The following is a 144,179-nucleotide window of genomic DNA, read 5'->3' as shown; positions in this document are numbered from 1 at the left end:
TTGAATATCCATTTCTTCACAGTTTCTCCAGATCTCTTTACCACAGCAGGAGACTGGTCCAGTCTGATCTCATCACTGCTGACACCTAGCAGATAAAACATAACAAAGATCATCATCAACACAGACAAGATATTCTGAGGGAAGAAATAAACAGTACAGAAGTCTCAGGTACCTTTGGTTAACATTATAACAAAGATGTAGTACTGAGTGACCCTCAGCCCCATCATCATGCTCTTTGATTCAGTTTTGTGACACAAACTTCAAACTGCAAGAGGCTGTTTTTAATAATAGGGTGAATTTGCATAAACCCACTTCAGCTGTTAGATTTCATAGTTTCATGAATCCTTCTCAAAAATAAGCAGCTGCTGCCCCCTACAGATACATTTGCAAAATATTATAATGTTCCTGCTGCAAAAAAAAAAAAAGAATTCAGAAACTGAACATTTTCATCAGAAAGGTTTAAAAGAGAGAAAACACTCAGATACAGTATCAGCAGTAACATAGTAAATCATTTGTTTTAATTAATTAGTTAATTGGGAAATCGATATTCGTTTCAATGATAATTTAAAACATGAACTAAAAATGTTAAGTTGATATTAAGTTGTTTTAGCTAATTCGGGTATTCCAATGATCAATTAATAAAAATAATTTGGTGAGAAATAAAAAAACTTTGTGTTTGTTTTTTTCCTTTTAATTTGTACATTACCAGAAATTCATGATCAAATTAAACAATGTTCACATTTCACATTTAATTTCATGGGATTCGTATTAATTTCTCGTATAGATTGTAAAGTTAATGTAACAAACTTTTATTTATTTATTTTATTAATGCCAGTGTTGGTGTCTATGCTGAAATATTTGTAATATGGGGATTAGTTACTCAGTAAAATGTAGTTGTTATTCAATTAAAGAATTGAATTGTGATGAGGTTTTTGTGCAGCACTGCAGCTTGTTGTGTCACTGTGTGAGACGAGCGCAGTAATACACAGCTGTGTCTTCAGTCTGCATGTTCTGTCCTCCAATTGTTATTGTGTTAGTAGAAGTGTCTCTGGAGATGCTGAACTTATTTTTCAGTTTCTCACTGTAAGCTGTACTCCCATCTCTCCAGATGATTCCAATCCACTCCAGACCTTTTCCTGCAGGTTGTCGAATCCAAGCTGTACCATAGCTCGTAAGTGAATATGAAACCTTGCACTGGATGGAGAGACTCTGGCCTGGCTGGACTGTCATGGAAGCAGGCTGAGTCAGTTCCTCACCATGCACATCTGTGGAGGAAAACACATGGTGATATCTCACACAATATATGCTGCACCTTTATTCTTCATCTAGTAAATGAATAAATTTGATAAAGCACTCACAAGAAGCAGCTGCCAGCAGGAGCAGTAGAGATGTAGAGAACATGGTGTGTGTTGTTTGGACTGGAGTCTTCTCTGTTCTCCAAAGTTTAACAGACACCATCACATCATATAAATAGAGTGAGATCCAGCTCTGACACTTGGATTTGTTTATCTGATGACGATGGGAGGAGAATGTATCTGAAATGTATTTAAATCATGAGGAGGAGATTCATCTGATAGAGCATGTGTTGGTTTTGTTGAGCTTAGCTTAAGGTATCATGTACCTGTATTCTAGCTGATTAATTTAATCTGTTTAAGCAATTGATTAACAATGTTGTGGATTAAGTAGTTGACCAACAATACTGGTAAATATCATTTAGATTTTAGATTTTGTTACAGATTAATGATTAATAAAAATTTTGTGTATAGTCCAAGGGACAAAAGGGGGAAATTGTAGAGGAAATTTTCACTTTAGAGATGTTCATAAGAACCTGTCCTTCTATGCTTCTATATTTCCTAAAACAGCTTCCAGCAGACCGTTCCCTTGGGACCTTGGTAGGTACAGATTAGCTTGGTCATAACATGAGCAGGCTTCTAAACCAATGGTTGATGATGTTTTGCATTTACATGTCCCGTTAAATTTATTTCCTGTCTCTAAAATCCTGATGTTATCAATGATCGGGGCTTTTCCTCTCTCATGTTACACGTGGAGTGTTGGGTCCTGCTACACGGCTGAACACAATAAATACGTGAAACCTTTATTACTCTTGCCCATGCCTACCAGTGTGATATTTTACGTTGTCTTTGGAGTTGTAAACATGTTTTGTCAAAATATTCATACTATAATTTACCTAAAATTGTGATTTACATCATTTAACTGCCACCTGAAAATGTGGGTTTGTCATGTGTCAGTAGTAAGTCTGTGTTTTTGTACCGATGTCTAAGGGGAAGTATCACTGTGTGTCACGGGCGCAGTAATAAACTGCAGTGTCTTCTGTCCTCAGGCTGTTCATTTGCAGGTACACCTGCTTTTTACTGTTGTCTCTGGAGATGGTGAAACGGCCCTGAACAGTGCTGGAGTGATATGTGCTGCTACTGTATATACTAGCAACCCATTCTAGTCCTTTTCCAAGTGCCTGTCTGATCCAAGCCATATCTGAGCCACCAAAGTTAAATCCAGAGGCTGTGCAGGTCAGTTTATGAGACTGATCAGGTTTGATGATCACTGGATCAGACTCGATCAGTGTCTGACTGCAGGAATCTGCAAGAAGACACAAACATAGGTGTTAAAGTAAAAAAAAGGAAGAAAAATGTTAAATCGTGTCTCTATATGAAATAAATAATACTAACATTGAATGAAGATTGTTAGAGTAAAGTAACACAAAAATCTGCCTAGTCCCATCTCAAAGAATTAAAATGGTTCCTGCTGCTGTAAATGAACACAAACTGCTGCTATGTTGTTGGGCTGAATGTTTCAGCATAAATGGTTCAAACACAGGATTTGGTTTGCATGACACACCCACTAGAGATATAAAAACATCATGTGTTTCAGACAAAACATTGCTGTGTTGAGTGCAGCTCTGCAGCTGTTAATCACACTCACACCCCGTTTCATCTCCATATCAATTTAATGTGGAAAATAATTCAGCTTCCTGAACTACATTGAACATTATAATCAAACCATGTAACCGAACATGACGTTCAGTCTGGTATAGGCTGAAACCCTCTAGATTAGGGGTGTCAATCTCATTTTAGTCTGGGGGCCGCATACAGCTTAATCTGATCTCAAGTGGTGCCAGACCAGTAATCTCATAGCAAAATTACATAGAACTAACAATAAGTCCACTTTTGTCTTTGTATTAGTGCAACAAGTAAGAACAAGTAAATTATGAAAATGTTTATATTAAATGAATTGTCCTTTGACAATAATATATTATGAACAACCTAAGTATTATGTGCAATTTCAACAACACTTTTACCCAGTTTAACATTTATTTAAGTGCATTATGCATAAAAACTGAACACAGTTATTGTACAATGGCGCAAAACATTTAGTCACAGGTTTGTGGAACTTAAAAACACTGTCCTGCATGTTAACATAAATCAAACTTCAAAATACAGAAATTGTTTAAAATCCAATTTCCAATTCTTGGAAGCAATTCTAAATACATGAATTGACTCCACACACATAAAATCTCAAGTGGCAGCTGTTTTAAAAAGAAAATCTTTGTCATCTTTTATTCTGCACAAGTGCATCAATATCAGGCATTATGTCCTGAGTAGCAGCCAGAATCCCATTTTAGTGCTTATGTGTGAGCTTTGAGTGCAGCTTCGTTTTATTAACGTTCATTACTGAAAAATCTTGCTCATAAAGGTAGGTAGTCCCAAACATGCACAACATTTTTGCATCCAGTGCTTTTAATTTAGGATAGCTTGGCAGGAGATACTGATAAAATGTGTCCAAGCCCACAGAGGCAAATTTATCCTTCAAATTTACATCACACTGCAAATCAATTATTTCACGTTGCATGTCAACGGGCACACCAGAAGCTCTGACTGTGAATGGTGAGCGAAAAACTGCGAATTCTGTCTCGAGTTTGCTAAAGACCTGAAATCAGTTCTCAAACTCCCTCAGCAACCCTGAAAGCTTGTATTTGTACTGTCTCACGTCAGGATTAACGCTTGCTGTGCACACATCTCTTAGACAGGGAAAATGAGCAGGGTCACCGCTTGCTATCTGTGTCTCCCATAACGTGAGCTTTAACTTGAATGCACGTATGCTGTCATAATACGGTTACAACATTTTGCGTCCTTGCAACAATTCGGTCAGATTATTCAAGTGCTCTGTAAAATCAACTATGAAATTTTTAATGAACTCCCCCTCACAGTACGGTTTTCATGCTAATTCTGTCTTCTTAGTTCTCCATGCAATCTGTTGTCTTGTCTAAATTGCCCCTCAGTGTGAATGAGTGTGTGAATGTGTAACATGACCAGAATGTACGCTCAGTGTTCCTGGGATGGACTCTGGAGCCTGCACTCTGACCCAATAAAACACTTCCTAATGATGACCGAGTGACTGAATACATTACCCTGATTATTGTCTCGTGATACTGAATGATTATATGATTAGTTACAGTATATATATCCTTACACCTCTAATTCCAGTAGTTTTGTTCTCTATTAATAAGAGCACAGACATTTGTTCTCTTCTGGACTCCTGAACACATAAAACCTGCAGACGCAGACGGGGAAAATGAGCTGCAGTTTATTTACAGAGTCATTTAAAGAACCGGAATATGAACATGTCTGAATCTGAACTTCGGGTGAGCAAGAGGATGTTTTTGTATTATAACAGGGTGAATTTGCATAAACACACTTCAGCTGTTAGATTTCATAGTTTCATGAATCCTTCTTGAAAACAAGCATCTGCTGCCCCCTACAGGTGATTTTTAATTCCAGGAGTTTGTAGTAGTGATGCTGCAGTAAACATCTACATTTCAGTTTGATCTCTCATCAGATTCTGTGCTGCTGAACAAACTCTGTGTTTCCAAATTCAGGAAGTGAACCATCGACCTGTAGAGTTCCTGCAGCTGCCATCACTAATCAAAAATGACTTTGTGTGACTATGTTTTAAAATGCTTTATCTTTTAAAGTGTGACTGAGATGATTTACTAGTTACACTGAGAGGATGTCTGTAATGTTTGGATGTATGTTTGTATGTTTGGATGTATGTTTGTAATGGATGTCTCATAAGGTTTTTGTAAGAGAAATCCACTATCCAAGTCTGTAGTTTTCAGATTTATTCATACTAGACAATTAGCGTTAGTATTAAGTTGCATGTTATGTATCACTTCATCATGACTGCTACTGCATGTGCTTGAATATACAGAATTTTCAAGATTTTATTTAATTTATTTTTTCTTGTTGAAATTAGCAACCACAAATGTCTGCAATACAATGTTCACTCTTCAGTCAGGTCTTTGTCAAATGTTCATCATTGACATGACCAAATGCAGACTACTGTAAATGGTGCTCATCACAGCGTGACCTTGGTTTTTGTACAGCTGTATATGTAATCTGAATGACTGTGGCCCTCGGGCACAGTAATACACAGCTGTGTCCTCAGTCTGAAAGTTTTGCCCCTTTAAAAACACTGTGCTGCTGGAAACGTCTGCAGAGAAACTGATTTTGTTCTTGAGTGAGTCCTTTACAGAAGAGCTGCTGCCACACACATATCCGATATTTTCCAAAGTCTTGGATGGCGTTTGTCGAATCCAGTGTGGACAGTTGCTGGATATTGAGAACCCAGAGAATTTACAGGAGATGGTAAACACCTCTCCGGGTCGCACCACTATATTATCTGACTGAGTAAATTCAACCGAATCCACACCTGTAAAGAGCAACACAGAATCAAATGCTTTGTTTTACGATACAGTCAATTCTCTTTCATATCCATAAGAGATGCACAATGAAATAAAAAAGTTATTTTAGCGAGTGAAAACTGTACTTACACGACACAGCTGTCAGAAACAGCAGGAGACAGATGGAGCTCATGGTGATTTGATTAGCACCAGGTACGGCTACTGATCCAGAATCTCCACAGTTCAGAGAGCTTTTTATTACGTCTCTGTTCCTGACTTGATGAGAAAAAAAGAGAGGAGGGAGGAGACACAGACTTACTGTACATGCAAATTTCTCATATTGTGTTGTAATTGCAAGCACCATCCTCTTTCATTCACATTCACAGAAGAGGACTTGCAGTCTCTGCTCACTTTATTCAACAATTTTAAATTTTGCCTACTCCATACACACCTAACTGAAATGATATAGTATAAATTTATACAGTCTCCAGCTTCTTACTATCAATTGGTATGATTTTCTCCTTATCTCTATAATATTTATAATTTCCTACAATTATGTGGAAGTGAATCCCACTGGACAAGGAACAATTACTCAGTGGACTGCAGGACAGTAATCTGGTCATGAACAATCTTAATCATAACTTAAGTATAATGTGATGTAGAGATGTCAGTGTTTTATTTTCTTGGTTTAAAAAGTATACATTTAAAAAATCTAATTGTGGTTTAAAATTTAGCACTACAATCTCATCAAATCAACTGACAGAAAGCTATCTGATGTCATCTTCTTACACTTCTGAGAAACTTAGCAGGTGCTAATAATTTATTGTGTAAAGTAAAAACAAAACACATGAAATTGTGTAATTCTGCATCCTTTGGTTCTACTGTGACATGAAGTTACTGCTACAGAACTGAAGATAATTATTTTCCAATAATCAGTGGCACTGATTACTATGATCACTTTTCCTTTTATACAGCAGAAATCTGTGAACTGTGACAATTTATTTCTTAATTAAAGAGGAATATGGTGGATTTGTTTATAATTACAGTTCTTGTTGTGATAATTTTGTAAAATGCATCCTTTCAATTCACGTAGGCGATACATTTTAGTGAATATTCAGTAAATGTTATTTATTTTCCTTGTTGTTTCTTTCAGGAAATTATGACAACTGTATAAGAGACAGTTCCAGTGTTCAATGTCTCACAGAAATACATAGAAATTGTGGAGTATCTAGATGTGACTGAGGATATGAGAATATGTTGTACTTTAATGAAACCTACAATGTTACAGTATATTTGTTAAGCTGTAGCGCCACCTACAGATCTTGTGAAAATAACCTCTACATTGAATACGCTTTTCTCTTTGACCACATCTGAGATTTTGGATGATTGATTAACATGTTTGTACCACTGTGGTTTCTAGCACAGTAATAAACAGCAGAATCCTGGGCACTCAAACCGGCCAGCTGCAGATACACCATGTTTTTGGAGTTGTCTCTGGTAATTTCCAAACGTCCCTCAATGTCTTTGGCGTATATTGTTTTACTGGCATTAGTCCAGATAGCCCCAATCCATTCTAGAGCTTTTTCAGCTTGTTGTCTGATCCAGTTGTCTGATCCACACTTGCTCAGACATTTTTACACAAATTCTAATTTGTTCGTGTGATTATTATTAGACAAAGACACTACAGTTGTGATTATAATAGTCTCGATTCAGATTTTTGCCCATCCTGATCTCTGCCTGTCTGACTTCGTCTGTGTTTGCTCAATAAAATCGCTGCAAATGGATCCCCAGCCGTATGCCTCCTCATTACACTTACATTATAACAGCATTATAAAATACATCTAGTCATGTCACGAAAACCTCATGTCATGAGAAACCTCTTAACCACAGGAGGATGTAGTTACATAAATTATAGTGTTTTTATTTGTCCAACCTGTGTTTAACAACCCAAATAACTAATCACACATTATGGAAAGAGTGAAAAAGAAGAGAAAATGTAGATATTTGTCTGATAATGACTGATACTGAATGAGTCTCATACAGAATGCAGTTTGTGGATTCACTTTTTTTCACTTTATTTGTTGAGCTCTGCTGCCTCCTTCAGTTGTTTCAGTTATTGAAGCTCAGACTATGAGAACAGACTGTGTGTTAAACACAACACCCTGCTGGAAACATGCTGTATTATTCCTGAATCCACTCACTAAAGCACTCACAAGAAGCAGCTGCCAGCAGGAGCAGTAGAGATGTAGAGAACATGGTGTGTGCTGTTTGGACTGGAGTCTTCTCTGTTCTCCAAAGTTTAACAGACACCATCACATCATATAAATAGAGTGAGATCCAGAATTTTTGCAGAATCCCAATAATCAAATGACATCGGTGAGTTAAATGAAGCTGGAGGACGATTAGAATGTTTAAAGTGATAGTTTCTTCACAAATACTGACATCTAGAGGCACATAAAGAATTATATTTATAATAATAGCTTAAATTGTGTGTTACACCGGCATCCACTTCAGCAAGCTGCACAAACACTTTGGAATAGATTGGTGTTGTATTAATGATGGAGTAACTGTGTATTCACTTGTGTTCGGGACAAGAATTTATTTTAATATTGAGACAAAGATGAAACCATATGTAGATATCTTTGAACTACAGAAGTGTCTTAGCTCTGCTAGCTCATATATACCAGACCCCTCTGGGGACATGTGTACTGCAGGGAGAGGAAGATGACAAGGGATGTTTTTGTACAGGGCTTCAGTGAGTTTGTAGTGTTGTGTCTCTGGCACAGTAATACACAGCCGTGTCCTCGACCTGAAAGTTTTGTCCTCTTAAATAAACTGTGCTGATGGATTTGTCCTGGCTGAGACTGATCTTGCTCTTCATCGTGTCTTTGAGATTAGTGCTACCACCATCACACAGATATCCGAGCCATTCCAGTGCTTTTCCAGCAGGTTGCCGTATCCAGTTAATACAATAACTCGACACTGAGATCTTACAAGAGATGGAGAACGACTCTCCAGGCTTCACCAGCACAGAGTCTGTCTGAGTGAGCTCCACACCTCCAACACCACCTGTGAATAAGAGCGACAGAACATCATCAACAGTCATCAAGTCATTTTCACGAAACGGGAATTAAATCTAAATTCATTCAGCCGACACGGAGACGTACAGAATGCAGCTGAAAGCAGCAGCAACACTGATAATGACAGCATTGTTGTAGATATAAAATTGAAGTAAAGTAAAATGCTCAGCTGTTGTCCTCCTCCTCGCTACACACACACACACACTCACACAGACCTCCTTAATGTAAGAGACACAAGTGGAGGATTTGCATAAAAAACATCATCATGATCTTGAAGTCTCAGGTTTACTCATTTATACATTAACATTCTTCCTCTTAGAAGAATTGGTCTTAGAGTGAAATGAACAAAACACTAACATTAACTGAACTAAACATGTTCGATCAACAAGCATCTAAAATGAGCCTTACACGATACATTTCTAGAATATAGGCTGTGTATTTTGAGACCTGGATGTGTGTATTTCGATGTGTATTTGTATGTGTGTATTACAGTATGTATTAAGACAGGGATGTGTGTATTAAAGTGTGTTTTGGGATTGTAGTGTGTTTATTACAGTGTGTATTTGTCAGGGACACGGTGTTAAAAACAGACCCAAATGCAGGATAGCTAAAATAAAAGGGTTTATTATCTAAAAAACACAAAACAGGGACAAGGACAAAGACGATATCAGACATGACACGACTAGACACGGGATGACAGATGACAGCAAGGATTCCGCACTGCCATAAGCAACACGGCACAGATAAATAGACATGATGAGAATTAAACCATGAGGAACAGGTGTGCAGAGACAGGGAGGAAGAGACAAGGGCGGGCAGACACGTGAACATAGAACATAAACAGTCTGGATGGATCCTGACAGTATTAGCACTGGGGTGTTTGTATGAAAGTGTGTATTGGGACTGTGGTGTGTGTATTAGACTGTGCATTGGGACTGGGATGTGTGTATTACAGTGTGTATTAGGACAGTGTTTTTTATACTGTGGTGTGTGTGTTACAGTGTGAACTGGGATGGGGGGGTGTTATTGTGTGTATTGCTAGAATGATGTGTGTATTATAGTGTTTATTGGGATTGTGGTGTCTTTATTACAGTGTGAATCGGGATGTGTGTATTGCAGTGTGTATTGGGACTGGGATGTGTGTATTACAGTGTGTATTGGGACTGGGATGTGTGTATTACAGTGTGTATTGGGACTGGGATGTGTGTATTACAGTGTGTATTGGGACTGGGATGTGTGTATTACAGTGTGTATTGGGACTGGGATGTGTGTATTACAGTGTGTATTGGGACTGGGATGTGTGTATTACAGTGTGTATTGGGACTGGGATGTGTGTATTACAGTGTGTATTAGGACTGGAATGTGTGTATTACAGTGTGTATTGGGACTGGGATGTGTGTATTACAGTGTGTATTAGGACTGGAATGTGTGTATTACAGTGTGTATTGAGACTGGGATGTGTGTATTACAGTGTGTATTAGGACTGGGATGTGTGTATTACAGTGTGTATTGGGACTGGGATGTGTGTATTACAGTGTGTATTGGGACTGGGATGTGTGTATTACAGTGTGTATTGGGACTGGGATGTGTGTATTACAGTGTGTATTGGGACTGGGATGTCTATTACTTTTTTTGGTTTGAGGAACAGTCAGATCCACATTCACACATAATGCTGACAGAGCTGTTATTTCTACCTGGGAATTTTTCCAGTGTTTCCAGGATCACGCAGCCCCCCATCGACTTTTTCCCCCTCTCCTTTCCCTTTCTTTCCGGCTTCTTGCGCTCGTCTATGATATGCTGTGTCTCCGTCTTCCGCCGTTTTTTCTGCAGGTACCCTGCTCTCATCCTTGTGGCGCCCCTCCTGGTGGTGGATCGCCCTTTACACCCGGAGCGGTTTGTGGGGCGTATTGCCTCTAGTCTCCTTCCGCATACGCTTACTCGGGCCGCGCTCCGAAAGCATCCCACTTCTCCGCTCCTCGTGGACACGGGCGTTCGGGATAGCTAGTTCTACACACCGTTTCACCTAGCTCTCCCTATCTTGTGTACTGCGTCGTGATGTGTGGCGTCAGTTGTGTGTATCTACTGGTGTAAGTTGTTCTGGGCGTGGGGGGGGATGGAGAAGTGACGGGCGTCTCGCAGCCCTGCGTCGGTCACTGCGAATGTATATTTCGCATCTCACATTCGGGGGCCACAGGTTGGGCCCTGAGGGGTCAGGCGGATGTGTGTGGAGGGTGACAATAATAGGGCAACGAAAGAGCACGGCGAAACACAGGAGCAGGGGGGGGAGACAGGGCCACCAACGGACGGACGGCCACACACCGGCCCCCGGGCCCCCCGCGGCCGGGACAACAGGGGGCGGCCGCGCCGCCGACCGCCACGCACCGCCGAAGGCAGGCAGTGAACAGGCGAGAGAACGGGACGAAATTAGGAGCAAAGAAAAAAAAAAAGGGGGTAAAACAGGGTAAGGATGGGGGGTCACACTTGTTACCAACGGGCGGGGAAAGGGAAATGAGGAGGAACATGGTATGGTGGGAGAACAAAGGGAAGGAGGGTATGAGGGGAAGGTCAGGCTCAACGTGAGACACAGCAGCAGAAATAAAGTAAACGTAGAAGGCGCAAATACACAGAAAATTGTGTAAAAGAACATTTTGCAGAATCCAAAAAAATCAATCATCCGTCCAATGAGTTAATTGGGACTGGGAGACTGGGATGGGAGACTGGTTGTGTGTTGCAGTGTTATTGTGACTGTGATCTGTGTAAGACAGTGTAAATATTGGGCCTGGATGTGGTAGTACAGTGTGGTATTGTGCCTGTGCTGCGTGTATTACAGTGTGTATGGTGACTGTGATCGCAGAGCACACACACTCTCATTGTGTTGTAGTGTGTATGGGACTGGGATGTGTGGATCCAGTGTGTATGGTACTGGGATATGTGTATTACAGTGTGTACTGGGGACTGAGATGTGTGTATTACGTGTGTATTGGTATTGGATGTGTTATTACAGAGTGTATTAGACTGAGATTGTGTATTCCAGTGTGTATTGGGACTGTGAATCAGGAGTGAAGCAGGTGACTCGTCTTCTCTAAATTGCCCCTCGGTGTGAATGAGTGTGTGAATGTGTAACATGACCAGAATGTACGCTCAGTGTTCCTGGGATGGACTCTGGAGCCTGCACTCTGACCCAATAAAACACTTCCTAATGATGACCGAGTGACTGAATACATTACCCTGATTATTGTCTCGTGACACTGAATGATTATATGATTAGTTACAGTATATATATCCTTACACCTCTAATTCCAGTAGTTTTGTTCTCTATTAATAAGAGCACAGACATTTGTTCTCTTCTGGACTCCTGAACACATAAAACCTGCAGACGCAGACGGGGAAAATGAGCTGCAGTTTATTTCAGAGTCATTTAAAGAACCGGAATATGAACATGTCTGAATCTGAACTTTGGGTGAGCAAGAGGATGTTTTTGTATTATAACAAGGTGAATTTGCATAAACACACTTCAGCTGTTAGATTTCATAGTTTCATGAATCCTTCTTAAAAACAAGCAGCTGCTGCCCCCTACAGGTGATTTTTAATTCCAGGAGTTTGTAGTAGTGATGCTGCAGTAAACATCTACATTTCAGTTTGATCTCTCATCAGATTCTGTGCTGCTGAACAGACTCTGTGTTTCTAAATTCAGGAAATGAACCATCGACCTGTAGTGTTCCTGCAGCTGGCATCACAGGAGGAATAAAAGCATGAATAGTACAGTATATAGTCCCAACTAGTCATCATAATCATTGTCCTAGAGCTGATTTACCTCCAGTCAAATACGTGAAGACATCATAATGTAACTGTGATACTTAAGTTGGGGAATATTATAAATATCAATAACTGCTAGAAGAGATTGAAATAAAGAGGATCTGAGTGCTGAGTGTGAATGGATGATGATGTTTCTAATAAACGTCTCTTTCTAATAAAAGGTTCCTGCTGAGGGAGTATTTATAGATCATGAGGACATGCTTGTTGAAGTAATTTAGTGACACGTTTTTTTTGCATAGGAAACCCTTCCACAATCCCACTAAGGAATGTGTCCTAGTTTGCACGGGTTAGTGTTGAAAACACAAGATCAACTATCAGAGTTGGTCTTACCATGAATGCAGGTGTCCTTCGAAGTCCACTCGGTCTACTAACAAAGGATTCTCTTAAAGTTCTTCTACCTAATCTATTGTGTGAATGTTTAAATGAAGGAGTCAGACTTTGTCTTTTCAGGGTCCTCACAATGGGAGACCTTGTTTTTTATTAAAAGTAGTGTAATAAAGATAAATGTGTGTGATATATGCAAAGTAAAATAAAAGAAAATTACAAATAAAATCTCATTCAAATAATCAAACAGTATTAAAATAAGTAAAAGTAATTAAAATGCAAAGATTATACCAAACAAAGAAACACTCTCCAAGTGTAAGCTTGCATTCGTTCTATGATGCACACAGAGTATAACATGCACTGAGCCTGTCTACAATAGAATGCACACACAATGTAATTCAAAACAAACTTTTATACGTTTCCAAGCCTTTCACCAAAATTCATTAATTCAATATCAATTCTTATTGACTTTAAAACCAACATTCCTTCCCATTCCTCTTTCCCCAAACCGGTAACTCTGTGGTCAGTGACCAGTTGTATTGTTTAAGGTATACATTCCTTTCAAACAGCCCAAGTTTGCAATATCATCTTACTATCTAAGTCCCTCCCCCACGAGTGTTAGGGTTTCCCTTCACAGATTACTGTCAGCTGTCTCCTTCTGAGCACTGAGGGTTGAGGTTTTTTTTTTCAAGAGAGCCTCCATATAACATACTCAGCACATCGTATCTTTTAACACACAAGCAATATTATTGCATACATATTTTGAAAGCAAAGAAAGAAAAAAATATATAAAGAAAAAAAGAAAACTTAATCACTGTAATATTCTTGATATTGATCCATTCTTCATTTCTGTCTTGGTACAGAGTCTGATCCTTTTTCATCCATTGATTTCTTCATTCCTCAAGCTTCATATTCTTTATTTTATTTCTTCTGCTGCTTTTTCTATTCTCTTCTTTTTTTCTTCTTTTTGTCTTTGTCTCTTAGCGCTACACTTTCTGGTATTTGTAGCCTTAGTCTCACTTTTGTTTTGTATGGGAATATGAGAGCAGGTTTGTGAAGTTGGATAGCATTGATAAGGTTCATCTTATGAGCATGAAGTTAAACATTCTTTTCCTTCATAATCCATTATACCTACCATTCTAACAACATTGAGTAAGTTTTTGTTCAGCTGTATCTCTCACAGAGCTCACTGTAAACTAGAGCAGCCAAAAACATGCTGTTTATACACCACTCTATTTGAATAGGGAGCGTCCATGACCACTATGGAGGTGTTCAACCCACAACCACATGCTGCTCACTGGATAGATGAGTGGATGATAAGGTACTATGTAAATCTCTACAACAGAATGTTTCTCTATCAGAAAGGGAACCAAATCGAATCATTTTTAGAAGACACCTCACTCATCTAAGGAACACATTAGGAAACCTAAATGTAGGAATTGTTATGTGGTGATGGTTTATTTCACACAGACGGCTTTCTCCTGCTCCTGTTTTGAGAAGGAGTAAAGCTCAGTGACAGAAAGTATGGAATAAAACACTTGGGGAGGTTTTGTTACAGAAAAATAATCAACAATGAATCAAAGCAGAGTTTCTGTTATCATCTCAACATGAAGTCTTTATTCATGACCATTTACGGATGGTGGCGCACTTCTGTTTCCAGTTTTCGGTCACAAACGGAATATTTGCGAGGTGACCAAAGCGTTTTGGATTAAAAGGCTTACAGGTTCCAGTTCCTTGGACCTTTGGGGATTTTTGTGAACCATTTGTTTTGGAAAATATTACCCCAGTGAAGAAAGGGAAGCGTCTAAAGGTAAGGGAACAACTGGTCTAGCGCCGCCTAGTTCAGTTCACCACCAATTTTGTTTCAAATAGTATGACGGCTATAAATCATATTATGCTTTGTGTGTGGGCTTAAAAAAATCTTGAGAGTCTAAGCTTTACTAGAAACATAAGTTTAACCGTGTATTTAGAAGATTTAATGCTGAAACGCTACAACGAAGCTGGCTACAACGAACTGTTTCTGGCTCATCCCCTAGTGGTCATTTTGTCTTCCGTGCTGTTGCATGTTTATTCAGTTTATTCAGTAAGGGGACAATAATTCATTTTGTTATAAAACCTATTGACTACTGTTATATATTGTTATATATATTTCAACTTACTTACTTAAATATATTAGTATATACATTCTATAATTCATATCACAATATATTTTATATAGAAAAATAAATACAAACTTTTTATGAAGGTTTCTTTATTGTGTATTTAAGAGTCCAGGTATCAGAGTATTTTAATTTCTTTAGTCGAGAGACCCCAAGTTATTGAACCCGTCTCCCCACCCTAAAGAGCTTAGACTTGACACGACTAAGTAGGGCAGGAGGCACTACATAAAGTGGTGGCCCGTTAGGGGAATCTCTTCTTTCCTCTGGTACCCTAAAAGAAGACATAAAACTTTGTTTAATACCAAGTTGATTGTGGAAAAGAAAATTAACCCCTTCCTGCACTTATTTGTAAACTCTTGAAGCATGTCTTTCAGAAGTAACCCTCTTTTTCAAACTGAACTTACCAGTTGGTGTAGTGAGGTAGGGATTGCCCCAAGTCATGCGCTGCTGCTGACTGGAGTACCAGCAACTACTGAAGTGGCAAAAATCGAGGAAGCGGCTCAGAGTGTAAAATCCTTTGGAAGAGTGCGTGTTCGAGATACCAGGCATGGACTCAACTCAACTACTCTGTTAGTGTTATGCGAGAGTAGAGAAGTCGTTGACGCCACACACTGTCCTACCCAACTGCTGCATGGTGATGGTGAGGAGGCCTGGGAGATTGTTGTTTCCACTGAAAGTGACTCACGACCTGCCGCCCCTGTAGAATTCACCAATAAGCTGTCAAAATTTCTCATGGATAAGGGAAAGTCTATGACTGACTTAGAAGCTCTGTTTCCTTCCCTTGGTTCCAATACCAGTTCCCCTGAGTCAATTATTCGTGCTGTGGGTGAGATCCTAGAGAAAGCAGTGAAACCACAAAGTGACAGCAATGCTTACCGTCGTTTACGTACCTTCTTGGGCACTGTTCCCACCCCCGCAGGAGAGGAAACCATGGAACATTGAATCGAGCAGGCCAGAATAATGATAACAGATTGTGACTGCTCTGAGAAAGAAAAACGTCAGATTATTGTAGAAAGTTTGAAGGGACCAGCACTCGAAATCATAAAGCTGTTCGTCTTTCTAGTCTGGATACCAGTGCCCTGCAGTACCTGGAAGCCCTGGAAAGCACATTTGGATCCTCCGAGTCTGGAGAAGACTTGTATTTTGCTTTTCGACTACTATGCCAGTCTCCTGGAGAATCCTTATCTGATTTCTTGAGACGGATGGAGAAATCTCTGGCCAAAGTTGTTCAAAGAGGAGGTTTGTCTTCGGCCAATGTTGACAGAGCAAGAGTAGAACAGCTGATCCGAGGAGACGTTGAATCAGACATGATGCTCCTGCAGTTGCGACTAAGGGAGAGAAAAAAGCGACCACCTACTTTCTTGAACTTACTAAATGAAATACGTGAGAGGACGGACACATTGCTATGAAATGTCAAGCTCCTGAGAACTCCACTCAAGTGATCAATAAGCTAGTCCACTCTTTAATACCAGTGTTGGTGTCTATGCTGAAATATTTGTAATATGGGGATTAGTTACTCAGTAAAATGTAGTTGTTATTTAATTAAAGAAGTGAATTGTGATGAGGTTTTTGTGCAGCACTGCAGCTTGTCGTGTCACTGTGTGGATAACGAGCGCAGTAATACACAGCTGTGTCTTCAGTCTGCATGTTCTGTCCCTGTAAGGTCACAGAGTTACTGGAAGTGTCTCGAGAGACCACAAACTTGTCTTTAAGTGAATCTTTTTGATGACTATTTCCATCATGATACATGGTGTTGATCCATTCTAAAGCTTTTCCTGCAGGTTGTTGAACCCAAGATGTTCCAAAGTGGTTGCTACTATCAGTGATAGAAGCTCCAGACACTTTACAGGTGATGGTTAAAGTCTCTCCTGGCTTTATAAGCAGTGAGTCTGGCTGGATGAGCTCAGTAGCACAGAACACATCTGTAAAAAGAGAAAAAGAAAAGGTGGACATGTCGAACTGAAAGGATCAGATGAAATAATAAAGCTTCAATCCAAACACTCACAGGGGGCGAGAGCCAGCAGCAGCAGTGGAGCTGAAGCAAACATGTTTGTGTTGAAGGAAGACTAATGAGAAGTGTTTCCTCTCTAGATCAGAACGCTGCTAATATTACAAGAGGAGATGCAGATTTGCATAAACATTACAGAGAGGCTGTGTTGAGTGCAGCTCTGCAGCTGTTAATCACACTCACACCCCGTTTCATCTCCATATCAATTTAATGTGGGAAATAATTCAGCTGTTTGTTATTATTAATAATGATATGAACGTGTTGTGATGTAATTAACGCTTCCTGTGAAGGTCAGATTGAAAACTGATCTATTTCCAGTTCCCTCAAATTAATCTGAATCTCCACCATAATCCATGAAAATGATAATAATTAGATAAACGATCCTTTATGTCGTTATCAGTCATGTGTAGGCTGCACTCTAGAGAATTACATTAACACAGAAATGATTCTCATGTCTGCAAATTTCCTGCTTTCTGTTATGAGAAGGTGAATATGAACATGGCTGAAGCTGTTAAAGCAAACTTACAGTACAGAGGTACAGTTAGACTACGGAGTTCACATATCCAACCCATTCCAGAGCTTTTCCTGGTTTCTGTCTGATCCAGTGCATGTTGTACTCAGTCATAACAAAGCTGTGTATCTTACAGATCTTCACAGTTAAAGTTGAGATATTTAATTCATGAAGTTACTGCTACAAACCTGAAGATAATTATTTTCTAATAATCAATGGCACTGATTACTGTGATCACTTTTCCTCTTATACAGTAGCAGTCTGTGAACGGTGACAATTTATTTATTAATTAAAGAAGAATATGGTGAACTCTATTTACGTTTAATGTTACAGTTAATGTCATGGCACTTTTGTGAAATGTATGTGTTCAATAATCACTAAAGTCAGACATTTTTCTGTAAATGTTATTTATTTCCCTTTTGGTTCCTCTGTAAGAATATGACTATAAGAGACAATCTCAGTGTTCATTGCGTCACAGAAATACATAGAAATTGTGGAGTATCTAGATCTGACTGAGGATATGAGAATATGTTGTACTTTAATGAAACAATGTTACAGTATATTTGTTAAGCTGTAGCGCCACCTGCAGATCTTGTGAAAATGGACTCTACATTGAATATCCTTTTCTCTTTGACCACATCTGGGGATTTTGGACAATTGATTAACATGTTTGTACCACTATGGTTTCTAGCACAGTAATAAACAGCAGAATCCTGGACACTAAAGCCAGTCAGCTGCAGATACACCATGGTTTTAGGAGTTGTGTCTGGTTATTTCCAAATGTCCCTTAATGTGTTTGTGTATATTGTTTTACTGGCATCATACCAGATAGCCACAATCCATTCTAGAGCTTTTCCAGCTTGTTGTCTGGTACACAATTTCTCACACGTTTACACAAATTCAAATTTGTTGATGTGATTATTATTAGACAAAGACTCTACAGTATATAAAGTTCAGGTAAGTGATGTGATCATAATAGTCTTTAGAGATATAATAATCGTCAGGTCAAGTCAAGTAATATGGATTTAAATCAACAATATTAACATAAACAAATAACTAGCTTGAAATGTTTTGGGATAATTTGTGGGATATATATATTTTTGTTACACTCACACTAAAATACATCTTTCACACTTTCTCGTATATGTTCAAACAAATTCTCATTTGTGTTGTGATTTTTATTAGTCAAAGCCACAAAGGTCTATAAAGTTAAGGATAGTGATATGATTATAATTGTCTTTATGATCACAAAAAGTTTCAAGCTAGTTATTTGATTAAATTATTAGTGTTTACTTAAACCCATAATAAGACATAAAGTGAATATTCATAATATTCATTTATCATTCTGTTTAATTTATAACCTTACATTATAACAGCATTATAAAATACATCTTGTCATGTTACTGAGAAACCTCACAACCACAGGAGGATGTAGTTACATAAATTATAGTGTTTTTATTTGTCCAACCTGTGTTTAACAACCCAAATAACTAATCACACATTATGGAAAGAGTGAAAAAGAAGAGAAAATGTAGATATTTGTCTGATAATGACTGATACTGAATGAGTCTCATACAGAATGCAGTTTGTGGATTCACTTTTTTTCCACTATATTTGTTGAGCTCTGCTGCCTCCTTCAGTTGTTTCAGTTATTGAAGCTCAGACTATGAGAACAGACTGTGTGTTAAACACAACACACTGCTGGAAACATGCTGTATTATTCCTGAATCCACTCATTAAACACTGATTCCAACTGCTGGTTAAAAATCCTGTAAAATGAAGGGATTAATAATGGTTCAGAATGAAGACTCTTTCAATAATGTTTTCTTTTTTATTTAAAAATGACTTTGTGTGACTGTGTTTTAAAATGCTGCAAACGATTCTGACTTCATTCCAGTGGAAGAAAGTGAAAGTGTGACTGAGATGATTTATTAGTTCCACTGAGAGGATGTCTGTAACATGTCTCATAAGGTTTTTGTAAGAGGAATCCACTATTCTGTCTCACTGTGTGTAACGAGCGCAGTAATACACAGCTGTGTCTTCAGTCTGCATGTTCTGTCCTCCAATTGTTATTGTGTTAGTAGAAGTGTCTCTGGAGATGCTGAACTTATTTTTCAGTTTCTCACTGTAAACTGCACCCCCATCACTCCAGATGCGTCCAATCCACTCCAGAGCTTTTCCTGCAGGTTGTCGAATCCAAGCTGTAACATAGCTTGTAACTGAATATGAAACCTTGCACTGGATGGAGAGACTCTGGCCTGGCTGGACTGTCATGGAAGCAGGCTGAGTCAGTTCCACACCATGCACATCTGTGGAGGAAAACACATGGTGATATCTCACACAATATATGCTGCACCTTTATTCTTCATCTAGTAAATGAATGAATTTGATAAAGCACTCACAAGAAGCAGCTGCCAGCAGGAGCAGTAGAGATGTAGAGAACATGGTTTGTGTTGTTTGGACTGGAGTCTTCTCTGTTCTCCAAAGTTTAACAGACACCATCACATCATATAAATAGAGTGAGATCCAGCTCTGACACTTGGATTTGTTTATCTGCTGATGATGGGAGGAGAATGTATCTGAAATGTATTTAAATCATGAGGAGGAGATTCATCTGCTCTGAATTTATAATGGAAAGCTGCCTTTTTATCAAATACTGTCATTTTCCCAAACCAGAAATCTTAGTCTCAATGTAGTAAACAAGTAAACAAAGAGAAAATATTTAGTTTAACTAATCTGCTAATTTTGAAATCATTATTCAATTATACTCAATTATCATGGCACTGAGCTCTTTTTCTAGCTTTCAGAACATCTGCTTCCATATTTCTCAATCTGTCATTTCAGCACAATTCTTTAATGCATTTAACAATGGACTTTGTCTCAAAGCAGCTTTACACAAATAGTTAACATTTTAGCTAATTCTGGTTTTCCAATGATCAATTAACAAAAAATAATTTGGTGAGATTATATGAAAAAATTTTTTTTTTTCACTTTAATTGGTACATTACCAAAAAATATGTAATCAAAATATACAATGTTCATATTTCACATTTTATTACATGGGATTCTTATTAATTATTAGATATAGATTGAGGAGTTTTTGGATGATTTTTGTTCATTCAGGATGAAGAGTTAAAGCCTGAGTGCTGAGTGTGAATGGATGTTGTTCTTTATAATAAATGTCTTTTGCAGACACATTTCATTTCAACTAGTTAAAAAAAGAGACTATTATTCCTAAGTAAAGTTTTATATATTTATTTTATTAATGCCAGTGTTGGTGTCTATGCTGAAATATTTGTAATATGGGGATTAGTTACTCAGTAAAATGTAGTTTTCTCTGTGTGGTTCACGAGCGCAGTAATACACAGCTGTGTCTTCAGTCTGCATGTTCTGTCCTGTTAATGTCACTGTGCTGCTGGACGTGTCTCTGGAAGCCTGAAACCTGCTTTTCAGTTTCTCACTGTAGTAAGTGTTACCATTACCACATATCTCTCCGATCCATTCCAGAGTTTTTCCTGCAGGTTGTCGTATCCAGTATGTACAGTAGCTGCTATCAGTTACTGAATATCCAGACTCTTTACAGGTCAGAGTCAGTGACTGACCAGGAGTTAATACTGTGGATCCGGTCTGCATCAGCTCAACACTGTGAACACCTGTTAAAGAAAAGTTATTTTAATGATGTAAAAGTGTTGCATTGTATTTTATGTGATATTTTAACACCCCCACTTGTACTCAGGTTGTGTTATAAACAAAAACAAAAAAAAAATAGAATGAATATGGACCCTTGTCATACAGATATCAATCTCCAAAAAGAGCACCTGCAAACCTATCCAGTTTTAACTTATTTACAGGTTTGGTCATTACATCAGCAATCATGTTATCGGTGGAACAGTACATCAAAGTTATCCATCCCTTACTTACAATAGACCTGATAAAGTGGTACTTTATGTTTGTGTTTACATCTCCGTCTGTTTACAGGGTTTTTGGCAAGAGCAATTGTTCCCTGATTGTCCTCATGTACTATAGTTTGTGTGTACTTGTAGTTATCTATACCTCCCAGTAACTGTTCTAGGTATAAACACTCTTGTATGGTTGAAGCAAGTGCCATGTATTCTGCTTCACATGTAGAAAGTGCCACAGTTGGCTGCTTTCTGGTTTTCCATGATACTAGAGAACTGTTTTGGCTTAAACTGACACAGTAACCGGTAGTACTGCGTCTGTCACTGGTATCAGCTGCCCAGTCAGCATCACTGTAGGCTTGTATACCTAATTTTTCACAGTCCTTTTCTCTAGCTCGGTGACCTTTGGTACCGCACTTGAAGCATACTATCTTGGCGTCGTCTTTGCTCCAGTCACGTGCGCTCGTCTTTGCAGGTCGTCGTCCAGCTTTTCCTTGAATCTTCATCACACTGTCGCTCGACTCAAATGCTTTTATCTTTTCTGTTTCTTCAAAATTACATAGTTTAGTCTTGAACTCAGCAAACGTGATTTTAGCATCTGTATGTGCCACGTGTATTGCAAATGGCTTAAAACTCTCCGGTAATCCCTTTAAGACCATAGCCAATAGTAGTCCATCTCCTAACATTTCACCTGCGTTATGCAGTGCTGTGATGGTGATCTCTGCTCTGATGATATAGTCCATTACACTCTCATCGTTTGCTTTTTGTAGCGACGTCAACATAGTGTACAAGCTGATTATGCGGGGCTTTCCCTTCCCTGCGTAATACCCTCTCAGTATTTCCAGAGCTTTTCTTCCATTGTTGGGCGCATCTCTCATAACTAACGAGAGGCTTTTGTCATCTAACAGTAAAATCAATTCAGCATATGCGTCAGCTTTTTTCTTTGCATCCGCTGCTATCTCAGCTTCCGACTGCGGTTCATTTGACACTGTGTCTTTTAATCCTGATAAATGAAAATGTCCCAACATTTTGGTTTCCCAAAGTTCATACTTAGTCTCATCTCCATCGAACATCAGTCGAGGCAAACTGTGCATCCTCCGTTGTTCCGCCATGTTAGCATAACATATTTATTTTTCACCGTCTGCACATCAGTCTCACGGTCAGACAGTTCAACAACATAAAAAAGGAAACCGTAACTCATTTAGGACAAACCAATTAACGCAAACGCGTTTACTTAATTAACCCATACCCTTAGCGCCCCCTTGTGACCTACTCATTCACACAGCACAGAACTGCACAGCATCACAACAACACCCACAACTGAGGACATATTTTAACAAAAATCAAAAAGCTTTAAGGAACCAAAACTGTATTACATGTCAAATGTAAAAACACTTACAGTGTACGGCTGCCAGCAGCAGCAGCAGCAGTATGGATGCATAGAGACACTCCTTATCTTAGGGTAAACATGGGATAAATTCTTATATGTACATAAATATAAATGAGAAAACCGCCTCATCTTTTTAAACATCCTCATCTGCAGCTTGAGTTTACTGTATGTCTGAACCAATAAGAAGCTTAAGGCAGTTGTTAATGAGTAAGTTTATACACTATCAGGTGTTTTCAGGTGAATCTATAATAAGAAAACTTACAGAAATTCTTATCCATTCAGAAAAGGACCCTTTATTTCTATTCATTTATAATTCTGTTTAATTTAGAACCTTACCTTATAACAGCATTATAAAATACATCTTGTCATGTTACTGAGAAACCTCACAACCACAGGAGGATGTAGTTACATAAATTATAGTGTTTTTATTTGTCCAACCTGTGTTTAACAACCCAAATAACTAATCACACATTATGGAAAGAGTGAAAAAGAAGAGAAAATGTAGATATTTGTCTGATAATGACTGATACTGAATGAGTCTCATACAGAATGCAGTTTGTGGATTCACTTTTTTTCACTTTATTTGTTGAACTCTGCTGCCTCCTTCAGTTGTTTCAGTTATTGAAGCTCAGACTATAAGTCTGTGTTTTTGTACTGATGTCTAAGGGGAAGTATCACTGTGGTTCACGGGCGCAGTAATAAACTGCAGTGTCTTCTGTCCTCAAGTTGTTCATCTGCAGATACACCTGCATCTTACTGTCATCTCTGGAGATGGTGAAGCGGCCCTTAACAGCATTAGAGTAATATATGGTACTGCCGTGGATAGTTGCAAGAAATTCCAGTCCTTTTCCAGGCACCTGTCTGATCCAAGCCATCCAGTAGCTACTAAAGGTAAATCCAGATGCTGTGCAGGTCAGTTTATGAGACTGATCAGGTTTGATGATCACTGGATCAGACTCGATCAGTGTCTGACTGCAGGAATCTGAAATAGAAGAATATTTAAAAGTAGGAATTAACATTAAAAATGACTTACAAATATTTTTTAAATTATGTAATAAATCATACTAACATTGAATGCAGATTGCTAGAGTAAAGTAACACAAAACTCTGCCTAGTCCCATCTCAAAGAATTAAAATGATTCCTGCTGCTGTAAATGAACACAAACTGCTGCTATGTTGTTGGGCTGAATGTTTCAGCATAAATGGTTCAAACACAGGATTTGGTTTGCATGACACACCCACTACAGATATAAAAACATCCACAGAGGAACAGACGAGAGGAGAAAAAGCTTCCTGTAAAACTCCCGGTGTGTTTCATGCTGTCAGCTTCATCACTGCTCTTTACTCATTAGATCTCATGTCTTTTTGTTTTAAGCTGAATGTGCAGTAAAAGATGGTCTTGTTCACACAGACGGCTCTCACAAGGCATCAAACAACAGTAACTTGGTCCTGTATTGACAATAATTTCTAATTTCTGCTAAAAGAAATGAAGACTTAGAACTTTATCTAAAACAAGTTCCAACAGAAGAGCTCAGTGAAACATAGAGTAAGGAATTAAAGACATAGAGGCATGATGTTCTAGGCAGGGTGATGGGATGCAGTAGCATGTGTGGACATCTTTTGTTCCTCTAAGACCTCTCTCTGTGTTGTGTATTGAGTCAACATTATTGGAGAAATTACTGTATTGTGAGTATATAACAGTGTGTTTGGAATGTAGGGATTCGTTACTCAGTACATTACATTAATTGTCCATTTAGGTGAATAAGGACTGGGATGGACTCTGGAGCCTGCACTCTGACCCAATAAAACACTTCCTAATGATGACCGAGTGACTGAATACATTACCCTGATTATTGTCTCGTGATACTGAATGATTATATGATTAGTTACAGTATTTATTTATTTACAGTCATTTAAAGAACCGGAATATGAACATGTCTGAATCTGAACTTCGGGTGAGCAAGAGGATGTTTTTGTATTATAACAGGGTGAATTTGCAAAAACACACTTCAGCTGTTAGATTTCATGGTTTCATGAATCCTTTTGTAGGAGTTTGTAGTAGTGATGCTGCAGTAAACATCTACATTTCAGTTTGATCTCTCATCAGATTCTGTGCTGCTGAACAGACTCTGTGTTTCTAAATTCAGGAAATGACCCATCGACCTGTAGTGTTCCTGCAGCTGGCATCACTAATCAAAAATGCCTTTGTGTGGCTGTGTTTTAAAATGATTTATGTTTTAAAGTGAGACTGAGATGATTTACTAGTTACACTGAGAGGATGTCTGTAACATGTCTCAAAAGGTTTTGTAAGAGAAATCCACTATCCAAGTCTGTAGTTTTCAGATTTATTCATACTAGACAATTAGCATTAGTATTAAGTTGCATGTTATGTATCACTTCATCATGACTGCTACTGCATGTGCTTGAATACACAGAATTTTCAAGATTTTATTTAATTTATTTTTTCTTGTTGAAATTAGCAACCACATAAATGTCTGCAATACAATGTTCAGTCTTCAGTCAGGTCTTTGTCAAATGTTTATCATTGACATGACCAAATGTAGACTGTATGGTGCTCATCACAGCATGACCCTGGTTGTTGTACAGCTGTATCTGTAATCTGAATGACTGTGGCTCTCGGGCACAGTAATACACAGCTGTGTCCTCAGTCTGAAAGTTTTGCTCGTTTAAAAACACTGTGCTGCTGGAAACATCTGCAGAGAAACTGATTTTGTTCTTGAGTGAGTCCTTTACAGAAGAGCTACTGCTACACACATCCGATATATTCCAAAGTCTTGGATGTTTGTCGAATCCAGCGTGGACAGTAGCTGGATATTGAGAACCCAGAGAATTTACAGGAGATGGTAAAAACCTCTCCAGGTCGCACCACTATATTATCTGACTGAGTAAATTCAACCGAATCCACACCTGTAAAGAGCAACACAGAATCAAATGCTTTGTTTGACGAAACAGTCAATGCTCTCTCATATCCATAAGAGATGCACAATGAAATAGAAAAGTTATTTTAGCGAGTGAAACCTGCACTTACAGGACACAGCTGTCAGAAACAGCAGGAGACAGATGGAGCTCATGGTGATTTGATTAGCACCAGGTACGGCTACTGATCCAGAATCTCCACAGTTCAGAGAGCTTTTTATTACGTCTCTGTTTCTGACTTGATGAGAAAAAGAGAGAAGAGGGAGGAGACAGAGACTCCAAATTTCTCATATTGTGTTGTAATTGCAAGCACCGTCCTCTTTCATTCACATTCACAGAATGCAGTCTCTGCTCACTTTATCCAACAATTTGAAATTTTGCCTACTCGATACACACCTGATTGAACTGATATGGTATACATTCATACAGTACAGTTTCCAGCTTCTTACTATCAATTGGTATGATTTTCTTCTATTCTCTATAATATTTATCATTTCCTACAATTATGTGGAAGTGAATCCCACTGGACAAGGAACAATTACTCAGTGGACTGCAGGACAGTAATCTGGTCATGATCAATCTTAATCATAACTTAATTATAATGTGATGTAGAGATGTCAGTGTATATTTTCTTGGTTTAAAAAGTATACATTTAAAAAATCTAATTGTGGTTTAAAATGTAGCACTACAATCTCATCAAACCAACTGACAAAAAGCTAGCTGATGTCATCTTATTACACTTCTGAGAAACTTAGAAGGTGAAACATGGATTTCTCTAGATGTAAAAACCTCCTCATCTCATGAACATATGTAGTCTGTGATTATAAATCTATAAAATTTGGAACATTGAGAGACATTCTCATGTAACTTCATGTGAAGTGAACATGAATATAATAATATTATAATACTCATGAATATAATAATACCATGAATATTATATTCATGAATAACATGAATATAATAATACTCTTCATATCAGCATATTCAGTAAGGAGTAAAACACACATGTGTGTTGTTATAGGACAATAATCAATGATCAGGTGGTGTGATGTCAGGAATTGTAGAGGTGGTGGATGCAGGTGCTGATAATTTATTGTGTAAAGTAAAAACAAAACACATGAAATTGTGTAATTCGGCATCCTTTGGTTCTACTGTGACATGACGTTACTGCTACAAACCTGAAGATAATTATTTTCCAATAATCAGTGGCACTGATTACTATGATCACTTTTCCTTTTATACAGCAGAAATCTGTGAACAGTGACAATTTATTTCTTAATTAAGGAAGAATATGGTGAATTTGTTTATAATTACAGTTCTTGTTGTGATAATTTTGTAAAATGCTTTCAATACACGTTGGCGATAAATTTTAGTGAATATTCAGTAAATGTTATTTATTTCCCTTGTTGTTTCTTTCAGGAAATTATGACTATAAGAGACAGTCTCAGTGTTCAATGTCTCACAGAAATACATAGAAATTGTGGAGTATCTAGATGTGACTGAGGATATGAGAATATGTTGTACTTTAACGAAACCTACAATGTTACAGTATATTTGTTGAGGTGTAGCGCCACCTACAGATCTTGTGAAAATAACCTCTACATTGAATACGCTTTTCTGCAGGTTGTCGTATCCAGTTTGTACAGTAGCTGCTATCAGTTACTGAATATCCAGACACTTTACAGGTCAGAGTCAGTGACTGACCAGGAGTTAATACTGTGGATCCAGTCTGGATCAGCGCAACACTGTGAACACCTGTTAAAGAAAAGTTATTTTAATGATGTAAAAGTAAAAAGCTTTAAGGAACCAAAACTGTATTACATGTCAAATGTAAAAACACTTACAGTGTACGGCTGCCAGCAGCAGCAGCAGTAGGGATGTAGAGATCATGGTGTGTGTTGGAGCAGAAGAAGTTAAAGCTCTTGGTCTTTGTTGCTTAAATATATAACAGAGGAGGACATTTGCATAGAGACACTCCTTATCTTAGGGTCAAAATTGGATGGATTCTCATATATACATTAATAAAAATTAGAAAACCTCCACATCTTTTAAACATGTCTGTATTTTTTAGAGATATCTATCACTGCAGATTGAGTTTATGTTTGAACCAATAAGAATTTTAAGGCAGGTGTTAATGAGTATGTTTATACACTATCAGGTGTTTTCAGGTGAATTTTAATAAGAAAACTCACAGAAATTATTATTCATTTAGACCAGGAAACTTTATTTGTATTAATTTATCATTCTGTTTAATTTTTAAATTACTTACTGTCACGAGCAACGAGCCGCGGTCCGAGTGTCACCATAGAGACGCGTCCCAGGAGTATTAGCACGCTTCCGGATTGCACTTCCCATCAGCCATCCGTCACTCTGATTACACCACCACCTGTTCCTCATCTCCGCTCTCTACATATACAACACTTGAACTTCATACCAGTGCGAGGTCTCGACTTGTCTTTGTACTGTCATTCTGAGCGTTTACCTGTATTCTGATTTCCCGTTTTGACTCTGTTTCCTGATTCTGACTTTTCTGATTGTTTGCTGCCTGCCCCGACCTTTTGCCTGTTCTCGATTCAGATTTTTGCCTATCCTCTGATACTAGTGTTTTTGCCAATCCTGATCTCTGCCTGTCTGACTTCGTCTGTGTTTGCTCAATAAAATCGCTGCAAATGGATCCCCAGCCGTATGCCTCCTCATTACACTTACATTATAACAGCATTATAAAATACATCTAGTCATGTCACTGAGAAACCTCACAACCACAGGAGGATGTAGTTACATAAATTATAGTGTTTTTATTTGTCCATCCTGTGTTTAACAACCCAAATAACTAATCACACATTATGGAAAGAGTGAAAAAGAAGAGAAAATGTAGATATTTGTCTGATAATGACTGATACTGAATGAGTCTCATACAGAATGCAGTTTGTGGATTCACTTTTTTTCACTTTTTGTTGAGCTCTGCTGCCTCCTTCAGTTGTTTCAGTTATTGAACCTCAGACTATGAGAACAGACTGTGTGTTAAACACAACACACTGCTGGAAACATGCTGTATTATTCCTGAATCCACTCACTAAAGCACTCACAAGAAGCAGCTGCCAGCAGGAGCAGTAGAGATGTAGAGAACATGGTGTGTGTTGTTTGGACTGGAGTCTTCTCTGTTCTCCAAAGTTTAACAGACACCATCACATCATATAAATAGAGTGAGATCCAGCTCTGACACTTGGATTTGTTTATCTGCTGATGATGGGAGGAGAATGTATCTGAAATGTATTTAAAGAAGGATGTGTGGGTTTATAAACTCTTTCTCTTTGAACTCTTTTTCATGCTTACGATTGATTTAAAATTATGATTTTACATCATTAAACTGCCCCATGAACATAAAGAATGATTGAAGTTTGTATTTCTGAACTGTGTGTATTTACAAATGATAAGTAGTTTATGCTAATAAGCATGTTATACAAAACATAAAACACTTGTGTGTGATGTTATACAGTCATGTTAAATAGAAAGTACACAGTATTGAATTCTATGGTAATTCAAATTCTTGAGAAATGATCTTATAATCCTTTCCAGATTGAGAGACAGATTCTCTAAGATAACTGCTGATGTCTTTCATTGTTGCTGTTATTTTAACACACACCTGAATGCTCCAGCCAAGCAAACTGACAAAACTTCAGTTTTTATAGAGATATTATAAGTCACATTTGCTAGCGAACAATTAATCACTTGCATTATATTAGCAGCACCTGGCTGCTACTTACCCTCTTAATTCCTGTGGAAGCAGTGAGGGTGTACTTAGTATTCTTCATATTAGCTGCATTTATGTTAAATAAACAATGACATGATGTTATATGTCATGTGTTCTTGTTCATCTGAGGTTTTAATACCTAATTTGAGGACCTGCTAAAGACTGGATGAATTTGTATTATATCTAAATAGTTAAACCAGGAATTCAAGAGGGTGCACTTTCTTTTTGACATGAGTGGAAATATATTGAGAAGTGAATTAATAATCTTTCATCAGTATAAATGTAACGGTACCTATTTTTTATAGTAATTATTTTTTTTGAGAGACTTTTATTTTGACAAGCAGACTGGTTTTCATGCGTGTGGCGAGAGTGGGGAAAAAAGGAACGTGCGCAGCGAAAAAAAGGTTAGCAGAAGAGAGTGTCGTGTCACGTCTGAGAAGCAGTTCTATAAGGTTTCTAACAGATCTAACAGAAGAGAACTAACTTAGATCGGAGCTTTAGTCGGATAAAGGACAGCACTGTATTGTGGACTGTAAGTTCTTCACAGTTAAAGACTGCGTTTTAGTTACACTTGTTAAAGTTACAAACGACTTGTTCTTAGCTTCGGACCAAGACAGTATGTCACTATTAGTTCTACTTGACCTTAGTGCTGCATTTGACACTATAGACCACAACATTCTTCTAGATCGCTTACAATATTACACAGGTATTCATGGTCAGGCTTTAAGCTGGTTTAGATCCTACCTGTCAGAGCGATACCATTTTGTAGAATTAAATGGTGAATCCTCCAGTTTATTACCAGTTAATTATGGGGTCCCTCAAGGATCAGTTCTAGGACCTCTGCTTTTCTCTATATACATGCTTCCATTAGGGAACATTATTAGAAGACATGGGATTAGTTTCCATTGTTATGCTGACGACACACAGTTATATATCTCATCAAAACCAGATGAAATAGCCGCAGTGTCCAAATTAACTCAGTGCCTTAGAGAGATAAAAGACTGGATGAGCTGCAACTTTCTATTGTTAAACTCCGATAAGACAGAAATACTACTCATAGGTCCAAAAACCAGTGCACAGAAACTCTCACAACTTAACTCCCATTTAGAGGGATGTACTGTTACAAGTAGCTCGACAGTGAAAGACCTCGGTGTTATATTAGACAGTAACTTGTCTTTTAAAAATCATATCGCCCATACTACCAAAACAGCCTTCTTCCACCTTAGAAATATTGCCAAGCTGAGAAACATCCTGTCTGTATCTGATGCTGAGAAGCTAGTTCATCCCTTCATGACCTCTAGACTGGACTATTGTAATGCATTACTAGGTGGTTGTCCTGCATCTTTAATAAATAGGTTACAGTTAGTCCAAAATGCAGCAGCCAGAGTTCTCATTAGGACAAGAAAGTATGACCATATAACCCCAATTTTATCATCTCTACACTGGCTACTTGTTAAGTTTAGAATTGATTACAAACTGCTGCTACTTACATATAAGGCTCTTAATGGTTTAGCTCCCATGTATCTAACTAGTCTTCTAACACGTTACAATCCTTCACACTCTCTGAGATCACAAAACTCAGGACTTTTGGTAGTTCCCAGAATATCTAAGTCTACTAAAGGTGGTAGAGCGTTTTCTTATTTAGCTCCCAAACTTTGGAATAGTCTTCCTGATAGTGTCCGGGGCTCAGACACTTTCCCAGTTTAAACGTAGATTAAAAACTCATCTCTTTAGTCAGGCGTACACATAATACATCCCATAATATCATGCACCAGTACATCAGACCAGCACATTTTTATGAACAGCAGATATGTTAATCCCTTTCCACTGCTTCTTTCTTTGTACCCATCCCGAGGCATCCAGACACTGTACCAGCTCCCAACATCCTCTGTGGGACGAAGCCTTTGGACGTCCACTGAGCCGAGGCCGACTCTAAGAATCCTGAGACATCTCCAGTTAGACTCTGTGATACTAAGGAGATCCGAAGTCCATGATCCTTACACCAATAAATGACTGTATATTACAATCACACCCCCAGTGTCACCCATATGAGGATGAGGTTCCCCCTTGAGTCCGGTTCCTCTCAAGGTTTCTTCCTTTACCAATTTAAGGGAGTTTTTCCTTGCCACTGCTGCCTGAGTCACCTCAGACTTGCTCATAGGGGAATAAATACATACACATTGTGAACTATATACATCTAATAATAACCTAGAATTTTTATTCTGTTAATTCTTATTTCTTTTATTATTCGTTATTTCCTTTATCATTAATTATGTTTACCTTCTGCTCTATGTTTATGTTCTGTAAAGCTGCTTTGAGACAATGTCTATTGTAAAAAAGCGCTATACAAATAAACTTGAATTGAATTTAAGGAGTCATAACGGAATATGAACATGTCTGAATCTGAACTTTGGGTAAGCAAGAGGATGTTTTTGTATTATAACAGGGTGAATTTGCATAAACACACTTCAGCTGTTAGATTTCATAGTTTCATGAATCCTTCTTATAAACAAGCAGCTGCTGCCCCCTACAGGTGATTTTTAATTCCAGGAGATTGTAGTAGTGATGCTGCAGTAAACATCTACATTTCAGTTTGATCTCTCGTCAGATTCTGTGCTGCTGAACAGACTCTGTGTTCAGGAAGTGACCCATCGACCTGTAGTGTTCCTGCAGCTGGCATCACTAATCAAAAATGACTTTGTGTGACTGTGTTTTAAAATGCTTTATGTTCTAAAGTGTGACAGATGATTTACTAGTTAAACTGAGAGGATGTCTGTAACATTTCTCATAAGGTTTTGTAAGAGAAATCCACTATCCAAATCTGTAGTTTTCAGATTTATTCATACTAGACAATTAGCATTAGTATTAAGTTGCATGTTATGTATCACTTCATCATAACTGCTACTGCATGTGCTTGAATATACAGAATTTTCAAGATTTTATTTAATTTATTTTTTCTTGTTGAAATTGGCAACCACATAAATGTCTGCAATACAATGTTCAGTCTTCAGTCAGGTCTTTGTCAAATGTTCAACATTGACATGACCAAATGTAGACTGTATGGTGCTCATCACAGCATGACCCTGGTTTTTGTACAGCTGTATCTGTAATCTGAATGACTGTGGCTCTCGGGCACAGTAATACACAGCTGTGTCCTCAGTCTGAAAGTTTTGCCCGTTTAAAAACACTGCTGCTGGAAACATCTGCAGAGAAACTGATTTTGTTCTTGAGTGAGTCCTTTACAGAAGAGCTACTGCTACACACATATCCGATATATTCCAAAGTCTTGGATGGCGTTTGTCGAATCCAGTGTGGACAGTAGCTGGATATTGAGAACCCAGAGAATTTACAGGAGATGGTAAACACCTCTCCAGGTCATACCACTATATTAAATTCAACCGAATCCACACCTGTAAAGAGCAACACAGAATGAAATGCTTTGTTTGACGAAACAGTCAATGCTCTCTCATATCCATAAGAGATGCACAATGAAATAAAAAAGTTATTTTAGCGAGTGAAAACTGCACTTACAGGACACAGCTGTCAGAAACAGCAGGAGACAGATGGAGCTCATGGTGATTTGATTAGCACCAGGTACGGCAACTGATCCAGAATCTCCACAGTTCAGAGAGCTTTTTATTACGTCTCTGTTCCTGACTTGATGAGAAAAAGAGAGAGGAGGGAGGAGACAGAGGCTTACATACAAATTTCTCATATTGTGTTGTAATTGTAAGCACCATCCTCTTTCATTCACATTCACAGAAGAGGACTTGCAGTCTCTGCTTACTTTATTCAACAAATTGAAATTTTGCCTACTCCATACACACCTGATTGAACTGATATAATATAAATTTATACAGTCTCCAACTTCTTACTATCAATTGAAATGATTTTCTCCTTATCTCTATAATATTTATAATTTCCTACAATTATGTAGAAGTCAATCCCACTGGACAAGGAACAATTACTCAGTGGACTGCAGGACAGTAATCTGGTCATGAACAATCTTAATCATAACTTAAGTATAATGTGATGTAGAGATGTCAGTGTTTTATTTTCTTGATTTAAAAAGTATACATTTAAAAAATCTAATTGTGGTTTAAAATTTAGCACTACAATCTCATCAAACCAACTGACAGAAAGCTAGCTGATGTCATCTTCTTACACTTCTGAGAAACTTAGAAGGTGAAAAATGGATGTAAAATAGATTTAAAAATCTCCTCATCTCACGAACATCTCTAATCTGTGATTATTAATTTATAATATTTGGAACATTGAGAGACATTCTCATGTGAATTTATGTGAAGTGAGAACACACTCTTCATATCAGCATATTCAGTAAGGAGTAAAACACATGGGGTGTGTTGTTATAGTACAATAATCAGGATGTCAGGAATTGTAGATGTGGTGGATGCAGTTGCTGATAATTTATTGTGTAAAATAGAAACAAAACCCATGAAATTGTGTAATAATGCACCCTTTGGTTCTACTGTAACATGAAATTACTGCTTCAAAAATTAATGGTACTGATTACTATGATTACTTATACAGCAGCAGTCTGTGAACGGTTCCGACTCATTTATTAATTAAAGAAGAATATGGTGAACCAAGCCCGTAGGCAGGGGGTGTTTTGGGTGGTTCGAACGAACCCCCCATCGCTGCCAAAGGTCCAGAATTTAAGTCGTTTTTTTTTTTCATGTGAATATTGTCATCATTGTTTTAATCAATGCTTGTGACAAATCTTCTGGGTTGCTGTTTCAAATTATACATTATGATACATTATTGTAGCTCTACATGTGTGTGTGTGTGTGTGTGTGTGTGCCTCTGAATGATGGGGGGAGGGGTCTCCTGCGTCTTTATTCCTCTGAGAACTTCAAAGCAGACCGCTTGAGGTAAATTATCTGGAATGATTAGTGTATTGATTGGTTACATAATTTATTTGGTTATTTTTGGTAATTTCATGACTTGCCAACTGGCAACGTAACTGTTACCTCCTAGGGAGGTAATTTTATTACCATTACAGTACCAAATCACTATGTCACCACCACGGTCTCCTAACGCGGTGAGATAACCAAGTACGGTCCAGTTACTTACTATTTTGTTAATTTCATAACTTACCGGCAATGTAACTGTTACGTCCCAGGGAGGTAATTTTTTTTACTATTACACTTATATTCATTTCCTTTTCTATTTATGTTAGCTTGTTAAAACTTTTCAGTCTCAAAGTTTCCCTTAAATAAGTCAAAATAGATTAAATACACCATGCGAGTTGCTCTTTACATGAGAAACATGTAACATATTCTCCAAATTGCACCCAAGAAGATTGGAACTGACCAGTGTTCATAAGTGTCAAGACAAATACAGCAACAAGCAAAGAGGCATTGACAGAGATTATTATTATCATTAATACTTCAGTAAAGTTCATTAAATCTAATCTGTTGTTAGTGTGGTCTTTAAACTTATGAACTGTGAATGGACTGACAAAGGTGGTACATGAGGAAGCAAAGGTGGTACATGAGGACAACAATGCAGTAAATAATTTAGGTGCATCAAAAAGCGTGTTCGTTAAGATACCAGCAGACAAGCTAATCCAGGGAGTTTGGGCATTAAAGGTAACAAAAAAAAAAAAAGTATTTGAACCTCATAATTAAATAGGAGAAGAAAAGGAGAAAGGAGAAGAAAAACTGCAAAAATGTCCACTTTTTGAAAAAAGACACCCCTTGAATAGGCTAGCTACGGCCCTGTGAACTCTTTTTACGTTTATACTTACAGTTACTGTTGTAGAACTTTTGTGAAATGTATGTATTCCATAATCATTAAATGTCGACTATTTTTCTGTCAATGTTATTTATTTCCCTCGTTGTTCCTCTGTAAGAATTTGACTATAAGAGACAGTCTCAGTGTTCATTGTCTCACAGAAATACATAGACATTGTGGAGTATCTAGATGTGACTGAGGATATGAGAATATGTTGTACTTTAATGAAACCTACAATGTTACAGTATATTTGTTAAGCCTTCGCACCACCTGCAGATCTTGTGAAAATGCCCCGTATATTGTATGCATTTGTTTCCTCTCCCACATTTGGGGAAAGATTTTGGATGACACATTAACATGTTTGTACCACTATGTTGTCTAGCACAATAAATAAAAAGCAGAATCCTGGGCACTCAAACCATTCAAACCAGAATTAATCTGAAATGTGTTTAAATAATGAGGATGAGATTCAACTGATGGAAGAAATGTGAATCATATGTAGGAACAGCCATCAAGAATTATATACAAAATGTACCTTTAAGGATTATGAAATTAAAACATAAGAATATTTTTACAATATTATTTTTATTAATCAGACACAACAATATATAAAGTTCAGAATTGTGATATTATAATAGTCGTTATGATTTAAACAAATATCTAGCTTGAAACTTTCTGTGATAATCCGCAGGATTATTGTTTTTGATTTAGACTCAGCTAGATCAGTGTTGTGTCTTGTGTCACACTGAATGAGGAGTTTTTGTACAGGGATGTTGTTTATTCCTCTCACTGTGAGGTTCACGAGCGCAGTAATACACAGCTGTGTCTTCAGTCTGCATGTTCTGTCCTGTTAATGTCACTGTGCTGCTGGACGTGTCTCTGGATACCTGAAACCTGCTTTTCAGTTTTTCATTGTAGCCAGTGACTCCACCACCACATATCCTTCCGATCCATTCCAGAGTTTTTCCTGCAGGTTGTCGTATCCAGTATGTACAGTAGCTGCAATCAGTTACTGAATATCCAGACACTTTACAGGTCAGAGTCAGTGACTGACCAGGAGTTAATACAGTGGATCCGGTCTGGATCAGCTCAACACTGTGAACACCTGTTAAAGAAAAGTTATTTTAATGATGTAAAAGCAAAAAGCTTTAAGGAACCAAAACTGTATTACATGTCAAATGTAAAAACACTTACAGTGTACGGCTGCCAGCAGCAGCAGCAGTAGGGATGTAGAGATCATGGTGTGTGTTGGAGCAGAAGAAGTAAAAGCTCTTGATCTTTGTTGCTTAAATCTATAACAGAGAAGGACATTTGCATAGAGACACTCCTTATCTTAGGGTCAAAATGGGATGGATTCTTATATGAGAAAACCTTCTCATCTTTTAAACATGTCTGTATTTTTTTAGATATATCTATCACTGCAGCTTGAGTTTATGTTTGAACCAATAAGAAGCTTAAGGCAGGTGTTATTGAGTAGATTTATACACCAGGGGTCAGCAACCCAGGGCTCCCTGTAGATTTGGAAAATAAATATTTAATAAAAATTTATTTTATTTTAGTTAGTTAGTTTTTTTTTTTTTAAAAAAGTCATTCTAAATTCTAAGATTATGATGCTCTTGTAACATTAAAATAAACCGTGTTTAATTTGTTTGTCGCTCAAAATATGCGTCATAACTGCCGACTTGCTACAGCACTGTAAATCCGACACACAGAAGCAGACGCATTTTTGGTTTGCTGCAGCTGGCAAATAAAATTTTGAAGTCATGAATACGAAGAGGACTCAGTTAGACATTGAAAGTAACCTTCAATCCAGCGTCATTTTTGTTAAGGTTAGTTCAATCTGTTCCAAATCTGTTTCAATCTATTTTTGTTTGCTTGCAGAAATAAAATTTTGTTTACTCGGTAGCAGTTCACTGATTTCATAAATGCAACACACTACAGTTTTTTCTATACTTTCCATTAAGGTAAAAAATTATACATGCAGTGTTCTCTTCATTTTAGATGTCAAAAGGGTTTTGTGGCTCCCTGTGTTTTTTTTTTGTTTTTGTTTTTTTTTCTGTGGGAAATGGATCCAAATGGGTCTTTGAGTGTTTAAGGTTGCCGACCCCTGTTATACACTATCAGGTGTTTTCAGGTAAATCTATAATAAGAAAACTTACAGAAATTTTTATTAATTTTGGAAAGGACCCTTTATTTCTATTCATTTATCATTCTGTTTAATTTAGAACCTTACATTATAACAGCATTATAAAATACATCTTGTCATAAACCACAACCACAGGAGGATGTAGTTACATAAATTATAGTGTTTTATTTGTCCACCCTGTGTTTAACAACCCAAATAACTAATCACACATTATGGAAAGAGTGAAAAAGAAGAGAAAATGTAGATATTAGTCTGATAATGACTGATACTGAATGAGTCTCATACAGAATGCAGTTTGTGGATTCACTTTTTTTCACTTTATTTGTTGAGCTCTGCTGCCTCCTTCAGTTGTTTCAGTTATTGAAGCTCAGACTATAAGTCTGTGTTTTTGTACTGATGTCTAAGGGGAAGTATCACTGTGTGTCACGGGCGCAGTAATAAACTGCAGTGTCTTCTGTCCTCATGCTGTTCATCGATGGTGAAGCGGCCCTGAACAGTACTGGAGTAATATATGTTACTACTGTAGATGCTTGCAACAAATTCCAGTCCTTTCCCAGGTGCCTGTCTGATCCAAGCCATCCGGTAGCTACTAATGTCTAATCCAGATCCTGTGCAGGTCAGTTTATGAGACTGATCAGGTTTGATGGTCACTGGATCAGACTCGATCAGTGTCTGACTGTAGGAATCTGAAATAGAAGAATATTCAAAGGTAGGAATTAATGTTAAAAATTTTTTTTTAAATAATATATATATATTTTTTAAATAATGTAATAAATATATATATATATAAATAATTATAAATAATGTAATCAACAGTCATCAAGTCATTTTCACGAAACAGGAATTAAATCTAAAGCCGACACGAAGACGTACAGAATGCAGCTGAAAGCAGCAGCAACACTGATAATGACAGCATTGTTGTTGATATAAAAGTGAAGTGAAGTAAAATGCTCAGCTGCTGTCCTCCTCCTCACTACACACACACACACACACACTCACACAGACCTCCTTAATGTAAGAGACACAAGTGGAGGATTTGCATGAAATGCATCATCATGATCTTGAAGTCTCAGGTTTACTCATTTATACATTAACGTTCTTCCTCTTAGAAGAATTGGTCTTAGAGTGAAATGAACAAAACACTAACGTGTCTCTGTGATTAACTGAACTGAACATGTTCAATCAACAATCATCTAAAATGAGCCTCACACGATAAAGTCAGTTTCTGTGTTCAGAAGGTGTTAGTTACATTTCTAGAACATAGGCTGTGTATTGGGACTATGATGTGTGAATTACAGTGTGTATTGGGGCTGTGATGTCTATTAGTTTGTTGGTTTGAGGAACAGTCAGAATCACATTTATCACATTTTTCTACCTGTGGGTTTTTCCAGTGTTTCCTGGAGCACAGAAACAGGGTTTATGTATATTTTCATTGCTGATCATTAGTTTAGGCCACGCCCACTTTAGGGTTATACCCAGGTACATTTGATTCAGTCATGTGAGCAAGAGGGTGTTTTTTTTTTTTTCATATCAGGATGAATTTGCATAAACACATTTCAGCTGTTTTTATAGTTTCATGAATCCTTCACAAAAACAAGCAGCTGCTGCCCCCTACAGGTGCAGATACAAAAATATTATAATGTTCTTGCTGTCAGGAAAAAAAAAAACCTTTCACATGGACCAACAATGTAAATAAAGAAAGTAGGAATTCAGAATTGGAGCATTTTTATCAGCATGGTTTAAAAGAGAGAAAACCCTCAGACACAGTATCAGCAGTAACATATTAAATCATTTGGTTTAACCAAATTATCTACTTCCATAGTTCTTAATCTGTTGATTTAATTAACTTTTTTCCATTCATTTTCTCAAAGCAGCTTTAAAAAAAAGAAAAGAAATGTACAATAAAAAATAAAAAATTTACATTTTTTCTATCATTTTTTGTAACAGACAATGAGCCTTTCATGTGTCTGTAGTAAGTCTGTGTTTTTGTACTGATGTATAAGAGGAAGTATCACTGTGTGTCACGGGCGCAGTAATAAACTGCAGTGTCTTCTGTCCTCATGTTGTTCATCTGCAGATACACCTGCTTCTTACTGTTGTCTCTGGAGATGGTGAAGCGGCCCTGAACAGTACTGGAGTAAAACTTCCTATCACTATCACCCTCAATAATTGCAACCCATTCCAGTCCTTTTCCAGGCGCCTGTCTGATCCAAGCCATCCAGTAGCTACTAATGTCTAATCCAGATGCTGTGCAGATTAGTTTATGAGATTGATCAGGTTTGATGATAACTGGATCAGACTCGATCAGTGTCTGACTGCAGGAATCTGAAATAGAAGAATAGTCAAAGGTAGGAATTAACATTAAAAATGAATGAATGAAAAATATTTGAATCAATTTACAAATAATACTCACATTGAATGAAGATTACTAGAGTAAAGTAACACAAAACTCTGCCTAGTCCCATCTCAAAGAATTAAAATGATTCCTGCTGCTGTAAATGAACACAAACTGCTGCTATGTTGTTGGGCTGAATGTTTCAGCATAAATGGTTCAAACACAGGATTTGGTTTGCATGACACACCCACTAGAGATATAAAAACATCCACAGAGGAACAGACGAGAGGAGAAAAAGCTTCCTGTAAATCTCCGGGTGTGTTTCATGCTGTCAGCTTCATCACTTCTCTTTACTCATTAGATCTCATGTCTTCTTTTGAAGCTGAATGTGCAGTAAAAGATGGTCTTGTTCACACAGACGGCTCTCACAAGGCATCAAACAACAGTAACTTGGTCCTGTATTGACAATAATTTCTAATTTCTGCTAAAAGAAATGAAGACCTAGAACTTTATCTAAAACAAGTTCCAACAGAAGCATAAGAACTCAGTGAAACATAGAGTAAGGAATTAAAGACATAGAGGCATGATATTCGAGGCAGGGTGATGGGATGCAGTAGCATGTGTGGACGTCTTTTGTTCCTCTAAGACCTCTCTCTGTGTTGTGTATTGAATCAACATTATTGGAGGAATTATTGCATTGTGAGTATATAACAGTGTGTTTGGAATGTAGGGATTCATTACTCAGTACATTACATTAATTGTCCATTTAGGTGAATAAAATACTTCCTAATGATGACCGAGTGACTGAATACATTACCCTGATTATTGTCTCGTTATACTGAATGATTATATGATTAGTTACAGTATATATATCCTTACACCTCTAATTCCAGTAGTTTTGTTCTCTATTAATAAGAGCACAGACATTTGTTCTCTTCTGGACACCTGAACACATAAAACCTGCAGACGCAGACGGGGAAAATGAGCTGCAGTTTATTTACAGTCATTTAAAGAACCGGAATATGAACATGTCTGAATCTGAACTTCGGGTGAACAAGAGGATGTTTTTGTATTATAACAGGGTGAATTTGCATAAACACACTTCAGTTGTTAGATTTCATAGTTTAATGAATCCTTCTTGAACACAAGCAGCTGCTGCCCCCTACAGGTGATTTTTAATTCCAGGAGTTTGTAGTAGTGATGCTGCAGTAAACATCTACATTTCAGTTTGATCTCTCGTCAGATTCTGTGCTGATGAACAGACTCTGTGTTTCTAAATTCAGGAAATGAACCATCGACCTGTAGTGTTCCTGCAGCTGGCATCACAATCAGGAGGAATAAAAGCATGAATAGTACAGTATATAGTCCCAACTAGTCATCACAATCATTGTCCTAGAGCTGATTTACCTCCAGTCAAATAAGTAAAGACGTCATAATGTAAATGTGATACATAACATGTGGATTATTATTATTAAAAATATTAATAGCTGCTAGAAGAGATTGTTATAAAGAGGAAGACCTGAGTACTGAGTGTGAATAGATGATGATGTTTATAATAAAGGTCTCTGGGGGTGCAGCTTCCTGCTGAGGGAATATTTACAGCTCACGATGACGTGCTTGTGTAAGTTTTTGTACAGCTCTGGAGTCTGTTGTGTCAGTGTGACTCTCGTGCACAGTAATAAACTGCCGTGTCTTCAGCTTTCACACTCTTCACTTCTAGATACAGCAAGTTTTTATTGGTGTCTTTACTGATGGAGAACTGGCCCTGTAGAGACTGAGCGAATGCAGTGCCGGTGCCACCATCAATGCGCCCGATCCACTCCAGTCCTTGTCCTGGTTTCTGACGGATCCAGTGCATCCAGTAGCCCATTGAGAAACCGGAGACAGTACAGTACAGAGTGACCGACTCTCCAGGTCTCTTCACCACAGAATCAGAGGAGGTCAGGGACTGTCCATAAGAATCTGGAAGAGAAGAATAGAACTCAGTAATGTTCTCTTATACTGATTATAATGCTAATAATCTTCACATAAAAAACATAAACATACATGAAATGAGTAGCAATAAAATACACTGTCCTAAAATCATCCTTCTCTGAGTTCTGCTTCACCCAGATTTAAAGTGTATGGGAGTGTTATCTCTCACAGAGCTCACTGGAAACTAGAGCAGCCAAGAACATGCTGTTTATACACCACTCTATTTGAATATGGAGCGTCCATGACCACTATGGAGGTGTTCAACCCACAACCACACGCTGCTCACTGGATAGATGAGTGGATGATAAGGTACTATGTAAATCTCTACAACAGAATGTTTCTCTATCAGAAAGGGAACCAAATCGAATCATTGTTAGAAGACACCTCACTCATCTAAGGAACACATTAGGAAACCTAAATGTAGGAATGTTTACGTGGTGATGGTTTATTTCACACAGACGGCTTTCTCCTGCTCCTGTATTGAGAAGGAGTAAAGCTCAGTGACAGAAAGAAAGGAATAAAACACTTGGGGAGGTTTTGTTACAGAAAAACAATCAACAATGAATCAAAGCAGAGTTTCTGTTATCATCACAACATGAAGTCTTTTATTCATCACCATTCACAATTTTTCTTTTCTTTTATTATTTATTCATAGTTTATTCATATGTTTAATCTTGTGTTAGGGCCAGAAAAACAAGTTATTTCCTGTTATCGTGTTCATTATTACAGCTAGAAACAGTCCTTCCCTCAACACTTGTCCTGAAACTGAGGAAAAAGTACAAACTTTTCTGTCCTGAAGACTTTCTCATGCTGTAAATAAAGTCACAGCTTTAACCCTGATCTCGCTCTGACACTGGAGACTCCTTCCAACAACACAAAATAAACATTCTCTTCACAGAAATCTTCATCATATCAAACACTGCAGATAGTTTATCTTCTAATTAAATGTTCACAAACAATTTGTAATTCAATATCTTCGTAATTGTTTGAGAAGTTTTTAAATAATGTCTGAAGTGTTTGGAATGTAGGGATTAGTTACTCAGTAAAATGTAGTTATTAAATTAAAGAAGTGAATTGTGATGAGGTTTTTGTGCAGCACTGCAGCTTGTCGTGTCACTGTGTGGATCACGAGCGCAGTAATACACAGCTGTGTCTTCAGTCTGCATGTTCTGTCCCCGTAAGGTCACGGAGTTACTGGAAGTGTCTCGAGAGACCACAAACTTGTCTTTAAATGAATCTTTTCTAAAGCTTTTCCTGCAGGTTGTCGAATCCAAGCTGTTCCATAGTGGCTGCTGCTATCAGTGATAGAAGCTCCAGACACTTTACAGGTGATGGTTAAAGTCTCTCCTGGCTTTATAAGCAGTGAGTCTGGCTGGATGAACTCAGTAGCACAGAACACATCTGTAAAAAGAGAAAAAGAAAAGGTGGACATGTCGAACTGAAAGGATCAGATGAAATAATAAAGCTTCAATGCAAACACTCACAGGGGGCGAGAGCCAGCAGCAGCAGTGGAGCTGAAGCAAACATGTTTGTGTTGAAGGAAGACTAATGAGAAGTGTTTCCTCTCTAGATCAGAACGCTGCTAATATTACAAGAGGAGATGCAGATTTGCATAAACATTACAGAGAGGCTGTGTTGAGTGCAGCTCTGCAGCTGTTAATCACACTCACACCCCGTTTCATCTCCATATCAATTTAATGTGGGAAATAATTCATCTGTTTGTTATTATTAATAATGATATGAACGTGTTGTTACTGTATGTAATTAATGCTTCCTGTTATGGTCAGATTGAAATCAGATGTATTTACAGTTCTCTCAGATTAATCTAAATCTGTTCCTGGTTTCTGTTGGATCCAGTGCATGAGGTACATGGAGAAGTACAGTAGGAGACAGAGACTTACAGACACGTACATCACTTTCCTTTGTTCATCACATCACATGTTAGATAGCAGCACTTTTCTTGTGCATTTAAAGTAATAGTGAACATAGTGAGAGCTTAAACATTCAAAGCCAGAAAAAAAGACATTCAGAAAACCTCAGGATTCACAGCAAATCAATGAAAATATCGAAATAATATATAATAAATATAATAAATAATATAATGTTAATTGTTTTATTTGTGTAACATATTTAAGAATAAATCCTGTTTTACAATTTCAATACGAATCGAAACAAATTAATTTTACTATATCGTTGCTGTCGGGTGGAATCCTCGTATCTCTAAAATCATTATTTTTCAAGAATTTAAAAAAACGCCGTATCTTATCTGCAATGCACAGGGTTTAGTCCGCGTTGCAGTTGATTGTCCTGTCCTCAGACGAGCACCAGAACTAGCAGGGGTCAAGATATTTTCAAGACTTAAGATTGGTTAATAACTTGTAAAAAAAAATAACAGACCCACGTGGGGACTGACCAATAGCATCGATACGTGAAAAAATATGAAATTGACAAAATTTGGACATACGAGGTTTCCGCCCGACAGTGACGATATATCGATTTATCATTTCCTACAATTATGTACAAGTCAATCCCACTGGGACAAGGAACAATGATTCAGTGAGCAGGACTGTAAACTTGGTCATGATCAATCTAAATCATAACTCAAATATAATATGATGTATAGATTTCATTTTAATTTACTTGATTTAACCGATATTGTATACATTTATATAGTCTCCAGCTTCTTACTCTCAATCAGTATGATTTTCTCCTTCTATCTATATTATTTAGAAAGCAGCACATCCTATTATTGTCATATATTGTACTTATTACACTTATTACAGACCTATATATGAAATGACCACAACTGCATGATTCAAAGACTATTTATAAAATATGTAGAATTTTGCAGTCTGGTTAACTGCGTAACAAATATTACAAAAATGATACACCATGAATAGTAAGTACATCACTTTCCTGTGTTCATCACATCACATGTTAGATAGCAGCACTTTTCTTGTGCATGTAATAGTGAACATAGTTAGAGCTTAAACATTCAAAGCCAGAAAAAAAACATTCAGAAAACCTCAGGTTTCAAAGAAATCAATGAAAATATCTAAATAATATCAATGTTATTAGTTTTCTTTGTATAACATATTTAAGAATAAATCCTGTATTACAATTTCAATATAAATCGAAACAAAAAACTAATTTTACTATATATCAATTTATCATTTCCTACAATTATGTACAAGTCAATCCCACTGGGACAAGGAACAATAACTTGAGTGAGCAGGACTGTAAATTTGGTCATTATCAATCTAAATCATAACTCAATTATAATATGATGTATAGATGTCAGTATTAATTTACATGATTTAAAAAGTATACATTTAAAATATAATTATAGTTTAAAATTTAGCACTACAATCTCATCAGATCACTTGACAGAAAGCTAGCTGATGTCTTCTTCTCACTTTTCTGAGAAACTTAGAGGGTGAACCATGGATTCCTCTAGATGTAGAAACCTCCTCATCTCATAAACTTCTCAAATATGTGATTATAAATCTATAAAATTTGGAACATTTAAATATGTTCTCAGGTGAATTTATGTGAAGTGAACACACTCTTCATATTGGCAAATTCAGTAAGGAGTAGTTGTAGTTGTTATAGGACAATAATCAAGGACCAGGTAGATCACAAGGACCAGGTTACATCACACTCAGGAATTGTAGAGGTGGTGGATGCAGGGACCGATAATTTATTGTGTAAAATATAAACAATACCCATGAATTTCTGCACCCTTTGGTTCTACTGTGACATGGAGTTACTGCTACAAATGTGTAGATAATAATTTTCTAATAATCAATGCCACTTAATCAATGTTAAAATTTATTTATTAATTAAAGAGGAATATGGTGAACTATTTTTATGTTTATAGTTACTGTTATTGTTGTGAAATGTATGTATTCAATAATCACTGATTGAAGTCGGACATTTAAAAAAATGTTATTTATTTCCATCTTTGTTCCTTTGTGGGAATTTGACAATAAGAGACTGTCTCACAGAAATACATTTCTCACAGAAATTGTGGAGTATCTAGATGTTACTGAAGATATGAGAATACGTTGTACTTTAAAGACACTTACAATGTTACAGTATATTTGTTGAGCTGTAGTGCCACCTGCAGATCTTGTGAAAATGCCCTTTATTTTGAATGCATTTTTCTCTTTGACCACATCTGGGGGAGAATTTTGAATGGCTGATTAACATGTTTGTACCACTGTGGTTTCTAGCACAGTCATAAACAGCAGAATCCTGGGCATTCAAACCGGACAGCTGCAGATTCACCATGTTTTTGGAGTTGTCTCTGGTAATTTCCAAACATCCCTCAATGTCTTTGGTGTATATTGATTTACTGGCATCATACCAGATAGCCCCAATCCATTCTAGAGCTTTTCCAGCTTATTGTCTGATCCAGTTCATGCCATAGCCACCAAAGTTAAACCCAGATCTTTTACAGGAAAGACTCAGAGTTTCTCCAGGTTTTTTCACCACTGAACCAGTGGGAATAGACTCAAGACTCTGACACTGAATACCTGATACAGAAAAAAGAACACGTGTATTTAAAAATAAATAATAAGATACATTCCGGATTCAGCATGAGAACTCACCTATGAAGCTGATTAGTAGCAGGAATAAGGAGAGTGGGATCTTCATGGTGAGTGTTGATGAGACTCGATCTCTCCACTCAGCTCAGCTGCACATAAATACAGCATGGACACACAGCAGTCTGGATTTGCATCATGACGTCATGATAGAAAACATGTGGGAGTCATGATGATGTAACAGAGCGAAAAAGCAACTAATCCTTCAACCTACATTATCATAAGGTCTTGTTAGTGATATGATTATTACAGTGATTATCATGTGCAGTAACATTAAAGATTTTGTATTATGGTTTAAAATCTATATTACAATTATTAAAACAATGAACTAACTATAATCTGTTTGTTCTCATTTGTGGATTATTTATTTATTTATTTTACATTTTGACTCCTATAGATCAGTGTTGTGTCTAGTGTTATTGTGGACACTGAATGAGGAGTTTTTGTACAGGGATGTTGTTTATTCGTCTCACTGTGGGGAAACGAGCGCAGTAATACACAGCTGTGTCTTCAGTCTGCATGTTCTGTCCTGTTAATGTCACTGTGCTGCTGGACGTGTCTCTGGAAATCTGAAACCTGCTTTTTAGTTTCTCACTGTAGACAGTGCCCCCACTAGAACATATGTATCCAATCCACTCCAGAGTTTTTCCTGCAGGTTGTCGTATCCAGTTTGTACAGTAGCTGCTATCAGTTAATGAATATCCAGACACTTTACAGGTCAGAGTCAGTGACTGACCAGGAGTTAATACTGTGGATCCGGTCTGGATCAGCTCAACACTGTGAACACCTGTTAAAGAAAAGTTATTTTAATGATGTAAAAGCAAAAAGCTTTAAGGAACCAAAACTGTATTACATGTCAAATGTAAAAACACTTACAGTGTACGGCTGCCAGCAGCAGCAGCAGTAGGGATGTAGAGATCATGGTGTGTGTTGGAGCAGAAGAAGTTAAAGCTCTTGGTCTTTGTTGCTTAAATCTATAACAGCGGAGGACATTTGCATAGAGACACTCCTTATCTTAGGGTCAACATGGGATGGATTCTTATATATACAGTACATTAATAAAAATGAGAAAACCTCCTCATCTTTTAAACATGTCTGTAATTTTTAGAGATATATATTACTGCAGCTTGAGATTGTGTTTGAAGTAAGAAGCTTAAGGCAGGTGTTAATAAGTTTAAACACTATCAGGTGTTTTCAGGTGAATTTATAATAAGAAAATTTACAGAAATTATTATTCATCTAAAACAGGAAACTTTATTTCTATTCATTTATAATGCTGTTTAATTTAGAACCTCACATTATAACAGCATTATAAAATACATCTTGTCATGTTACTGAGAAACCTCACAACCACAGGAGGATGTAGTTATATAAATTATAGTGTTTTTATTTGTCCAACCTGTGTTTAACAACCCAAATAACTAATCACACATTATGGAAAGAGTGAAAAAGAAGAGAAAATGTAGATATTTGTCTGATAATGACTGATACTGAATGAGTCTCATACAGAATGCAGTTTGTGGATTCACTTTTTTCACTTTATTTGTTGAGCTCTGCTGCCTCCTTCAGTTGTTTCAGTTATTGAAGCTCAGACTATGAGAACTGACTGTGTGTTAAACACAACACACTGCTGGAAACATGCTGTATTATTCCTGAATCCACTCATTAAACACTGATTCCAACTGCTGGTTAAAAATCCTGTAAAATGAAGGGATTAATAATGGTTCAGAATGAAGACTCTTTCAATAATGTTTTCTTTTTTATTTTAAAATGACTTTGTGTGACTGTGTTTTAAAATGCTGCAAACGATTCTGACTTCATTCCAGTGGAAGAAAGTGAAAGTGTGACTGAGATGATTTATTAGTTACACTGAGAGGATGTCTGTAACATGTCTCATAAGGTTTTTGTAAGAGGAATCCACTATTCTGTCTCACTGTGTGTAACGAGCGCAGTAATACACAGCTGTGTCTTCAGTCTGCATGTTCTGTCCTCCAATTGTTATTGTGTTAGTAGAAGTGTCTCTGGAGATGCTGAACTTATTTTTCAGTTTCTCACTGTAAGCTGTGCTCCCACCAGTATAGATGATTCCAATCCACTCCAGAGCTTTTCCTGCAGGTTGTCGAATCCAAGCTGTATGATAGCTCGTAACTGAATATGAAACCTTGCACTGGATGGAGAGACTCTGGCCTGGCTGGACTGTCATGGAAGCAGGCTGAGTCAGTTCCTCACCATGCACATCTGTGGAGGAAAACACATGGTGATATCTCACACAATATATGCTGCACCTTTATTCTTCATCTAGTAAATGAATGAATTTGATAAAGCACTCACAAGAAGCAGCTGCCAGCAGGAGCAGTAGAGATGTAGAGAACATGGTGTGTGTTGTTTGGACTGGAGTCTTCTCTGTTCTCCAAAGTTTAACAGACACCATCACATCATATAAATAGAGTGAGATCCAGCTCTGACACTTGGATTTGTTTATCTGCTGATGATGGGAGGAGAATGTATCTGAAATGTATTTATATCATGAGGAGGAGATTCATCTGATGGAGGACGTGTGGGTTTATAAACTCAGCTTTCAACAAGATTTTATATTTGAAACGTTGTCTTTGGAGATGTAAACATGTTTTCTCACAATATTTATACTATAATTGATTTAATATTGTGATTTACATCATTCAACTTCCACCTGAAAATGTGGGTTTGTACTGTAATGTGTCAGGGGCAGATGACCGAGGGGGTATTTTTATCAATAAATGAACTCAATGAGTAATACTATGGTAATACAGATGTGTTTTTGTAGTACTGTGTGTTGTACCATGAAAGGTTTAGCTCCGTTTCATGCAGAAGGAGACGGTCAACACCTAGAACCCGAGGCAGTTATAATGTTAGAGGCAGAGGTTGTAACGTTGCTGCCGATAACATGGAAACAGAAGACTTGGAGCATGTACGCATGTTTCAGGCACAAAGACTTGCAGTTACACAAGTAAGTGTATTGATTAATTTAATTTTCTGAACTTTAATTGATAGAAAGCCGTATTCTGTTAGTACTACGTTTTTCTTGCCTTATCGTAAGCCTTTCTTCACTTTCTTTCTTTGTTTTTATCCTCCATGTCAATGTTAAAACCGCTTTCTGCTAATGTCACACATGCGCATTGAACACTTTATCCACCCATATTGACAAGACACACCCCTTTCTGCTCATTGGCTACACGTTAGTTTTGTTTTTGTTTTGTTTGGTGGTCCAACGCAGTTTTCTGAAGCATTTCTCAAACAACAGAGACCACACCTTTAACTGACCTGAACATGTTCAATCAACAATCGTCTAAAATGAGCCTCACACAATAAAGTTGCAGTTGCTGTGTTCAGAAGGTGTTAGTTACATTTTAGTACAAAGGCTGCGTATATTCAGACTAGGATGTGTGTATTACGGTGTGTAGTCGGACCGGGATGTGTGTATTACATTGTGTATTGGGACTGGGATGTGTGTATTACAGTGTGTACTGGGACTGGGATGTGTGTATTATATTGTATATTGGGACTGGGATGTGTGTATTACAGTGTGTAGTCGGAGCAGGATGTGTGTATTACATTGTGTATTGGGACTGGAATGTGTGTATTATAGTGTGTATTGGGACTGGGATGTGTGTATTACAGTGTGTACTGGGACTGGGATGTGTGTATTACAGTGTGTACTGGGACTGGGATGTGTGTATTATAGTGTATATTGGGACTGGGATGTGTGTATTACAGTGTGTACTGGGACTGGGATGTGTGTATTACAGTGTGTACTGGGACTGGGATGTGTGTATTATAGTGTATATTGGGACTGGGATGTGTGTATTACAGTGTGTACTGGGACTGGGATGTGTGTATTACAGTGTGTACTGGGACTGGGATGTGTGTATTACAGTGTGTACTGGGACTGGGATGTGTGTATTACAGTGTGTATTGGGACTGGGGTGTGTGTATTACAGTGTGTATTGGGACTGGGATGTGTGTATTATAGTGTGTATTGGGACTGGGATGTGTGTATTACAGTGTGTACTGGGACTGGGATGTTTGTATTACAGTGTGTATTGGGACTGGGATGTGTGTATTACAGTGTGTATTGGGACTGGGATGTGTGTATTACAGTGTGTATTGGGACTGGGATGTGTGTATTACAGTGTGTACTGGGACTGGGATGTGTGTATTACAGTGTGTATTGGGACTGGGATGTGTGTATTACAGTGTGTACTGGGACTGGGATGTGTGTATTACAGTGTGTAGTGGGAATGGGATGTGTGTATTACAGTGTGTACTGGGACTGGGATGTGTGTATTACAGTGTGTAGTGGGAATGGGATGTCATCTAGTTTGTTGGTTAGATCAACAGTCAGAAGCACATTAACACAGCATGCTGACAGAGCTGACATTTCTACCTACAGTATGGCATTTTCCAGTGTTTCCAGGAGCATAGAAACAGAGTTAATCTATATTTTTATTAATAGTTTAGGCCACACCCAGTTTAGGGTTATATCCAGGTACATTTATAGATAATTGGAACAGTAAATAGAATCAAACCGTGTTCATCTGTGTTACAATTATAAGTTAAGCAACTTCAGTTAGTTCAGTTACAATGTGTGTCTGGTTTTTGTACAGCTGCTTCCTCAGCTCCAGTCACTGTGGCTTCTCGGGCACAGTAAAAAACCCGCAGTGTCCTCTGTCCTCAGACTCTTGGCCTCTAAGTACTGTGTGCTTGCTGAGACATCTTCTGTTAAAGTGAGCTGGTTCTTCACAGACTCTGCATATATTGCTGCATTACTGCCTGCATCCATCCTGCCAATCCATTCCAGAGCTTTCCCTGGTTTCTGTCTGATCCAGTGTATGTAGTACTTAGTCATATCAAAGCCGTGAATCTTACAGGAGATCTTCACAGTTTCTCCAGGTCTCTTTACCACAGCAGGAGTCTGGTCCAGTTTGATCTCATCACTGCTGACACCTAGCAGATAAAACATAACAAGCAAAGATCATCATCAACACAGTCAAGATATTCTGAGGGAAGAAATAAACAGTACAGAAGTCTCAGGTACCTTTGGTTAACATTATAACAAAGATGTAGTACTGAGTGACCCTCAGCCCCATCATCATGCTCTTTGATTCAGTCGTGTGACTCAAACTTCGGGTGAGCAAGAGGCTGTTTTTTTATAACGGTGAATTTGCATGAACACACTTCAGCTGTTAGATTTCATAGTTTCATGAATCCTTCTCAAAAACAAGCAGCTGCTGCCCCCTACAGGTGCAGATACAGAAGATTATAATGTTCTGGCTGTTAGTAAAAAAAAAATTCACATTGACCAATAATGAAAATATTTTTTTTCCAGCATGGTTTAAATGAGAGAAAACACTCAGATACAGTATCAGCAGTAACATAGTAAATCAATTGGTTTAACCAAATCAATTCATTTGGAAATCAATATTAGTCTCAATGATTATGACACTGAGCTCTTTTTCTAGCTGTTTTTAACATTTGCATCCATATTTCTCAATCTGTGAATTCAATTCAGTTCAATTAATTTGTTTAACACATTTAACAAATGACATTGTCTCAAAGCAGCTTCACAAAAGTACAGAAACATTGAATCAAAATATTAAAGTTTAAAATTAATATTTATCTCTAACATTTATCAATAATAAGCAAGACTGAGGTGACGTCAGCAAAGGGAAAAACTCTTTGAGATGATATGAGGAAGAAACCTTGAGAGGTTTAGGTAGGAATCCTCATCCTCATTTGGGTGACACTGACAGGAAATAATGTCAATGTAAATAATAACCTTTATACAGTTTGTAGTCAGTTTGTCACATTGTGAAATATAGGAAATAAATATTATTTTGCATTTATTCAGAAACGAATTCAATAACACAATAGCGTAATCCACGTCGCCTTGAAAAAAATTATTATTGTATTCTTTGACTTTGTATTTCCCAGTGTGATAGTGAGAGAACTGTAGAAGCAGTTGTCCATAAAACTAAGAAACAGAGCACAATATTACAATCACTGAGACTGATATTAAACTGTTTTGACTGTGTGTTCATAAGAAGATCTATTCAGAAATGAATAAATTAATCTCCAGATTCATCATTTATTATTAATATTATTATATGATTACAATTATTGCACACAAATATATCACTACCAACTGCATAATGTGAACAATTTCTAAAAGAATTCTTTCAAATTTGTGTGAATGTTCTGTCCTCACTAAACATATAACTTCTCTATCTAGTTAGACCAGGGGTCGGCAACCCGCAGCTCCGGAGCCGCAAGTGGCTCTTTCATCCCTTTGCTGTGGCTCCCTGTAGATTTGGAAAATCTATCACAATATCACTCAAAAAACCTGATTACTGTATGCGAACTAATGTCGTCGCAATTATAGCTGCAAATGACCCGAAACATTTTTAAAACTTCTCATGATTTCTAAGTTAAGTTAAACTGACCTGAATATAGTGTGCAAATATATCCACTTATGGTAGAGAGATTGTTGCTTTTAATGTTTCCTCTTCAGAATACTCGAAAAATTCTCATCGCAGCAGTCAACCGCAACTGACAAACTGTGATTAAAATAACCATGTCTTGAACAAGCAGAAAACCATTTAAAAACTCCGCCACTAGATGGCGTTATATCATATTGACTGTGAGTGAAAGTAGAAAATGTAAGCAGCTAATAAGGTTTTGCAATGTAGTGAGCGGTTGGCAAACACAACGCACTACTGCGCACCTCTATTTTAATTCGGTAAAAACGTAAGCAGTGGCTGATCTTGGCAGGATACACGTAAATTTCCGTAATTTTTTTCCGTAGACAAAAAGGTCTCCACGGGCCGTAGTTTGGAGACCCCTGCTCTAGATGTAAAAACCTCCTCATCTCATGAACAACTCTAATCTGTGATTTTAAATCTATAATATTAGGTACAATAAGAGTAGTTCACATGTGAATTTCTTTGAAGTGAACACACTCTTCATATCAGCATTCAGTAAGGAGTAAAAAACACGTGTGTGTTGTTATAGGACAATAATCAAGGACCAGGTGGTGTGATGTCAGGAATTGTAGAGGCGGTGGATGCAGGTGCCGATAATTTATTGTGTAAAGTACAAACAAAACCCATTAAATTGTGTAATTCTGCAACCTTTTGCTCTACTGTGACATGAAATTACTGCTACAAACTTGAAGATAATTATTTTCTATAAATCAATTATCTTTGGCTAATATTTACATTTGTTTGATGGTCTAAAACATTAACGTGCAAAAAAGAAATAAAAAATCAGGAACATCATATTTTTACACCACAGTATATAACATATACATATTATAAATGAGAAAACCTCCTCATCTTTTAAACGTGTCTGTATTTTTTAGAGATATCTATCACTGCAGCTTGAGCTTATGTTTGAACCAATAAGAAGATTAAGGCAGGTGTTAATGAGTAAATTTATACATTATCAGGTGTTTTCAGGTGAATAACAGAAATTATTATTCATTTACAGTAGAACAGGGAACTATTGTTGTTTATTTAGACTCGGATACATCAATTATTGATTATTGATTGATTATTATCAGTGTTTCTTGTGTCACATTGAATGAGGAGTTTTTGTACAGGGATGCTGTTTATTCGTCTCACTGTGTGGATCACGAGCGCAGTAATACACAGCTGTGTCTTCAGTCTGCATGTTCTGTCCTGTTAATGTCACTGTGCTGCTGGATGTGTCTCTGGTAACCTGAAACCTGCTTTTCAGTTTCTCACTGTAGTAAGTGTTACCGCTACCACATATACGTGCGATCCATTCCAGAGTTTTTCCTGCAGGTTGTCGTATCCAGTGTGTACAGTAGCTGCTATCAGTTACTGAATATCCAGACACTTTACAGGTCAGAGTCAGTGACTGACCAGGAGTTAATACTGTGGATCCGGTCTGGATCAGCTCAACACTGTGAACACCTGTTAAAGAAAAGTTATTTTAATGATGTAAAAGCAAAAAGCTTTAAGGAACCAAAACTGTATTACATGTCAAATGTAAAAACACTTACAGTGTACGGCTGCCAGCAGCAGCAGCAGCAGCAGTAGGGATGTAGAGATCATGGTGTGTGTTGGAGCAGAAGAAGTAAAAGCTCTTGATCTTTGTTGCTTAAATCTATAACAGAGAAGGACATTTGCATAGAGACACTCCTTATCTTAGGGTCAACATGGGATGGATTCTTATATATAAATATAAATGAAAAACTTCCTGCAGATGAGAAAACTTCCACATCTTTTTAAACGTCTGTATTTTTTAGAGATATCTATCACTGCAGCTTGAGCTTATGTTTGAACCAATAAGAATTTTAAGGCAGGTGTTTTTGAGTAATTTTATCAGGTGTTTTCAGGTGATTTATGAATTGAAAAATTACGGACATTTTAAATCATCTAGAACAGGAAACTTTATTTCTATTCATTTATATTTCTGTTTAATTTAGAAGCTTACTTTATAACAGCATTATAAAATACATCTTGTCATGTTACTGAGAAACCTCACAACCACAGGAGGATGTAGTTACATAAATTATAGTGTTTTTATTTGTCCAACCTGTGTTTAACAACCCAAATAACTAATCACACATTATGGAAAGAGTGAAAAAGACGAGAAAATGTAGATATTTGTCTGATAATGACTGATACTGAATGAGTCTCATACAGAATGCAGTTTGTGGATTCACTTTTTTCACTTTATTTGTTGAGCTCTGCTGCCTCCTTCAGTTGTTTCAGTTATTGAAGCTCAGACTATAAGTCTGTGTTTTTGTACTGTTGTCTAAGGGGAAGTATCACTGTGTGTCACGGGCGCAGTAATAAACTGCAGTGTCTTCTGTCCTCATGTTGTTCATCTGCAGATAAACCTGCTGCTTACTGTTGTCTCTGGAGATGGTGAAGCGGCCCTTAACAGCGCTGGAGTAACGTATGTCACTGCCGTGGATAATTGCAACCCATTCCAGCCCTTTTCCAGGTGCCTGTCTGATCCAAGCCATGTAATAGCTACTAAAGGTAAATCCAGAGGCTGTGCAGGTCAGTTTATGAGACTGATCAGGTTTGATGATCACTGGATCAGACTCGATCAGTGTCTGACTGCAGGAATCTGAAATAGAAGAATATTCAAAGGTAGGAATTAACATTAAAAATTAATGAATGAAAAATATTTTAAGTATGTAACAAATAATACTAACATTGAATGAAGATTACTAGAGTAAAGTAACACAAAACTCTGCCTAGTCCCATCTCAAAGAATTAAAATGATTCCTGCTGCTGTAAATGAACACAAACTGCTGCTATGTTGTTGGGCTGAATGTTTCAGCATAAATGGTTCAAACACAGGATTTGGTTTGCATGACACACCCACTAGAGATATAAAAACATCCACAGAGGAACAGACGAGAGGAGAAAAAGCTTCCTGTAAATCTCTGGGTGTGTTTCATGCTGTCAGCTTCATCACTGCTCTTTACTCATTAGATCTCATGTCTTCTTTTGAAGCTGAATGTGCAGTAAAAGATGGTCTTGTTCACACAGACGGCTCTCACAAGGCATCAAACAACAGTAACTTGGTCCTGAATTGACAATAATTTCTAATTTCTGCTAAAAGAAATTAAGACCTAGAACTTTATCTAAAACAAGTTCCAACAGAAGCATAAGAGCTCAGTGAAACATAGAGTAAGGAATTAAAGACATAGAGGCATGATGTTCGAGGCAGGGTGATGGGATGCAGTAGCATGTGTGGACGTCTTTTGTTCCTCTAAGACCTCTCTCTGTGTTGTGTATTGAAACGTTATTGGATGAATTATTGTATTGTGAGTATATACCAGTGTGTTTGGAATGTAGGGATTCATTACTCAGTACATTACATTAATTGTCCATTTAGGTGAATAAGGACTGGGATGGACTCTGGAGCCTGCACGCTGACCCAATAAAACACTTCCTAATGATGACCGAGTGACTGAATACATTACCCTGATTATTGTCTCGTGATACTGAATGATTATATGATTAGTTACAGTATATATATCTTTACACCTTTAATTCCAGTAGTTTTGTTCTCTATTAATAAGAGCACAGACATTTGTTCTCTTCTGGACTCCTGAACACATAAAACCTGCAGACGCAGACGGGGAAAATGAGCTGCAGTTTATTTACAGAGTCATTTAAAGAACCGGAATATGAACATGTCTGAATCTGAACTTCGGGTGAGCAAGAGGATCTTTTTGTATTATAACAGGGTGAATTTGTATAAGCACACTTCAGCTGTTAGATTTCATAGTTTCATGAATCCTTCTTGAAAACAAGCAGCTGCTGCCCCCTACAGGTGATTTTTAATTCCAGGAGTTTGTAGTAGTGATGCTGCAGTAAACATCTACATTTCAGTTTGATCTCTCATCAGATTCTGTGCTGCTGAACAGACTGTGTTTCTAAATTCAGGAAATGAACCATCGACCTGTAGTGTTCCTGCAGCTGGCATCACAATCAAAAATGACTTTGTGTGACTATGTTTTAAAATGCTTTATGTTATAAGTGTGACTGAGATGATTTACTAGTTACACTGAGAGGATGTCTGTAACATGTCTCATAAGGTTTTTGTAAGAGAAATCCACTATCCAAGTCTGTAGTTTTCAGATTTATTCATACTAGACAATTAGCGTTAGTATTAAGTTGCATTTTATGTATCACTTCATCATGACTGCTACTGCATGTGCTTGAATATACAGAATTTTCAAGATTTTATTTAATTTATTTGACATGTATCTGAAATGTATTTATGTCATGATGAGGAGATTTATCTGATGGAGGATGTGTGGATCATATGTCGAAATAGGCATCAAGGATTAAATAATACATTTACCTTTGAGGATTATTATCTATGACTGAGAATATTGGGATCATGATAACAGAACAACTTTTACATTTCTATAGTCATGGAATAATGCTCTCACACTTTCACATATGTTCACACAAATGTTAATTATTATTTGTCAAAAATTCAACAGGTTCTTATGTTCAGGATAGTGATATGATTATGACGAGCAGCATTGTTAAAGATATAATATTATGTATTTAAATCAACACTACTATCTTAAACAAATAACTAGATTGAAACTTTTTGTGATGATTTGTGGGATTATTGTTTTACATTTAGACTCGGATTCATCAGTGTTGTGTCTTGTGTCCTGTTATTTTAATACTGCATGAGGAGTACAGGGATGTCACAGGGGGGTGGAAGACAACGAATAAGTGAAGAAGTCGATCGGCGATGGCGATGGGTTCTGCCCGGAGGAATCGGGGACAGGAGGAGGGTGTTGGATCGCAGCAGTGGTGATGCGTAGGTGCGGCTCCAAGGCGAGGATTTAAAGGAGGGGAAATTACGGAAGTTGTGCCGGATTGGTGCGCCTCGTGGACAGCTGATTAGCAGCTGATGCAGCTTACTACGTGGCCTGCCTGAAATAACGCGATGCTTGATATGTTAGTGAGGAAAGAGTGACAAAAAAGGCAAAAACAAGTGAAGACAAAAGCGATGAAGAAAATTAAGCAAAATTAATGTAAAGAAAACTGAAATTGTAGCAATTAAGTTCAGTTAAGTTCGTTAATTTTGGTGAAGTTTAGTTAAGTTCCATTTAAGTGTACAGTAGCATTAAGAGTGTACAGTAGCGAGTAAGTGAACGGAAGTGAAAGTGAAACGTACGAGACAAATTCCTCCTAACTCCTCCACCTGTTTACTCCTCCCTCAACCTCCGTGCGCATCTTCCGTTAGCTCAAGTCGTCTGATCTCCAAGGTAAATAATCCACTTTATAGTAAAACCAGTTTATTTTTTTTAACATTCTCTTTTATTACTGTATGTTTTATACAATATTTGTCATTTATAAATACAGGTACTGTACATTTTTCATATTCAAAACACATAAACAAAACAACTGGAGTTAAATTTTGCGAGCTGGAACGGATTAATGGGATTTCAATTAATTTAAATGGTGAAAATTGCTTTGAGATGCGAGCAAATTGAGATATGAGCAAGGTCACAGAATAAATTAAACTCGTATCTTGAGGTATTACTGTATATTGAACTCTTTATGTTTAAAGTTACAGTTAATGTTATGGAACTTTTGTAAAATGTATGTATTCAGTAATCACTAATTAAAGTCAGACATTTTTCTGTAAATGTTATTTATTTCCCTTTTGGTTCCTCTGTAAGAATATGACTATAAGAGACAGTCTCAGTGTTCATTGTGTCACAGAAATACATAGAAATTGTGGAGTATCTAGATCTGACTGAGTATATGAGAATATGGAATTTGACAGCAAGCTATAAAACGCTGTGCGTGCAGATTACTCCCCATGAATACACAGAAGGCTTCACTTTCAACAGCAGGCCTTGAAACACTTGTGTGCAGATACTCTCAGTAATACACAGTAGGCTTTATAAGCGTACTACAAGAAAGTTTACAGTTAAATACACAAGATTAATCTAATCAACTCTATTACATGAGGATCTATGATTATAAGTTAAAGAAAAGCATTTCAGATTTTTTCTTGAACATTCTGAAAATAAAACATAATAACACATAATGCATTATAGTCTTCTTTTTCTTTTGGAATCTTCTTCCAGTTGTCTAGGTACAGCGTCTGATCCCTCGGTGTCCTCTTTTAAACACCCATATTCAAATCGTTCAACTCTTCAACCAATTCTTCAACCTTTTGGATTTTTACATCAATCTTTCTTTGTTTATTCCCCTTACGTTTCGCTTTTCTTTCCCTATTTCTCCTTCTCTTTGTATTATCTATGTCCGTCTGTCTATTGATGGATAAGTTAATAATTGGTCGTGGTGTACCTTGATATTTATTATTATTTATTTGCTGAGAACCAGTATTAAGAAAACCAGTATCAGGTATGTAGAGTATTGTAACTCCATCCCATACATGCCAGTGTCTGATAACATCTCTTGCATGCCGCTGGCTCACAACAGATTCTGCATGAGAACTCACCTATGAGGCTGATTAGTAGCAGGAATAAGGAGGTGGGATCTTCATGGTGAGTGTTGATGAGACTCGATCCCTCCACTCAACTCAGCTGCACATAAATACTGCATGGACACACAGCAGTCTGGATTTGCATCATGACATCATGATAGAAAACATGTGGGAGTCATGATGATGTAACAGAGAGGAACTGCAACTAATCCTTCAACCTACATTATCATAAGTTCGTGTTAGTGATATGATTATTACAGTGTTTATCATGTGCAGTAACATTAAAGATTTTGTATTATGGTTTAAAATCTATATTACAATTATTAAAAAAAATAACTTTAATCTCTTTGTTCTCATTTGTGGATTATTCATTTATTAATTTACTTATTTATTTATTTTACATTTTATAAGATTTGGATAGATCAGTGTTGTGTCTTGTGTCCTGTTATTGTGAACACTGAATGAGGAGTTTTTGTACAGGGACGTTGTTTATTCCTCTCACTGTGGGGTTCACGAGCGCAGTAATACACAGCTGTGTCTTCAGTCTGCATGTTCTGTCCTCCAATTATTATTGTGTTAGTAGAAGTGTCTCTGGAGATGCTGAACTTATTTTTCAGTTTCTCACTGTAGTCTGTTCCCCCATTAGCATAGATGCGTCCAATCAACTGCAGAGTTTTTCCTGCAGGTTGTCGAATCCAAACTGTATAATGGCTCGTAACTGAATATGAAACCTTGCACTGGATGGAGAGACTCTGGCCTGGCTGGACTGTCATGGTAGCAGGCTGAGTCAGTTCCTCACCATGCACATCTGTGGAGGAAAACACATGGTGATATCTCACACAATATATGCTGCACCTTTATTCATCATCTAGTAAATGAATGAATTTGATAAAGCACTCACAAGAAGCAGCTGCCAGCAGGAGCAGTAGAGATGTAGAGAACATGGTGTGTGTTGTTTGGACTGGAGTCTTCTCTGTTCTCCAAAGTTTAACAGACACCATCACATCATATAAATAGAGTGAGATCCAGCTCTGACACTTGGATTTGTTTATCTGCTGATGATGGGAGGAGAATGTATCTGAAATGTATTTAAATCATGAGGAGGAGATTCATCTGATGGAGGACGTGTGGGTTTATAAACTCAACTTTCAACAAGATTTTGTATTTGGAACGTTGTCTTTGGAGATGTAAACATGTTTTCTCACAATATTTATGCTTGTTACGACCCCGAGTTACGACGTAGGGAGTTCTTTGAGTCAGCAACTAGTGATGACCAATGTGGATGTGAATGGATGGAATAGACTAACTGGTTCAGTGTGATAATCACTTTAAATTGCCGACAACAGTAATGACATGGGCGGACACAATGCTTGTGCTGAGGTTTTTCTTTACTGTACAAAGTAGTAATTGTATTTACAATAATATATATATACACACACACACACAACACATATATACAAATGGTTTGTGCTTCTACAAAAGTTGGGACTCGGAAGTATACTACGTGGTGAACAATGTATGAGCGCGCTCCTTCTTACCTCTTCCAGCCCCGTACGTAGAACAATATTAAACACGACGAACATAAATCGCACCCGCAAAATACACAGCAGATCACTTTCTAACAATTCTCCAATAACTCTCCAACAACTCGCCAACCAACAACCCAACAATGAGTTGATACGACGTTCGCGCTTTTATGGTGTCCGGTGTCCGTACGCTGCGTCTCCGCCCTGCACCGACCGGTATTGGGTACACCGCATCGCGCTCACGCAGCCAATCCACTGTAACACACACAATTAAAACACAGCAGCAAAATACGTAACAATGCTGTAATTGATCTAAACGATAACTGTAAAATTTCCAAAATACACAGATTATTGTAGTTAAATATGAAACAGTTTTGCAGAATCCCAATAATCAAATATCTGTCCGGTGAAACTTTCACATGGACCAACAATGAAAATAAAGAAAGTAAGAATTCAGAATTGGAGCATTTTTATCAGCATGGTATAAAAGAGAGAACACACTCAGATACAGAATCTGAGAGAAGTATAGAGAGAAAGAGCTGAGAAGATTCTAGATCAGGTGTTTTTAAATCCTAAAGAAGATTTGTAATCTCTAGTGAGCAGAAGAGAAAGCTGAAATCTAATATCACAACAGCTAGATGCTGAAACTATTCTTTATTCTTCTTCTTCTTTCTTAATCAAAAGACTAATATAATCTGCTTCAAGAAATGGAATCAGGAGTGAAGCAGGTGACTCGTCTTCTGTAAATTGCCCCTCAGTGTGAATGAGTTTGTGAATGTGTAACATGACCAGAATGTACGCTCAGTGTTCCTGGGATGGACTCTGGAGCCTGCACTCTGACCCAATAAAACACTTCCTAATGATGACCGAGTGACTGAATACATTACCCTGATTATTGTCTCGTGATACTGAATGATTATATGATTAGTTACAGTATATATATCCTTACACCTCTAATTCCAGTAGTTTTGTTCTCTATTAATAAGAGCACAGACATTTGTTCTCTTCTGGACTCCTGAACACATAAAACCTGCAGACGCAGACGGGGAAAATAAGCTGCAGTTTATTTACAGAGTCATTTAAAGAACCGGAATATGAACATGTCTGAATCTGAACTTCGGGTAAGCAAGAGGATGTTTTGTATTATAACAGGGTGAATTTGCATAAACACACTTCAGCTGTTAGATTTCATAGTTTCATGAATCCTTCTTGAAAACAAGCAGCTGCTGCCCCCTACAGGTGATTTTTAATTCCAGGAGTTTGTAGTAGTGATGCTGCAGTAAACATCTACATTTCAGTTTGATCTCTTGTCAGATTCTGTGCTGCTGAACAGACTGTGTTTCTAAATTCAGGAATGAACCATCGACCTGTAGTGTTCCTGCAGCTGGCATCACAATCAGGAGGAATAAATGCATATATAGAGCTGATTTACCTCCAGTCAAATACGTAAATACTCCATGGAGGTGTTCAACCCACAATCACATTCTACTTACTGGATAGATGACTGGATGATAAGGTACTATGTAAATCTCTACAACAGAATTTTTCTCTATCAGGGAAAGAGAACCAAATCAAATCATTTAATAAGACACCTCCCTACAAATTTCCTGTTATCGTGTTCATTATTACAGCTAGAAACAGTCCTTCCCTCAACATTTGTCCTGAAACTGTGGAAAATGTAGAAACTTTTCTGTCCTGAAGACTTTCTCATGCTGTAAATAAAGTCACACTTTAACCCTGATCTCGCTCTGACACTGGAGACTCCTTCCAACAACACGAAATAAACATTCTCTTTACAGAAATCTTCATCATATCAAACACTGCAGATATTTTATCTTCTAATTAAATGTTCACAAACAATTTGTAATTCAATATCTTCCTAATTGTTTGAGAAGCTTGATGTATGAGGTGTTTGGAATGTAGGGATTAGTTACTCAATAAAATGTAGTTATTTAATTAAAGAAGTGAATTGTGATGAGGTTTTTGTGCAGCACTGCAGCTTGTTGTGTCACTGTGTGGTCTTCGAGCGCAGTAATACACAGCTGTGTCTTCAGTCTGCATGTTCTGTCCTCTCAGTGTCACCGTGCTGCTGGAGGCATCTTTAGAAATACTGAACTTGATTTTTAGAGACTCTTTATGATTCTTGCCCCCACCCCCCCAAATTTCGTTTATCCATTCCAGAGTTTTCCCTGCAGGATGTCGGATCCAAGCTGTGGCGTAGCTGTTATCAGTAACTGAGTAACCGGATACTTTACAGCTGAGGATTAAAGAATCTCCAGGCTTTAACATCACTGAGGTGTCCTGAGTGAGCTCTACTGCACATTCCACATCTGAAAAAAAGACATGTCACAATTCCAGTCAAAAATCTATGTACAGTAGGTTATAACTGCAGGAATTTACTAGCAGCTCTGAGATCATTAGTGAAGTGAAACTCACAGGATGAAGCTGCCAGCAGCAGCAGAACTGGAAGGAACATCGTATAACTAAAAGCAGTGCTAAACTCTCCAGAGCCCACAGTGACCGTGGCTGATATTTCTCTATATGTAGCTGTAAGGGGAACATTTTACATATTCATTTGCATATTGTTATGCTGGTCTTCTTTTTAGCCCATCACTGTGGATCAACTGTAACATCCATAATGACATTCTGTTTTTTTTTTTTCAGAAACTGTAATTGTTCAGGTGAAACATGCATTCCTCTAGATGTAAAGACCTCCTCATCTCATAAACATCTCTAATCTGTGATTATAAATCTATAAAATTTGGAACCTTAAGAGATATTCTCATGTGAATTTATGTGAAGTAAACACACTCTTTATATCAGGTGGTGGATGCAGGTGCTGATAATTTATTGTCAGATGTAACAAAAGACATGAAATTGTGTAATTCTGCACCCTTTGGTTCTACTGTGACATGAAATTACTGCTTCAAAAATTAATGGCACTGATTACTATGATCAATTTTCCTCTTATACAACAGCAGTCTGTGAACGGTTCCCATTTATTTATTAATTAAAAAAGAATATGGTGAACTCTTTTTACGTTTATACTAACACTTAATGTTGTGGAACTTTTGTGAAATGTATGTATTCCATAATCATGAATTGAAAGTCGACTATTTTTCTGTCAATGTTATTTATTTCCCTCATTGTTCCTGTAAGAAAGATTCCTCCTCGCACTTGCCCTTTATCTCTGCAAAACAATAGGAGCACTGAGAGAACAAACCACACGAGTGAAATCAAATCTGGTTTATTCCAAACAGCTGCTCAAAGAATAATAAAATAATCTGAAACCCTGAAATCTGAAGGAAAGTCTAAAACATTCCTTTCGACAGAGAAAGAGAGATGTGGAAAGAAAATGAAATAAGCACAAAAATTAATTACCATAAAGAAAATTCATTTCAGCAGTTCCTTTGTGGGAATTTGTGTATAAGTGACAGTATCAGTGTTCATTGTCTCACAGAAACACACACAATTTGTGGAGCATCTAGATCTGATGGAGGATATGAGAATATGTTTTAATTGAGGAAACGTAAACTATTACAGTATATTTGTTAAGCCTTAGCACCACCTGCAGATCTTGTGAAATGGCTTCTATATTAAATGCACTTTTTTCTTTTACCACATCTGGGGAAAGATTTTGGATGGCTCATACCACTATGTTGTCTAGCACAATAAATAAAAAGCAGAATCCTGGGCACTCAAACCAGAATGAATCTGAAATGTATTTAAATCATGAGGAGGAGATTCATCTGATGGAGGAAATGTGAATCATATGTAGAAACAGCCATCAAGAATTATATACAAAATTTACCTTTAAGGATTATGATAATAGAACAAGTTTTACCTTTCTGTCGTCGTGGAATAATGCTCCCACACTTTCTCACACATGTTCACACAAATTCTAATGTGTTGATGTGATTATTATTAGTCAAAGATACAGCAGTATCTTAAAGTTCATGAAGGTAATATTATTATAATAGTCTTTATGATGTGCAGCAATATTAGAGATATAATATTATGGATTTAAATCAACTTAAACAAATAACTAGCTTGAAACATTCTGTGATCATTCGCGGGATTATTGTTTTTTATTTAGACTCGGATAGATCAGTGTTGCGTCTTGTGTCTTGTTATTTTGAATGAGGAGTTTTTGTAAAGGGATGTTGTTTATTCGTCTCACTGTGGGGTAACGAGCGCAGTAATACACAGCTGTGTCTTCAGTCTGCATGTTCTGTCCTGTTAATGTCACTGTGCTGCTGGACGTGTCTCTAGTCTCCAGCTTCTTACTGCCAATCAGTATGATTTTCTCCTTCTATCTATATTATTTAGAAAGCAGCACATCCTATTATTGTCATATATTGTACTTATTACACTTATTACAGACCTATATATGAAACGACCACAACTGCATGATTCAAAGACTATTTATAAAATATGTAGAATTTTGCAGTCTGGTTAACTGCGTAACAAATATTACGAAAATGATACACCATGAATAGTAAGTACATCACTTTCCTGTGTTCATCACCTGTTAGAGAGCAGCACTTTTCTTGTGCAAGTAATAGTGAACATAGTGAGAGCGTAAACATTCAAAGCCGGAAAAAAAGACATTCAGAAAACCTCAGGATTCACAGCAAATCAATGAAAATATCTAAATAATATCAATGTTATTAGTTTTCTTTGTATAACATATTTAAGAATAAATCCTGTTTTACAATGTCAATATAAATCGAAACAAAACTAATGGGACAAGGAACAATAACTTGAGTGAGCAGGACTGTAAATTTGGTCACAATCAATCTAAATCATAACTCAATTATAATATGATGTATAGATGTCAGTGTTAATTTACATGATTTAAAAAGTATACATTTAAAATATAATTATAGTTTAAAATTTAGCACTATAATCTCATTAAATCAACTGACCGAAAGCTAGCTGATGTCTTCTTCTCACACTTCTGAGAAACTTAGAGGGTGAAACATGAATTCCTCTAGATGTAAAAACCTCCTCATCGCATAAACTTCTCAAATCTGTGATTTTAAATCTATAAAAGTTGGAACATTAAAAGATATTCTCAGGCAAGTGAACAGACTCTGTATATTGGCAAATTCAGTAAGGAGTAAAGCACAAGGGGTGTGTTGTTATAGGACAATAATCAAGGACCAGGTAGATCACAAGGACCAGGTTACATCACAGTCAGGAATTGTAGAGGTGGTGGATGAAGGCGCCGATAATCTTTGTGTGGAATACAAACAAAACCCATGAAATTGTGAATTTCTGCACCCTTTGGTTTTACTGTGACACAAAGTTACTGCTACAAATGTGTAGATAATAAATTTCTAATAATCAATACCACTTTCTATAATTATGACATTTATTTTATACTATTGTATATTGTTTATAATTGTATATTATTATATACAATTTATTTATTAAGTAAAGAAGAATATGGTGAACTATTTTTACGTTTATAGTTAGTTATTATTGTGATATTTTTGTGAAATGTATGTATTCAATAATCACTGATTGAAGTAATTTTTTTTAAATGTTATTTATTTCCCTCTTTGTTCCTTTGTGGGAATTTGACAATAAGAGACAGTCTCACAGAAATACATAGAAATTGTGGAGCATATGATATATACGTATACGTATACGTATAGTACGACTAATAGTCGAGGATATGAGAATATGTTGTACTTTAAAGACACTTACAATGTTACAGTATATTTCTTGAGCTGTAGCGCCACCTGCAGATCTTGTGAAAATGCCCTTTATATTGAATGCATTTTTCTCTTTGACCACGTCTGGGGGAGAATTTTGAACGGCTGATTAACATGTCTGTACCACTGTGGTTTCTAGCACAGTAATAAACAGCAGAATCCTGGGCACTCAAACCAGTCAGCTGCAGATACACCATGTTTTTGGAGTTGTCTCTGGTAATTTCCAAACATCCCTCAATGTCTTTGGCGTATATTGTTTTACTGGCATCATTCCAGATAGTCCCAATCCATTCTAGAGCTTTTCCAGCTTATTGTCTGATCCAGTTCATGCCATAGCCACCAAAGTTAAACCCAGATCTTTTACAGGAAAGACTCAAAGTTTCTACAGGTTTTTTCACCACTGAACCAGTGGGAATAGACTCAAGACTCTGACACTGAATACCTGATACAGAAAAAAGAAAACATGTGTATTTAAAAATAAATAATATTTTAATAATCCGGATTCTGCATGAGAACTCACTTATGAGGCTGATTAGTAGCAGGAATAAGGAGAGTGGGATCTTCATGGTGAGTGTTGATGAGACTCGATCTCTCCACTCAGCTCAGCTGCACATAAATACTGCATGGACACACAGCAGTCTGGATTTGCATCATGATGTCATGATAGAAAACATGTGGGAGTCATGAGGATGTAACAGAGAGGAATAGCAACTAATCCATGAGAACAGACTGTGTGTTAAACACAACACACTGCTGGAAACATGCTGTATTATTCCTGAATCCACTCATTAAACACTGATTCCAACTGCTGGTTAAAAATTCTGTAAAATGAAGGGATTAATAATGGTTCAGAATGAGGACTCTTTCAATAATGTTTTCTTATTTTATTTAAAAATGACTTTGTGTGACTGTGTTTTAAAATGCTGCAAACGATTCTGACTTCATTCCAGTGGAAGAAAGTGAAAGTGTGACGGAGATGATTTATTAGTTACACTGAGAGGATGTCTGTAACATGTCTCATAAGGTTTTTGTAAGAGGAATCCACTATTCTGTCTCACTGTGTCGATCACGAGCTCAGTAATACACAGCTGTGTCTTCAGTCTGCATGTTCTGTCCTCCAATTGTTATTGTGTTAGTAGAAGTGTCTCTGGAGATGCTGAACTTATTTTTCAGTTTCTCACTGTAGTACGTGCTCCCACCACCCCAGATGCGTCCAATCCACTCCAGAGCTTTTCCTGCAGGTTGTCGAATCCAAGCTGTATTGTAGCTCGTAACTGAATATGAAACCTTGCACTGGATGGAGAGACTCTGGCCTGGCTGGACTGTCATGGAAGCAGGCTGAGTCAGTTCCTCACCATGCACATCTGTGGAGGAAAACACATGGTGATATCTCACACAATATATGCTGCACCTTTATTCTTCATCTAGTAAATGAATGAATTTGATAAAGCACTCACAAGAAGCAGCTGCCAGCAGGAGCAGTAGAGATGTAGAGAACATGGTGTGTGTTGTTTGGACTGGAGTCTTCTCTGTTCTCCAAAGTTTAACAGACACCACCACATCATATAAATAGAGTGAGATCCAGCTCTGACACTTGGATTTGTTTATCTGCTGATGATGGGAGGGGAATGTATCTGAAATGTATTTAGATCATGAGGAGGAGATTCATCAAATCTGACTTTATAATGGAACAGCAGCCTTTTTTAACAAATATTGTCATTTTCTCAAACCAGAAATCTTAAAGTTTCGATGAAGTAAACAAGGAACACAAATTAATTTTAACATAATAATGATTATGTATGCTTCAGGATGCTTTTGAACATTGCTACGTACAAGATCTAAATCAATCACATGTTTAATCAGGCTTTTATTTGTATAAAATTAGACAATCACTCGTTTCACTCGATCGACTCCACTTGAATTTTCCATGAAATCAGGTTTTCCATAATAAAGAGCCTTATTTACTGATCAACACTAAACAGGTCACCAGAGACATTTTATGTAACTGAGTTTAATCCGAGTGTCATGATGCTGGATGCAGTCAAAGCAGAATGTGAAAAGAGAGATTGTCTAAATGTGCAGAAGGAAACAGATAGAGACGGTGGAGTTTGTACAGACTGCCCTCTAGTGGCAAAAAGACCTGGTGTCAGATGATACAAACCTAAAATGAGTAAAAGTTTAAAATGTCCTGGCTGTCAATTAAAAAAAACAAATTCACATTGATCAGCAATGAAAATAAAGTAAGTAGGAATTCAGTAATGGATCATTTTTATCAGCATGGTTTAAAAGAGAGAAAACACTCAGATACAATATCAGCAGTAACATAGTAAATCATTTGGTTTAAATAATCAGTTAATTGGGAAATCAATATTAGTCTCAATGTTTATGACACTGAGCTCTTTTTCAAGCTTTGTGAACATTAACTTCCATATTTCTCAATCTGTCAATTCAACTCAATTTATTTCTGTAATGCATTTAACAATGGACTTTGTCTCAAAGCAGCTTTACACAAGTACAGAAACATGAAATAAAAATTTTAAAGTTAACATTTTAGCTAATTCTGGTTTCCCAATGATCAATTAATAAAACTCATTTGGTGAGATGATAAAAAAACATTGTGGGTTTTTTTTTCATTTTCATTGGTACATTACCAAAAAATACGTAATCAACTTATACACTGTTCATATTTCACATTTAATTACATGAGATTCTTATTAATTATTAGATATAGATTGAGGAGTTTTTGGATGGTTTTTGTTCATTCAGGATGAAGAGTTAAAGCCTGAGTGCTGAGTGTGAATGGATGTTGTTCTTTATAATAAATGTCTTTTGCAGACACATTTCATTTCAACTGGTTAAAAAAGAGACTATTATTCCTAAGTAAACTTTTATTTATTTATTTTATTAATGCCAGTGTTGGTGTCTATGCTGAAATAATTGTAATATGGGGATTAGTTACTCAGTAAAATGTAGTTATTATTTAATTAAAGAAGTGAATTGTGATGAGGTTTTTGTGCAGCACTGCAGCTTGTTGTGTCACTGTGTGTTACACGAGCGCAGTAATACACAGCTGTGTCTTCAGTCTGCATGTTCTGTCCCCGTAAGGTCACAGAGTTACTGGAAGTGTCTCGAGAGACCACAAACTTGTCTTTAAGTGAATCTTTCTGACGAATATCTCCATCATAATAAATTAAATTGATCCATTCTAAAGCTTTTCCTGCAGGTTGTCGAATCCAAGCTGTTCCAAAGTGGCTGCTGCTATCAGTGATAGAAGCTCCAGACACTTTACAGGTGATGGTTAAAGTCTCTCCTGGCTTTATAAGCAGTGAGTCTGGCTGGATGAGCTCAGTAGCACAGAACACATCTGTAAAAAGAGAAAAAGAAAAGGTGGACATGTCGAACTGAAAGGATCAGATGAAATAATAAAGCTTCAATCCAAACACTCACAGGGGGCGAGAGCCAGCAGCAGCAGTGGAGCTGAAGCAAACATGTTTGTGTTGAAGGAAGACTAATGAGAAGTGTTTCCTCTCTAGATCAGAACGCTGCTAATATTACAAGAGGAGATGCAGATTTGCATAAACATTACAGAGAGGCTGTGTTGAGTGCAGCTCTGCAGCTGTTAATCACACTCACACCCCGTTTCATCTCCATATCAATTTAATGTGGGAAATAATTCAGCTGTTTGTTATTATTAATAATGATATGAACATGTTGTGATGTAATTAACGCTTCCTGTGATGGTCAGATTGAAATCCGATCTATTTCCAGTTCCCTCAAATGAATCTGAATCTCCACCATAATCCATGAAAATGATAATAATTAGATAAACGATCCTTTATGTGGTTATCAGTCATGTGTAGGCTGCACTCTAGAGAATTACATTAACACAGAAATGATTCTCATGTCTGCAAATTTCCTACTTTCTGTTATGAGAAGGTGAATATGAACATGGCTGAAGCTGTTCAGCTATTATTATTAGCTATTAATAGAGGTACAGCTATTATGAGGAACAGAAATGGTGTCACTTGGCCTTTAGAGAGTCTGAATGCTGCAGAAACATATTTAACACTTCAATAAAACATTACAGGCTTTAAAACAAAATGTTAATGAGCCCTTTAATAAACATAGAAAGTAGATAAATGATAACAGTACATGTGACTTGTTCAAAATAAACTCTGTGTGAAAATGTGTGTCTGGTTTTTGTACAGCTGCTTCCTCAGCTCCAGTCACTGTGGTGTAACGGGCGCAGTAATAAACCGCAGTGTCCTCTGTCCTCAGACTCTTGGCCTCTAAGTACTGTGTGCTTGCTGAGACGTCTTCTGTTAAAGTGAGCTGGTTCTTCACAGACTCTGCATATATTGCTGCATTATTGCCTGTATTCATCCTGCCAAGCCATTCCAGAGCTTTCCCTGGTTTCTGTCTGATCCAGTCTATGTTGTAGCTTGTCATTGAATATCCGTGTATCTTACAGGAGATCTTCACAGTTTCTCCAGGTCTCTTTACCACAACAGGAGACTGGTCCAGTCTGATCTCATCACTGCTGACACCTAGCAGATAAAACATAACAAACATCATCATCAACACAGTCAAGATATTCTGAGGGAAGAAATAAACAGTACAGAAGTCTCAGGTACCTTTGGTTAACATTATAACAAAGATGTAGTACTGAGTGACCCTCAGCCCCATCATCATGCTCTTTGATTCAGTCGTGTGACACGAACTTCGGGTGAGCAAGAGGCTGTTTTTTTATAACGGTGAATTTGCATGAACACACTTCAGCTGTTAGATTTCATAGTTTCATGAATCCTTCTCAAAAACAAGCAGCTGCTGCCCCCTACAGGTGCAGATACAGAAGATTATAATGTTCTGGCTGTTAGTAAAAAAAAAAAAAAACTTTCACATGGACCAACAATGAAAATATATATTTTTTATCAGAATGGTTTAAAAGATAGAAAACACTCAGATACAGTATCAGCAGTAACATAGTTAAATCATTTGGTTTAATTAATTAGTTAATTGGGAAATCAATATTCGTCTCAATGATAATTTAAAAATGAAAATCTACTTCCTCGGTTCTCAGTCTGTCAATTCAATTCAATTTGTTTTTTTAGCACATTTAACAATGTACATTGCTTCAAAGCAGCTTTACAAAACAACAGAATCACACACACACACACACACACACACACACACACACACACACACACACACACACACACACACACACACACACACTCATCCTCACTTGGTTGACACAGGACAATAAATAATGTCAATGTAAATAATATCCTTTCTATAACAGTTTGTAGACAGTTTGTCACAATGTGAAATATAGTCAATAAATATTAGATATATTCAGGTAAATTAAATAAATATTATATCAGTATAAATGTCCAGACACTGTGATCTTGTCATGTGTCTATAGTAAGTCTGTGTTTTTGTACTGATGTCTAAGGGGAAGTATCACTGTGTGTATCACGGGCGCAGTAATAAACTGCAGTGTCTTCTGTCCTCATGCTGTTCATCTGTAGATACACCTGCTTCTTACTGTCGTCTCTGGAGATGGTGAAGCGGCCCTTGACAGCATTGGAGTAATTTATGTTACTACTACTGTAGATGCTTGCAACCCATTCCAGCCCTTTTCCAGGTGCCTGTCTGATCCAAGCCATCCAGGAGCCACTAATGTCTAATCCAGATGCTGTGCAGGTCAGTTTATGAGACTGATCAGGTTTGATGGTCACAGGATCAGACTCGATCAGTGTCTGACTGCAGGAATCTGCAATAGAAGAATATTCAAAGGTAGGAATTAACATTAAAAAATAATTTTAAATGTTTTTTTAAATGATGTAATAAATAATACTAACATTGAATGAAGATTGTTAGAGTAAAGTAACACAAAACTCTGCCTAGTCCCATCTCAAAGAATTAAAATGATTCCTGCTGCTGTAAATGAACACAAACTGCTGCTATGTTGTTGGGCTGAATGTTTCAGCATAAATGGTTCAAACACAGGATTTGGTTTGCATGACACACCCACTAGAGATATAAAAACATCATGTGTTTCAGACAAAACATTGCTGTGTTGAGTGCAGCTCTGCAGCTGTTAATCACACTCACACCCCGTTTCATCTCCATATCAATTTAATGTGGAAAATAATTCAGCTGTTCGTTATTATTAATAATGATATGAACGTGTTGTGATGAACGTAATCAAACAGTGTAACCGAACATGACGTTCATTCTGGTATAGGCTGAAACCCTCTAGAGGCTTTATCTGACGAATCCAGAGAGAAAGAGCTGAGAAGATTCTAGATCAGGTGTTTTTAAATCCTAAAGAAGATTTGTAATCTCTAGTGATCAGAAGCTTTCTTAATCAAAAGTCTAAAATAATCTGCTTCAAGAAATGGAATCAGGAGTGAAGCAGGTGACTTGTCTTCTCTAAATTGCCCCTCGGTGTGAATGAGTGTGTGAATGTGTAACATGACCAGAATGTACGCTCAGTGTTCCTGGGATGGACTCTGGAGCCTGCACTCTGACCCAATAAAACACTTCCTAATGATGACCGAGTGACTGAATACATTACCCTGATTATTGTCTCGTGATACTGAATGATTATATGATTAGTTACAGTATATATATCCTTACACCTCTAATTCCAGTAGTTTTGTTCTCTATTAATAAGAGCACAGACATTTGTTCTCTTCTGGACTCCTGAACACATAAAACCTGCAGACGCAGACGGAGAAAATGAGCTGCAGTTTATTTACAGAGTCATTTAAAGAACCGGAATATGAACACGTCTGAATCTGAACTTCGGGTGAGCAAGAGGATGTTTTTGTATTATAACAGGGTGAATTTGCATAAACACACTTCAGCTGTTAGATTTCATAGTTTTATGAATCCTTCTTGAAAACAAGCAGCTGCTGCCCCCTACAGGTGATTTTTAATTCCAGGAGTTTGTAGCCTCGACAGACTCTGTGTTTCTAAATTCAGCACTGCAGCTTGTTGTGTCACTGTGTGTTACACGAGCGCAGTAATACACAGCTGTGTCTTCAGTCTGCATGTTCTGTCCTCTCAGTGTCACCGTGCTGCTGGAGGCATCTTTAGAAATACTGAACTTGCTTTTTAGAGACTCTTTATGATACATGCTTCCACCCCCCCCAAATGTTGTTTATCCATTCCAGAGTTTTCCCTGCAGGATGTCGGATCCAAGCTGTGGCGTAGCTGTTATCAGTAAGTGAGTAACCGGATACTTTACAGCTGAGGATTAAAGAATCTCCAGGCTTTAACATCACTGAGGTGTCCTGAGTGAGCTCTACTGCACATTCCACATCTGAAAAAAAGACATGTCACAATTCCAGTCAAAAATCTATGTACAGTAGGTTATAACTGCAGGAATTTACTAGCAGCTCTGAGATCATTAGTGAAGTGAAACTCACAGGATGAAGCTGCCAGCAGCAGCAGAACTGGAAGGAACATCGTATAACTAAAAGCAGTGCTAAACTCTCCAGAGCCCACAGTGACCGTGGCTGATATTTCTCTATATGTAGCTGTAAGGGGAACATTTTACATATTCATTTACATATTGTTATGCTGATCTTCTACAGGTGTCAATAATCACAGTGAAAAATGTTCCTTGGTGGCTCTCGCGCCCTATTGCAGGTTTTTCGCCTACATGACCTACCCAACAAAACGTGGTACAGCTCCCACATACTTTAACACACAGGGGTGAGCCTGGTCTCATTGGAAAGATTCTCTAGTTTCAGATACAAGTGTCAGATTGATTCTAGGCCTTACTGCCACAAAGGTACAGAGGCTAGAATGGAAGGTTTTCATTTCTGCCTGAGTTGTTTACCTGATAAACTGATTAATCTTATTTCTCTGGAACATGTTAGGGACCAAATAACGACTGAGGGTCAGAGCCACATGTCTTGGCTTTCACCAAAAAAAGTCAAAAGACTCAAAAATGGCTTCAATAAAAATATTTTTCTACGGACATGTCCGTCCGGTCATGTGTTCTTGTTTACTTGTTTACTGTATAACTTTGAATTAAAAGACTGCATGCTCAGTTTAAAAGGCCTAAAACAAACAGAGACTCTCTGTCTAGAAGTCTGCTGTGAAAAAAGGCCTGTAATCTGACACCCTGAGCTGTGAGAGTGTGAAAAAGTCGAGAATTGCGCAATAAATCCTTTGCGCAACTTTTTTTGCGCAGCCTGAGGCCTCGGAGACGTGGCATGTTGCATACCTTTGGAATCGTCTCCTTATTGGCTAAAGAGCTGTAAAGGTCCCGGCCCATTTCATTGCTATTGGAAGGAGCAATTGTCAGTCAAAGGGAGGGTTCCCACATAGGATGGAGAGACATCATTGGCTTCTCAGCCGTCCATCTCTGCAATACAAGCGCCGATTGGCTCAAGTGAGGGCTTGTTTGATTCGTTAGGCCCTGGACTACAAATCTGACGCAACAGTGTAATTTTTGAAACCTCCAATGAGAAGTTAGAGCCGAAACAACGGATGGCGGCGCACTTCTGTTTCCAGTTTTCGGTCACAAACGGAATATTTGCGAGGCGACCAAAGCGTTTTGGATTAAAAGGCTTACAGATTCCAGTTCCTTGGACCTTTGGGGATTTTTGTGAACCATTTGTTTTGGAAAATATTACCCCAGTGAAGAAAGGGAAGCGTCTAAAGGTAAGGGAACAACTGGTCTTGCGCCGCCTAGTTCAGTTCACCACCAATTTTGTTTCAAATAGTATGACGGCTATAAATCATATTATGCTTTGTGTGTGGGCTTAAAAAAATCTTGAGAGTCTAAGCTTTACTAGAAAAATAAGTTTAACCGTGTATTTAGAGGATTTAATGCTTAAAAGCTACAACGAAGCTGGCTACAACGAACTGTTTCTGGCTCATCCCCTAGTGGTCATTCCGTGCTGTGGACGGCACGGCGACCCGAAACAGGCTTAACCAGTATGACTGCAGGCTGAACCAGTTCAATACATTTAATACCTGTGAACAACAATCATGCCATTATTCAGGTGCATTCTATCAAACAGGAAAATGTACACAATGATCTGCATCTTTCCAAAATTCTCCACACACTTACCAGATGTAGCTGTTAACAGCAAGAGTAGAAGTGTAGAGAACATGGTTTGATCTGAACCTGAACCCAGATCCTCACTTCTCCTGAGAACACCTCTAATCATTTATGAAGGGGTTTGATTTGCATGACAGTGTTTAGGCTTTCGGAAGACATGAGGCATTTCCTACTAATGTTAAAACAACACAATCACAAAATATTAATTCTTATGATGTAGTTGATGAAACAATCTGGATTTAATAAGATGCTGATATAATGGAGCTGTAATGTCATAATAAGAATAAGAATGTTGTAGTTAGTGTTTATGACTTTAATGTAAATCCCAGGAGAACATGTTCTCATATTTATGACACACTGTCAGTCCTTTGATCCTCTACATGTTGCTTAGATGCTGTGTGAATAAAGAAAGAGCGACCATCACAGGCCTTAAAGCTTAAAGAACAGCATAATGTTCAAACATTTCTAATGTGGGTGCAGTTTAAATATACAGGACACAGATAAAGACCAAAGGTTGAGTAAACTTTGTCTATCAGTAAAAATGGAAAATTACTTGTTATAATATTTAGAATTTCTAAACATTTTCCATCCATTTTTGTCTCTAATTATGTCGCTTTGTAGAAGCCAACATTCTGTTTTCTTATTTAAGCTTAGACAAAAAAATATCTAGAGTAACTCCTCCTAGGGCTTTGGAGACACATGAACCAAATTCGGATATGTTGTAGAGCCTGGTCTTAAGTTTGTTGATATTACTTTTCTAAGCAATCCGAGTACCGGTACTTCCGGTACCAGGTCTCAAAGTGGCCTTTTTTCCCATAGACTCCCATTATAAACTTTGGAGGTTTATAACTCGGCAAGCTTTCGGACTGTCTACACCAAACTCGGCCAGCTCCTTTAGGGTGATACTCTGTACAAAGTTTTAAATCGGTGTACCGACTGGCCTTTTGCTTGTCCCGCAGCCCCGCCCCCAAAATATGCAAAATCAAAAAACTTTTTACAACACGGACATGTGACATATCAAAACACAGAACAATGAGGGGAACTTCCTCACAGGTATTCTGATGACGTCACATGATGTTACGTTATGTCACGTGAAAATTAAAAATTAGAGCAACATGAACTTGAGACATATCAAAACACTCAGAACAATGAGGAGAACTTCCTCAAGAGTATTCGGATGACATTGCATGCTCGTCTCCACTTACCTCCAAATGTTTTGGCACCATAGCTATCTGTCTACTTGCTTCCAAAAGTAACACTGACCCTTATGTCCACTTGCCTCCAAAAAGCACCGGCCTTTGCGAAAACTTGCAATGTCAAAGCCAACATCAAATGTTGTTGCGCCGAACTTTACAAATCTAGTTATTTATTATTTAATTTCAGAATATGTGAAACGTGATGGAAAATGAAAATGGTTGTGTTGTGGTTTGGGTAATCTTATCAGGTGCAGGTGGAGGAGAATTTTGGGGAAGAAGAAAAAAACACCTCAGTGTTAAGAAACCAATTTTTATATAATTTCTGTATAATCCGGGTTAGGATAATGAGTAATGAGTGAGATCAAAAGTCAGTCTACCTGAAAATTTGTAAAGCCTTACTGTAGGTGTGATTTCCTCACAGAGAGAATGTCAGATATTGATAGCTGTGTATCAGAGTGAAATGAACATGAAGCTAATCAATTCCGTTTGTAATCAAATATCGACTGTCAAATTGTCCATGATGCTCTGATGCTCCAGTCAGAATTGTTATCATTATTATTTATTTTTTAATGAAGGAGGATGTTTGGAGCTAGCATGGTTTGAGATGTTTGGAGCTAGCATGGTCAGACTATGAGAACAGACTGTGTGTTAAACACAACACAGTGCTGGAAACATGCTGTATTATTCCTTCTTTCCTATTATAACTTCGGGTGAACAAGAGGATGTTTTTGTATTATAACAGGGTAAATTTGCATAACCACACTTCAGCTGTTAGATATCATGAATGAATCCTTCTTGAAAACAAGCAGCTGCTGCCCCCTACAGGTGATTTTTTAATTCCAGCAGTTTGTAGTAGTGATGCTGCAGTAGACATCTACATTTCAGTTTGATCTCTCATCAGATTCTGTGCTGCTGAACAGACTCTGTGTTTCTAAATTCAGGAAATGAACCATCGACCTGTAGTGTTCCTGCAGCTGGCATCACAATCAGGAGGAATAAAAGCATGAATAGTACAGTATATAGTCCCAACTAGTCATCACAATCATTGTCCTAGAGCTGATTTACCTCCAGTCAAATACATAAAGACATCATAATGTAAATGTGATACATAAGATTGGGAATATTATAAATATTAATAACTGCTAAATGAGATTGGAATAAAGAAGAAGATCTGAGTGCTGAGTGTGAATGGATGATGATGTTTATAATAAATTTCTCTGGGGTGCAGGTTCCTGCTGAGGGAATATTTACAGCTCACAAGGAAATGCTTGTTGAAGTAATTTAGTGACACATGTTTTCGGATTGTGTAGAAAAAACTTCCATAATCCCACTAAGGAATGTGTCGTAGTTTGCACGGGTTAGTGTTGAAAACACAAGATCACTATCAGTGTTGGTCTTACCATGAACACAGGTGTCCTTCAAAGTCCCCTCGTTCTTCTAACAAAGGATCCTCTTCAAGTTCTTCTACCTAATCTATTGTGTAAATGTTTAAATCTAAATCTAAAATGAAGGAGTCAGACTTTGTCTTTTCAGGGTCCTCACAATGGGAGGCCTTGTTTTTTATTAAAAGTAGTATAATACAGATAAATGTGTGTAATATATGCAAAGTAAAATAAAAGAAAATTACAAATAAAATCTCCTTCAAATAATCAAACAGTATTAGAATAAATAAAAGTCATTAAAATGCAAAGATTATAACAAACAAAGAGACACTCTGCAAGTGTAAGCTTGCATTTATTCAATGATGCACACAGAGTATAACATGCACTGAGCCTGTCTACAATAGAATGCACACACAATGTAATTCAAGACAAGCTTTTATACGTTTCCAATCCTTTCGCCAATATTCAATATTTCAATATCAATTCTTATTGACTTTAAAACCAACATTCCTTCCCATTCCTCTTCCCCAAACCGGTAACTCTGTGGTCAGTGACAGTTGTATTCTTTAAGGTATACATTCCTTTCAAACAGCACAAGTTTGCAATATCATCTTACTATCTAAGTCCCTCCCTCACGAGTGTTAGGGTTTCCGTTTACGGATTACTGTCAGCGGTATCCTTCTGAGCACTGAGGGTTGACTTTTTTTTTTCAAGAAAGCCTCCATATAACATACTCAGCACATTGTATCTTTTAACACACAAGCAATATTATTGCATACATATTTTTAAAGCAAAGAAAATGTTCAACCCACAACCACACGCTGCTCACTGGATAGATGAGTGGATGATAAGGTACTATGTAAATCTCTACAACAGAATGTTTCTCTATCGGAAAGGGAACCAAATCGAATCATTTTCAGAAGACACCTCACTCATCTAAGGAACACATTAGGAAACCTAAATGTAGGAATGGTTACGTGGTGATGGTTTATTTCACACAGACGGCTTTCTCCTGCTCCTGTATTGAGAAGGAGTAAAGCTCAGTGACAGAAAGTAAGGAATAAAACACTTGGGGAGGTTTTGTTACAGAAAAATAATCAACAATGAATCAAAGCAGAGTTTCTGTTATCATCACAACATAAAAGTCTTTTATTCATCACCATTTACAGTTCTTTTCTTTAATTTTTTATTCATAGTTATGCTTAAACTTGTATTAGGGCCAGAAAAACAAGTTATTTCCTGTTATCATGTTCATTATTACAGCTAGAAACAGTCCTTCCCTCAACACTTGTCTTGAAACTGAGGAAAAAGTAGAAACTTTTCTGTCCTGAAGACTTTCTCATGCTGTAAATAAAGTCACAGCTTTAACCCTGATCTCGCTCTGACACTGGAGACTCCTTCCAACAACACGAAATAAACATTCTCTTTACGGAAATCTTCATCATATCAAACACTCCAGATAGTTTATCTTCTAATTAAATGTTCGCATTCAATTTGTAATTCAATGTATTCCTAATAGTTTGAGAAGTTTTTAAATAATGTTTGAAGTGTTTGGAATGTAGGGATTAGTTACTCAGTAAAATGTAGTTATTAAATTAAAGAAGTGAATTGTGATGAGGTTTTTGTGCAGCACTGCAGCTTGTTGTGTCACTGTGTGAATGACAAGCGCAGTAATACACAGCTGTGTCTTCAGTCTGCATGTTCTGTCCTCTCAGTGTCACCGTGCTGCTGGAGGCATCTTTAGAAATACTGAACTTGCTTTTAAGAGACTCTTTATGATACATGCTTCCACCTCCCCATATTTCGTTTATCCATTCCAGAGTTTTCCCTGCAGGATGTCGAATCCAAGCTGTGGCGTAGCTGTTATCAGTAACTGAGTAACCAGATACTTTATAGCTGAGGATTAAAGAATCTCCAGGCTTTAACATCACTGAGGTGTCCTGAGTGAGCTCTACTGCACATGCCACATCTGAAAAAAGACATGTCACAATTCCAGTCAAAAATCTATGTACAGTAGGTTATAACTGCAGGAATTTACTAGCAGCTCTGAGATCATTAGTGAAGTGAAACTCACAGGATGAAGCTGCCAGCAGCAGCAGAACTGGAAGGAACATCGTATAACTAAAAGCAGTGCTAAACTCTCCAGAGCCCACAGTGACCGTGGCTGATATTTCTCTATATGTAGCTGTAAGGGGAACATTTTACATATTCATTTGCATATTGTTATGCTGGTCTTCTACAGGTGTCAATAATCACAGTGAAAGATGCTTCCTGGTGTTTAAATTAGTTTGTATTTATTTAACACTGAATCTGTAAGTTACATTTAGTATGTAAATGACTTTCATCCTCTGATTTTAAACTGTTTCCATAGTTTTCACTCTGTCACACTGTGAAAATGTGACTGTAGTAAGTCTGTGTTTTTGTACTGATGTCTAGCTTCCTGTGAGACTAAATGTGTGTTTAATTCTGTCAGCTTCATCACTGCTCTTTACTCATTACATCTGGTGTTTTTTAGTCCATCACTGTGGATCACTGTAACATCCAGAAGAACATTCTGCTCTACTTATTGCAGACAAATATATTTTGACACTACCAACTGCATAAGGTGAACACTTTCTAAAAAACACACTTACAAATTTGCAGTCTGTGAATATTATACTTCATAAATAATAAGTACGTCACTTTCCGGTGTACATCAGATCAGCTCTCAGATAGCAGCCCTTTTCTTATGCCTGTAAAGTAATAGTGATGATACTGAGAGCTTACACGTTACAGAGGACATACAAAGAATTCAACATTATGAAGTCCAGTAAAAAGAGTGAAATGGTGAAAGGAATCACTATATACAGATTTATCATTTCCTACAATTATGTAAAAATCAATCCCACTGGACAAGGAACAATGATTCACTGGACTGCAGGACAGTAATGTGGTCATTATCAATATAAATCATAATTCAATTATAATGTGATGTAGAGATGACAGGGTTTATTAAGTTGATTTGAAAAGTACACATTTAACATGTAATTGTAGTTTAAAATTTAGCACTACAATCTCATCTAATCAACTGACAGACCGCTAGCTGGTGTTGTCGTCTCTCTTTTCTGAGAAACTTAGAAGGTGAAACATTGAAGAAAGTCACTGTTTCTGTCTCTAACTGTTTCTGTCTCTAACAGTCTTCTATATTGAATGTTTTTGTACAGTTTCTTCATTGATCTGTCTCACTGTGATTTAAGCACAGTAATAGACAGCTGTATCTTCTGTCTGAAAGTTTTGCCCATGTAATATCACAGTGTTGCTGGATGTGTCTGAGGACGGATCTCTTTCTTTAGTAAATCGTTGCTGCCAGTATCACTGGAGCTACAGTACCAGCTGATCCATTTCAGCTCAAATCGAAAATCATTCTCCAGACTTAACCAGCATGACTTCAGGGTGAACCAGTTCAACAACAATCATGCCATTATTCAGGTGCATTCTATCAACAGCAAAATATTAGTTACTATTTACTTACTATGTGGTTGATCAAATGGTGAAGAATATTCAGTCTGGAGCTGTAATGTCTTGGCTTTTTAAGAATGGTGTCGTTAGTGTTTATGACTGTAGTGTTTTGTACCAGTCATTTTAGATTTCATGTCCCAGGCACCCTAAATTTCAACATCTACTCCTCAATTAACCGATGAGCAACCCAGTTTTACACCCACACCTGGCTCCCGAATGTCTGGAGTCTCCACAAAGACCAGATAACCCCATGCGGCTCATTGGGGCCAGCAAACAGAACACACACACACACACACACACACACACACACACACACACACAACACAATGAGACATTCCGTTTACTAATAAAACCCAAGATAAGGTACTCTAAGGTTCTCATTCTTATAACCCTTTTTGTAATGTGTTTCTTCTTTTAAGGCTTGCCTGACTTAAAATTATTTGCTCCTTAATTTCCTGACAAGGGTGTATTTTATTCATGTGTCAGAAAACAACATTGTATTTTAAAATCCGTTATACTCTATCATCATATCTTACTGATCATGGCATGTTAATTTTTACCTGTTCTAATGCCGTATGCCCCTTTAAGGTCTGATGTCAGAATGTATACGAAGCTATAGTTTTCTTTTTACTTCCCTAATGAAAGTGCATCTTGTTCATGTTTCATTTTTGTTTCTTTGCATTTATCTTTGCCTTGATTAATGATCTATCTATGTAATGTACCGCTGCCTTCATACCGTCAATACCCTTCATGTTTAGTATCCAAATGACCACAAAATTATCGGTTACTCATTTTTCAAGCACAGGTGTATTTTATTTGAGCACGAAAGGCGCCATACCATCTTAATACACCCTGGATCAAACTTTAAAGGCATCTAAAAGTTTGATAGCTAAACCACGCCCACAGACACCTGAAACAAAGGGAGTTTTTCCCTTCAAAATCCTGACCGAAGTATTGGTCATCTTCCCAAAGATGGGTGGAGTTCGTGACCTTTAAATTGTCACAAACACCACTAATCCGTGGTCAGACTTCCGGAACAGCTTCAAGACGAGTCCATCTTCCTTCAAAGAAGTTCCAGCAAGCTTCACTTCCAAGAACGACAACTGCTCTGATCTTCAGGAGAACTTGGAAGAACGTCTGACCCCGCCCTAACTGACTTTTCAGAGATTTCTCTGTTGCATCCGGACTCTTGTTCAGTAAGCCAATGCAAGTAACCGTTTCCTTTACCAACCAATTTAGATGCATAATTTTAAGTAGGAATCTTTCATTGAATCTTAAGGTGAATTTAAGTTTCTGTGACGATTTCCCAGTTAGGGTGTGATTAATTTTTGAGTCTAAGCTTGCCATTTCCTTTCCTTCCTTTCTCTAGTTTCTTCTTTCCAGTCTCTTCCTCCCTTTCCCCAATTTTAATTTCTTTTGTTTTATTTTATTTCTCATTTTCGTTTTCCCTATTTCTTTTGTTTGTTTGTGTAGTTAGTTTTATGTTGTGTTTGTCTCATTCATTAAATGTCATAATTTTGAGCCACAGGTGATTTGTCTCTGAGTCTCGCTCACAAATTAAGGTACCTGCAACATCGGGTCTGAACTACATGCTCTATTGAGTTAATTTAATTTAAATTACGGTATACAGTAAAAGGAAAGCGAATCTTTCTTGGCCGGGAAGATACCGCCTTCATAGAATTAATAAAGGTACACGGCCTGTTCGCCGGACGAACAGACCAAATAAGCGTAACGTTAATTCCAGTACCGTTAATTTCAACTTAGGTTAAAATATTTGGAAGTCACTATAACACGTTATAGTCGCTTATAAATATTTACCTTGCTTCGCGAGCCAAAATCGCTACATAAATGGTGGAGAATGCGGGCATGTTGTTCAAACTTTGCTTTGTGAGCTAACTCAGCATCAATTTACTGGTGTTGATTTACTGTGCGCTTGTGGTGAGATAGGTTGCAACGTAGACTCAGCTAGAGTGATCACTATTTGATTTTATTTTACTTTATTTTATTTTTATTTATGAGTCACGATTAATCGAAAAAAAAAAAGAAAAGAAAAGAATTAAACTGCAGTCATAATATTAAGAATCCCTCGTAAAGACGAAGAAATCTCTTTACTGCACGTTTTAATATTATCAAGATCAGCTGTGGGGACGAAGAAATCTCCCCATAGTTCGATTAAAGATTGATTTGAGCGTGTTCCTCTTATCATCTTTTAAGGCCTTGTATTTGTATCGCTGTTGAAGTCATTGCGTGTTCCAATTTCGTTCAACTAGACGATAGCACTCCTTTAGGTTTAACCATCAGAGTAGCTAACTGATGCTTGCCTTGTTGATTGATATGTAAAAGGAGTCCCAAACCTTGATCAAGTAAAAAAATAAGGACAGCGAAGAAACCCTGTTCTTTTGTTTATCTATTTATTTGGGGGGCAGCGAAGAAAACCTGACCCACCCACTGTGTGCCGTTGAGTAGCAAAAATTGTTGAATTTGTGGAAAGGAGAAACCTTTCCTCAGGTGTTAAACTGTGATTTGAGTAGTGTAACTCTTATCAGCTAAACTCTTAAGACCTAATCTTACATATCAACAGCGAAGGAAACCCTGTTGACTATATATACTGCTATTTTACCTTTATTATTAAGTTTCGTCCTCTCAATCTTACAATTTTATAGAGGTAGCGAATAAAGCCTGCTTCCTTAGTTTGAACCGGTCGAAATAAGGTCGGTCGAGACTAATCTTACCCCAAACGTTATCAATCACCCCCACTAGTGAAATGATTTAGGGCACCACACTTCCAGATAAACACCAAGGGATAGGTTGTTAAGTAACTAGTACCTTTACAAGCGACCCCCACTCCTAACCCCTATATTCGGTGTGTGTGAACTAACTCTCTCTCTCTTTCTCTCTCCCACCTGGTTTTTGTGGTTTGTCCCTTCAATTTTATTTCATTTTTATTTTTGTATCTTCGTTTATTATTCTTTGTTATTCTTAATTTTTTTTTTTATTATTTCCCTTTTTATTATCATCAATTTTGGTTGTTTTTGTTTGGTCACGTTTTGTTTTATTACTATTAGTAGTAATTTTTTTTTCTACTGAATTTCTATTTCGACGTTTTCTTATCTGCTTTTATTGTTTTTTATTATCATTATTATTTGCATCTCTCTCTTTTCTCCCTTCTCATTTATTTTCTTCCCACTTCCCCTCACTTATTTTAAATTAAACTTTAAACAGAGGGTGAAGCTAAATTTAAAATCCAGTTTCAGCTATTTAGTTTCAACTTTATAACTCTTCCCCGTCCAGGCCTCGTCCTGCTCTATCACCTTTGTGTTGTGAGGTGATCTGTCTGTGTTCATTATATTGAGTTGAGGCATAAGGTAAAGACTTAACTGGGAAATCATCACAGAAAAACTTAGCAATTTAAAGTAGCCAAATTTTTAGATTACCCATTAGGCAAATTGAGTGGACAGCACGTTCTCGCCTATTAGCGTAGGCCACCAATATTGTAAGAACTTGCATTGGCCCTTGTCTCAGTCTCTCTTCGCCAGTGAGCCAGCATGTCCAGACCCTCCAGCCATGAGACACCCCGGGATCAGCTAGAGACCTGGTTGAACGCCATGACGGGTACCCTTCTATCCGAAGCTGCTGCTGATATGCAACACCTGAGCCGGGAACAGCTTGATGACAACCTGAGGGCAGTGATGTCTCATAACCCAGCACAGGACTATAGCCACAAGGAGCTGGCCAAGATCTTCGGAGCACTGACCTACAACCTCATCGCCCGGGTAAAATGGATGAAGGAAAAAAATTCTCATCTGCAACAGGAATCGTTGTCATTACAGATCCAAGTTGAGGAGGCTCAGAGGAACCTGGCACAGGCTCACGACCAGCTAGACCAAGTCCAGGCAGGGACTCGGAGTCAACGAGAAACGGCAGATGAAGAGGACACAGAACTGCAGGAGGAAGAAAAAGGACTACAACAGGCCCTGACCGATCTCCATGCGGACCCAGCACGCAGAGAACAACAGGAAAAGGACACTCAGGAGGAACTCCGACAAGCCAAGGCCCTTTTGATAAGAGCAGAGACTGAACTTAAGGATAGAGTTGCCAAAGCTAAGGCATATGAAAGGCATCTACAAAGTGACCCTGAAAAGGAAATACAAAATGTGGAAGTTCCCTTAACCAGTGGACTCATACCCCCAAAACAAGAATCAACATTTCAAAAGGGGGGTGAGAAATCCCGACTCAAGAACTCCCCAGGGTGGGAGACTTTTCAAGAAACCCCGCTTTCCAGTCACAGTGTGGCCACTAAGGAATTGGACAAACTGGCTAGAAACATCCCTACTTTCACGCCAGACCCTGCAGGAGGCTATGACATACATGTCTACCTGCAAAACATCGACTTTCATTTACAGACCGTAGCTAATGTCACTACACGAGACCAACTCTACCTCCTCAGGACCACCTCCAGCCGCAAGGTGCGGGGCGTCCTGGATCGGCAACCAGACAAGATCAAAAAGGATTACCAGAAGCTTTGTGACAGCCGAAAAGCCAATACCAAGCAAAGGGGGGAGGCCCCAGTCGACACGGCCCTCCAAGCATTGTCCAGGCTGCCAATCCCGACCACCACGATTCACCTCACCAGGAATCGTTGTCATTACAGATCCAAGTTGAGGAGGCTCAGAGGAACCTGGCACAGGCTCACGACCAGCTAGACCAAGTCCAGGCAGGGACTCGGAGTCAACGAGAAACGGCAGATGAAGAGGACACAGAACTGCAGGAGGAAGAAAAAGGACTACAACAGGCCCTGACCGATCTCCATGCGGACCCAGCACGCAGAGAACAACAGGAAAAGGACACTCAGGAGGAACTCCGACAAGCCAAGGCCCTTTTGATAAGAGCAGAGACTGAACTTAAGGATAGAGTTGCCAAAGCTAAGGCATATGAAAGGCATCTACAAAGTGACCCTGAAAAGGAAATACCAAATGTGGAAGTTCCCTTAACCAGTGGACTCATACCCCCAAAACAAGAATCAACATTTCAAAAGGGGGGTGAGAAATCCCGACTCAAGAACTCCCCAGGGTGGGAGACTTTTCAAGAAACCCCGCTTTCCAGTCACAGTGTGGCCACTAAGGAATTGGACAAACTGGCTAGAAACATCCCTACTTTCACGCCAGACCCTGCAGGAGGCTATGACATACATGTCTACCTGCAAAACATCGACTTTCATTTACAGACCGTAGCTAATGTCACTACACGAGACCAACTCTACCTGCTCAGGACCACCTCCAGCCGCAAGGTGCGGGGCGTCCTGGATCGGCAACCAGACAAGATCAAAAAGGATTACCAGAAGCTTTGTGACAGCCGAAAAGCCAATACCAAGCAAAGGGGGGAGGCCCCAGTCGACACGGCCCTCCAAGCATTGTCCAGGCTGCCAATCCCGACCACCACGATTCACCTGCCTTTGACCATCATAATCTACCTACCAGCCGACCACACAACACAATGAGACATTCCGTTTACTAATAAAACCCAAGATAAGGTACTCTAAGGTTCTCATTCTTATAACCCTTTTTGTAATGTGTTTCTTCTTTTAAGGCTTGTCTGACTTAAAATTATTTGCTCCTTAATTTCCTGACAAGGGTGTATTTTATTCATGTGTCAGAAAACAACATTGTATTTTAAAATACGTTATACTCTATCATCATATCTTACTGATCATGGCATGTTAATTTTTACCTGTTCTAATGCCGTATGACCCTTTAAGGTCTGATGTCAGAATGTATACGAAGCTATTGTTTTCTTTTTACTTCCCTAATGAAAGTGCATCTTGTTCATGTTTCATTTTTGTTTCTTTGCCTTTATCTTTGCTTTGATTAATGATCTATCTATGTAATGTACCGCTGCCTTCATACCGTCATTACCCTTCATGTTTAGTATCCAAATGACCACAAAATTATCGGTTACTCATTTTTCAAGCACAGGTGTATTTTATTTGAGCACGAAAGGCGCCATACCATCTTAATACACCCTGGATCAAACTTTAAAGGCATCTAAAAGTTTGATAGCTAAACCACGCCCACAGACACCTGAAACAAAGGGAGTTTTTCCCTTCAAAATCCTGACCGAAGTATTGGTCATCTTCCCAAAGATGGGTGGAGTTCGTGACCTTTAAATTGTCACAAACACCACTAATCCGTGGTCAGACTTCCGGAACAGCTTCAAGACGAGTCCATCTTCCTTCAAAGAAGTTCCAGCAAGCTTCACTTCCAAGAACGACAACTGCTCTGATCTTCAGGAGAACTTGGAAGAACGTCTGACCCCGCCCTAACTGACTTTTCAGAGATTTCTCTGTTGCATCCGGACTCTTGTTCAGTAAGCCAATACAAGTAACCGTTTCCTTTACCAACCAATTTAGATGCATAATTTTAAGTAGGAATCTTTCATTGAATCTTAAGGTGAATTTAAGTTTCTGTGACGATTTCCCAGTTAGGGTGTGATTAATTTTTGAGTCTAAGCTTGCCATTTCCTTTCCTTCCTTTCTCTAGTTTCTTCTTTCCAGTCTCTTCCTCCCTTTCCCCAATTTTAATTTCTATTGTTTTATTTTATTTCTCATTTTCGTTTTCCCTATTTCTTTTGTTTGTTTGTGTAGTTAGTTTTATGTTGTGTTTGTCTCATTCATTAAATGTCATAATTTTGAGCCACAGGTGATTTGTCTCTGAGTCTCGCTCACAAATTAAGGTACCTGCAATATCTGGTCTGAACTACATGCTCTATTGAGTTAATTTAATTTAAATTACGGTATACAGTAAAAGGAAAGCAAATCTTTCTTGGCCGGGAAGATACCGCCTTCATAGAATTAATAAAGGTTACACGGCCTGTTCGCCGGACGAACAGACCAAATAAGCGTAACGTTAATTCCAGTACCGTTCATTTCAACTTAGGTTAAAATATTTGGAAGTCACTATAACACGTTATAGTCGCTTATAAATATTTACCTTGCATCGCGAGCCAAAATCGCTACATGACTTTATTGTAAATCCCAGGAGAACATGTACTTATATTTATGACACACTGTCAGTCGTTAGATTTTTAACTTGTAGGGTAGATTTCGTGAATAAAGAAAGAGCGACCATCACAGGCCTTAAAGCTTAAAGAAAAATGTAATGTGCAAACATGTGTTTGGAGTTTAAATATACAGATAAGGACAAAAGGTTGAGTAAACCTTTACTGTTGGACTGTTAATAAAATTGGAAAATTATATGTATTACAAATACAAAAAAGACCAAGAGCTTTTACTTCTTCTGCTCCAACACACACTATGATCTCTACATCCCTACTGCTGCTACTGCTGCCAGATTCCTCTAAATGTGAAAACCTCCTAATCTCATGAATATCTCTGAACTGTTATTTTAAATCTATAAAAAATGGAACATTTAGAGATGTTCTCATGTAAATTTATGTGAAGTGAACATACTCTTCATATCAGCATATTCAGTAAGGAGTTAAACAGATGTGTGTGTTGTTATAGGACAATAATCAAGGATCAGGTGGTGTGATATCAGGAATTGTAGGTGTGCTCTATGCAGGTGCTGATAATTTATTGTGTAAAGTACAAACAAAACCCATGAAATTGTGTAATTCTGCACCCTTTGGCTCTACTTTGACATGAAGTTACTGCTACAAACCCGAAGATAATTATTTTCTAATAATTAATGGCACTGATTACTGTGATCACTTTTCCTCTTATACAGCAGCAGTCTGTGAACGGTGACAATTTATTTATTAATTAAGAAGAATATGGTGAACTTTTGTTTGTTCTTTATGTTTAAAGTTACAGTTAATGTTATGGAACTTTTCTGAAATGTATGTACTCAGTAATCACGACTTAAAGTCGGACATTTTTCTTTAAATGTTATTTATTTCCCTTTTGGTTCCTCAGTAAGAATATGACTATAAGAGACAGTCTCAGTGTTCATTGTGTCACAGAAATACATAGAAATTGTGGAGTATCTAGATCTGACTGAGGATATGAGAAAATGTTGTACTTTAAACCTACAATGTTACAGTATATTTGTTGAGCTGCAGCGCCACCTGCAGATCTTGTGAAAATGTGCCGTATATTGAAAGCACTTTTCTCTTTGACCACATCTGGGGGAGGATTTTGGATGATTGATTAACATGTTTGTACCACTGTGGTTTCTAGCACAGTAATAAACAGCAGAATCCTGGGCATTCAAACCAGTCAGCTGCAGATACACCAAGTTTTTGGAGTTGTCTCTGCTAATTTCCAAATGTCCCGCAATGTCTTTGCCGTATATTGTTTTACTGGCATCATACCAGATAACCCCAATCCATTCTAGAGCTTTTCCAGCTTGTCTGATCCAGATGATGTAACATCTAATCCTTCAACCTACATTATCATACGTTATTGTTAGTGATATGATTATTACAGTGTTTATCATGTGCAGTAACATTAAAGATTTTGTATTATGTTTTAAAATCTATATTATTATTAAAAAAAAATTAACAAACTTCAATCTGTTTGTTCTTATTTGTGGATTATTTATTTATTTGTTTTTGTTTGTTTGTTTGTTTTACATTTTCTAAGACTTGGATAGATCAGTGTTGTCTTGTATGTTGTTATTGTTCAAACTGATTGAGGAGTTTTTGTACAGGGATGTTGTTTATTCCTCTCACTGTGGTTCACGAGCGCAGTAATACACAGCTGTGTCTTCAGACTGCATGTTCTGTCCTGTTAATGTCACTGTGCTGCTGGACGTGTCTCTGGATACCTGAAACCTGCTTTTCAGTTTCTCACTGTAGTAAGTGCCACCAGCATAACCCATAATTGCGACCCACTCCAGAGCTTTTCCTGCAGGTTGTCGTATCCAAGCTGTAGCATAGCTTGTAACTGAATATGAAACCTTGCACTGGATGGAGAGACTCTGGCCTGGCTGGACTGTCATGGAAGCAGGCTGAGTCAGTTCCTCACCATGCACATCTGTGGAGGAAAACACATGGTGATATCTCACACAATATATGCTGCACCTTTATTCTTCATCTAGTAAATGAATGAATTTGATAAAGCACTCACAAGAAGCAGCTGCCAGCAGGAGCAGTAGAGATGTAGAGAACATGGTGTGTGTTGTTTGGACTGGAGTCTTCTCTGTTCTCCAAAGTTTAACAGACATCATCACATCATATAAATAGAGTGAGATCCAGCTCTGACACTTGGATTTGTTTATCTGCTGATGATGCGAGGAGAATTTATCTGAAATGTATTTAAATGAGGATGTGTGGGTTTATAAACTCAACACTTTCTCTTCGGAGTTGTTAAAAGGTTTCCTTACAATATTCTTCCTATAATTTATCCTATATTGTGATTTACATCACTCAACTTCTACCATGAAGTAGTTCATGCTTATAAGCCCGTTACTGTATATAAAAGACTCTTAATTCTAGTGGAAGCAGTGAGGGTGTGCTTAGTTTTTCAATTCAATTCAAGTTTATTTGTATAGCGCTTTTTATGATTGACATTGTGTCACGATGTGACACGGTGAGACAAAGGCAAGTGAGGATCCAATTGCAGTTTTACTATTTAATAAACAAAACAAGAAACAGGCAGGCAAAACTGGGCAGAACACTGAGCAGGACAGGGAACAGGAACAGAGACATAGTCACAGACTACAGACTACAGACTAAACACTAAACGACGACTCACAACCGGGAGTGAACAAACAGTGTATATATATATGGAACAAGAACCAATCACAAGACGGAGGCAATCACAGACTAAGACAAAACACCTGGGGAAGAGAATGTGTGCAGTTAATGTCCATGGTAACAAATAGGTGGGCGGGGTCAACAATTAACATCAGGGAAAGACGGCAGACAGAAAGAAGGGAAAACACAGACAGACTCGGTGCACATTATCTCAAAGCAGCTTTACATAGAACATTAACATAGAACAAAAGGTTAATATAAAGATTAATAGAATACAAAATTCAAGATTAATATTAGATATATTTATTTATTATATTATGTATGTATCCCCAATGAGCAAGTCTGAGGTGACTTAGGCAGCAGTGGCAAGGAAGAACTCCCTTAGATGTTAAATTAAGAAACCTTGAAAGGAACCAGACTCAAAGGGGAACACGTCCTCATATGGCTGACACTGAAGGGTGTGATTATAAATATACAATCAAACAAATGTTGTATTGATGCAGAAGACCACATGGAGTTCATGTCTCCTCTATAGTATCACAGAGTCTAAATGGAGCTGGTAGATCTCTAGATGGCTCAGGATTTTCTCAGAGTCGGCCTCATCTCAGTGGAGGTCCAAAATCTTTATCGCACGGAAGACGCTCAGAGCTGGTACAATTTCTGGGTGCTTCGGGATGGGTAGAAAGAGAGAAGCAGTGGAGAGGGATTAACCTTGCTGCTGTTCATAAAAGGTGCAAGTCTGGTGTAATAGTGCACAATATTATGGGACATAATATGGGACATGCAGCACTAAGGTTAAGACATACAGTCTTGGTCCAAAGCTAGGAACAATTCATTCATGCAGTTTCTGTGCTATGATGGGGCCTGAAACCTGACTGAAACTCTTGAAAGATATTGTTTTCCTGTAAGAAGGAGCACAGTTGAACAGACACAACCTTTTCTAGTATTTTAGACATAAACAGAGGATAAATAGACATTTCAATTTGATCTCTCGTCAGATTCTGTGCTGCTGAACAGACTCTGTGTTTCTAAATTCAGGAAATGAACCATTGACCTGTAGTGTTCCTGCAGCTGGCATCACAATCAGGAGGAATAAAAGCATGAATAGTACAGTATATAGTCCCAACTAGTCATCACAATCATTGTCCTAGAGCTGATTTACTTCCAGTCAAATACGTAAAGACGTCCACTGTGGAGGTGTTCAACCCACAACCACACGCTGCTCACAGGATAGATGAGTGGATGATAAGGTACTATGTAAATCTCTACAACAGAATGTTTCTCTATCAGAAAGGGAACCAAATCGAACCATTTTTAGAAGACACCTCACTCATCTAAGGAACACATTAGGAAACCTAAATGTAGGAATGGTTACGTGGTGATGGTTTATTTCACACAGACGGCTTTCTCCTGCTCCTGTATTGAGAAGGAGTAAAGCTCAGTGACAGAAAGTAAGGAATAAAACACTTGGGGAGGTTTTGTTACAGAAAAATAATCAACAATGAATCAATGTGTGTTTTATTCATCACCATTTACAATTTTTCTTCTTAGTGATGTAATTATTACAGTGTTTATCATGTGCAGTAATCTTACATTTTTTTTCATTACGGTTTAAAATCTATATTACAATTATTACAATTACAATTACATTATTTAAAATATGAACTGACTTCAATCTATTTATTTATTATTATTTATTTTACATTTTTTGAGACTCGTATAGATCAGTGCTGTGTCCTGTTATTGTGAACACTGAATGAGGAGTTTTTGTACAGTGATGTTGTTTATTCGTCTCACTGTGGGGTAACGAGCGCAGTAATACACAGCTGTGTCTTCAGTCTGCATGTTCTGTCCTGTTAATGTCACTATGCTGCTGGACGTGTCTCTGGAAACCTGAAACCTGCTTTTCAGTTTCTCACTGTAGTACGTTTTACCATCATAACCCATAAGTGTGACCCACTCCAGAGTTTTTCCTGCAGGTTGTCGAATGAAAGCTGTACCATAGCTCGTAACTGAATATGAAACCTTGCACTGGATGGAGAGACTCTGGCCTGGCTGGACTGTCATGGAAGCATGCTGAGTCAGTTCCTCACCATGCACATCTGTGGAGGAAAACACATGGTGATATCTCACACAATATATGCTGCACCTTTATTCTTCATCTAGTAAATGAATGAATTTGATAAAGCACTCACAAGAAGCAGCTGCCAGCAGGAGCAGTAGAGATGTAGAGAACATGGTGTGTGTTGTTTGGACTGGAGTCTTCTCTGTTCTCCAAAGTTTAACAGACACCATCACATCATATAAATAGAGTGAGATCCAGCTCTGACACTTGGATTTGTTTATCTGCTGATGATGGGAGGAGAATGTATCTGAAACGTATTTAAATCATGAGGAGGAGATTCATCTGATGGAGGATGTGTGGGTTTATAAACTCACCTACAGTATTTTATAAACATCTTGATCATAAAGAATGATTGGAGTTTTCCTTTTTGAACTGTGTGTATTTGCAGTACGAATGATAAGTAGTTCATGCTAATAAGTGTGTTATACGAGTTATAAAACACTTGTCTGTGTGATGTAATGATGTCATGTTAAATAGAAAGTACACAGTATTGAATTCTATAGTAATTCAAATTCTTTAAAAATGACCTTATAACACTTTCCAGATTGATGGACAGATTCTCTAAGATAACTGCTGACGTCCTTCATTCTTGCTGTTATTTTAACACACACCTGAATGCTCCAGAAAAGGAAACTGACAAAACTTCAGTTTTTACAGTATAGAGATATTATAAGTCACATTTGCTAGTGATCAATTATTCAATGGCATTTTATTAGCATCACCTGGCTTCTCCATATTAGCTTCATTTTTGTTAAATAAATAATGAAATGGTGTAAAATGTCATGTGTTCTTGTTCATCTGAGATTTTATTATCTAATTTGAAAACCAGCTAAAGACTAGTTTTATTATCTTATACTACTTTTTATTATATCTTAGATATATACGGTATAAGAGTTAAACCCAGAATTCAAGAGGGGGCACTTTCTTTTTCACATGACTGCAAATATGTTGAGAAGTAAATTAATAATCTTTTATCAGTATAAATGTCCAGACAATGTTCACAACAGTCCAGTAAAAATTTATTTCACCTCCAAGAATCTGGAAATGGGGGTTTGTGATGTGTCTGTAGTAAGTCTGTGTTTTTGTACTGATGTCTAAGGGGAAGTATCACTGTGTGTCACGGGTGCAGTAATAAACTGCAGTGTCTTCTGTCCTCATGCTGTTCATCTGCAGATACACCTGCTTCTTACTGTCGTCTCTGGAGATGGTGAAGCGGCCCTTAACAGTACTGGAGTAATATATGTAACTACTGCCACTGTAGATGCTTGCAAGCCATTCCAGCCCTTTTCCAGGCACCTGTCTGATCCAAGCCAAGTAATGGCTACTAATGTCTAATCCAGAGGCTGTGCAGGTCAGTTTATGAGACTGATCAGGTTTGATGATCACTGGATCAGACTCGATCAGTGTCTGACTGCAGGAATCTGCAAGAACACACAAACATAGGTGTTAAAGTAAAAAAAAGGAAGAAAAATAGAAAAATGTTAAATCGTGTCTCTATATGAAATAAATAATAATACTAACATTGAATGAAGATTGCTAGAGTAAAGTAACTCAAAACTCTGCCTAGTCCCATCTCAAAGAATTAAAATGATTCCTGCTGCTGTAAATGAACACAAACTGCTGCTATGTTGTTGGGCTGAATGTTTCAGCATAAATGGTTCAAACACAGGATTTGGTTTGCATGACACACCCACTAGAGATATAAAAACATCATGTGTTTCAGACAAAACATTGCTGTGTTGAGTGCAGCTCTGCAGCTGTTAATCACACTCACACCCCGTTTCATCTCCATATCAATTTAATGTGGAAAATAATTCAGCTGTTTATTATTATTAATAATGATATGAATGTGTTGTGATGTAATTAACACTTTCCTGAACTGCATTGAACATTATAATCAAACCGTGTAACCAAACATGACGTTCATTCTGGTATAGGCTGAATCCCTCTAGATTAGGGGTGTCAATCTCATTTTAGTCTGGGGGCCGCATACAGCTTAATCTGATCTCAAGTGGGGCCAGACCAGTAATCTCATAGCAAAATTACGTAGAACTAAGAATAAGTCCACTTTTGTCTTTGTATTAGTGCAAAGAACAAGTAAATTATGAAAATGTTTATATTAAATGAATTGTCCTTTGACAATAATATATTATGAACAACCTAAGTATTATGTGCAATTTCAACAACACTTTTACCCAGTTTAACATTTATTTAAGTGCATTGTGCATAAAAACTGAACACAGTTATTGTACAATGGCGCAAAACATTTAGTCACAGGTTTGTGGAACTTAAAAACACTGTCCTGCATGTTAACATAAATCAAACTTCAAAATACAGAAATTGTTTAAAATCCAATTTCCAATTCCTGGAAGCAATTCTAAATACATGAATTGACTCCACACACATAAAATCTCAAGTGGCAGCTGTTTTAAAAAGAAAATCTTTGTCATCTTTTATTCTGCACAAGTGCATCAATATCAGGCATTATGTCCTGAGTAGCAGCCAGAATCCCATTTTAGTGCTTATGTGTGAGCTTTGAGTTCAGCTTCGTTTTATTAACGTTCATTAGTGAAAAAAACTTGCTCACAAAGGTAGGTAGTCCCAAACATGCACAACATTTTTGCATCCAGTGCTTTTAATTTAGGATAGCTTGGCAGGAGATACTGATAAAATGTGTCCAAGCCCACAGAGGCAAATTTATCCTTCAAATTTACATCACACTGCAAATCAATTATTTCACGTTGCATGTCAACGAGCACACCAGAAGCTCTGACTGTGAATGGTGAGCGAAAAACTGCGAATTCTGTCTCGAGTTTGCTAAAGACCTGAAATCAGTTCTCAAACTCCCTCAGCAACCCTGAAAGCTTGTATTTGTACTGTCTCATGTCAGGATTAACACTTGCTGAGCACACATCTCTTAGACAGGGAAAATGAGCAGGCTCACCACTTGCCATCTGTGTCTCCCATAACGTGAGCTTTAACTTGAATTCATATATGCTGTCATAATACGGTTACAACCTTTTGCGTCCTTGCAATAATTTGGTCAGTCTATTCAAATGCTCTGTAATATCAACCATCAATTTTTAACAAACTCCCCCTAACAGTACGGTTTTCATGCTAATGCGAGTTCTCTGTGCAAGCTGCTGTCTTCTCTAAATTGCCCCTTGGTGTGAATGAGTGTGTGAATGTGTAACATGACCAGAATGTACGCTCAGTGTTCCTGGGATGGACTCTGGAGCCTGCACTCTGACCCAATAAAACACTTCCTAATGATGACCGAGTGACTGAATACATTACCCTGATTATTGTCTCGTGATACTGAATGATTATATGATTAGTTACAGTATATATATCCTTACACCTCTAATTCCAGTAGTTTTGTTCTCTATTAATAAGAGCACAGACATTTGTTCTCTTCTGGACTCCTGAACACATAAAACCTGCAGACGCAGACGGGGAAAATGAGCTGCAGTTTATTTACAGAGTCATTTAAAGAACCGGAATATGAACATGTCTGAATCTGAACTTTGGGTGAACAAGAGGATGTTTTTGTATTATAACAGGGTGAATTTGCATAAACACACTTCAGCTGTTAGGTTTCATAGTTTCATGAATCCTTCTTGAAAACAAGCAGCTGCTGCCCCCTACAGGTGATTTTTAATTCCAGGAGTTTGTAGTAGTGATGCTGCAGTAAACATCTACATTTCAGTTTGATCTCTCATCAGATTCTGTGCTGCTGAACAGACTGTGTTTCTAAATTCAGGAAATGAACCATCGACCTGTAGTGTTCCTGCAGCTGGCATCACAATCAGGAGGAATAAAAGCATGAATAGTACAGTATATAGTCCCAACTAGTCATCACAATCATTGTCCTAGAGCTGATTTACCTCCAGTCAAATAAGTAAAGATGTCATAATGTAAGTGTGATACATAACGTGGATTATTGTTAATATTAATATTAATAACTGCTAGAAGAGATTGTTATAAAGAAGAAGATCTGAGTGTGAATAGATGATGTTGTTTATAATAAAGGTCTCTGGGGTGCAGCTTCCTGCTGAGGGAATATTTACAGCTCATGAGGACGTGCTTGTGTAAGTTTTTGTACAGCTCTGGAGTCTTTTGTGTCAATGTGACCCTCGTGCACAGTAATAAACTGCCGTGTCTTCAGCTTTCAGACTCTTCACTTGTAGATACAGCAAGTTTTTATTGGTGTCTTTACTGATGGAGAACTGGCCCTGTAGAGACTGAGCGAATGCAGTGCCAGTGCCAGTGTCAATGCGCCCGATCCACTCCAGTCCTTGTCCTGGTTTCTGATGGATCCAGTGCATCCAGTAGCTGCCCATTGAGAATCCGGAGACAGTACAGGACAGAGTGACCGACTCTCCAGGTCTCTTCATCACAGAATCAGAGGAGGTCAGGGACTGTCCATAAGAATCTGGAAGAGAAGAATAGAACTCAGTAATGTTCTCTTATACTGATTATAATGCTAATAATCTTCACATAAGAAACACAAACGTACATGAAATGAGTAGCAATAAAATACACTGTCCTAAAATCATCCTTCTCTGAGTTCTGCTTCACCCAGATTTAAAGTGTATGGGAGTGTTATCTCTCACAGAGCTCACTGGAAACTAGAGCAGACAAGAACATGCTGTTTATACACCACTCTATTTGAATAGGGAGCGTCCATGACCACTATGGAGGTGTTCAACCCACAACCACACGCTGCTCACTGGATAGATGAGTGGATGATAAGGTACTATGTAAATCTCTACAACAGAATGTTTCTCTATCAGAAAGGGAACCAAATCGAATCATTTTTAGAAGACACCTCACTCATCTAAGGAACACATTAGGAAACCTAAATTCAATTCAATTGAAGTTTATTTGTATAGCGCTTTTTACAGTAGACATTGTCTCAAAGCAGCTTTACAGAACATAAACATAGAGCAGAAGGTAAACATAATTAATGATAAAGGAAATAACGAATAATAAAAGAAATAAGAATTAACAGAATAAAAATTCTAGGTTATTATTAGTTGTATATAGTTCACAGTGTGTATGTATTTATTCCCCTATGAGCAAGTCTGAGGTGACTCAGGCAGCAGTGGCAAGGAAAAACTCCCTTAAATTGGTAAAGGAAGAAACCTTGAGAGGAACCGGACTCAAGGGGGAACCTCATCCTCATATGGGTGACACTGGGGGTGTGATTGTAATATACAGTCATTTATTGGTGTAAGGATCATGGACTTCGGATCTCCTTAGTATCACAGAGTCTAACTGGAGATGTCTCAGGATTCTTAGAGTCGGCCTCGGCTCAGTGGACGTCCAAAGGCTTCGTCCCACAAAGGACGTTGGGAGCTGGTACAGTGTCTGGATGCCTCGGGATGGGTACAAAGAGAGAAGCAGTGGAAAGGGATTAACAGATCTGCTGTTCATAAAAATGTGCTGGTCTGATGTACTGGTGCATGATACTATAGGATGTATTATGTGTACGCCTGACTAAAGAGATGAGTTTTTAATCTACATTTAAACTGGGAAAGTGTGTCTGAGCCCCGAACACTATCAGGAAGACAATTCCAAAGTTTGGGAGCTAAATACGAGAACGCTCTACCACCTTTAGTAGACTTAGATATTCTGGGAACTACCAAAAGTCCTGAGTTTTGTGATCTCAGAGAGCGTGAAGGATTGTAACGTGTTAGAAGACTAGTTAGATACATGGGAGCTAAACCATTAAGAGCCTTGTACATAAGTAGCAGCAGTTTGTAGTCAATTCTATACTTAACAGGCAGCCAGTGTAGAGATGATAAAATTGGGGTTATATGGTCATACTTTCTTGTCCTAATGAGAACTCTGGCTGCTGCATTTTGGACTAACTGTAACCTATTTATTAAAGATGCAGGACAACCACCTAGTAATGCATTACAATAGTCCAGTCTAGAGGTCATGAACGCATGAACTAGCTTCTCAGCATCAGATACAGACAGGATGTTTCTCAGCTTGGCAATGTTTCTAAGGTGGAAGAACGCTGTTTTGGTAGTATGAGCGATATGATTTTTAAAAGACAAGTTACTGTCTAATATGACACAGAGGTCTTTCACTGTCGAGCTACTAGTAACAGTACATCCCTCTAAATGGGAGTTAAGTTGTGAGAGTTTCTGTGCACTGGTTTTTGGACCTATGAGTAGTATTTCTGTCTTATCGGAGTTTAACAATAGAAAGTTGCAGCTCATCCAGTCTTTTATCTCTCTAAGGCATTGAGTTAATTTGGACACTGTGGCTATTTCATCTGGTTTTGATGAGATATATAACTGTGTGCCATCGGCATAACAATGGAAACTAATCCCATGTCTTCTAATAATGTTCCCTAATGGAAGCATGTATATAGAGAAAAGCAGAGGTCCTAGAACTGATCCTTGAGGGACCCCATAATTAACTGGTAATAAACTGGAGGATTCGCCATTTAATTCTACAAAATGGTATCTATCAGACAGGTAGGATCTAAACCAACTTAAAGCCTGACCATGAATACCTGTGTAATTTTGTAAGCGATCTAGAAGAATGTTGTGATCTATAGTGTCGAATGCAGCACTAAGGTCAAGTAGAACTAATAGTGACATACTGTCTGAGGTTACGGGTCTCCCTCTTGAGGGTGTGAGTATGACTATTATACCATGGTGCAAGTGTTTTATCTCTAACCTTCTGTAATCTGACTGGGGCAACAGTGTCCAATGTGCTAGTGAATATTGCGTCTATGCTGTTAGTCATTGCATCTAGGTCGTTTGAGTTTGAGGGTACATTAAGAAGTCCAGACAGATCAGGCAGGTTATTTGTGAATCTGTCTTTGGTGGTCAGAATAATGGTTCTACCGAGTCGATAACGTGGTGAGACATAGTCAGTTCTATAGGTAGTGAGTACATTATGAGGTAATGGTCTGTGATGTCATCACTTTGAGGTATGATATCTATATCAGTGACATCTATTCTGTGTGATATTATTAAATCTAGTGTGTGGTTACGTCGATGAGTTGCACTAGTGATGTTTTGTTTGAGCCCAAGTGAGTCTAGTAAGTGCATAAATGTCCTAAATTCCTAAATTCCTAGAGTCTTAAAGCGTTGTTTGTGTCGTCAACATGAATGTTAAAGTCTCCTACAATTAATGCTTTGTCAAAGTTAACCAATAGGACTGAGAGAAAATCTGTGAATTCTCTAAGAAAAACTGTGTAGGGCCCTGGGGGTCTGTACACGGTCGCTATGTAGGAATGGTTACGTGGTGATGGTTTATTTCACACAGACGGCTTTCTCCTGCTCCTTTATTGAGAAGGAGTAAAGCTCAGTGACCGAAAGTAAGGAATAAAACACTTGGGGAGGTTTTGTTACAGAAAAATAATCAACAATGAATCAAAGCAGAATTTCTGTTATCATCACAAAATGAAGTCTTTTATTCATCACCATTCACAATTTTTCTTCTTAGTGATATAATTATTACAGTGTTTATCATGTGCAGTAATCTTAATTTTTTTTCCATTACGGTTTAAAATCTATATTACAATTATTTAAAATATGAACTAACTTCAATCTATATATTTATTATTACTTATTTTACATTTTTTGAGACTCTGATAGATCAGTGTTGTGTGTTGTTATTGTGAACACTGAAGGAGGAGTTTTTGTACAGGGAAGTTGTTTATTCGTCTCACTGTGGTTCACGAGCGCAGTAATACACAGCTGTGTCTTCAGTCTGCATGTTCTGTCCTGTTAATGTCACTGTGCTGCTGGACGTGTCTCTGGTAACCTGAAACCTGCTTTTCAGTTTCTCACTGAAGTAAGTACTCCCACTACCACATATACATCCGATCCACTCCAGAGTTTTTCCTGCAGGTTGTCGTATCCAGTGTGTACAGTAGCTGCTATCAGTTAATGAATATCCAGACACTTTACAGGTCAGAGTCAGTGACTGACCAGGAGTTAATACTGTGGATCCGGTCTGGATCAGCTCAACACTGTGAACACCTGTTAAAGAAAAGTTATTTTAATGATGTAAAAGCAAAAAGCTTTAAGGAACCAAAACTGTATTACATGTCAAATGTAAAAACACTTACAGTGTACGGCTGCCAGCAGCAGCAGCAGTAGGGATGTAGAGATCATGGTGTGTGTTGGAGCAGAAGAAGTAAAAGCTCTTGGTCTTTGTTGCTTAAATATATAACAGAGGAGGACATTTGCATAGAGACACTCCTTATCTTAGGGTCAAAATGGTATGGATTCTTAGATGAGAAAACCTTCTCATCTTTTAAGCATGTCTGTATTTTTTAGAGATATCTATCACTGCAGCTTGAGTTTATGTTTGAACTAATAAGAAGCTTAAGGCAGGTGTTATTGAGTAGATTTATACACCAGGGGTCGGCAACGCGCGACTCTGGAGCCACAAGTGGCTCTTTCATCCCTCTGCTGCGGCTCCCTGTAGATTTGGAAAATAAATATTTAATTAAAATCTATTTTATTTTAGTTAGTTAGTTTTTTTAAAAATGTAATTCTAAGATTATGATGCTCTTGTAACATTAAAATAACTGTAAGTTAAAATAAATGACTGTAAGTTTCACATTGTCAGGTCACAAACTGTTCTGTTTGTAGTATTAGTTAACGCTCCCTAACACTTCTGCTGCTTGGGTTTGAATTTTATTTGCACTGTGATACACATAAATGCATAAAAATAAGTGAGTCAAACTGTGAGTCAAAGTGAGTCAAACTGTAGAATTCCTAAAATACACAGAATATTGTTGTTAAATATGAATCATTTTTGCAGAATCCAAAAAAATCAATCATCCATCCAATGAGTTAAATTGGGAACGGGATGACTGGGATGGGGGACTGGGTTGTGTGTTGCAGTGTGTATTGTGACTGTGATCTGTGTAATACAGTGTATATTGGGACTGGGATGTGTGTATTACAATGTGTATTGTGACTGTGATGTGTGTATTGTGACTGTGATGTGTGTATTACAGTGTGTATTGTGACTGTGATGTGTGTATTACAGTGTGTAATCACACTATGATGTGTGTATTACAGTGTGTATTGGGAATGGGATGTCACACAACATGCTGACAGAGCTGCCATTTCTACCTGTGGCTTTCAAGTGTTTCCAGGATCATAGAAACAGGGTTTATCTAGATTTTCATTCCTGATAATTATTTTAGGCCACGCCCACTTTAGGGTTATATCCAGGTACATTTACAGTATAGATAATTGGAGCAATAAATAGATACAAACCGTGTTCATCTGTCTTACAATTATAATTTAAGCAACTTCAGTTAGTTCAGTTACAATGTGTGTCTGGTTTTTGTACAGCTGCTTCCTCAGCTTCAGTCACTGTTGGGTCTCGGGCGCAGTAATAAACCGCAGTGTCCTCTGTCCTCAGACTCTTGGCCTCTAAGTACTGTGTGCTTGCTGAGACGTCTTCTGTTAAAGTGAGCTGGTTCTTCACAGACTCTGCATATATTGCTGCATTATTGCCTGTACTCATCTCGCCAAGCCATTCCAGAGCTTTCCCTGTTTTCTGTCTGATCCAGTGTATGTAGCTGCTTGTCATTGAATATCCGTGTATCTTACAGGAGATCTTCACAGTTTCTCCAGGTCTCTTTACAACAGCAGGAGACTGGTCCAGTCTGATCTCATCACTGCTGACACCTAGCAGATAAAACATAACAAAGATCATCATCAACACAGTCAAGATATTCTGAGGGAAGAAATAAACAGTACAGAAGTCTCAGGTACCTTTGGTTAGCATTATAACAAAGATGTAGTACTGAGTGACCCTCAGCCCCATCATCATGCTCTTTGATTCAGTCGTGTGACACAAACTTCAAACTGCAAGAGGCTGTTTTTAATAACAGGGTGAATTTGCATAAACACACTTCAGCTGTTAGATTTCATAGTTTCATGAATCCTTGTCAAAAACAAGCAGCTGCTGCCCCCTACAGGTGCAAATACAAAATATTATATGTTCCTCCTGCTGCTGCAAAAAAAGTAGGAATTCAGAAACTGAACATTTTTATCAGAATGGTTTAAAAGAGAGAAAACACTCAGATACAGTATCAGCAGTAACATAGTAAACCATTTGTTTTAATTAATTAGTTAATTGGGAAATCAACATTCGTTTCAATGATAATTTAAAACATGAAATAAAAATGTTAAAGTTTATATGTTTTAGCTAATTTTGGTTTTCCAATGATCAATTAATAAAAATAATTTGGTGAGATAATCAAAAAACGTTGTGTTTGTTTTTTTCCTTTTAATTTGTACATTACCAGAAATTCATGATCAAATTATACAATGTTCACAGATCACATTTAATTTCATGGGATTTTTCATGGGATATTAATTTTCGTGTAGATTGTAAAGTTAACGTAACAAACTTTTATTGTTTTATCTTATTAATGCCAGTGTTGGTGTCTATGCTGAAATATTTGTAATATGGGGATTAGTTACTCAGTAAAATGTAGTTGTTATTTAATTAAAGAAGTGAATTGTGATGAGGTTTTTGTGCAGCACTGCAGCTTGTTGTGTCACTGTGTGGATAACGAGCGCAGTAATACACAGCTGTGTCTTCAGTCTGCATGTTCTGTCCTCTCAGTGTCACCGTGCTGCTGGAGGCATTTTTAGAAATACTGAACTTGCTTTTTAGAGACTCTTTATGATACATGGTTCCACTTCCCCAAATGTTGTTTATCCATTCCAGAGTTTTCCCTGCAGGTTGTCGGATCCAAGCTGTGGCGTAGCTGCCATCAGTAACTGAGTAACCGGATACTTTACAGCTGAGGATTAAAGAATCTCCAGGCTTTAACATCACTGAGGTGTCCTGAGTGAGCTCTACTGCACATTCCACATCTGAAAAAAAGACATGTCACAATTCCAGTCAAAAATCTATGTACAGTAGGTTATAACTGCAGGAATTTACTAGCAGCTCTGAGATCATTAGTGAAGTGAAACTCACAGGATGAAGCTGCCCACAGTGACCGTGGCTGATATTTCTCTATAAGTAGCTGTAAAGGGAACGTTTTACATATTCATTTACATATTGTTATGCTGATCTTCTACAGGTGTCAATAATCACAGAGAAAAATGTTCCTTGGTGGCTCTCGCCCCCTATTGCAGGTTTTTCGCCTACATGACCTACCCAACAAAACGTGGTACAGCTCCCACATACTTTAACACACAGGGGTGAGCCCGGTCTCATTGGAAAGATTCTCTAGTTTCAGATACAAGTGTCAGATTGATTCTAGGCCTTACTGCCACAAAGGTACAGAGGCTAGAATGGAAGGTTTTGATTTCCGCCTGAGTTGTTTACCTGATAAACTGATTAATCTTATTTCTCTGGAACATGTTAGGAACCAAATAACAACTGAGGGTCAGAGCCACATGTCTTGGCTTTCACCAAAAAAAAAACAAGTCAAAAGACTCAAAAATGGCTTCAATAAAAATATTTTTCTACGGACATGTCCGTCCGGTCATGTTTTTCTTCTTTACTTGTTTACTGTATAACTTTGAATTAAAAGACTGCATGCTCAGTTTAAAAGGCCTAAAACAAACAGAGACTCTCTGTCTAGAAGTCTGCTGTGAAAAAAGGCCTGTAATCTGACACCCTGAGCTGTGAGAGCGTGAAAAAGTCGAGAATAGCGCAATAAATCCAGTGCGCATCCATTTCTGCGCAGCTGAGGCCTCAGAGCCGTGTCATGTTGCATACCGTTGGAATCGTCTTCTTATTGGCTAAAGAGCTGTAAAGGTCCCGGCCCATTTCATTGCTATTGGAAGGAGCAATTGTCAGTCAAAGGGAGGGTTCCTACATAGGATGGAGAGACATCATTGGCTTCTCAGCCGTCTATCTCTGCAATACAAGCGCCGATTGGCTCAAGTGAGCGCTTGTTTGATTCGTTAGGCCCTGGACTACAAATCTGACGCAACAGTGTAATTTTTGAAACCTCCAATGAGAAGTTAGAGCCGAAACAACGGATGGTGGCGCACTTCTGTTTCCAGTTTTCGGTCACAAACGGAATATTTGCGAGGCGACCAAAGCGTTTTGGATTAAAAGGCTTACAGATTCCAGTTCCTTGGACCTTTGGGGATTTTTGTGAACCATTTGTTTTGGAGAATATTACCCCAGTGAAGAAAGGGAAGCGTCTAAAGGTAAGGGAACAACTGGTCTAGCGCCGCCTAGTTCAGTTCACCACCAATTTTGTTTCAAATAGTATGACGGCTATAAATCATATTATGCTTTGTGTGTGGGCTTAAAAAAATCTTGAGAGTCTAAGCTTTACTAGAAAAATAAGTTTAACCGTGTATTTAGAAGATTTAATGCTTAAACGCTACAACGAAGCTGGCTACAACGAACTGTTTCTGGCTCATCCCCTAGTGGTCATTTTGTCTTCCGTGCTGTGGACGGCACGGCGACCCGAAACAGGCTTAACCAGCATGACTGCAGGCTGAACCAGTTCAATACATTTAATACCTGTGAACAACAATCATGCCATTATTCAGGTGCATTCTATCAAACAGGAAAATGTACACAATGATCTGCATCTTTCCAAAATTCTCCACACACACTTACCAGATGTAGCTGTTAACAGCAAGAGTAGAAGTGTAGAGAACATGGTTTGATCTGAACCTGAACCCAGATCCTCACTTCTCCTGAGAACACCTCTAATCATTTATGAAGGGGTTTGATTTGCATGACAGTGTTTAGGCTTTCGGAAGACATGAGGCATTTCCTACTAATGTTAAAACAGCACAATCACAAAATATTAATTCTTATGATGTAGTTGATGAAACAGTCTGGATGATGCAGTCTGGTTTAATAAGATGCTGATATAATGGAGCTGTAATGTCTTAAGAATAAGAATGTTGTAGTTAGTGTTTATGACTTTAATGTAAATCCCAGGAGAACATGTTCTCATATTTATGACACACTGTCAGTCCTTTGATCCTCTACATGTTGCTTAGATGCTGTGTGAATAAAGAAAGAGCGACCATCACAGGCCTTAAAGCTTAAAGAACAGCATAATGTTCAAACATTTCTAATGTGGGTGCAGTTTAAATATACAGGATACAGATAAAGACCAAAGGTTGAGTAAACTTTCTGTCTATCAGTAAAAATGGAAAATTACTTGTTATAATATTTAGAATTCCTAAACATTTTCCATCCATTTTTGTCTATAATTATGTCGCTTTGTAGAAGCCAACATTCTGTTTTCTTATTTAAGCTTAGACAAAAATTTATCAAGAGTAACTCCTCCTAGGGCTTTGGGGCCACATGAACCAAATTCGGATATGTTGTAGAGCCTGGTCTTAAGTTTGTTGCTATTACTTTTCTAAGCAATCCGAGTACCGGTACTTCCGGTACCAGGTCTCAAAGTGGCCTTTTTTCCCATAGACTCATATTATAAACTTTGGAGGTTTATAACTCGGCAAGCTTTCGGACTGTCTAAACCAAACTCGGCCAGCTCCTTTAGGGTGATACTCTGTACAAAGTTTTAAATCGGTGTACCGACTGGCCTTTTGCTTGTCCCGCAGCCCCGCCCCCAAAATATGCAAAATCAAAAAACTTTTTACAACATGGACATGTGACATATCAAAACACTCAGAACAATGAGGGGAACGTCCTCAAAGGTATTCTGATGACGTCACATGATGTTACGTTATGTCACGTGAAAATTAAAAATTAGTGCAACATGAACTTGAGACATATCAAAACACTCAGAACAATGAGGAGAACTTCCTCAAGAGTATTCGGATGACATCACATGCTCGTCTCCACTTACCTCCAAATGTTTTGGCACCATAGCTTTCTGTCTACTTGCTTCCAAAAGTAACACTGACCCTTATGTCCACTCGCCTCCAAAAAGCACCGGCCTTTGCAAATACTTGCAACGTCAAAGCCAACATAAAGTTTGTCACGAAGAACTTTACAAATCTAGTTATTTATTATTTAATTTCAGAATATGTGAAACGTGATGGAAAATGAAAATGGTTGTGTTGGGGTCTGGGTAATGTTATCAGGTGCAGGTGGAGGAGACTTTTGGGGAAGAAAAAAATACCTCAGTGTTAAGAAACCATGCATGGAAATGTTTATATAATTAATGAGTAATCCGGGTTAGGATAATGAGTAATGAGCGAGTGTGTAATGAGTGAGATCAACAGTCAGTCTACCTGAAAATTTGTAAAGCCTTACTGTATCAGAGTGAAATGAACATGAACCTAATCAATTCCCTTTGTAATCAGATATCGACTGTCAAATTGTCCATGATGCTGTGGTGCTTCAGTCAGAATTGTTATCATTACTTTTTATTTTTTAATGAAGGAGGATGTTTGGAGCTAGCATGGTTTCGGTGTACTTGGAGTTTTTGTACAGGGATGTTGTTTATTCGTCTCACTGTGGTCGCCGAGCGCAGTAATACACAGCTGTGTCTTCAGTCTGCATGTTCTGTCCTGTTAATGTCACTGTGCTGCTGGACGTGTCTCTGGATACCTGAAACCTGCTTTTCAGTTTCTCACTGTAGTAAGTGTCCCCACCAGAACATATCCTTCCGATCCATTCCAGAGTTTTTCCTGCAGGTTGTCGTATCCAGCTTGTACAGTAGCTGCTATCAGTTAATGAATATCCAGACACTTTACAGGTCAGAGTCAGTGACTGACCAGGAGTTAATACTGTGGATCCGGTCTGGATCAGCTCAACACTGTGAACACCTGTTAAAGAAAAGTTATTTTAATGATGTAAAAGCAAAAGCTTTAAGGAACCAAAACTGTATTACATGTCAAATTTAAAAACACTTACAGTGTACGGCTGCCAGAAGCAGCAGCAGTAGGGATGTAGAGATCATGGTGTGTGTTGGAGCAGAAGAAGTAAAAGCTCTTGGTCTTTGTTGCTTAAATATATAACAGAGGAGGACATTTGCATAGAGACACTCCTTATCTCAGGGTTAAAATGGGATGGATTCTTATATGAGAAAACCTCCTCATCTTTAAACATGTCTGTATTTTTAGAGATATCTATCACTGCAGCTTGAGTTTATGTTTGAACCAATAAGAAGCTTTTGTTCAGGTGGCAGGTGTTAATGAGTAGATTTATACACCAGAGGTCATCCCACTGCTGCGGCTCCGTGTAGATTTGGAAAAGAAATTTTTAATTAAAATGTATTTTATTTTAGTTAGTTAGTTTTTTAAAAAAAAGTCATTATAAATTCTAAGATTATGATGCTCTTGTAACATTAAAATAAACCGTGTTTAATTTGTTTGTCGCTCAAAATATGTGTCATAACTGCCGACTTGCTACAGCACTGTAAATCCGACACACAGAAGCAGACGCATTTTTGGTTTGCTGCAGCTGGCAAGTAAAATTTTGATGTAACGAATATGAAGAGGACTCAATTAGACATTGAAAGTTACCTTCAATCCAGCGTCATTTTTGTTAAGGTTAGTTCAAGCTGTTCCAAATATTTTTGTTTGCTTGCCGAAATAAAATTTTGTTTACTCTGTAGCAGTTCATTGATTTCATAAATGCAACACACTACAGTTTTGTCTATACTTTCCATAAAGGTAAAAAATGATACATGCAGTGTTCTCTTCATTTTAGATGTCAAAAGGGTTTTGTGGCTCCCTGTGTTTTTTTTTTTTCTGTGGGAAGAAGGTCCAAATGGCGCTTTGAGTGTTTAAGGTTGCCGAGCCCTGTTATACACTGGTGTTTTCAGGTGAATCTATAATAAGAAAACTTACAGAAATTTTTATTCATTTAGAAAAGGACCCTTTATTTCTATTGATTTATAATTCTGTTTAATTTAGAACCTTACATTATAACAGCATTATAAAATACATCTTGTCATGTTACTGAGAAACCTCACAACCACAGGAGGATGTAGTTACATAAATTATAGTGTTTTTATTTGTCCAAACTGTGTTTAACAACCCAAATAACTAATCACACATTATGGAAAGAGTGAAAAAGAAGAGAAAATGTAGATATTTGTCTGATAATGACTGATACTGAATGAGTCTCATACAGAATGCAGTTTGTGGATTCACTTTTTTTTCCACTTTATTTGTTGAGCTCTGCTGCCTCCTTCAGTTGTTTCAGTTATTGAAGCTCAGACTATAAGTCTGTGTTTTTGTACTGATGTCTAAGGGGAAGTATCACTGTGTGTCATGGGCGCAGTAATAAACTGCAGTGTCTTCTGTCCTCATGTTGTTCATCTGCAGATAAACCTGCTGCTTACTGTTGTCTCTGGAGATGGTGAAGCGGCCCTTAACAGCATTGGAATAATATATGCTACTACTACTGTAGATATATGCAACCCATTCCAGCCCTTTTCCAGGTGCCTGTCTGATCCAAGCCATCCAGTAGCCACTAATGTCTAATCCAGAGGCTGTGCAGGTCAGTTTATGAGACTGATCAGGTTTGATGGTCACTGGATCAGACTCGATCAGTGTCTGACTGCAGGAATCTGAAATAGAAGAATATTCAATAATAGAAGTTAATGTTAAAGAATAAATATATATATATATATATATATATATATATATATATATATATATATATATATATATATATATATATATATACATACATACAGTATATATATTTTAATAATGTAATAAATAATACTAACATTGAATGAAGATTGCTAGAGTAAAGTAACACAAAACTCTGCCTAGTCCCATCTCAAAGAATTAAAATGATTCCTGCTGCTGTAAATGAACACAAACTGCTGCTATGTTGTTGGGCTGAATGTTTCAGCATAAATGGTTCAAACACAGGATTTGGTTTGCATGACACACCCACTAAAGATATAAAAACAACCACAGAGGAACAGACGAGGGGAATAAACTATTTCTGTAAGTTTCACATTGTCAGGTTACTAACTGTTCTGTTTGTAGTATTAGTTAACGCTCCCTAACACTCCTGCTGCTTGGGTTTGAATTTTATTTGCACTGTGATACCCATAAATGCATAAAAATGTAAGTGAGTCAATCTGTAGAATTCCTAAAATACACAGAATATTGTTGTTAAATATGAATCACTTTTGCAGAATCCAAAAAAATCAATCATCTGTCCAATGAGTTAAATTGGGAATGGGATGACTGGGATGGGAGACTGGGTTGTGTGTTGTATTTTTTTGGGACTAGGATGTGTCTATTACAGTGTGTATTGTGACTGTGATGTGTGTATTACAATGTGTAGTCAAACTGTGATGAATGTATTACAGTGTGTATTGTGACTGTGATTTATTTATTTATTTATTTGGAACCCCATTAGCTTCCACGAGTGGTCGCTAATCTTCCTGGTGTCCATTTTACAATATCAAAACATATTATACACAATCACATTACACTTTTTACAATATGTTATCAAAAGAATAAATACACTTCAATTTAAGTCATTACACTTAGTTTTCATTACAGATCATACATTTTTTTTACCATCTTTTTAAAATAAGATCTGTTGCTTATTTGTCTTATACACATTGACAGTTGATTCCAAGCTACTGAGGATCTAAATAATACAGTTCTCCTCATACAATTTGACTGTGCAAAAGGAACAACTAAAACACCAGAGCTGACCTGCCGAGTAATATGTTGGTGGCAATACCCACTGTAAACCAATTTATCCACAAAAAATCTGGGGTTGTTTTTATAGATGGCATTATGCATGTAGCACAGAAGACTTATCTTTAATTTATCCTGTACCTTCAACCATACTAATATAGTGTGCATCTCATTCACACCGGTCCTATACGAACAGCCAAGAGCAACTCTGGCAGCTCTATTCTGAGCAAGTTGAAGTTTTTTTAAGTGCTCCTGTGTAGCACTGGACCAAATAACTGAGCAGTACTCCAGGTGTGACAAGACCAAAAACTGGACTACTGTTCTCATGACTGAGGGTGGACAAAACGGCACACACTTCCTAGCTAAAGCAATGCCTCTGCCCATCCTAGAAACAATATGATTTATCTGATCAGTCCATGAGAGCTGATTATCCAGCTTGACACCCAATAGTTTAGTTGTAGTAACCTGCTCAACCAAAGTTGTATCAATAGTCAAATTTAGGTTACAAAGTTTATTTAACAAATGTTTAGTACCAAAAACAATACATTTGGTTTTGGAAATATTTAGTACTAATTTGTTCAAATTAACCCAATTGATAATCAAATTTAATTGGTTTTGAAGGTTCATACTTAGATCGGTTATTGAAGGAGATGCACAAAATAAACTTGCATCATCTGCATACAGTACAACTTCTGCGTTTCTAACAACATGAGGCAAATCATTCACAAAAATTGAAAATAAGAGTGGACCCAGACAGCTGCCCTGTGGAATACCGCATGATATACATTTACTATCAGAAAAACTACCATTAAAAATACTTGCTGAGTTCTGCCATAGAGATAACTCCTTAACAGTGAAGCAGACAATTGTGGGAATCCATAACACTTGAGCTTTGACAACAGAATATCATGGTCAATTACACCAAATGCAGCTGTAAAATCTAAAAGTACAGCACCAACAAGTTTTTTATCCTCCATATACGTAAGCCACTGATCAACCATATGCACTAATGCAGTGTTAGTTGAATGGCCTGGTCTATAGGCATGCTGTGAACTCGTTAGCAATTAATTTAATGTAAAGTACTCTAGCATTTGATTTAAAAAGTAACCTTTCAAATATTTTGCTTAATACAGGAAGAATATGAATTGGTCTGCAATTAGAAGGAGGAAACCCTGCCTTTTCATCTTTAAGTAAAGGCACAATTTTAGACTGTTTCCATAGCTTAGGAAACACTCTGCTGAGAACTGAACTATTAAAGATGTGACATATTGGTTTGCACAAAATATTTGCAACAATTTTAAAAATTTTGCCATCAAGATGATCATTACCAGGTGTTTTCTCATCAGATAAGGAGAGAAGCAACTTTTTAACGTTGTCCTCACTACAAGTATTAAATGACAGGGAGCAAGTTTTCCCTCTCATAATAAATCTAACATTGTCACAAGGAGATTCAATATCTTGCATTATCATACATGATCTTAATTGTTCTACTTTGCATATAAAAATATCAATCAAATGATTGGCAATATCACAAGGTTTACTAATAATGTCACCATCATTGGTCTCCATGTACATATTCAAATTATTTGATTTTTTATACATCAATTCCTGTAATACTTTCCACAATTGTTTGCTATCATTACTAGAATTTGAGATTTTTTGTCCATAATATGCTTTCTTTTTTATGTTATTTAAGTTTGTAGCTTTGTTTCTCAACTTGCGATAATGTACTCTGTCTACATCACATTTTGATTTTGAAGGCCATATCTTTGACATTGTCCCTTTGCCTCATGAGGGACATTAGCTCTTCATCTAACCATGGAGCACTGTTGATTTTTATAGATCTTTTCCGGAGAGGTGCATATTTATCAACTATTTTACTAAAAGTGTCCATAAAAATGTTAAGAGAAGCATTTACATCCCCCTCCTGAAGAACTGCAGACCAATTTGAGTTATTGACCTCATCAACAAACAATCTGGGATTAAAGTTTTTAAATGATCTGCGATACATGATCCTTCCACCAGATTTAGGAATTTTCATCATTATTGAAATTGCTATCAGGTTATGATCACTACATCCTACCCCCACAGAAACAGCTTGTGAACATAAATCAGGAACATTAGTAAAAATATGATCTATGCATGTTGATTTAGATGTATTATCCATAGCAATTTTTGTGGGTCGTGTCACCACTTGTTTGAGATTACATACAGTAGCCATTGTAAACAACTTTTTATGCAATGAGCACTTTTTGAGTGATGAGTGTATTACAGTGTGTATTGGGAATGGGATGTCACACAGCATGCTGACAGAGCTGCCATCTCTACCTGTGGCTTTTTCAAGTGTTTCCAGGAGCATAGAAACAGGGTTTATCTAGATTTTCATTCCTGATAATTAGTTTAGGCCACGTCCACTTTAGGGTTATATCCAGGTATATTTATAGATAATTGGAGCAGTAAATAGATACAAACTGTGTTCATCTGTGTTACAATTATAAGTTAAGCAACTTCAGTTAGTTCAGTTACAATGTGTCTGGTTTTTGTACAGCTGCTTCCTCAGCTCCAGTCACTGTAGAACTTCAGGCACAGTAATAAACCGCAGTGTCCTCTGTCCTCAGACTCTTGGCCTCTAAGTACTGTGTGCTTGCTGAGACGTCTTCTGTTAAAGTGAGCTGGTTCTTCACAGACTCTGCATGTGTTGCATCATTATTGCCTGTATCCATCCTGCCAAGCCATTGCAGAGCTTTCCCTGGTTTCTGTCTGATCCAGTGTATGTAGTTGCTTGTCATTGAATATCCATTTCTTCACAGTTTCTCCAGATCTCTTTACCACAGCAGGAGACTGGTCCAGTCTGATCTCATCACTGCTGACACCTAGCAGATAAAACATAACAAAGATCATCATCAACACAGACAAGATATTCTGAGGGAAGAAATAAACAGTACAGAAGTCTCAGGTACCTTTGGTTAACATTATAACAAAGATGTAGTACTGAGTGACCCTCAGCCCCATCATCATGCTCTTTGATTCAGTTTTGTGACACAAACTTCAAACTGCAAGAGGCTGTTTTTAATAACAGGGTGAATTTGCATAAACCCACTTCAGCTGTTAGATTTCATAGTTTCATGAATCCTTCTCAAAAATAAGCAGCTGCTGCCCCCTACAGATACATTTGCAAAATATTATAATGTTCCTGCTGCAAAAAAAAAAAAAGAATTCAGAAACTGAACATTTTTATCAGAAAGGTTTAAAAGAGAGAAAACACTCAGATACAGTATCAGCAGTAACATAGTAAATCATTTGTTTTAATTAATTAGTTAATTGGGAAATCAATATTCGTTTCAATGATAATTTAAAACATGAACTAAAAATGTTAAGTTGATATGTTTTAGCTAATTCGGGTATTCCAATGATCAATTAATAAAAATAATTTGGTGAGAATTAAAAAAACTTTGTGTTTGTTTTTTTCCTTTTAATTTGTACATTACCAGAAATTCATGATCAAATTAACAATGTTCACATTTCACATTTAATTTCATGGGATTCGTATTAATTTCTCGTATAGATTGTAAAGTTAATGTAACAAACTTTTATTTATTTATTTTATTAATGCCAGTGTTGGTGTCTATGCTGAAATATTTGTAATATGGGGATTAGTTACTCAGGAAAATGTAGTTGTTATTTAATTATAGAAGTGAATTGTGATGAGGTTTTTGTGCAGCACTGCAGCTTGTTGTGTCACTGTGTGAGACGAGCGCAGTAATACACAGCTGTGTCTTCAGTCTGCATGTTCTGTCCTCCAATTGTTATTGTGTTAGTAGAAGTGTCTCTGGAGATGCTGAACTTATTTTTCAGTTTCTCACTGTAAGCTGTACTCCCATCTCTCCAGATGATTCCAATCCACTCCAGACCTTTTCCTGCAGGTTGTCGAATCCAAGCTGTACCATAGCTCGTAAGTGAATATGAAACCTTGCACTGGATGGAGAGACTCTGGCCTGGCTGGACTGTCATGGAAGCAGGCTGAGTCAGTTCCTCACCATGCACATCTGTGGAGGAAAACACATGGTGATATCTCACACAATATATGCTGCACCTTTATTCTTCATCTAGTAAATGAATAAATTTGATAAAGCACTCACAAGAAGCAGCTGCCAGCAGGAGCAGTAGAGATGTAGAGAACATGGTGTGTGTTGTTTGGACTGGAGTCTTCTCTGTTCTCCAAAGTTTAACAGACACCATCACATCATATAAATAGAGTGAGATCCAGCTCTGACACTTGGATTTGTTTATCTGATGACGATGGGAGGAGAATGTATCTGAAATGTATTTAAATCATGAGGAGGAGATTCATCTGATAGAGCATGTGTTGGTTTTGTTGAGCTTAGCTTAAGGTATCATGTACCTGTATTCTAGCTGATTAATTTAATCTGTTTAAGCAATTGATTAACAATGTTGTGGATTAAGTAGTTGACCAACAATACTGGTAAATATCATTTAGATTTTAGATTTTGTTACAGATTAATGATTAATAAAAATTTTGTGTATAGTCCAAGGGACAAAAGGGGGAAATTGTAGAGGAAATTTTGACTTTAGAGATGTTCATAAGAACCTGTCCTTCTATGCTTCTATATTTCCTAAAACAGCTTCCAGCAGACCGTTCCCTTGGGACCTTGGTAGGTACAGATTAGCTTGGTCATAACATGAGCAGGCTTCTAAACCAATGGTTGATGATGTTTTGCATTTACATGTCCCGTTAAATTTATTTCCTGTCTCTAAAATCCTGATGTTATCAATGATCGGGGCTTTTCCTCTCTCATGTTACACGTGGAGTGTTGGGTCCTGCTACACGGCTGAACACAATAAATACGTGAAACCTTTATTACTCTTGCCCATGCCTACCAGTGTGATATTTTACGTTGTCTTTGGAGTTGTAAACATGTTTTGTCAAAATATTCATACTATAATTTACCTAAAATTGTGATTTACATCATTTAACTGCCACCTGAAAATGTGGGTTTGTCATGTGTCAGTAGTAAGTCTGTGTTTTTGTACCGATGTCTAAGGGGAAGTATCACTGTGTGTCACGGGCGCAGTAATAAACTGCAGTGTCTTCTGTCCTCAGGCTGTTCATTTGCAGGTACACCTGCTTTTACTGTTGTCTCTGGAGATGGTGAAACGGCCCTGAACAGTGCTGGAGTGATATGTGCTGCTACTGTATATAGTTGCAACCCATTCCAGCACTTTTCCAGGCGCCTGTCTTATCCAAGCCATCCAGTAGTCACCAAAGTTAAATCCAGATGCCGTGCAGGTCAGTTTATGAGACTGATCAGGTTTGATTATTACTGGATCAGACTCGATCAGTGTCTGACTGCATGAATCTGAAATAGAAGAATATTCAAAGGTAGAAATTAATGTTAAAAAAAAGAATAAAAATATATGTATATATTTTAATCATTTAATAAATAATACTAACATTGAATGAAGATTGCTAGAGTAAAGTAACACAAAAATCTGTCTTGTCCCATCTCAAAGAATTAAAATGATTCCTGCTGCTGTAAATGAACACAAACTGCTGCTATGTTGTTGGGCTGAATGTTTCAGCATAAATGGTTCAAACACAGGATTTGGTTTGCATGACACACCCACTAGAGATATAAAAACATCATGTGTTTCAGACAAAACATTGCTGTGTTGAGTGCAGCTCTGCAGCTGTTAATCACACTCACACCCCGTTTCATCTCCATATCAATTTAATGTGGAAAATAATTCAGCTGTTTATTATTATTAATAATGATATGAATGTGTTGTGATGTAATTAACACTTTCCTGAACTACACTGAACATTATAAACAAACCGTGTAACCGAACATGACGTTCATTCTGGTATAGGCTGAAACCCTCTAGAGGCTTTATCTGACGAATCCAGAGAGAAAGAGGTGAGAAGATTCTAGATCAGGTGTTTTTAAATCCTAAAGAAGATTTGTAATCTCTAGTGAGCAGAAGAGAAAGCTGAAACCTAATATCACAACAGCTAGATGTTTAAACTATTCTTTATTCTTCTTCTTCTTTCTTAATCAAAAGTCTAAAATAATCTGCTTCAAGAAATGGAATCAGGAGTGAAGCAGGTGACTCGTCTTCTCTAAATTGCCCCTCGGTGTGAATGAGTGTGTGAATGTGTAACATGACCAGAATGTACGCTCAGTGTTCCTGGGATGGACTCTGGAGCCTGCACTCTGACCCAATAAAACACTTCCTAATGATGACCGAGTGACTGAATACATTACCCTGATTATTGTCTCGTGATACTGAATGATTATATGATTAGTTACAGTATATATATCCTTACACCTCTAATTCCAGTAGTTTTGTTCTCTATTAATAAGAGCACAGACATTTGTTCTCTTCTGGACTCCTGAACACATAAAACCTGCAGACGCAGACGGGGAAAATGAGCTGCAGTTTATTTCAGAGTCATTTAAAGAACCGGAATATGAACATGTCTGAATCTGAACTTTGGGTGAGCAAGAGGATGTTTTTGTATTATAACAAGGTGAATTTGCATAAACACACTTCAGCTGTTAGATTTCATAGTTTCATGAATCCTTCTTAAAAACAAGCAGCTGCTGCCCCCTACAGGTGATTTTTAATTCCAGGAGTTTGTAGTAGTGATGCTGCAGTAAACATCTACATTTCAGTTTGATCTCTCATCAGATTCTGTGCTGCTGAACAGACTCTGTGTTTCTAAATTCAGGAAATGAACCATCGACCTGTAGTGTTCCTGCAGCTGGCATCACAGGAGGAATAAAAGCATGAATAGTACAGTATATAGTCCCAACTAGTCATCATAATCATTGTCCTAGAGCTGATTTACCTCCAGTCAAATACGTGAAGACATCATAATGTAACTGTGATACTTAAGTTGGGGAATATTATAAATATCAATAACTGCTAGAAGAGATTGAAATAAAGAGGATCTGAGTGCTGAGTGTGAATGGATGATGATGTTTCTAATAAACGTCTCTTTCTAATAAAAGGTTCCTGCTGAGGGAGTATTTATAGATCATGAGGACATGCTTGTTGAAGTAATTTAGTGACACGTTTTTTTTGCATAGGAAACCCTTCCACAATCCCACTAAGGAATGTGTCCTAGTTTGCACGGGTTAGTGTTGAAAACACAAGATCAACTATCAGAGTTGGTCTTACCATGAATGCAGGTGTCCTTCGAAGTCCACTCGGTCTACTAACAAAGGATTCTCTTAAAGTTCTTCTACCTAATCTATTGTGTGAATGTTTAAATGAAGGAGTCAGACTTTGTCTTTTCAGGGTCCTCACAATGGGAGACCTTGTTTTTTATTAAAAGTAGTGTAATAAAGATAAATGTGTGTGATATATGCAAAGTAAAATAAAAGAAAATTACAAATAAAATCTCATTCAAATAATCAAACAGTATTAAAATAAGTAAAAGTAATTAAAATGCAAAGATTATACCAAACAAAGAAACACTCTCCAAGTGTAAGCTTGCATTCGTTCTATGATGCACACAGAGTATAACATGCACTGAGCCTGTCTACAATAGAATGCACACACAATGTAATTCAAAACAAACTTTTATACGTTTCCAAGCCTTTCACCAAAATTCATTAATTCAATATCAATTCTTATTGACTTTAAAACCAACATTCCTTCCCATTCCTCTTTCCCCAAACCGGTAACTCTGTGGTCAGTGACCAGTTGTATTGTTTAAGGTATACATTCCTTTCAAACAGCCCAAGTTTGCAATATCATCTTACTATCTAAGTCCCTCCCCCACGAGTGTTAGGGTTTCCCTTCACAGATTACTGTCAGCTGTCTCCTTCTGAGCACTGAGGGTTGAGGTTTTTTTTTTCAAGAGAGCCTCCATATAACATACTCAGCACATCGTATCTTTTAACACACAAGCAATATTATTGCATACATATTTTGAAAGCAAAGAAAGAAAAAAATATATAAAGAAAAAAAGAAAACTTAATCACTGTAATATTCTTGATATTGATCCATTCTTCATTTCTGTCTTGGTACAGAGTCTGATCCTTTTTCATCCATTGATTTCTTCATTCCTCAAGCTTCATATTCTTTATTTTATTTCTTCTGCTGCTTTTTCTATTCTCTTCTTTTTTTCTTCTTTTTGTCTTTGTCTCTTAGCGCTACACTTTCTGGTATTTGTAGCCTTAGTCTCACTTTTGTTTTGTATGGGAATATGAGAGCAGGTTTGTGAAGTTGGATAGCATTGATAAGGTTCATCTTATGAGCATGAAGTTAAACATTCTTTTCCTTCATAATCCATTATACCTACCATTCTAACAACATTGAGTAAGTTTTTGTTCAGCTGTATCTCTCACAGAGCTCACTGTAAACTAGAGCAGCCAAAAACATGCTGTTTATACACCACTCTATTTGAATAGGGAGCGTCCATGACCACTATGGAGGTGTTCAACCCACAACCACATGCTGCTCACTGGATAGATGAGTGGATGATAAGGTACTATGTAAATCTCTACAACAGAATGTTTCTCTATCAGAAAGGGAACCAAATCGAATCATTTTTAGAAGACACCTCACTCATCTAAGGAACACATTAGGAAACCTAAATGTAGGAATTGTTATGTGGTGATGGTTTATTTCACACAGACGGCTTTCTCCTGCTCCTGTTTTGAGAAGGAGTAAAGCTCAGTGACAGAAAGTATGGAATAAAACACTTGGGGAGGTTTTGTTACAGAAACATAATCAACAATGAATCAAAGCAGAGTTTCTGTTATCATCTCAACATGAAGTCTTTATTCATGACCATTTACGGATGGTGGCGCACTTCTGTTTCCAGTTTTCGGTCACAAACGGAATATTTGCGAGGTGACCAAAGCGTTTTGGATTAAAAGGCTTACAGGTTCCAGTTCCTTGGACCTTTGGGGATTTTTGTGAACCATTTGTTTTGGAAAATATTACCCCAGTGAAGAAAGGGAAGCGTCTAAAGGTAAGGGAACAACTGGTCTAGCGCCGCCTAGTTCAGTTCACCACCAATTTTGTTTCAAATAGTATGACGGCTATAAATCATATTATGCTTTGTGTGTGGGCTTAAAAAAATCTTGAGAGTCTAAGCTTTACTAGAAACATAAGTTTAACCGTGTATTTAGAAGATTTAATGCTGAAACGCTACAACGAAGCTGGCTACAACGAACTGTTTCTGGCTCATCCCCTAGTGGTCATTTTGTCTTCCGTGCTGTGGATGGCACGGCGACCCGAAACAGGCTTAACCAGTATGACTGCAGGCTGAACCAGTTCAATACATTTAATACTTGTGAACAACATTCATGCCTTTATTCAGGTGCATTCTATCAACAGGAAAATGTACACAATGATCTGCATCTTTCCAAAATTCTCCACACACTTACCAGATGTAGCTGTTAACAGCAAGAGTAGAAGTGTAGAGAACATGGTTTGATCTGAACCTGAACCCAGATCCTCACTTCTCCTGAGAACACCTCTAATCATTTATGAAGGGGTTTGATTTGCATGACAGTGTTTAGGCTTTCGGAAGACATGAGGCATTTCCTACTAATGTTAAAACAGCACAATCACAAAAGATTAATTCATATGATGTAGTAGATGAAACAGTCTGGATGATGCAGTCTGGTTTAATAAGATGCTGATATAATGGAGCTGTAATGTCTTAATAAGAATAAGAATGTTGTAGTTAGTGTTTATGACTGTGATGTAAATCCCAGGAGAACATGTTCTCATATTTATGACACACTGTCAGTACTTTGATCCTCTACATGTTGCTTAGATGCTGTGTGAATAAAGAAAGAGCGACCATCACAGGCCTTAAAGCTTAAAGAACAGCATAATGTTCAAACATTTCTAATGTGGCTGCAGTTTAAATATACAGGATACAGATAAAGACCAAAGGTTGAGTAAAAATGGAAAATTACTTGCACTACTGTTCTGATGTTTAGAATTTTTCCATCCGTTTTTGTCTGTAATTATTTATTGTTTTGTTTCAGAATATGTGAAATGTGACAGGAAAATAAAAATGGTTGTGTTGTGGTCTGGGAAATCTTATCAGGGGAAGGTGGAGGAGAATTTGGGGAAGAAAAAAACACCTCAGTGTTAAGAAACCATGCTTGGAAATGATTATATAATGTCTGTGTAATCTGGGTTAGGATACGTTCATGTAAAACTCTTGTGTAATGAGCGAGATCAACAGTCAGTCTGCCTGAAAATTTGTAAAGCCTTACTGTAGGTGTGATTTCCTCACAGAGAGAATGTCAGATATTGATAGCTGTGTATCAGAGTGAAATGTACATGAACCTAATCAATTCCCTTTGTAATCAGATATCGACTGTCAAATTGTCCATGATGCTCTTATGCTCCAGTCAGAATTATCATTATTATTTATTTTTTAATGAAGGAGGATGTTTGGAGCTAGCACGGTTTCACTGTACTTGGAGTTTTTGTACAGGGATGTTGTTTATTCCTCTCACTGTGGTCTTCGAGCGCAGTAATACACAGCTGTGTCTTCAGTCTGCATGTTCTGTCCTCCAATTGTTATTGTGTTAGTAGAAGTGTCTCTGGAGATGCTGAACTTATTTTTCAGTTTCTCACTGTAAGCTGTACTCCCACCAGTATAGATGATTCCAATCCACTCCAGACCTTTTCCTGCAGGTTGTCGAATCCAAGCTGTTTCATAGCTCGTAAGTGAATATGAAACCTTGCACTGGATGGAGAGACTCTGGCCTGGCTGGACTGTCATGGAAGCAGGCTGAGTCAGTTCCTCACCATGCACATCTGTGGAGGAAAACACATGGTGATATCTCACACAATATATGCTGCACCTTTATTCTTCATCTAGTAAATGAATGAATTTGATAAAGCACTCACAAGAAGCAGCTGCCAGCAGGAGCAGTAGAGATGTAGAGAACATGGTGTGTGTTGTTTGGACTGGAGTCTTCTCTGTTCTCCAAAGTTTAACAGACACCATCACATCATATAAATAGAGTGAGATCCAGCTCTGACACTTGGATTTGTTTATCTGCTGATGATGGGAGGAGAATGTATCTGAAATGTATTTATATCATGAGGAGGAGATTCATCTGATAGAGCAATAGTGGATCATATGTGAAAATAGGCATCAAGTATTAAATACTGAATTTACCTTTGAGGATTATTATCTATGACTGAGAAGATTTGGATCATGATAACAGAACAAGTTTTACATTTCTATAGTCATGGAATAATGCGCTCACAGTTTCTCAGATATGTTCACACAAATTCTCATTTGTGTTGGGATTTTTATTAGTCAAAGACACAAAAGTCTATAAAGTTCAGGATAGTGGTATGATTATAATTGTCTTTATGAGGTGCAGCAATGTTAGAGATATAATATTATGGATTTAAGTAAACACTAATAACTTAATCAAATAACTAGCTTGAAACTTTTTGTGATCATTTGTTGGATTATTGTTTTTTATTTAGACTCGGATAGATCAGTATTGTGTCTTGTGTCCTGTTATTGTGGACACTGAATGAGGAGTTTTTGTACAGGGATGCTGTTTATTCGTCTCACTGTGCGGTTCACGAGCGCAGTAATACACAGCTGTGTCTTCAGTCTGCATGTTCTGTCCTGTTAATGTCACTGTGCTGCTGGACGTGTCTCTGGAAACCTGATACCGGCTTTTCAGTTTTTCACTGTAGTAAGTGTTACCATCACCACATATCTCTCCGATCCATTCCAGAGTTTTTCCTGCAGGTTGTCGTATCCAGTGTGTACAGTAGCTGTTATCAGTTAATGAATATCCAGACACTTTACAGGTCAGAGTCAGTGACTGACCAGGAGTTAATACTGTGGATCCGGTCTGGATCAGCTCAACACCGTGAACACCTGTTAAAGAAAAGTTATTTTAATGATGTAAAAGCAAAAAGCTTTAAGGAACCAAAATTGTATTACATGTCAAATGTAAAAACACTTACAGTGTACGGCTGCCAGCAGCAGCAGCAGTAGGGATGTAGAGATCATGGTGTGTGTTGGAGCAGAAGAAGTTAAAGCTCTTGGTCTTTGTTGCTTAAATCTATAACAGAGGAGGACATTTGCATAGAGACACTCCTTATCTTACAGTAGGGTCAACATGGGATGGATTCTTATATGTACATAAATACAGTCTGCTTACAGACTGGAGGTTGAGCGGCTGGCTGGCTGGTGCAGCCTTAACAACCTGGAGCTGAACACGCTCAAGACAGTGGAGTTGATAGTGGACTTCAGGAGAAACCCCCCTGCTCTTCCCCCACTAACCATCATGGACAGCATTGTCACAGCAGTGGAGTCATTCAGATTCCTGGGAACCACAATCTCCCAGGACCTGAAGTGGGACATTCACATTGACTCCATTGTGAAAAAGGCTCAGCAGAGGTTGTACTTCCTTCGTCAGCTGAAGAAGTTCAACCTGTCACAGGATTGGCTGAAACAGTTTTACACTGCCATCATCGAATCCATCCTCTGCACCTCAGTAACTGTTTGGTTCAGCTCAGCCTCCAAATTCGACCTCAGAAAACTACAGAGGGTAGTCCGGACTGCTGAGCGAATCATTGGCACATCTCTCCCCACTCTCCAAGACCGGTACTCCTCCAGAGTGTGCAAAAGAGCAAAGAAAATCACCCTGGACCCCTCACATCCAGCACACTCCCTCTTTGAACTGTTGCCATCTGGTCAGCGCTACAGAGCCCTGAGCTCCAGAAGGACCAGACATAGGAACAGTTTCTTCCCTCAAGCAATCCACCTGATGAACAATTAACACCATGGAACACACAACACATAATATTTTACTATGTATACCTCAATTTGCACATTTCATACTTGCACTCTGTACATACATGCATACATGTCTGAATGTTTATGTTTACTTCAACTGCACATTTCACAATTGCACATGTGTACATACAAATTTTATATATTGTATACTATTTGCATATGTATATTTCATATGCTTATTTAAACTGCACATTTCACACCTGTAAATGTGTACATACAATTTCATCTATACTACATATGTCATTCTGTTACACTGTGGAGATTATGTCACTAAAACAAATTCCTCACATGTGAAAACATGCCTGGCAATAAAGCTGATTCTGATATAAATGAGAAAACCTCCTTAACTTTTTAAACATCCTCATCTGCAGCCTGAGTTCGTTTCTGAACCACTAAGAAGCTTACATTATAACAGCATTATAAAATACATCTTGTCATGTTACTGAGAAACCTCACAACCACAGGAGGATGTAGTTACATAAATTATTTCATTTGTCCAACCTGTGTTTAACAACCCAAATAACTAATCACACATTATGGAAAGAATGAAAAAGAAGAGAAAATGTAGATATTTGACTGATAATGACTGATACTGAATGAGTCTCATACAGAATGCAGTTTGTGGATTCACTTTTTTCCCACTATATTTGTTGAGCTCTGCTGCCTCCTTCAGTTGTTTCAGTTATTAAAGCTCAGACTATGAGAACAGACTGTGTGTTAAACACAACACAGTGCTGGAAACATGCTGTATTATTATTTCTTTCCTATTATAACTTCGGGTGAACAAGAGGATGTTTTTGTATTATAACAGGGTAAATTTGCATAACCACACTTCAGCTGTTAGATATCATGAATGAATCCTTCTTGAAAACAAGCAGCTGCTGCCCCCTACAGGTGATTTTTTAATTCCAGGAGTTTGTAGTAGTGATGCTGCAGTAGACATCTACATTTCAGTTTGATCTCTCATCAGATTCTGTGTTGCTGAACAGACTCTGTGTTTCTAAATTCAGGAAATGAACCATCGACCTGTAGTGTTCCTGCGGCTGGCATCACAATCAGGAGGAATAAAAGCATGAATAGTACAGTATATAGTCCCAACTAGTCATCACAATCATTGTCCTAGAGCTGATTTACCTCCAGTCAAATACATAAAGACATCATAATGTAAATGTGATACATAAGATTGGGAATATTATAAATATTAATAACTGCTAGAAGAGATTGGAATAAAGAGGAAGGTCTGAGTGCTGAGTGTGAATGGATGATGATGTTTATAATAAATTTCTCTGGGGTGCAGGTTCCTGCTGAGGGAATATTTACAGCTCACAAGGAAATGCTTGTTGAAGTAATTTAGTGACACATGTTTTCGGATTGTGTAGAAAACCCTTCCATAATCCCACTAAGGAATGTGTCGTAGTTTGCACGGGTTAGTGTTGAAAACACAAGATCACTATCAGTGTTGGTCTTACCATGAACACAGGTGTCCTTCAAAGTCCCCTCGTTCTTCTAACAAAGGATCCTCTTCAAGTTCTTCTACCTAATCTATTGTGTAAATGTTTAAATCTAAATCTAAAATGAAGGAGTCAGACTTTGTCTTTTCAGGGTCCTCACAATGGGAGGCCTTGTTTTTTATTAAAAGTAGTATAATACAGATAAATGTGTGTAATATATGCAAAGTAAAATAAAAGAAAATTACAAATAAAATCTCCTTCAAATAATCAAACAGTATTAGAATAAATAAAAGTCATTAAAATGCAAAGATTATAACAAACAAAGAGACACTCTGCAAGTGTAAACTTGCATTTGTTCTATGATGCACACAGAGTATAACATGCACTGAGCCTTTCTACAATAGAATGCACACACAATGTAATTCAAGACAAGCTTTTATACGTTTCCAATCCTTTCGCCAATATTCAATATTTCAATATCAATTGTTATTGACTTTAAAACCAACATTCCTTCCCATTCCTCTTCCCCAAACCGGTAACTCTGTGGTCAGTGACCAGTTGTATTCTTTAAGGTATACATTCCTTTCAAACAGCACAAGCTTGCAATATCATCTTACTATCTAAGTCCCTCCCCCACGAATGTTAGGGTTTCCCTTTACGGATTACTGTCAGCGGTATCCTTCTGAGCACTGAGGGTTGAGGTTTTTTTCAAGAAAGCCTCCATATAGCATACTCAGCACATTGTATCTTTTAACACACAAGCAATATTATTGCATACATATTTTGAAAGCAAAGAAAATGTTCAACCCACAACCACACGCTGCTCACTGGATAGATGAGTGGATGATAAGGTACTATGTAAATCTCTACAACAGAATGTTTCTATATCAGAAAGGAAACCAAATCGAATCATTTTTAGAAGACACCTCACTCATCTAAGGAACACATTAGGAAACCTAAATGTAGGAATGGTTACGTGGTGATGGTTTATTTCACACAGACGGCTTTCTCCTGCTCCTGTATTGAGAAGGAGTAAAGCTCAGTGACAGAAAGTAAGGAATAAAACACTTGGGGAGGTTTTGTTACAGAAAAATAATCAACAATGAATCAAAGCAGAGTTTCTGTTATCATCACAACATGAAGTCTTTTATTCATCACCATTTACAGTTCTTTTCTTTAATTTTTTATTCATAGTTATGCTTAAACTTGTATTAGGGCCAGAAAAACAAGTTATTTCCTGTTATCATGTTCATTATTACAGCTAGAAACAGTCCTTCCCTCAACACTTGTCTTGAAACTGAGGAAAAAGTACAAACTTTTCTGTCCTGAAGACTTTCTCATGCTGAAAATAAAGTCACAGCTTTAACCCTGATCTCGCTCTGACACTGGAGACTCCTTCCAACAACACGAAATAAACATTCTCTTTACGGAAATCTTCATCATATCAAACACTCCAGATAGTTTATCTTCTAATTAAATGTTCGCATTCAATTTGTAATTCAATGTATTCCTAATAGTTTGAGAAGTTTTTAAATAATGTTTGAAGTGTTTGGAATGTAGGGATTAGTAACTCAGTAAAATGTAGTTATTAAATTAAAGAAGTGAATTGTGATGAGGTTTTTGTGCAGAATGAAACTGAATGAAAATGTGGGTTTGTCATGTGATTGTAGCAAAACTGGATTTAACTTTGGTAGCTACTTGATGGCAGACTTTTCATCAAATACTGTCATTTTCCCAAACCAGAAATCTTAAAGTCTCAATGAAAGAAACAAGGAATACAAATTAAAATTAGCATAAGGATTATTATGTATGCTTGAGGATCCTGGCCTTTTGAACACTGATACATGCAAGATCTTAATCAATCAAATGTTTAATCAGGCTTTTTTATATATAAAAGTATACAATAATTCATTTCACTCTATCAATTCCACTTGAATTTCCATTCAATCTGCAAGAACTCACAAAGATAGAAAAAGCTTCCTGTTAGACTAAAGGTGTGTTTCATGCTGTCAGCTTCATCACTGCTCTTTACTCATTACATCTGGTGTCTTTTTAGTCTATCACTGTGGATCACTGTAACATCCAGAAGAACATTCTGCTCTACTTATTGCAGACAAATAAATATGACACTACCAACTGCATAAGGTGAACACTTTCTAAAAACACACTTACAAATTTGCAGTCTGTGAATATTATTCCTCGCAAATAATAAGTACATCATTTTCCTGTGTACATCAGTTCAGCTGTTAGCAGCACTTTTCTTATGTATGTAAAGTAATAGTGATGATACTGAGAGCTTACACATTACAGAGGACACACAAATAATTCATCATTATGAAGTCCAGTAAAAAGTGTTTAATAGTGAAAGGAATCACAATATACAGATTTATCATTTCCTACAAATATGTAAAAGTCAATCCCACTGGAAAATGAACAATGATTTACTGGACTGCAGGATAGTAATCTGGTCATGATCAATCTAAATCATAATTCAATTATAATGTGATGTAGAGATGACAGGGTTTATTCAGTAGTTTTAAAAAGTACACATTTAACATGTAATTGTAGTTTAAGTTTTAGCACTACAATCTCATCTAATCAACTGACAAACCGTTAACTGATGTTGTCTTCTCTCTCCTCTGAGAAACTCAGAAGCTGAAACATTGAAGTAAGTTTCTGCCTCTAACTGTTTCTGTATTGGATGTTTTTGTACAGTGTCTTCATTGATCTGCTGTATCTTCTGTCTGAAAGTTTTGCCAGTGTAAAATCATGATTTTGCTGGACGTGTCATCTGAGGACAGATCTCTTTCTTTAGTGAATCGCTGCTGCCAGTATCACTGGAGCTACAGTACCAGCGGATCCATTCCAGCTCATGTCCTTGTTGTCAGTTAGTACTGTCTAGTGGTTGAGTTTCCATTGATTCTAGCGGGGTCTGAAAATGTTTCTCCAGACTTAACCAGCATGACTGCAGGGTGAAACAGTTCAATACATTTAATACCTGTGAACAACAATCATGCTATTATTCAGGTGCATTCTATAAAGAGCAAAATATTAGTTACTTACTATTTACTTACCATGTGGTTGATCAAATGGTGAAGATTATTCAATCTAAAGAGCTGTAATGTCTTGGCTTCATGAGAATGGTGTCATTAGTGTTTATGTCTTTAATGTAAATACCAGGATAACATGATCTCATATTTATGGCATATTTATTGCCAGTCATTAGATCTTCAAATTAAGAAAGAAAGAGCGGCCATCACAGGCCTTAAGGCTTAAAGAAAAACGTAATGTGCAAACATTTCGAATGTGTTTGCAGTTTAAATATACAGGATACAGATAATGACCAAAGGTTGAGTAAACCTTTACTGTTGGACTGTCTTTAAAATTGGAAAATTATATGTACTACAAATGCAAAAAATGATGTAAAAACATTTCTCTATCTGTCTTTGTCTTTCAGAATATATGAAACGAGATGGAAAATAAAAATAGATGTGTGTGGTGGTCGGGGAAATCTCATCAGATGCAGGTGAAGAATTTTATTTCACTGTACTTGGAGTTTTTGTACAGGGATGTTGTTTATTCGTCTCACTGTGTGGTTCACGAGCGCAGTAATACACAGCTGTGTCTTCAGTCTGCATGTTCTGTCCTGTTAATGTCACTGTGCTGCTGGACGTGTCTCTGGATACCTGAAACCTGCTTTTCAGTTTCTCACTGTAGTAAGTGCCCCCACTACCAGATATCTGTCCGATCCATTCCAGAGTTTTTCCTGTAGGTTGTCGTATCCAGTGTGTCCAGTAGCTGCTGTCAGTTACTGAATATCCAGACACTTTACAGGTCAGAGTCAGTGACTGACCAGGAGTTAATACTGTGTTTCCGGTCTGGATCAGCTCAACACTGTGAACACCTGTTAAAGAAAAGTTATTTTAATGATGTAAAAGCAAAAAGCTTTAAGGAACCAAAACTGTATTACATGTCAAATGTAAAAACACTTACAGTGTACGGCTGCCAGCAGCAGCAGCAGTAGGGATGTAGAGATCATGGTGTGTGTTGGAGCAGAAGAAGTAAAAGCTCTTGGTCTTTGTTGCTTAAATATATAACAGAGGAGGACATTTGCATAGAGACACTCCTTATCTTAGGGTCAACGTGGGATAAATTCTTATATATACAGTACATTAATAAAAATGAGAAAACCTCCTCATCTTTTAAACATGTCTGTATTTTTTAGAGATATCTATCACTGCAGCTTGAGATTATCTTTGAACCAATAAGAAGATTAAGGCAGGTGTTAATGAGTAAGTTTATACACTATCAGGTGTTTTCAGGTGAATTTATAATAAGAAAACTCACAGAAATTATTATTCATCTAGAACAGGAAACTTTATTTCTATTCATTTATAATTCTGTTTAATTTAGAACCTTACATTATAACAGCATTATAAAATACATCTTGTCATGTTACTGAGAAACCTCACAACCACAGGAGGATGTAGTTACATAAATTATAGTGTTTTTATTTGTCCAACCTGTGTTTAACAACCCAAATAACTAATCACACATTATGGAAAGAGTGAAAAAGAAGAGAAAATGTAGATATTTGTCTGATAATGACTGATACTGAATGAGTCTCATACAGAATGCAGTTTGTGGATTCACTTTTTTTTTCACTTTATTTGTTGAGCTCTGCTGCCTCCTTCAGTTGTTTCAGTAATGTAAGCTCAGACTATGAGAACAGACTGTGTGTTAAACACAACACACTGCTGGAAACATGCTGTATTATTCCTGAATCCACTCATTAAACACTGATTCCAACTGCTGGTTAAAAATCCTGTAAAATGGAGGGATTAATAATGGTTCAGAATGAAGACTCTTTCAATAATGTTTTCTTTTTTATTTTAAATTGACTTTGTGTGACTGTGTTTTAAAATGCTGCAAACGATTCTGACTTCATTCCGGTGGAAGAAAGTGAAAGTGTGACTGAGATGATTTATTAGTTACACTGAGAGGATGTCTGTAACATGTCTCATAAGGTTTTTGTAAGAGGAATCCACTATTCTGTCTCACTGTGTGTTACGAGTGCAGTAATACACAGCTGTGTCTTCAGTCTGCATGTTCTGTCCTCCAATTGTTATTGTGTTAGTAGAAGTGTCTCTGGAGATGCTGAACTTATTTTTCAGTTTCTCACTGTAGTCTGTACTCCCACTAGCCCAGATGTATCCAATCCACTCCAGAGCTTTTCCTGCAGGTTGTCGAATCCAAGCTGTACCATAGCTCGTAAGTGAATATGAAACCTTGCACTGGATGGAGAGACTCTGGCCTGGCTGGACTGTCATGGAAGCAGGCCGAGTCAGTTCCTCACCATGCACATCTGTGGAGGAAAACACATGGTGATATCTCACACAATATATGCTGCACCTTTATTCTTCATCTAGTAAATGAATGAATTTGATAAAGCACTCACAAGAAGCAGCTGCCAGTAGGAGCAGTAGAGATGTAGAGAACATGGTGTGTGTTGTTTGGACTGGAGTCTTCTCTGTTCTCCAAAGTTTAACAGACACCATCACATCATATAAATAGAGTGAGATCCAGCTCTGACACTTGGATTTGTTTATCTGCTGATGATGGGAGGAGAATGTATCTGAAACGTATTTATATCATGAGGAGGAGATTCATCTGATGGAGGATCTGTTGGTTTATAAAGTCAACTATTTTATAAACATCGTGAACATAAGGAATGATTGGAGTTTTTCTTTTTGAACTGTTTGTATTTACGAATGATATGTAGTTCATGCTAATAAGCATATTACACAAGACATAAAACACTTGTTTGTGTGATGTAATGTTCATGTTAAATAGAAAGTACACAGTATTGAATTCTATAGTAATTCAAATTCTTTAAAAATGACCTTATAACACTTTCCAGATTGATGGACAGATTCTCTAAGATAACTGGTGACGTCCTTCATTCTTGCTGTTATTTTAACACACACCTGAATGCTCCAGAAAAGGAAACTGACAAAACTTCAGTTTTTACAGTATAGAGATATTATAAGTCACATTTGCTAATGATCAATTATTCAATGGCATTTTATTAGCAACACCTGGCTTCTCCATATTAGCTTCATTTTTGTTAAATAAATAATGAAATGGTGTAAAATGCCATGTGTTCTTGTTCATCTGAGATTTTATAATCTAATTTGAAGACCTGCTAAAGACTAGTTTTATTATTTTATACTACTTTTTATTATATCTTAGATATATATATGTGTAGCGTCTGGTACCGGTCATTTTAGATTTCATGTCCCAGGCACCCTAAATTTCAACATCTACTCCTCAATTAACCGATGACCACTCAGTTTTACGGTTTTATTGAGGGCTACACCCACAACTGGCTCCAGAATGTCTGGATCCTACACAAAGACCAGATAACCCCATGCGGCTTCCCCGATTGAACTCACACACACACACACACACACACACAAAACACAATGAGACATTCCTTTTACTAATAAAACCTGAAGATAAGGTACTCTAAGGTTCTCATTCTTATTACTTTTTGTAATGGTTTCTTCTTTTAAGGAAGGCTTGCCTGACTCAAAATTATTTGCTACTTAAAACAACATTGTATTTTAAAATCAGTTATACTCTAATTACTGATCATGGCATGTTAATGTATACCTGTTCTAATGCCGTATCTAAAGCCGTGAGCTTTGAGCTTTAAAACTTCGTTTTATTAATGTTCATTACTGAAAAAACTTGCTCACAAAGGTAGGTAGTCCCAAACATGCACAACATTTTTGCATCCAGTGCTTTTAATTCAGGATAGCCTGGCAGGAGATACTGATAAAATGTGTCCAAGCCCACAGAGGCAAATTTATCCTTCAACTTTTCATCATACTGCAAATCAGTTACAGTATTTCACGTTGCATATCAACGGGCACACCGGAAGCTCTGACTGTGAATGGTGAGCGAAAAACTGCGAATTCTGTCTCAAGTTCGTTAAAGACCTGAAATCGGTTCTCAAACTCCCTCAGCAACCCTGAAAGCTTGTATTTGTACTGTCTCATGTCAGGATTAATGCTTGCTGCGCACACATCTCTTAGACAGGGAAAATGAGCAGGGTCACCACTTGGCATCTGTGTCTCCCATAACGTGAGCTTTAACTTGAATTCATATATGCTGTCATAATACGGTTACAACCTTTTGCGTCCTTGCAATAATTTGGTAAGTCTATTCAAGTGCTCTGTAATATCAACCATCATTTTTTAACAAACTCCCCCTAACAGTACGGTTTTCATGCTAATGCGATTTCGCTGGCAATTAGGTAGCTGGCTTTCACTGCAGCATCACTGGCCTCTCGACTCGGGGAGAAAACAGATTGCTGTGACCCACCAGCATTTCATTTACCTTCTGTCTTTTTAGTTCTCCATGCAATCTGTTGTCTTCTCTAAATTGCCCCTCGGTGTGAATGAGTGTGTGAATGTGTAACATGACCAGAATGTACGCTCAGTGTTCCTGGGATGGACTCTGGAGCCTGCACTCTGACCCAATAAAACACTTCCTAATGATGACCGAATGACTGAATACATTACCCTGATTATTGTCTCGTGATACTGAATGATTATATGATTAGTTACAGTATATATATCCTTACACCTCTAATTCCAGTAGTTTTGTTCTCTATTAATAAGAGCACAGACATTTGTTCTCTTCTGGACTCCTGAACACATAAAACCTGCAGACGCAGACGGGGAAAATGAGCTGCAGTTTATTTACAGAGTCATTTAAATAAGAGAGCAAGAGGATGTTTTTGTATTATAACAGGGTGAATTTGCAAAAACACACTTCAGCTGTTAGATTTCATAGTTTCATGAATGAATCCTTCTTGAAAACAAGCAGCTGCTGCCCCCTACAGGTGATTTTTAATTCCAAGAGTTTGTTGTAGTGATGCTGCATTAAACATCTACATTTCAGTTTGATCTCTCGTCAGATTCTGTGCTGCTGAACAGACTCTGTGTTTCTAAATTCAGGAAATGAACCATCGACCTGTAGTGTTCCTGCAGCTGGCATCACAATCAGGAGGAATAAAAGCATGAATAGTACAGTATATAGTCCCAACTAGTCATCACAATCATTGTCCTAGAGCTGATTTACCTCCAGTCAAATACGTAAAGAAATCATAATGTAAATATGGAGCGTCCATGACCACTATGGAGGTGTTCAACCCACAACCACACACTGCTCACTGGATAGATGAGTGGATGATAAGGTACTATGTAAATCTCTACAACAGAATGTTTCTCTATCAGAAAGGGAACCAAATCGAATCATTTTTAGAAGACACCTCACTCATCTAAGGAACACATTAGGAAACCTAAATGTAGGAATGGTTACGTGGTGATGGTTTATTTCACACAGACGGCTTTCTCCTGCTCCTGTATTGAGAAGGAGTAAAGCTCAGTGACAGAAAGTAAGGAATAAAACACTTGGGGAGGTTTTGTTACAGAAAAATAATGAACACTGAATCAAAGCAGAGTTTCTGTTATCATCACAACATAAAAGTATTTTATTCATCACCATTTATAATCTTTCTTTTCTTTTATTATTTATTCATAGTTATGTTTAATCTTTTACTAGGGCCAGAAAAACAAGTTATTTCCTGTTATAGTGTTCATTATTACAGCTAGAAACAGTCCTTCCCTCAACAATTGTCCTGATACTGAGGAAAAAGTACAAACTTTTCTGTCCTGAAGACTTTCTCATGCTGTAAATAAAGTCACAGCTTTAACCCTGATCTCGCTCTGACACTGGAGACTCCTTCCAACGGCACTAAATAAACATTCTGTTTACAGAAATCTTCATCATATCAAACACTGCAGATAGTTTATCTTCTAATTAAATGTTCACAAACAATTTGTAATTCAGTGTATTCCTAATTGTTTGAGAACTTATTACTATTTAGTTGTGTGTGTTGTGTTATATGTTTACTGGAAGAATTAAAAAATGTATTAATTAATCTTTCATCAGTATAAACGTCCAGACAATGTTCAGAACAGTCCAGTAAAAGTCAGCAAGTGGTAACATGTAAGTCAGAGACACTGTAAACATTTTGGTTCTTTCACCTCCATGAATCTGAAAATGTGGGTTTGTCATGTGTCTATAGCAAGTCTGTGTTTTTGTACTGATGTCTAAGGGGAAGTATCACTGTGTGTGACGGGCGCAGTAATAAACTGCAGTGTCTTCTGTCCTCATGCTGTTCATCTGCAGATACACCTGCATCTTATTGTTGTCTCTGGAGATGGTGAAGCGGCCCTGAACAGCGCTGGAGTAAAACTTCCTATCACTATCACCCTCAATAGTTGCAACAAATGCCAGCCCTTTTCCAGGCGCCTGTCTGATCCAAGCCATCCAAGAGCCACCAAAGTTAAATCCAGATGCTGTGCAGATCAGTTTATGAGAATGATCAGGTTTGATGATCACTGGATCAGACTCGATCAGTGTCTGACTGCAGGAATCTGAAATAAAAGAATATTCAATGGTAGGAATTAACATTTTCTAAATGTTAATAAATGAAAAATATTTTAATCAATTTACAAATAATACTAACATTGAATGAAGATTGCTAGAGTAAAGTAACACAAAACTCTGCCTAGTCCCATCTCCATGAATTAAAATGTTTCCTGCTGCTGTAAATGAACACAAACTGCTGCTATGTTGTTGGGCTGAATGTTTCAGCATAAATGGTTCAAACACAGGATTTGGTTTGCATGACACACCCACTAGAGATATAAAAACATCATGTGTTTCACACAAAACATTGCTGTGTTGAGTGCAGCTCTGCAGCTGTTAATCACACTCACACCCCGTTTCATCTCCATATCAATTTAATGTGGAAAATAATTCAGCTGTTTGTTATTATTAATAATGATATGAACGTGTTGTGATGTAATTAACGCTTCCTGTGAAGGTCAGATTGAAAACTGATCTATTTCCAGTTCCCTCAAATGAATCTGAATCTCCACCATAATCCATGAAAATGATAATTAGATAAACGATCCTTTATGTGGTTATCAGTCATGTGTAGGCTGCACTCTAGAGAATTACATTAACACAGAAATGATTCTCATGTCTGCAAATTTCCTGCTTTCTGTTATGAGAAGGTGAATATGAACATGGCTGAAGCTGTTAAAGCCAAACTTACAGTACAGAGGTACAGATATTATGGGGAACAGAAATGGTTTCACTTGGCCTTTAGAGAGTCTGAATGCTGCAGAAACATATTTATAATTTCAAATAAACATTACATGGTTTAAAACAAAATGTTAATGAGCTCTTTAATAAACATAGGATATACCAGATAAATGATAACAGGACATGTAACTTGTTCAAAATAAACTCTGTGTGAAAATGTGTGTCTGGTTTTTGTACAGCTGCTTCCTCAGCTCCAGTCACTGTGGCTTGTCGGGCGCAATAATAAACTGCAGTGTCCTCTGTCCTCAGACTCTTGGCCTCTAAGTGCTGTGTGCTTGCTGAGACATCATCTGTTAAAGTGAGCTGGTTCTTCACAGACTCTGCATATATTGGTGCATTACTGCCTGTATCCATCCTGCCAAGCCATTCCAGAGCTTTCCCTGGTTTCTGTCTCATCCAGTGTATGTTTTTGCTTGTCATTGAATATCCATTTATCTTACAGGAAATATTCACAGTTTCTTCAGGTCTCTTTACCACAGCAGGTAACTGGTCCAGTCTGATCTCATCACTGCTGACACCTAGCAGATAAACAAAGATTATCAGAAAACAAAGATTATCAAGACAGTCAAGATATTCTGAGGGAAGAAATATACAGTACAGAAGTCTCAGGTACCTTTTTTTCTCAAGTAGTTTTTTTTTTTATATATATTTAACGTGGTGAATTTGCATAAACACACTTCAACTATTTCATAGTTTCATGAATCCTCAAAAACAAGCAGCTTCTGCCCCTACAGATGCAGACACAAAATATTATAAAGTTCTTGCTGTCAGTAAAAAAAACTTTCACATAAAACAACAATGAAAAAATAGATATATATTTTTATCAGCATGGTTTAAAAGAGAGAAAACTATCAGATACAGTATCAGCAGTAACATAGTAAACCATTTGGTTTAACTAATCGGTTAATTGGGAAATCAAAATTAGTCTCAATTATTATAGCACTGAGTTCTTTTTCTATCTTTGTAAAGATTTTCTTCCATATTTCTCAGTCTGTCGCATTGTGAAATAAAGGCAATATATATTACATATATTCAGGGAATGAAATAAATATTAGTGGCAAGCATCACTGTGTGTGACGGGCACTGTGTGTAACACTCCAGGTGTGTTTCATGCTTTCAGCTTCATCACTGCTCTTTAGATATTATGTCTTTTTAGTCCATCACTATGGATCACTGTAACATCCAGAAAAACATTCTGCTTTCTTAAGAAACTGTGATTTGTTTGAAACTGAATTTAATTATAGAAATAATTCAGGTCACATATTACAGCTGACTCAACCTGTCAGGAGCTCATGCCAACAACTTGTCTGTTTTAAATCTTTGTGAATAATTGAATCATTTAAAGCATATTCTTCTCTTTTTTCCTAAATTATTTTTGAAGAAACCAGAAGATGTCTTTTGTGAACATCAACTGCTAGATAGCAGCACGTTTCTTATGCAAAGTTATAGTGAACATAGTGAGAGCTTTCAGTAAACAAAAAGCCCAATAAAAAGACATTCAAGCTTCATAAAACCTCAAGATCCACAGCAAGGTAAAGTTCTAAATAAAAATAAATGTTAATAGTTTTATTTATATGACACTTTAAAAGAATAAATTCTGTTTAACAAATCAAAATAAAATCTATGACAAGGAACAATTATTTAGTGGACTTCAGAAAAGTAATATGGCCTGATCAATCTTACTCATAACTCAAATATAATGTGATGTTGGGATGTCAGGGTTTCTTTAGTAGATTTAAAAGTTATACATTTAACATCTAATTGTAGTTCCAAAATCTCACACTACAATCTCATCCAATCAACTTGCAGAAAGTTAGCTGATGTCGTCATCTCACTCTCCTGAGAAACTCACAAGGTGAAACATAGACACAGTTTCTGCCTCTAACAGACTTCTGTACTGGATGTTTTTGTACAGCGTCTTTGTTGATCTGTCTCACTGTGAGTTACGAGCGCAGTAATACACAGCTGTGTCCTCAGTCTGAAAGTTTTGCCCGTGTAAAGTCACAGTGTTGGTGGAGGCATCAGCTGAGAAACGGATCTTGTTCTTTAGTGAATCGCTGCTGCCAGTATCACTGGAGCTGCAGTACCAGCCGATCAATTCCAGTTTTTGTCCTGATTGTCGTATCCAGTTAGTACATTGACTAGTGGCTGAGTATCCAGTGATCTTACAGGGGACTGAAAATAATTCTCCAGGCTTAACCAGTATGACTGCAGGCTGAACCAGTTCAATACATTTAATACCTGTGAACAACAATCATGCCATTATTCAGGTGCATTCTATAAAACAGAAAAATGTACACAATGATCTGCATCTTTCCAAAATTCTCCACACACTTACCAGATGTAGCTGTTAACAGCAAGAGTAGAAGTGTAGAGAACATGGTTTGATCTGAACCTGAACCCAGACCCTCACTTCTCCTGAGAACACCTCTAATCATTTATGAAGGGGTTTGATTTGCATGACAGTGTTTAGGCTTTCGGAAGACATGAGGCATTTCCTACAAATGTGAAAACAACACAATCACCAAATATTAGTTTCTTACGATGTAGTAGATGAAACAGTGTGGATGATGCAGTCTGGTTTAATGAGATGGTGATAAAATGGAGCTGTAACGTCTTAATAAGAATAAGAATGTTGTAGTTATTGTTTATGGCTTTAATGTAAATCCCAGGAGAACATGTTCTCATATTTATGACACACTGTCAGTCCTTTGATCCTCAACATGTTGCTTAGATCCTGTGTGAATAAAGAAAGAGCGACCATCACAGGCCTTAAAGCTTAAAGAACAGCATAATGTTCAAACATTTCTAATGTGGGTGCAGTTTAAATATACAGGACACAGATAAAGACCAAAGGTTGAGTAAACTTTCTGTCTGTCAGTAAAAATGGAAAATTACTTGTTCTAATATTTAGAATTTCTAAACATTTTCCATCCATTTTTGTCTCTAATTATGTCTCTTTGTAGAAGCCAACATTCTGTTTTCTTATTTAAGCTTAGACAAAAAATTATCTAGAGTATCTCCTCCTAGGGCTTTGGAGCCACATGAACCAAATTCGGATATGTTGTAGAGCCTGGTCTTAAGTTTGTTGATATTACTTTTCTAAGCAATCCGAGTACCGGTACTTCCGGTACCAGGTCTCAAAGTGGCCTTTTTTCCCATAGACTCACATTATAAACTTTGGAGGTTTATAACTCGGCAAGCTTTCGGACTGTCTACACCAAACTCGGCCAGCTCCTTTAGGGTGATACTCTGTACAAAGGTTTAAATCGGTGTACCGACTGGCCTTTCACTTGTCCTGCAGCCCCGCCCCCAAAATATGCAAAATCAAAAAACTTTTTACAACATGGACATGTGACATATCAAAACACTCAGAACAATGAGGGGAACTTCCTCAAGAATATTTGGATGACATCGCATGCTCGTCTCCACAAGCATCGGGGTCCGGGGGGGGCAGCAAGCATCGGGGTCCGAGGGGGGGGAGGCAGCAAGCATCGGGGTCCGGGGGGGTGGGCGTTAGCAAGCATCGGGGTCCGGGGGGTGGGGGGGGTGGGGGGAGCAAGATTCGGGTTCCGGGGGGGGGGGGGGGGTTGGATAGCAAGCATCGGGGTCCGGAGGAGGGGCAGCAAGCATCGGGGTCCGGAGGGGGGGCAGCAAGCATCGGGGTCCGGGGGGGGGCAGCAAGCATTGGGGTCCGGGGGCTACAGAGCGGAACTAGCCACGGACGCCTGAATGCCCTACAGTGCCCCCGTCCAGCCCAGTCCCCTGCACACCTGTGACCGAGCCGGTTCTCATGGCTACCGTACCTTGAAACTGCATTTGGATCCTCACTCACCTTTGTCTCACCATGTCTCATCGTGAAACTAAGATAAATGCTGATGTCTTTTATTCTTGCTGTTATTTAAACACACAACGAAAGGCTCCAGAAATGCAAACTGGCAAAACTTCTGTTTTTATAGCGATATTATAAATCACATTTGCTAGTGATCAATTATTCAATGGCATTGTATTGGCAACACCTGGCTGCTACTTACCCTCTTAATTCCTGTGGAAGTGAGGGTGTACTTATTTTTTCACACCTGGCTTCTCCATATTAGCTTCATTTTTGTTAAATATATAACGAAAGGGTGTAAAATGTTAACCTGCTAAAGTCCAGATAAATTTTTATTATGTCTTAATAGAAAACCCAGAATTCAAGAGGGTGCACTTTGAGGGTACCACTCTGACTTACAAGTGGTAACATGTAAGTCAGAGACACTGTAAACATTTTGTTTCTTTCACCTCCAAGAATCTGAAAATGTGGGTTTGTCATGTGTCTGTAGTAAGTCTGTGTTTTTGTACTGATGTGTAAGGGGAAGTATCACTGTGTGGTTCACGGGCGCAGTAATAAACTGCAGTGTCTTCTGTCCTCATGCTGTTCATCTGCAGATACACCTGCATCTTACTGTTGTCTCTGGAGATGGTGAACCGGCCCTTAACAGTGCTGGAGTAACGTATGTCACTACTGCCACTTGAGATAAATGCAATCCATTCCAGCCCTTTTCCAGGCGCCTGTCTGATCCAACCCATATGTGAGCCACCAAAGTTAAATCCAGATGCTGTGCAGATCAGTTTATGAGACTGATCAGGTTTGATGGTCACTGGATCAGACTCGATCAGTGTCTGACTGCAGGAATCTGAAATAGAAGAATATGCAAAAGTAGAAATTAACATTAAAAATTAATTAAAAATGTTTTTTAAATGATGTAATAAATAATACTAACATTGAATGAAGATTGTTAGAGTAAAGTAACACAAAACTCTGCCTAGTCCCATCTCAAAGAATTAAAATGATTCCTGCTGCTGTAAATGAACACAAACTGCTGCTATGTTGTTGGGCTGAATGTTTCAGCATAAATGGTTCAAACACAGGATTTGGTTTGCATGACACACCCACTAGAGATATAAAAACATCATGTGTTTCAGACAAAACATTGCTGTGTTGAGTGCAGCTCTGCAGCTGTTAATCACACTCACACCCCGTTTCATCTCCATATCAATTTAATGTGGAAAATAATTCAGCTGTTTGTTATTATTAATAATGATATGAACGTGTTGTGATGCAATTAACACTTTCCTGAACTACACTGAACGTTATAATCAAACCGTGTAACCGAACATGATGTTCATTCTGGTATAGGCTGAAACCCTCTAGAGGCTTTATCTGACAAATCCAGAGAGAAAAAGCTGAGAAGATTCTAGATCAGGTGTTTTTAAATCCTAAAGAAGATTTGTAATCTCTAGTGAGCAGAAGAGAAAGCTGAAATCTAATATCACAACAGCTAGAAGTTGAAACTATTCTTTATTCTTCTTCTTCTTTCTTAATCAAAAGTCTAAAATAATCTGCTTCAAGAAATGGAATCAGGAGTGAAGCAGGTGACTCGTCTTCTCTAAATTGCCCCTCGGTGTGAATGAGTGTGTGAATGTGTAACATGACCAGAATGTACGCTCAGTCTTCCTGGGATGGACTCTGGAGCCTGCACTCTGACCCAATAAAACACTTCCTAATGATGACCGAGTGACTGAATACATTACCCTGATTATTGTCTCGTGATACTGAATGATTATATGATTAGTTACAGTATATATATCCTTACACCTCTAATTCCAGTAGTTTTGTTCTCTATTAATAAGAGCACAGACATTTGTTCTCTTCTGGACTCCTGAACACATAAAACCTGCAGACGCAGACGGGGAAAATGAGCTGCAGGTTATTTACAGAGTCATTTAAAGAACCGGAATATGAACATGTCTGAATCTGAACTTCGTGTGAGCAAGAGGATGTTTTTGTATTATAACAAGGTGAATTTGCATAAACACACTTCAGCTGTTAGATTTCATAGTTTTATGAATCCTTCTTGAAAATAAGCAGCTGCTGCCCCCTACAGGTGATTTTTAATTCCAGTAGTCTGTAGTAGTTATACTGCAGTAAACATCTACATTTCAGTTTGATCTCTCATCAGATTCTGTGCTGCTGAACAGACTCTGTGTTTCTAAATTCAGGAAATGAACCATCGACCTGTAGTGTTCCTGCAGCTGGCATCACAATCAGGAGGAATAAAAGCATGAATAGTACAGTATATAGTCCCAACTAGTCATCACAATCATTGTCCTAGAGCTGATTTACCTCCAGTCAAATACGTAAAGACGTCATAATGTTAATATGATACATAATGTGGATTATTATTATTAATATTAACAAGTGCTAGAAGAGATTGTTATAAAGAGGAAGACCTGAGTGCTGAGTGTGAATAGATGATGTTGTTTACAATAAAGGTCTCTGGGGTGCAGCTTTCTGCTGAGGGAATATTTACAGCTCACGATGACGTGCTTGTGTAAGTTTTTGTACAGCTCTGGAGTCTGTTGTGTCAATGTGTCTCTCGTGCACAGTAATAAACTGCCGTGTCTTCAGCTTTCAGACTCTTCACTTCTAGGTACAGCAAGTTTTTATTGGTGTCTTTACTGATGGAGAACTGGCCCTGTAGAGACTGAGCGAATATTGTGCCAGTGCCAGTGTCAATGCGCCCAATCCACTCCAGTCCTTGTCCTGGTTTCTGACGGATCCAGTGCATGTAGTAGCTGCCCATTGAGAATCCGGAGACAGTACAGGACAGAGTGACCGACTCTCCAGGTCTCTTCACCACAGACTCAGAGGAAGTCAGGGACTGTCCATAAGAATCTGGAAAAGTAGAATAGAACTCAGTAATGTTCTCTTATACTGATTATAATGCTAATAATCTTCACATAAAAAGACATAAACTTACATGAAATGAGTAGCAATAAAATACACTGTCCTAAAATCATCCTTCTCTGAGTTCTGCTTCACCCAGATTTAAAGTGTATGGGAGTGTTATCTCTCACAGAGCTCACTGGAAACTAGAGCAGCCAAGAACATGCTGTTTATACACCACTCTATTTGAATAGGGAGCGTCCATGACCACTATGGAGGTGTTCAACCCACAACCACACGCTGCTCACTGGATAGATGAGTGGATGATAAGGTACTATGTAAATCTCTACAACAGAATGTTTCTCTATCAGAAAGGGAACCAAATCGAACCATTTTTAGAAGACACCTCACTCATCTAAGGAACACATTAGGAAACCTAAATGTAGGAATGTTTACGTGGTGATGGTTTATTTCACACAGACGGCTTTCTCCTGCTCCTGTATTGAGAAGGAGTAAAGCTCAGTGACAGAAAGTAAGGAATAAAACACTTGGGGAGGTTTTGTTACAGAAAAATAATCAACAATGAATCAAAGCAGAGTTTCTGTTATCATCTCAACATGAAGTCTTTTATTCATCACCATTTATAATCTTTCTTTTCTTTTTTTTATTTATTTATAGTTATGTTTAATCTTGTGTTAGGGCCAGAAAAACAAGTTATTTCCTGTTATCGTGTTTATTATTACAGCTAGAAACAGTCCTTCCCTCAACACTTGTCCTGGAACTGAGGAAAAAGTACAAACTTTTCTGTCTTGAAGACTTTAGCATTAACCCTGATCTACCTCTGCAGGTTTTTACACCTGGTCACTTCATGCGTTTTCTGTGTAAAAAGTTCAGGTGTACTGTAAATGTCCTCCGAAATGTTTTCGAGATGGATATAAATCCGATCGCTCACGCTACTTCAGGAGGTGGTCTGGGACACATTTCAGATGAAACTGGACAGGTGTAATGAATGTGGTTGTTCAAGCCACATACGTCAGCGCTATACTCCTCCCAAATGGAAGTACCTCACTTGCAGGAGTCGTGCATTGCGCCAGAAACAAATATGTTTTCCCACCAGTGCTGGCTCTGATCTTTCACCCAGGTGTCTCGTTGGGTCTTAAAATGCACTGCTGCCACCAGTGAAAACAGTGACAACAGTAAGTGCTGTTTTTTGTAGCAACCGCATACACCAAAGCGTGTTCCATTTTAATTACCCAGGAAATGAGGTAAAATATATTTACATATTGGGCGGGAGAGGAAAGATCAGATTTATATCCGATTCGGCAAGACGCATTTATGTGGCCTAATGTAAAAGTAATGTATTTTCGCAAGGACGTCGCGAGAGTTTTTGTTTCTTTCTTGATTGATTTGGCATGACATGCTCTTTTGGGGGTTTTAATTTGTTACTTTTAATTTGGCAATTTCTTACTTTTAATTTAGCAATTTGTTACTTTGAATTTGGCGATTTGTTACTTTGAATTTGGCAATTTGTTACTTTGAATTTGGCGAATTATAATTTGTTGGCTGATTGACCACAATAAAGAAGTTTGCTCATTCTCATCCAGGCCTGAGGAGTTTTCTCAGTTTTTTTTTGTAGTAATTATAGAGTTAACAGTGAAGTCTAACTAACGCAGTTTTGAGTAACCAA

The 144,179-nt window shown here is 37.6% G+C and overlaps 1 long non-coding RNA gene, 3 pseudogenes and 15 gene segments (V, D, J or C); all 19 read right to left on the bottom strand.

The window, feature by feature from the left end:
- Positions 1 to 1,554: 1,554 nt before the first annotated feature.
- Positions 1,555 to 2,739, bottom strand: LOC125138641. The segment is given in 2 exon segments: positions 1,555 to 2,598; positions 2,688 to 2,739. Coding segments are annotated over 2 exon segments (360 nt in total).
- A 2,390-nt stretch (positions 2,740 to 5,129) lies between these two features.
- On the bottom strand, positions 5,130 to 5,967 carry LOC125138637. The segment is given in 2 exon segments: positions 5,130 to 5,727; positions 5,849 to 5,967. Coding segments are annotated over 2 exon segments (450 nt in total).
- A 2,468-nt stretch (positions 5,968 to 8,435) lies between these two features.
- On the bottom strand, positions 8,436 to 38,488 carry LOC113640841. The segment is given in 2 exon segments: positions 8,436 to 8,767; positions 38,350 to 38,488. Coding segments are annotated over 2 exon segments (360 nt in total).
- On the bottom strand, positions 16,171 to 17,582 carry LOC113645925. The segment is given in 2 exon segments: positions 16,171 to 16,999; positions 17,083 to 17,582. Coding segments are annotated over 2 exon segments (423 nt in total).
- LOC125138636 lies at positions 25,215 to 26,357 on the bottom strand (annotated as a pseudogene).
- Positions 38,489 to 39,472: 984 nt separating the features above from the next.
- Positions 39,473 to 51,599, bottom strand: LOC113645979. The segment is given in 3 exon segments: positions 39,473 to 39,516; positions 51,085 to 51,375; positions 51,467 to 51,599. Coding segments are annotated over 3 exon segments (378 nt in total).
- On the bottom strand, positions 41,413 to 42,300 carry LOC113646127. The segment is given in 2 exon segments: positions 41,413 to 41,773; positions 41,858 to 42,300. Coding segments are annotated over 2 exon segments (348 nt in total).
- LOC125138633 lies at positions 45,243 to 46,497 on the bottom strand (annotated as a pseudogene).
- An 11,274-nt stretch (positions 51,600 to 62,873) lies between the features above and the next one.
- Positions 62,874 to 63,447, bottom strand: LOC125138640. The segment is given in 2 exon segments: positions 62,874 to 63,262; positions 63,369 to 63,447. Coding segments are annotated over 2 exon segments (414 nt in total).
- Positions 63,448 to 66,500: 3,053 nt separating this feature from the next.
- Positions 66,501 to 67,354, bottom strand: LOC125138634 (annotated as a pseudogene).
- Positions 67,355 to 69,624: 2,270 nt separating this feature from the next.
- LOC113637516 lies at positions 69,625 to 70,311 on the bottom strand. The segment is given in 2 exon segments: positions 69,625 to 70,019; positions 70,103 to 70,311. Coding segments are annotated over 2 exon segments (423 nt in total).
- Positions 70,312 to 70,717: 406 nt separating this feature from the next.
- On the bottom strand, positions 70,718 to 114,310 carry LOC125138852. The segment is given in 2 exon segments: positions 70,718 to 71,202; positions 114,207 to 114,310. Coding segments are annotated over 2 exon segments (543 nt in total).
- On the bottom strand, positions 95,243 to 106,665 carry LOC125138642. The gene is made up of 4 exons (XR_007137887.1): positions 106,259 to 106,665; positions 106,110 to 106,159; positions 98,781 to 98,783; positions 95,243 to 95,252 (listed from the first exon to the last, which is right to left on the bottom strand). It is a non-coding gene; the product is annotated as an uncharacterized LOC125138642 (long non-coding RNA).
- LOC113640773 lies at positions 97,396 to 98,518 on the bottom strand. The segment is given in 2 exon segments: positions 97,396 to 98,093; positions 98,178 to 98,518. Coding segments are annotated over 2 exon segments (351 nt in total).
- Positions 102,597 to 103,646, bottom strand: LOC125138638. The segment is given in 2 exon segments: positions 102,597 to 103,341; positions 103,429 to 103,646. Coding segments are annotated over 2 exon segments (429 nt in total).
- Positions 114,311 to 128,755: 14,445 nt separating the features above from the next.
- LOC113651550 lies at positions 128,756 to 129,574 on the bottom strand. The segment is given in 2 exon segments: positions 128,756 to 129,439; positions 129,529 to 129,574. Coding segments are annotated over 2 exon segments (414 nt in total).
- A 5,052-nt stretch (positions 129,575 to 134,626) lies between these two features.
- Positions 134,627 to 140,598, bottom strand: LOC113651546. The segment is given in 2 exon segments: positions 134,627 to 135,047; positions 140,547 to 140,598. Coding segments are annotated over 2 exon segments (366 nt in total).
- Positions 137,597 to 138,327, bottom strand: LOC113651545. The segment is given in 2 exon segments: positions 137,597 to 138,024; positions 138,122 to 138,327. Coding segments are annotated over 2 exon segments (408 nt in total).
- Positions 140,599 to 142,190: 1,592 nt separating the features above from the next.
- LOC113646122 lies at positions 142,191 to 143,139 on the bottom strand. The segment is given in 2 exon segments: positions 142,191 to 142,501; positions 142,587 to 143,139. Coding segments are annotated over 2 exon segments (351 nt in total).
- Positions 143,140 to 144,179: the final 1,040 nt, after the last annotated feature.

The sequence above is a fragment of the Tachysurus fulvidraco genome, chromosome 15, assembly GCF_022655615.1.
Source record: "Tachysurus fulvidraco isolate hzauxx_2018 chromosome 15, HZAU_PFXX_2.0, whole genome shotgun sequence".
Taxonomy (NCBI): Eukaryota; Metazoa; Chordata; class Actinopteri; order Siluriformes; family Bagridae; genus Tachysurus; species Tachysurus fulvidraco.
This window is presented reverse-complemented; position numbering and strand designations above follow the sequence as displayed.